Here is a 144,179-nt window from a genome sequence, read left to right as displayed (position 1 = left end):
AATACCCAGCTCCCATTTCTACTCCCAGAGCCAAAGCAACCTTGTCTAGCCTTTGAGCTCCTCCAGTCTCCCTCTGGCTCCTCCAAAGTTCCTACTACAATTACCCATTCTTTCTGAGATACTGCTGCTAGGTTTCCAGCTTCTGACAGCTAATTCTCACCAATTACATTATATCTCACTGCTAATCTACTGCTTGATTAATTTATATGCCCATTTGCTGACTAGTCTCTCTTCCCTTTGATAACTGACGTATTAAATAACTTTGCTAACGCTCACTGATGCTCTGTTGTCTTTTACCTCTCTCCTGAAGTAGTGCATGGCTGCTTGCTTTTCTGTCCTCCAGGTAGCTGACGTGAATGGAGACTTAACTGATTCCCTTCTTCTTAAAAGATGTTGCTGCCAACTCTGCTTCCTTGGCCATTTTAATTAATCTGCTCCTTCCTTTTTATCAGCTTCTAAACTGTATTCCTGACTACTTGTCTCACTCCCAGATCCCCTACCTATGGTCTCCTATCGTCCTTCCTAAAGCAGTGTTCAGTTTTTGTGCTTTCCCCTTTTCTCCTTGTTCCCTTATGTTCTCATATTCTCTTTCAGGTCATCTGTCATTTGTCCTCTCATCTTCTCCGTTTGGCTACATATAAGATATCAAACCTCTGACTACTATCTTGCTGCTAGTCACATTCAAAGCAATCCTTCCATTCCTTTTAAAATGCATTTATTTGCTGTTATCATATATAAAGATAATATGATTACATAAATTATGCTTGTAATTACACTTTAATTATGCTTTTTGATACTTGCTATGACTACTAATCCAAAAATTGAAAAGTTTGCTATGTGATGAGGAAAAATTATAATGTCAATACTGCTAAATTAATGAAGCTGGATCAGAAAACTCCTTGAAGCAAAGCAGCTGTGAGATAATAATAATTCAATCAAAGTATATGTATGCTAATAAATATGTAAATAATTATATACCAAAAAAAGAAAACATACTTACTCCAGTTGATAAACAGATGATTCTAAATTTGCTGAAAGGAAAATGTCCTTTTCTACCCAAAATGACATTAAGAAGCTTTTGGACTAAAATAGAAAATGCAAAGCAGCAGCAGCCCCCCCCCCCCCCCCCCTTTTCCCCAATGTGATTTTTACACTCAGTAATTTATCCAAAAACAGCAAAGAATTTTCAAATTGGTAAAATGCAGAACAGATTCTGAAGAATCTAGAATTCTTCATGAGATTTGCATTTCCAATGCAAAGCTTTTTATATTAAATAAGAGCCATATTTTTATTGTTCAGATAAATCTGCTTCTTACTATTTAACATCTTATGAAACCTTGAAAATTGCAATATTCTATCATTTCTAAAATTTTAAAGCAGAATAAAAATAGTGGAAGTTAGTCCTGAATTATATTTATTTTCTATTTAGTCTATAAGAGTGCACTTATGAATATGATTTCAATGTGGCATGTCTTGAACAGCTCACTGACTTTGAAACGCTGTCCTTTCCTGCTTTCAGTTCATATTCTTTTTTTCTTGACAACTCAGAATTATTGTCATGATCCTTTTGCTTCCTGCCACAGGTAAAAGCACATTGAAGAAAGATGTGAGTTTTTTTTCCATATTTAATTTTTTTCAAAACTTATAAGTGTGGCTGATAATGAAAAAAGTTGAAGTTTCAAGGAGATATAGTATTTTCTCACAGAATGTCCTAATCTCTTTTAAGAGTGTCCTAATCTCACTCAATCATTTATATTTGCATTTATATTTGCAAAGAGCATCATTTATGAATATTTTGTTCTGGTATTCTGTGGTTTTGTAGTATTTTTGAACCAGTGCGTTGGTTCTATAATAATCTATAAAATATGGAAATCCTGAAAGAAAGCATATGTTGTTGTTGTTGTTGTTGTTGTTGTTACTTTCCAGTCAATTTCAGAATGCATGATCATAGCTTGGGCCAGCCCATGAATTTCTTGTTTGGTGTTGATTTTATGAGTGAAAGTAAATGGAAGAAAAGTTGATAGAGTATGAAGACATCTAAAAGAGAAGTCAGAAACGTAGATAAGAAAGATTGTTAAGGGGATGAGTTTTTGATTCAGATATGAATAACTGCATCTGAGTGGATCCTAGCAAGTTATAATTTATTCTGGTATTTTGCATATGTATGTATGTTGAGCAACTTGCTCCAGATTGTCTGATTTCAGGACATTAAATCTTGATTCAGTGGTACTAGATGCACATCAGCTAACTATATATATGGATATCAAAAGAGCCCTTTGTAAGCACAAAACCTGTGAATAAAAAGTCAGGCTACAAAGCAAGCAGGGCACATGTAACAACAAAACACTGAAGCTAGCACAAGTTCCTATTGCTTGTGATCAATAACTTACACAGTGCTTTGGAAAAGGTGATTTGGAAAGAACCTGGTGTTTGTGAGAGACCACTAGCTCACTAGCTGGACATGGAATCACAATTAACTCCTTGCCTGGGATGCTTGATCAGGGAACTGCTAGTAGAAGTGGAAAAGTTACTGCTTCTTACCACTTACAAATGCCAATTACCACTTACAATAATTACCACTGTAGATTGTAATAGAGAGACCACTGCAGCCTGTGGTAAACTGTATATCCTCTGGAATCTGCACTTCAAGAAATAAATTACTAAAGTGAGGCATCATAAATATAGCATAGAGTAGCGTTTACAAGCTGATTTCTGCTTCTGGAAAGTGTGTCTTCCAGTTGGATGCTAAAGAAATTGTATGTTCTTAGCTTAATATAGACAAGGCTAAGTGAGAATCTTGGTCTCATTCTCTCAGTACCTATACTAAGAGAATACTTGTGAGCATAGAAGCCACTGTAATTTAGCAAACAGATGTGTAACAGGAAGGAATAGTTGGAAGCTTGGCCAATAAAGAGCTCAGTTTAGGAAAAAAGTACATTAAAAAAGTGCATATTAAAACTCTTCAGAACAGTTTACTTTGTGTTTTGAGAATTCTACATTATTTGAAGTTCTTAAATCCCAGATATATCCACAGTTTTGCACTCTTGTGGAGTCTCCTTCTCTGGAGGTCTTCAAAACCTACCTGGATTCAACCCTGTGCCATGTGCCCTAGGTGTTCCTTGTTGAGCAGAGGTCTTGGACAAGATGATCTCTAGAGGTCTCTTCCAACCTTAACCATTCTATGTTTCTGTGTGATTCTGTGATTTAGTATTATTGGCAGAAGAAAGATATTCCACATTCCTGAACTTGTGAAGTCTCCTTGGTCTTGTATTCTGTCTTCTCTCTGCTTTCTTAAAAACTCTAAAAAAAAACTCTAATAAAAGAGTTTTGTCTGATGTTTTTATACCAATTCCTTATCTGAAAAAAAAAATCAGAAATATATTCATGAAGGTGAATGATGAATATGGACCCCTTCATGTGAGTGCTGCATGTGACCAAAACTGTACCAGAATTCCTTGTTTTGGAGGCCTGATTTGTGCCTCTTGTGCTGTTAAAACCCATTTCTATTCAAAACTAAGTATATTAGCTTGAAATCATAATGATATCCAACTACTGAGTTTCAAGTCACTGTACAGTAATACCTCGCTGTCCTGTATTTCAAGTATAGATTTTTGTTTTCAGACATTTTGGCAATTGTAGGATGATTGCTCTGAATACTGGTCCACAGTTCTCTACTTCCTAATTGGGCATATAGAAAAACAGAAAAAACATTTACATACAGGACTATTTTTCCTCTCTAAGGTCACTGATACTCATTTGCCACAAGCCTGTACATGTGTATAATAGGACCGTTTCAGGCTTTCAGGCTATGCTTGTTGCTTCAAATAAAGTAGGCCTTTTTTATGGCCCAGAGGACGAATGGCCTGGTACAGCTCATATCTAGAGACCTAAACTCTCCTAACATACTCAGAAAGGCATCATTGTGCAGCCCGATGAGAACAGTGCAATCTCAGGCAACACATGAGTAGTTCCTGGTGCTATCCTGGAGAGTAAGTACATACGAGTAATTAAGCAAAATTGATGAATTTGTGTCAGTATGGCAGCCCTTGCTTTGGCCCCACTACTGTGGTTGTGGTTTTGGAGCCTTTCAAAATTAGTTAGGTCTAGAAACTTTTTACCAGCTGTAGTCTTTCTTGCTCATAGAAAGATAGAAAAAATTTGATATGATCCAACCTGCACATTCAAATCAGGAAAAAAACCCTGCAACCCCAAAATGTGCCTGAAGAACTTCAGTAAACAAATATGACTATTCCTTGCATCTTTACTCTACAGTTTGTTCAGCACAGCACAAACATTGGGCTATGATCACTCATAAGTTCACTAAAAATCTCCATGATAATTTGATGTAAAAGCACCAGAGCTGACTATCTAACTGTACAGAAGACAATACCAAAAACAAAGGGGAAAAACCTCTACTTACCTTTTCCACCCCCAACCCTGTGGATTTTACTCATCCAAAAAATCTTCCTAATGGCTTCTGTGTTTTCAGTTGCTCTTTTGCCCTGATGGCATACTACTGTCATACCAAAAAGTCTTGGACTACATGAACCTACCTACTACTGATTATAAGGGCAGTGAGGCACATTTGTCCTCAGAGACAGCTTAACATTAAAACTGAGCATGACCCTGAGTAACGGAGGTCTTCAGCCCCGGTGTGCTTGTAAAGTGATGAAATCTGTAGTTATGTGGGCCTCATGAGGTTTTGACATCATATTCTCTAGAACAAGTGTCAGTTGTTTCAGGTCGCTTAGAGTTCTTCCCAGTTTGGTAGAATTTTGTGTAGCAGCTCTATGTTACTCTGCATGGACTCTGAGCATTTCTCCTGGGCCAGGATAGTATATGGACAGCAAGATATATGCTCTCAAGGATGAATCTGGCTTAGTTGTAATAGCTGCTATCAATGATACTTCAAGATCTTCCAACAGGAAATATTGTAGTAAAGCTAGGCATTATTATTTGTGTTAGTTCTGGGAAGAAATGTGCACTATCAGACTACAATGATGTAGTTGTAATTACCTTATATTTTAAACACTGGCTCTACTCAACACACACATCCTTCAAATACCTCTTTCCTTCTTTCTACAGTTTTGTGGCATGCTTGTAGGTAGCCATGTAACAAAACAAATGTATTTTTCTCCATCTACTGTATATTCTCATCATAGTTGGGGAAAGAAAGAACCCAAAGCTTTCTTTTGTCACTGTTCTTTCAGAACATTTTTTCTAACAATATTATTCTAGTCTCTGAACATGGGCTTCATATTTTCCCTTCTAGTCATTACTGGAAACAGTCCATGTTTCCCTTGTATACAAGTGTGCATTTCATCTTTTTATTTTTAATGTTAAGTTAGGAAAAGTTATCTTTTTGTTTTCCTTTATTTTATTTTTTTTCCTGCTCTTTACTTTTTTGACCGTATCCTCAGTTTTGTGCTGTGGGAAGGTTGGGAAGGTTATATTTTTTTATGAACCAAAATAAAAACTCTGGGATATTATTTCAAAAACATCTGACATTTACTCAAGCTTGCTTTCTGATACTTATAGAAGATAATATTTTTAAGTTCTTGCAAATATTCATCCTCTTTTATCCATTTTCAAACTGTGCTCTTGATTGGCACTGCTCCAGGTAAGGTCTTGCAATTTTCTTTTCTTTTTTAGACTACTCCACCTGAAAGGAAAGTGAGCGCCCAATAACAAAATAATTCTGGATTCCTGTTAGGTCTATACAGGTTTTTATGTCTGCTCGTATTCAAAGCTAAAAGCCCTAGCTACTTGCAATGTCAAACTCTAAGATTGCCTTTAGGAGGAGGATGTCATTGTTCCACCTGGTGAGTCATGCAGGCAAATGTCAAACACAACCTTACTACCCCATGCAAGATCTAGGCCTTTTGCACTTGGGATTTACCCTTGCAAGCAATGCTTCATGTTTACCTGTACCTGTTCTAGAAGGAATCATGTCAACCTCACTTATTTTAGAAGTACTTTCAAGACTATCCTTCTCATTACAGCCTCACATCAGGTTGCAAAATCAGCAAGCTATGATATCCAGTTCATCATCTAGAAGTGATGCGTCCACAGACGTATCTTGGACAACATATGCTGCATTATTATTACCATGCTTATATGTACCACAATAGCAGCTTGGGGCCTTCTAAAGTGGTGTGACTCTATACCATTCAGTTGTGGATATGACACTGTGTATATCATGGAATCTCACTGGAACCTGCTTCCTTTACACAACTGCAAGTGGAGAGCCACCCACAGGGACCGTACACAACATTCATCTCCAGAGGTTGAAACCTTTCTGCAAAGTAACATGAATAACATACATCTTCATATACCCATTTATAGTATAGAATAATATAGTATTATTCCATGGGAATTTTGGGAAGTTATCACTGGGATAGTGGATGCTTTTGTAGAAGACAGAGGGAGGCAGATAAGTGATAGTGACTATATGAAAATACATCTCTCTTTGGCAGTAGCTTCACCACAAAGGCTTTGCCATACTTTTGCCTATGCAGTAAGCTGGAAAATACCTTAACTGAAGCATCCCAAGAAGTAGGTCAGCTGAACCACTCCCAGGCCACATAAGCTAGAAATATAGGAAGAGAAACCTTAACTCCATGACAATTTTCCTAGCCTTTTCCTTCTGCTACTGCTGCAGAAATTACTTTATCCCTCTATTTCTCAAAGAGAATATTAGACTGTTTAAAAAGATAAATATTAAAAACCCCATGTCAAGATGCTCTGCTCTGGGATGCCTGAACATTCCTAGCCTTTGTTTCACTCCTTTGTAGAGAGAGTCTTGTCTCATTCCCATCTCCCTGCACTTTGGCCAATATAGTAAGAAGAATAAACTTAGTCTTGATCAGCAGAGGAAAGCAAGAGATGCATCATTACAAACAATACTCAGATGAGCTTGCATGGCAGGCAGTAGACATGCCTACATTTTTTATTCTCTGCACAGTCTCATCTGGGAGCTGATGATTCCCAGACTACATTTAGTCCTCTGTAACAGGATCAGATCTCAGAGGGAAGGTATCAGAAAAAAAAAAGTTAACTCATACAGTCGCTGCCATTTATATAGGTGTAAAAGTCAAATGTACAGCATTGCTTTTCCCTTTTTTTGATGGTTTTGTTTGTTTGTTTTTAATGTGAGAGACTTTAATGAGTGCCTGAGAGATAAAGCCAGATTTCCTACCTGACCTGACTCTCAATCTGTCAAATAGTGCAAGGTCCTGCTTTCATAGGGACAGATACAAACGCTACAGAAGAATTCTAGTTCTTTTAAAGTTCATTTTAAGAAACATGACTAAAACAGCTTTCCTTGACACACCTTGTATTTTCTTTCCTTGGGAAGCAGCCAGATTTGACGTGTTTTTGTCCACTATTACAGAGTGTGGTATGGTAGCCCAGAAAATAAATTCCTCCATGCAAAGGAGGAATAAATTCCTTTATGGAAAAGACATTGGCTTTTTATCTAGAATTTTGTCTGGCCATAAAGCCATATTCCTGTGATTGCTGCAAAGAATTATCTTTTATGTGGCCTTTCTAGAAGAAAAGTGAGAGGAGTTTTGAGTTGAACTATCTTAAAAATAAAATGAAATTTCCTTCACTTGTTAATAGGTCTTGTCAGCTTGAACTGGGTCCTTCCTTACCACTCAAGTCCCAGAGGAAAGGGGAACAGAGTGAGGACTGTGTGTGGAAGCACAACCTTACTCCAGCAACCCCCTCCTTCTGCTTTCCATGTAAAAATGTCCATATCCTGAAGAGCAGGAAATATGGTCAGGGGCACTTGGTAGTCTAGGAGCATGAGTTGGAGAGTGAGTAGCTGTTGACTTTAGTTGGTGCTGCCATCGGTGTAGATACAGCTGCCAGGCTTCTTACTGCTGGTGTGACATACATTGAGTTTTTACAGGATATAAATAACCCTCAGCTGAGCTTGCCTTTCTTTATTCTCTTCCTGGGTAGCTGTAGTGGGTCAGTGTATGGTGGGGCCATGAGATAAACTCAGGAAGGGATAGTGAGAAAAGTAGGACCATGCCTACAGTGGGGCTAATATACTGTGGTATGAGTTCCCGTATGGTCTTGCTGGGTCAAAATTTGGGAGGCCCATGGCATAGTGGCATCCCATGCGGGCCCAGGTGCTGGGCAGGTTCCAAAAGCAGGTCCTGATAGATCTCTCTCAAGGACCGACAGTGTAGATACAAATGGGACAAAATTTGACTCCTTCTCGAAGATCTGTGTGGACAACACAATTGTTTTTTTTAACTGTAGGCTAAGGCTATTTTCTGTCACTCTAAAAGTATAAAGGGATCTTCACATGTCTGTAATATCTACTTCACTTCAAAATTTCTCAGTGACAACATCATGCTACTTTCTAGATGACATTCGAAGTAAAATAAAATGTGTTTATTTAGTGACTGATAACCTTGTGGGCAAACCTATGATCTGGAAGAATTTAGGAGGCCTCCTCAACAAGGCTAGGTTGGGACGGCAGGGGACAATATTACATTGAGAAGTGATTGCTAAAACAAGGTGGGTGCAATGGTAAGACAAATGGCAATGGCCACACTGCAGGCTGGAAAACTAAAACTTGACAGAAGGAAAAACAGTTTTGTCCAAATGAAAATGCAACATTGGTCATGTCACACAGATAGGTTATCCATTTTCTTACTCAGTGAGGCAAAGCCTGAGTAATCTGTTCTGTTGGCAGCCTAGAAGTCCTGCTCCAAGCAGAATTTGGATCAGGTGACCTCAGGAAGTCTCTTACAGCCATCCATAAAAACTGTGATTTTATTTTATATTTTATTTATGTCCTTTTAAATGGTGAAGAAGAAAAACTGGATTATTTCTGTCATGAAGCTATCTATTATGTCTAACAAACTGGGAGGGGGCATTAGGAACCTTTACAGCTTGCTTCTAGCCTTGGAATATCCTTTGGTTCTCTTCACATTCTCTATAATATATATAGAAGAAATATTCATGAAGCCATATACACAAGAGAAAAAATTATCTAGCACAAAAGATTCACCATTTTTTTTTTCCCCCTCCCACTCAGCATTTAGGAGTAGTCTTCTTTTTTTGAAAAGGTCACATGCAAAGGTACTATGAATTCATTTTATCTGAAATATTATGAAGCATTAATTGATTGGTAATTTGTGATTCTCTTCACCGACAGTTAATGGAAGGCATATATTTAATATTAAGCATCCCAAAGACTTTTGTCTCTGAAGCCTCTCATGAAAAATTCTACCTGGAATCAACAACACATTTTACTGCAAATGTAAAGCATTGCTCTCATTACTCCATGTTTTCAGCTTCCCCCAAGTATTCTGCAGCATATGGCACATCTTTTCTCTTTCTACATCTGTAATTTATTGAAGAATCTGAGGCAGCATTCAGAAAAGAGATAGAAAGCATCATGTCACCTTTTCCTTTGAACATCTTTGAATTACTTTCCTGTAATCATTACTGCAGATTAATGTCATCAAAGAGCAGTTCTGCAGCAGATAAAATGAACAGCTTCTGATAAATTTATCATTATAGCAAATCACACCAAGTAGAGTTTCTTTCCTCAGCTTTCAGGATCTACAAATGATTTTTCCCTTTAAATTTTAAAGGTTTCCCTAGCAGGCAAGGGCAACCTGAAAGTCAACATGAAAGTCTGCAAAGCATGGTATTCTGTCTGTGTTGGGGGAAACGTAATAAAATATATTTGTCTGCAGGTTGGACTATGTACTGTATCACTATGTCAGAAAGGAACTCATCATGAGTATAAAGACCTTCTTGAGAGAAAATTTAAGTGCCTAAATGGTGATACTGTTTGGAGCAAATACTCTTTCGGAATTCTGTATTGTCTTCTGTTTTGTTTTGCTTTATCCTAAGTCATTGTTGTTTGCATTAAATAGGATTGAGCAGGCTTCCCGGTAACACTGTGAAAAAAGCAGAGACATTGTAAGGGTCACCAGGTTTCTCTGCAGAGGAAAATCTGCTGCTTGTGCTTCTCTGTCTTTTATTTCTCACCCAGTCCTCTAGCCATTAAACATTAATGACTATTGAGTGACTCAGAAGAAGGGCAGGGGGCACTTTTGGAAGATTTTCAAATACTCTGTTGATGAGAGCAGGATTAGCACCTGAACAGCATAGGAGATAGAGCTCTAAGGTGCGTACAAAATCATGTTTCTACTTGCATGCAGAAAAGGGAACAAGAATATTAATGCCAAGTAAAGGAAAAGGAAGGATCATTTAGATGTACAATGCAAATCGATGAGACGCTGTCAGGACAAAACTGAGCTGAAGAGCACTTGAAAAAAGCTCCTGTTTTTTTGCAATCACTATTATATAATGTGTTCACTGGTGGCTGCAGAGAAGTGGACTGAAAGGAGGATCCTTGTGCAGCCTGTGCTCCAGCTTTTACAGCAGAAACGTGAGAAAAACATCATCTCCTCCCACTTACCGTTTCACTATGTTCCGTTCTCCTTCTTCGTGACTGCTTTCTTTTTTGGCTGATATGACAGAGAGATCTGGAGTACACTTAAAAGTTTATTAATGTCATATTACTATCAATTGATAAGTGATAATCAAGTGCAAATGACTATTGCAATATATAAACAGTTTTACTTTGTGTTGTTATACAGTAGTTTTAAGAAGGCAGCAAATAAGCAGGATTAAACACAACCATGCTTTTACAAGTTCATTTCTAGCTTCATTTTTCAGTTAAGTATAATTCAGAATAATTCTCTTCAAGGCTGACGTTGCTTTAGTTTTATCCCTATGTTTGAAATAATTGAATTGGACAATTTTGTCAAAAATAGTTTAGCCATTCTTGATCTATCCTCAAACATGGTTAATCAAAGTAAGTTTCATTGGCTTAGGAGAAATAACAAAACAATTATAAATTTTGTAATTAGACCGCTCAAATTCCTTTCATACTTGGCAGGTATATTATCCTCAAAGGGTGCATGTCATATTTGCATGTTAGAAGACAGCAAGGAAATGAAGGAAGAAAATAGCTCTTATGCACTGTTATTGCTGCTCTTTTCCATATCTTCAGGAGATGGATTGGGAAACAATGTTACTGAAGAAAAGATCTTGATGGTATAAGATTTTGAATTACAAATCCTGGCTCTTGTACTGAATCTAGCACAGTATACAACCAGCAACAAATTATTTTACCCTTCAGTCTTCATTTCATCTCTGTAAAGTGAGGATAAAAGTATTTACAAGCCTTGTATGACTTTTCTATAGGAATCCTAGGGATGTTAATGGAAAATATATAACAAGGGACCATATTGTAAGCAACAAAGGGATTGTAATAATTTTGTTAGAATAATTCTGAAAGGGAAGTACACCAATTCCCACAAGACGGGACACCTTTCCGGACATCACACTTTGTTCCTTTTCTGCAGGTGGGCACTTCAGAAGCCCACTTCAGAGGATAAATAGGGGAAACATCATACCCCAGAGTGATCCCAGTCTTCTTTTCCTCAAAATCAGAGGTTTAAAGAGGTTTAGATAATCACTCTTTCACTCTTTTTTTTTTTTTTTTTTTTAAACTATGCTCTCTACCTCCTGTTTGTCCATTGATTTCAGGGAAAGGTATGTGTCAGAGCAGGAAGGTTCCTGCAGTGTGATTCAATTATTAGTTTCTTTTTGTTCAGTTGCTGTCTTGGCATGCATGCTTGTGCCCCAAATGTGTTCATCTGATGTGACCTTATACAAGATGGTCCAAAATGAGCTGAGTTTAGGTGGGAAATTTTGGAGTTGCACATGTTGCTATTCAAAGGAAAAGAATGTTAAATTCATACTTTGTCAGCATTTGCACCAAGAGCTGGGAAATGTTATTATGATATAATTCTGACAGTGTGAGGTACAGGTGCCTCTCTATTCCTAGCAAACTCAATTTGAGCATATATTTACCTCAAAATTTAGAGAGTACCACTTCTCAGGATAGTCAGTGATTTCTGCTTTACTATTGTGTTCCTATGATTTTTATTTTGTTCTCTTTCATTCTGTGTGTTTTGAAAAGTTTATCCAGCATGCTATCGAGTACTTGACATTGACTCTGGCAAGTCTTAGACAAAATTGTTTGTCAAAACAAACTGGCTTCAAGAAATGTGCAAATGATTGGGGATGGATGTTTGACTGCAGCAGAACTTGCAGGTGTGGTGTACAAGTGGGAACAAGTATTTTTACAAATGATGAAACAGAATTTATTTTGTCCATTAACTTTGTTTTTCATTAAAAGAAAAGTAAGAAAAAATCACATATTCCTATTCAAGGGAGTATGAAGGAAGTCTACTCGGATGAGAGTAAACTGGTATTTGGAACAAGTCATTGCATAAAGAGATCTTCCTCAGAAAAGCAGATGAAGGTATAAATCAGATTTCTTTTTCTACAAGGTGAGGCAATTTTTTTTTTCTCTAGGTGAGACTGGATCATACTTTTTGGTTCCAATAGTTACTCTTTTACCATTTTTCTCTTTAATTTTTCAAGGTTCAAAATGAGCATAGCTCAGAAAAAGCACAGGACTGTGTCTCCAATGAAACTTCATCCTCCTTATGGTTACATAATGGGCTATCTGTCCATGTAATATATGCAAAGAGAAGAAGAAAAAGATGCTAGGGAACTTGTATGTGCTGCTTTACATGAGAAACAGTGGTTTAATGCATGATAGGCATTAAGAAAATGGACAGCATGTCCCTTAAAACTCCTTTACAGAAATCTCCGTTAATGTAAAACAGTGATCCTGGCTGATTTTTATCGTACAAGGCTTCCTAAGAAAGTTAATGATTGACAGAGCACGGAAGATTTCCCTATTATGGATTGTTTGAGCATCTGTTTTGAAATGTCAGGACAGGACAGCTGTCTCATTTTATAGGTGTTTTTAGACTATATATATGCATTAGTCACTGCCAAAAGCTGCCATTTCAAGTGTGGGAGCAACTGATTTTAGGACTGAGGAGCCTTACTTGTTCTTTTTTAGCCTTTACAACCTAAATAATTGATTTTGTTCAGAAAAGCATAACATAAGAACATACTTATTGCAGGTTTAATACAAAATATATATTAAAAAATGCAACTATTCTTCCTCCATCCACCCACAGGTCATGGAAAAACTATCTTCAAATCAAGCTGTGTCTCAGGTGAGATTTGTGGTCATTTGTCATCTATGTGGGTACAGAATATTTGCCTCCTTTCCCAGTTCTAGAAGTGTTTTTCTTCTCTTCCACACCTGTTTCAGAAATACATCCATTCTTTCCTTGTTGAGAGAGATTGTGAAAGGAATACTTAATTATTTTCCAATGAATTGCTCCCCAATAAGTGGGGAACAATTATAAAAATACACGCCCTAGATATCCCTGCTGGAGCAGGGGGTGGACTAGATGATCTCTAGAGGTCCCTTCCAACCTCAACCATCCTGTGATTCTGTGATTCTGTGATTCTGTGAAGGTGGAAGGAGATGCAAAGAATTGTCTGTCCAGGACTGTTCCCTGGTGTACACTACTCCCAGCTTGACTGAAAGATCGCCCAGCATGCTGCTAGAGGAGAAGATGCTATTGCATGCAATGTTTTTCATATCAGTTCTTTAGACAGCTGCTGTTAAAAATAACAGTTAGAGGCAGTGAAATTTGCCACGACTGTAAATTATATTAGACCATTTGTCCATATAGATTTGTTTCCCTATGGAAAGTCCATAGGAAAGTTTAGACAGGAGCCGTACAAGAGAAGGGGATGGTAATCATATCATATCCTTCACTGGTGTAAGTCTCTGACTTCAAATCCACTGTGCTAATTTACTGAAATCTAGCGAATGTTTCCAGCATTGGAAACATGACATCATGATGTCATTGATATAAAACTGAGTTTTCTCTTGTTTCTTTGATTTCGGATAGAAAATGGGAGTCCATTATGGGTCCGGGCAGGGCTGGGCTGGGCAGAGCAGGAGCTGGCACTGCTGTGACATTGTGGGACAGCGACTGGTGGCCCCAGGCTGGACTGAGATGGGACTGGGGATACAGAACCTGTGCTAGGAGCTGGGACGAGGAAGGTACAACAAATGCCTGTGCTTCTGAAATGAAATGACCTCTTTATTACCAGTTTGTCTTAATGCAGACAATAGACCACTGTTTGTCCAGTACGTACAAATACTTTGCCAGGAAGACACCAAGTTGCTTCTCTTCTGTTTACAACTTCAGAAATGATGTAGTCACAAGAATGCTTACTGTGAGCAAACAGGCAGTGAATATTGGTGTGAGCAACATCCACGGGATGGATGATTAAGTTAGAAAACACTGATTTTATTAGCAGCACAAAATAGTCACTGTGCAGGTAAGAATCATTATATGAAATAATTTGGACCCAAAAAGGATTTACCACAGATTATTCTGATTCAGACCTCCAAGCTGGGAGCAAAAATAATGTCATGCTATTTAGGTAACTAATTGTTAGTCATCAACTTTGAATAACAAAGTTATTCTGACTCTTCTGAGAACAAATATAAGCCTGAAATTTGTCTGAACATTTTATTTAACAAAAGAAAAGAAATAATATGAACTGATTATGGAAGGCTGGTCAGTAAAAAAGATGCTTAATTTCTATCTTAATTTCTCACAATGAACAATCTGAACTGCCTTATTTTTCTGCCCTGATTTATGATTGACTTCCCACTCTTATGTACCATTCTCCCTGAAGATAACCACAGGTGAAAGACTTGTAATATTTGGCAAGAACTAATGTACTGGAACATCAAACCAATATAATTAAAAAAAAAAAAATCACAAATCAGTGTTTTTGGTGTTGATGAGATTGGGTGACATGCAGGGAGGGAAGAAAAAAAGAAAATAATTCAAAAATTATTTATTTTTAATACTTTTTTTTTAAATTTCCTTCATGCATTTTAACATGTTGTCTTGTTCTCCTCCTTTATTTTTGCTCTTCCTCTTTGTCCCATGATCTATGACGTTGTTATGTCAAAGTAGAGCTACTGAGAAACAGAATTAATGTCTTAGCTACTGTTTGAGGAGCCCGCCAACCCAAAAGATTGATGGTGATAGTGATGTCTCGGCAGTATCTTTACAACCATCAGAAGCTGGAGTAAACACCAGTACGCCACATTGTGCCAGAGCAGCTTGGGTTGTTCTGCCTAGAGTCCATCAGCGGCCTGTGTCATCTATCCCAAGAGGGGTTCATGTGGTCTTTGTGGTGGATGGACAGCTACCGACGGGGAAGTCTATGCAGAAGCTGTGCTAACTAGAGCTGTGAGAGTTTATACTCCTCCTGTTTTGCTCATCTGTTGTAACTGTTGATATTCTTATACCTCTGAGTCTTTTCCAGCACTAGGAAGGTCTTGGAATCAAGGCATGGGGAGGGTTCCCAGCTGAGTCTGAATTGCAGATCATAGGTTTTAAATTTTATCAAGCATCCTCTTATTCTCACATTATGACCAAGTCTTTTCTTTTCCAGTAATATTTCATATCCTGAAAAAGTGATTTATTATTAGTTTTCTTTACAGTCCTATTTGTCTTTAATATGTTCATAAACAATTGCCTTATTGGAGAGAAAAAAAAATACATATAAATCTTTTGTCCTGTGAAATAACCCTAAACTGGCAGACAAAATTTACAGTAGACATGCAATACAACTTTGCTACTGGATGGCTGAGCTCTTCCAAGGGTGCTTGTATAGATATTTATGAAATATTATCTGCTTATTTAATATCATGATCTTCTGGAAAATACTGTGATGGAAAGGAAACCCATTATCTCTTACTAACACAGACAGCAAACATTTTATTTCATTAGCATGTTTAGAAAGAAGGACTCAGCTAATGGTTTTATAATTAAATAGAGCATGTGCAGGATATTAATATACCACATATTCACTCCAAACTCCAGTTTGGAGACTGTCAAAGCTTTGTGATAGATCTGAAGTGTAGCAGTGCATTTTAAAGTTCCCTTCTCTTCGATCTTTTGTGTCAGAGCCTCAGAGTGACTGAGGAGTATTATGTAATGACATATAAAGCATAAAAATCCTGAGGAGGATTTGTTGTGGTTAGCCAACATACGCCCATGCTGAAACGTGTAATTCTGAAATACAAGAGGAGAGAAGAAAGTCATGGTAAAGACTATTTTTCCTGTGAGATGTGTGCAAGTTCACATATTCCTGCAGCCCCTGAAAAGAGCTGTCCAGCACCTTCATGGAAATTCAGATTTAAAGGCCACGTATAGTTTTGGGTGAGGTTCCTTGAGTTCCACTTTCAGGTTATGTCCCTATGAATTTTTGTTATTTTTGATTTTTGAATATGTGCCCCTCAAATGAAAACTGAAGGTTTTAAATGGGAAGCTATATCCATTTGAAGATAATGGTAGGGGCTTATGAAAAATAAATTCTAGGAACATGATCTTTCTTCACAGGGCTTACAGGCAAATTGCTTCATCCCACTGATGACATCAGGAATCTCAGAAAATGGAGCAAATATACAAATTTGCCAGAATGTACTTTATAGTTAGATTCCTAGAGGCCATAGGAATGGCACATTTGTCAATGAATGACAGAGTAGGCAGTGTGCCCAAAGGTGCTGAGTTTGTTCTGATCCTCACTTTCCCCATCTATATAGTGAAATTAACCTTGATAAATGGAAATTGGTGAAACATTTTTGATTTTACAAACAAGAAAAACAAAATTTTGAATATTTTTTCATTTTTTCATTTTTTTTTATAACCAGCTTTTTACTTTGAATATCAATAGTACTAAAGGGTTGAATAAATGAGCATCCAGTAGAAAACACAAACCTTTTTTTGTACCACTATATGTAAATTTAGACTCTTACATATATAGAAAGATTTATAATAGTTAAAATACCCTTAAAATGTCCTTAGACTTTTGCAGTAATTTGCATGGAATATATTTTGGTTTCTTAAGAGATCTTTAATTTCAGTAAAGATTTAAATTCTCAGTACTTTTAATGAAGGAACTTGGGCAGAATTACACATTGCGTGTGATTGCTACTTTTCTAGTTTATATAAATATATGTACATATGTAATTTTATCTACATATATAAAATGAGAATTTGCAAATTATGTTATATATTGGCATTTAACTAAAATATCCCTTTTGAAGATATTATGAATCCTATATTGCTGTGTACTAACAACATGTTTACAAACAGTTAAGCATAAAATATATTTCCCGGCTGAGCTGGGAAAATAATTTAAAAGGAAACAAAGGAAATTGATCACATAAGTCTTTCTTTTGGGATTCAAAATGATTTACGTGTATTGGCTGATGATTGTCTTCAGCATTCTTTTCTATACAAGTCACCCATTTACAAATGCTTTCAAACAGAGACAAGGACCATGGAGTATAAACTACTGAAATATCAAACTTTAACCATATAAATATACCTAAAAGTATTACAGTTAGATGCACTGACAGTATCTCTTAGACTTTGAGAATCATATTTCAAAATAACTTTTTTGAAACCTTTTCAAAATAATAGAATTGAAAAAATATTTGAAAGAAAGAAACTTTAATATGTCCTTGGTTAACCTTTCTGTGGATGACTTATATGACCTTTGCTTATTTGTATGTAGAGAATATGTATGTGCATGAAAAACATTTAGACAAGACACTGGAGATCCTGTTTGTGTTCTGAATCCTGTTGCTCTTTCCTGACAAGTTATTCAGATGTGACTTTTAAATTGCATATCAAGTCTATATGTCCATTCTGTATCACTTCCACTTCATATGAGGAAATATGAAATGGTTCAGATACATAGAGTTTCTGGATATGTAACCAATTATCTACTTACTTGCTTCTTTATTTGTTATTTTTCTGTTTGCTATATCCTTATTACAACACGACTTTCACCTAATTTTCTTCCTATTTCATTATAGAAATGGTATTTGTATATCCTGAAACAGAAATTTTTAAATGATGCATAAACTCGGTTGGATTTTGTGCAATACACTAACAACTTCCATTTCAAACACAGAGAGGCATTTAGCAAACTTATGCCTTTTCTACAAAGCTAAGTTGCATATATGGGTATTTGTATAGAACAAAATTAGAGTTCTGACTCTTATTTATCTAAGAAGAGATGAATTTTAAAAGACACTTTTGAAAACATTTGAAATCATAATCCAGACTTGCAAAGAAGAGAGAATGAAGATGCATGACAGTGAGTCAACGAATTGTAGCAAAATATCACAAAGCATTTCGGTGAGGCTTAACTGAGAGAGAATCAGAAAGGCATTAAGAATCTTTTCAAAACAAGTTAAGTTAGAGGCCATGATAGAGACACACAACTCCATTTTAATGCACAGATAAATCCTAAAACTTAGAGCACTATGGTCTATGTAAACAAAACAAAGTATAATCTGAACATGATCCATAAAACTAGAATGCTTTAGTCTCAATTGCACAAAAACTCATATCTGACTATGTACATGCTGGAATAGCTAGTAAATCACTACATAGCCTCCTAGAAGGAGTATTGTCATTACTCTGTCTTTACAGAAGGAATCACTGCTCTGATATCATTTGGAGGATTGGGCTTTGTGTTTCCATATGAATGTTATTCAAATATTAATACATGTGGAGAGTTCATATTGTAGCCAAATATTGTAGAGCTATTTCAGAAATCCATGTCCACAGTAGCCTCAAAAATACAGTATACTTTGCTTGAAACAGGGCATGATAGCTAGAACTTTAAGTGTACTCTTAAAAAAGTTAGATATCCCCCACATTTTGAAAATTTCACTGAGAATGTTTGTTCTTATTTAGCTGTCTGGATACACATGAGTTTCTATCAGCTGTCTCAGTCTATTCAAACCTGAAGGAATAAGGAGAAGCTATTATAGGAAATGAATACAGAAATTGAGGACTGTTACTTATTTTTTTGTCTGAAAAAATGGGGACTGTTACTTATTTTTATTGTCTGAAAAGAATGGAGGTAAGAATAGAATATGAGAAAGCTAATGTTGTCCATCTGTGATGGTGTGAAGAACTATACAGTCACAGTGACACCAAGAAGGCAAACAGACAACTCTTATCCACTATCTTTTCCAGAAGAAGAATTAAGGAGAATCAAATGAAATTAGTAGGAGGTAGATTCAAGCAGAGTAAACAGTTCTTCATATAACACATGCATATGCTGTGGAATTTCTTGCTGCAAGGTGCTGTGAGTTCAAAAACCAACTTGACATATGCAGAGAAGAAAGCTGCCTTATGGCTTACATTGTATTCAATTCAAAAGAGTCATAAGCTGTGAATGACTGAGAGAGTAAAACAGAAAATTAGCACTGTATGCCAGCTCTGCTCTATGCTCTTCCCTAGGCAGCCATGGCCGGTCATTGTGGGAGATGGGATGGAGGGCTGAGAGGACCTTTGGTCTGCCCAAGTCCAACTTTTGTTCTTATTTCCAGTGCTCCTCAAACAGACCCACCATCCAGGGGAGGACATTTGGCATCTCAAACCACTTTTGCGACAGAACTCTTAAGCAGAAAGCATCTAGGTTTAATACAAAGCACTGAACCATAAACATCAGACTATTATTAGTCTGTATTTGAGGGACCACTTGGACTGCAGGCCCGGAAATACTGTCAGATTGGCCTAGTTTAATATATTCATTGTCTTTCAGAGCTATCGTCAGTGCAAGATAAATTTTTCTTGCAACAGTGCCCATCATGATAGATTTCATGGCAAACTCAGAGCACTTTTGCTCACTGTGCCTTAAAATATTAAAAATGAGCCTTCATTCATCTTTATGGTAAAGATGAATCTTACAACTTTATGTCAAAACTTGCTGCCTTTCTGTTTAAGCTTTCCTAAATTGTGCACAAGTATTTGAAATGTGTCAAAAGCAAAGTAAATACAGACCATTAGGTAGTCATATCCATGCACCAGCCCAATATTTTCTTACAATAAAGTTCTGGTGAATCTTGAGTTGTGTCATTAACTCAGACCTGAGAGGTGAACAGACTGCTCTAAAGATTGTGCAGACATCCTCTAACTGGCATTTTTACCTTTTACAAGTGACAGGAAACCACAACCTTACTGAGGTTTGAAGAAATTTGGTGAAACAGTGTTTTTTTTCTAGCTATGGTTTCAATCTTTTGGTTATAAATTAAAAAAGGAATAACTGAAAAACTGTTGGAAGAGTTGGAAGAAGGAAAATAGCACTGTTATTCTAAAGTCAGAGCTCCTCTTCAACAACCCTGTAGCTGCCCTCTCTTATGAGAATCTTATGAGGAAAGGCTGAGAGAATGGGGCCTGTTCAACTTGGAGAAGACTGAGAGGGGATATTACTCCGTGTGTATAAATATCTAAAGGGAAGGTGTCAAGAGGATGGGGCCAGACTATTCTCATGGTGGCCAGTGAGAGGACAAGAGGAAACAGGCACAAACCAGTGTACAGGAATTTCGATCTGAATTTGAAGAAATTTTTCTTGATTGTGAGAATGACAGAGCACTAGAGCAGGTGGCACAGAAAGGTTGTGGAGTCTCCTTCTCTGGAAATCTTCAAAACTCACCTGGACACAATCCTCTGCAATGTGCTCTAGATGACCCTGCTTGTTCGGGATGAGATCATCTCTAGAGAAGTACCTTCCAATCTCAACAATTTTGTGAGTCCAGACAGTACAATGTTAAGTGTAAGATAAATCATATAGCCAAGAGCTCCCAAATACCACAATACTGATCCCTAAAAGCCTGTGCCTCAATAGAGAAGAATTTTGTGAAAAAAAAAAATGCAATGAGGTGCTTATTTTTCATCCTACCATGTCACACGTGAGCTTAAAAAAAAAAGAAGAAAAAAAGAGATTATATGTTACAACAGCTATATTCCTTTTTTTTTTTTTTTTTTTTTTTTGAGAGAGAGAGTGAGGGCTATGACAAATTGACTATGTAGCTGTGGCAACACTGGACAGCATTTTCAAAATACAAACATTTATCTGTCTATAACGGTTTATCTACAAACCATAAATATCCAGAAACAAAGATCTGCTTATTTACAAATTTATATCAGCTTCCACAGGTTTTAGAATGCTTTTAAACCGGGAGTTGTACCGATATTTTACAGTCTGGGATAATTCTGCACTTGTGCAGATGAAAAAGCTCTGTGTGTACTATTTTGCTTATTGTGTTGTTAACACTGTTTCCCTCTGTCCTACTTTATTAAAATGATTAAGGTGATATATGAAAACTTCTGATATCAATACAAACTGTGTAGTTTAGATCAAGAGTATGATTGAAAGTCTGCCAAAGATGTAACTTCTTTTTCTAATAAAAAGTGGATTGTTTTAAGCAAAAAGAAATCAATCTGACATTCTGTTATTCTCTTAATAAAACTTGCCTACTGTTTTCAAGAAAATGCTTCTGAAAACACACCAATTTTCTGGCTTCCTAATTTTACATCTTGCTGACATATTCTGTCTCAGTAGGTCTATATCTCATTGTCTATTCTTCTTGACTTCAGGGCATCCCATGTGCCTTATGTACTGAATGATTCCATGAATGAACTGAAGAATGAAATACAGAGAATAATACTCATATTTTCAGATGACACAAAGCAGTAAATGATTGCAAATTTGTGGGAGAATGAGATTAAAATACAATTTAATCATCATACATTAGAGAAATGGGCTGAAATCAATTATAAAGATAAGTAAGGATATTGGCAAAATGGCACACATAGAAAACAGATCAGAACAAAAAATAGAGAGACTAAACACAGCACTGAAAAGTACCTTTAAAAACAAGGAGAAAAATGTGGTTAAATCCTGAATAGCCTATAAGAGTTTCTGTGGTTTCAATCCAATAATTTCAAGGAGAAAAAGAAAGGACCAAGCAATAGAGAAATTTTCCAAGAGAAGCTGGAGACTTCACAATTTAGTCTAGTACTATTTAAAGTATGAAGACACTTCTAACTTTTACTCAGCCTTTACACTGGCAAGATCCCTGGGTATCTGCATAATTAAAAACTTAGGAAAAAATGAAAATATGTGTGAGAGCACTTTCTATTCTTCTCCGTGTTTGAATCCATTCAATAAACCCTTTTACAATGGAAGCTACCTAATTAAATAGGAACTAACTAACCCCAAATGTCTGTCTTTCATCCCAAAAGGCATTTTATTACTTGGGAACACAAAGCCTATTTCTGTACAGTGTCAGCGTATTACAAGTAGCGTTCTTCTTTCATCATTCACAGCTGCACAGGACTCCCTGTCAGTCCTGTGTTGCAGTCCTTTCTCTCTGGAATTATATCTATGAATTAATTACTTCGGAGGTCCCAATTAAGCTTTCTTGTACTCCAAATACTTACAAAAGTGAGATAAATAGACAATGCTTTATGCACATTAAAAATGGTCATTAGAGCAGTGAAATTGTTGTAGGCCCAGATTTGCCTGAGGAGTGAAGCAGATGGGAGAGTAACAGAAGCTTTAGCCTTTCCATTACCACCACCCAGTGCAGTGGGTGCAAGTGCACAGTAGAGTAAGAGCTCTGTTGCTGCAGAACTTTCCTGTCTTTTTTATTTTGTCTCCTGCATTTCATCTTATGGTTGTTTCCATCCCTTGATCTCTGCTGAAATTTTGACCACTATAAAAGCTATAGAGAACAGGATCTGGGGCAAAAATTGTCATCAAAGAAAGGCCTTTCTCTCAGAGAATCTGTCTGGAAAACTGAAGAAGAAATTCTCGTATTAAAATACTAAATTAAATGTTCTAAAAAATTCATTGATGTGGATATTCCCTTTAATTATTTATTAGGTTGCTTCAAATACAGAGCCAATTTTTTATGGTAGAAGGTCTCTTGCTGAATCTTGTAGCTGGAGATGGCTGTAGAGTGTTATGTAGCACTGATTATTTATTTGAAAGTTGGGGTGTGTTTGCATTCACTTCTTACTTGGAAAAACAGCAGCTATGTTGAGCTATGCTTAACAAGAGCTATGCTCTTCTTTCAATTTCTCACTCAAGACATGCAAACAGCATAGGAAAAAGTATGATTTCTCAAGGACAGTGATCAAAACTGATCTTTCTATAGTAAGTATACAAGAATTTTGTGGGGAGATCCTCAAGCAAGTGGCACTATTCACATAAACTGGAAAGGACTTTGCAAGACTTAGGGGACGCTACTGCAAAAATAACTAAAAAGTGCAGGTAAATACTAGTATTATACCACCTAATTCCATTGAATTCCAGCCATTCCATTCTTGATAAGGAAACTAGAGCCAGAGGAAAGGCATTAATTCACTGGATAAGTCCACAAGTGATACAGGCATCTGTAACAAAACATTTGGCTTTTAGCTAGTGTTGCCTGCGAACAGAAGGTTCTAGTGGCCCAAAATATGGCATTTGCTGTATTTGCTAGAAGCCCTCTCCAGGCTTTTCTTCAGTTGACTTATATGCCCTATTAAAACTGGCCTAGCACCTTGTTAGTGGGCATTACTGGTGCCTTAACAGATGGGAATGAGCATAGGAATGTAGGAGAATCAACTTGTGAATCTATTTTAATTATAATTTCAGAATACTTTCTCTGCAGAGCATAAATGCAGAAGGTTGAGAGGAGAATGACATAATAATGTCGTTATTGCTCTAACAAAAGAGTTAGATTAACCTGTTAAAATCAGCCATAGTTTCTAGAGTTGGAGGAGGGAATGGACAAGGTTTTTTCAAAAAGGAGCTACATTCAGTGAGAAGGAACTTGGTTTCCTTTCTTTTCCAGAATAGAAAAATTGAAGTCCTACAGCCTACCAAAGTCCTGCTAATTGGCTCAGACAGGTTCAGAAATGAGATACACTGACTGGTGTAACTGGCCATGCGATATCCATCACCAATTCTCGCTAAGCAGAGAGATTGGGTTTCATGGCACTATTTTTACAGTAAGGTGGTACTCAGTACGAGTGATGCTGGTCCTTCCTTGTGTTCTCAAGCACAAGAGGGACAGAAAGACAAGAAGGAAAAAGGAAAATGAAAATATTTAGGGAAGAAAAGACAATATTTAAAAAATGATGGGATTGAGGGCATGACTAATACTGAAATGACTTTACTGCCTTTGACTTTGCTCCAGTATAAATTTGCATTGCAAGAGCTATTTTCCTTTTGGGGAGATAGATATCCTTTATAATTTTTGTCATATATATCTTATTCTCTTTTCAAGTCTTTCTGGTGATACCTTGCATCTACTTTTTCCTTAGAGGTGCATGTTTCCTCCATTTTTTAAAAAACAAGTTGTGTACTACTAAAGTGAACCACATTACATGCCGCCTGGAGGCTGAGTGGATAGATGGCAGGAAGTTTAGTCATTTCCTTAGAAAGGAGGTAGAAAATAAAGACAACTGAAAAAAAAGAAAGCAAAATAAAAAATAAATTATATTTAGGGAAAGTTATATGGCTTTTAGGGGACTTGTGGGAGGATTTATGAATTGACCAATCAGAGTTTGAAAATCAGGCTTCAGAAACTCCTAAACCAGCCAGCTTTAGAAGTTACTGCATTTTTCCCCCCTTTGGAAATATCTGCCAGAAAAGAAAAGATCTTTCATCTTCTTCTTCACATTTCCTTAAGGAAAGTTTGATTTTCTTAGGAAGAAAAACTATCACTGTAGAACTAAATTTTAATTCTCTGCAGACTCTCGAGACGGGTACCATATAAAAGCTGCCCTGAGAAGGACAAACGTGCGCTTCATAATCTCTCCATTTTCCTTTCCCCTTCTTGAAACGAACAGCAATTTACAGTGGACCAGTGTCCAAAGTCAGTCTCAGTGCCCTCCTTGTCATCTGTTCTGTCGACTCTAGCTTCCCTAGCACCACTGGAGCAGCCCCAATCCCACACAGAGCCCAGGGCTGGGCAGTGCAGCCTGGTGCTTGAACTGTCCTCCTGCCTTTCTCCTTGCTTTTAAACCCACCTCCCAAACTGAAAGTTGCCCTTTGCTAAGAAGGGGAGAGAGAGAGAGAGAGAGAGTGAAAAAAAAAAAAAAAAAAAAAAAAAAGGAGGTTTAAAGATAAAGCAAAGAGAAATAAGATAAAGCACAGGTTTATCAACTAAATCTAAAAGGAAGCACAGCTTCCACTAAACACCAACAGGAAAATAAAAGTGCCAAAGTTTGCTGCAGTTAGGAGATATAAAAGCAATTTGGTGGAACAAATCAAACTTTGGCAAGGTCTTACCCAGTTATAAAGGCTGTTACAGAAGCAGCAGCACCTGAAGGATCCCCTTCATTGTTGGAGAAAAAAAGCATCTTTCGTGCAGAAGCACAGAGAAAATAGCAATATCTAACAGAGAAACGCTTGGAACAGTCTTCAGAGAAAAACACACATTCGACTACCCACAAAAACATTTTCTAGTCATTTCTAGCCGGGTAACTATTCAGGCATCTCTGTGTGAGTGAATTTTATGACAGTTACTAGCAAATGAACTGGACTCTTCATCACACAATGGCTTTATGGCCCTAACATCTGAATTTGAAGATATGTACATAATGCTGTGCAATTACTGAAAGTGGTAAACAGCTTTCAGAAACCATCATCTTTATTCTCTCCTGAAAGCATGAATGCAATGCAAAGTAAAACCCTGAAATAAAGAGGAACAACAGACGGGGCTAATAATTATGCTGTTTCAATCTTGAATCTATAATTAAACAGGAGCAACTTCTGCAGTTTTTTTTTTAACTTTGTTTTTACCCTTATTATTAACTTTTTTTTGCTGTTGTTAAAATTTCTGTGTATGCAACATTTTTCTAGCACCAAGTTACAAATTGAAGGTGAATGTTTCTCAGAAAGACCCTAGAAAATCAAGCAATGTACTTGAGCTATGAAATGGCAAGCTATTTTTGCTTTGCTGGAAGTATTGTGGCCTGGGTTTGCTTTCCCAGAACTCCAACACAACTTGTCTCAACACTTTAAAGTTGTTGTGAAGTTAATCTTCATTGAGGATGAGTGCATGTGACACATTTGGAAATATCTGGTGTAGAAATAAGAATGCTAGGCATGTATAAATTTGTTAACCTTTTAAGCTGCATCAGTTTACATCAATGGATATTATAAGATGTGCCAAGTGTTATTGAAGTTTATAATACTTGCCAGGTACAGTAGTATTCTTCATGCTGATCAGTCCATCTGCTGATCTCTACATCCAATTTTACCTATGGGCTAAAGAGGGTATCTTGCTATTTGTCACTGCTATTCATGTGTGTTCTACAGGAAAGCCTGAGCTGTGTTTTCTTAAAATGTACTGCAGTTTGCTTTGCACAAATGTGTAAATTCATGCTGGGATAAATATGAATGACAAAAAAGCATGACTCAATTGCACACTTCAAAAAAAGCTACTCTTTGTCTGAGAAAGGTGTGATTTGGGACATCTACTAAACAAAATAGTAATTCCAATTATGATTTTTTCTGAGGTTAAGGTTAAACACTTTATTTTTCATTTTTTTAAAAAGGGCCAAAAAAAAAAAAAAAAAAAGAGAGACAAAACTAATATGTTATACATGAAAAGTCCAGCCTTCCAGAATGGATAAACCTGCCAGCAGTTCAAGATAACAATGAAAATCAAAATCAAATCCAAGACGATTTTTGCCTCTAAAAGATTTTCTGAGATTTGGACTTGATTTGATGCTGAATGGAGAAAAGTTTCTGCACTTCATTTTTTTTTTTCCCCAGTGGGAAACCCATTTCTAACTCAGCTGTAATTATATTTCATTCTTAATTAGGTGTGACACAACATGAGAATTTATCTAATATTAGGTTCTTGGTCTGTAATGGAAGAATAGTAGACACAATGATATAGCTCTATGAAGCCACCTATAACTTTCTATGTAACTATCAATCTCAGTTCAGAACTCAAAATCTGAAAATAATATTTTAATGTAGAGCCTCACATCAGTAAATGAAAACATAATTTCCAAGTTATTTTGAAGGGTGGGTGGGAGATCTTTAGAATGAAGCAGCAAAAGTGAGTACAAAATGCATTTTATCTTGTTAGTTTTCTTCTTTTTGGTACAAGTTCATTTCTATTAATCTCTGTGTGCTGAGGCTGCTCATTGTGACTACCAATTATGGCTCCCTATGAACTGATGCCCTCTCTAATGTCTCACTTTTCACACTTCAGGTGCATTTTGCCTAGCTTTGCCCTATGATCCCATCTTGCTGCTGTCCATCAGGTCCAGCTGTCCCATATGTTCTAGCAACATAGCCTTGCAAGGAGCAACTCTGTGCATGCTGTCTTTGCTCCCTACACCTGACCTACTCTTTTGGCCTGCTGGCTTAGCACCAGGGAGCATGAAGTGTCTTTATCCTCATACCATGGCAGCAGGAGCTTGCCCCCCAGCTGGAGTCAGGCCGATATGTGAGGGCTGAGGTGCCCCATCTCTTTGGACAACAACAAGGTGAGCTGGTGAGGCTAGTGTTGCTCCAATAAAGGAGGGTGGTGAAGACAAAAAAACAACTGACTTGCTTCAGCAGTGAAACCTCCTGTGTCTTGCTTTGTTTGGCTGAATATGAATCTTGTTCCTATTTGCATACAAATAAGTGTGTCTCTCAGGCAGCAGGAAGCAGGCAGGATCTCTCCTGTACACAATTCTCTGAGGCTAGTTAAGCCTGTGCCACTTAAGTAGGGCTTAAGACTTAAGCAGACATAGAGAATGCAGCTGACTTGTTATAAGGTAAGGACAGGCAGCCCAATTTCCATAGCTGATCCCCACCATTTCTTCGCTTCTGGGCAAAAGCTCTCAGTGAACTTTGATACATCCCCGAAGGGAGCCTGTCTCCCACTGTGCAATGTGGGAAGAGCCTGTGACCAAGGCATCTGCACAAGCTCCGGCTTGCGTGCTTGCCTTGCAGCATTCCTCTGTCCAGGGCAGAATTACACTAGCTTGTCTGGGTGCAGCTGCTGGAAAAATCTGAATCTGCAATTCTTTGTCTGAGAGGTATAGGCAGAGCTGCAGGCATCACATCACTTTTGATCACCCAGCCAGTGTTGTTTATTCATGCCTTTCTTAGATAGGGTATGTTTACATGGTATTTTTCAAGTGGATGTGATCTACCTTTACTCACTCTCCAAACTTCCTTGCAGTTTGCAGATGTGGCTTGTGGTGTCCCCAGCCTGGCAAAGGAGCTAGACCATAATCACCATGAACATGCCTGGCTCCTCACCGGACTCTCGTCTCTCCTCTGCCATCCAAAGTGTGGATGACGACCTCTCTGCTGTCCCTCACTGAGGTCACTTTGCCTCTGTATTTGGATAACTTGCCTCCAAGCATGATGGCAGACTGAGGTATATTTCCACTCTATGTTACAGGCTGGATTTGGTTTAAATGACCCATTTGCGCTCCCTCCGCACTCAGGCAGGCTCTGCATCTAAGGGAAAGCCTTTGGAAGTCTGAATGTACTACCCACAATTGGCTGCAATTCTCAGTTCATGTCACTGTGTCTTGCACAGTCTGGGTTCACAAAGGCTTTAAGACGCCTGAAGTCTGTATCTTTGCTTTATAATTCTATCTTGTTCCTTACAGAGTCCCTCAGGTCTAGATTTTGGGCCTGAGTCATATTCAGATCTAATTTTACTCAATATTTGATATATTTCATTTCACATTCTTCACATTCATGTGACTTTATGGACATGGATAATTTTTGCAGGAATTACTAGGTCCTTTTAAAAACTAACAAATCTGCAAACACTTTATGCTGAATAATACCTTCTTTTATGCTATGCCACTAGAAGTTTAAAACTTGTCTGAAACGGTTTAAACCTTTGAGACATTGTGTTACTCGAGGAAGAGAAGGAAATTGGCAGTTATTCATGATTTAGCCTAATCCTCTTACCTATTTTTTTTTTTCCATTTTACAATCGGATAGCACTGTGAAAAAATCTTACTAAAATGTGCACTCCTTTTAAATCACTTTGCTGTTCCAAGTAATAAAACTCCTGCAAACTGTAATAAATTTCACTTCCTCAGAGTAAGTGGCACTGTATAGAGTGTAGTGTTAAAAATGCAAAATAAGCAAGTATTCAGCCAGCTAATAGTACAGAAACGTTAGCTTAAAAAGTGACAGTAGAAGAAGCACTCATTTGCAGTGATCCAGGCTGAAATGATCCTCTGTTCTTTAATATTCCTTTTCTTCAGTAATGATCAACCATCTTTTCATATCTTAAAAGTTTGAAATGTATTTTTCCTCTTTAATATTACATAATGAGTGCATTTTATAGGTTTGCATTTTAAAGGAAATTATTCTGTTATGCATAAGAATTCATCCTCTGCCTCATTTCATGGTACTGGTATGTACAGTATCTATTGCAGGCCTGTTTAGTGCTACAGGAAGAAAGGCAGGAAATTCTACGGCAAATTTCAGAAGTGGTGAAACTCGAAGCCAAAAAGAACATGGGAAATGCTTCATGCACTAATTTCTCAAAAGGAAACTAATTCCCATCACTTAGGCTCCTAGCACATTTTAATTCTAAAATCTCCAATTCTGCTTATGAACATACCTGACTACGGCAGGGGAGATTCCCTTCCACATACAAACCTAACCACAGTTATATCCAAAACTTGTTGCCTGGAAGGCAGAATCAGAGAAGAGGAGCATGCTTGTTCAATGTAAATGTAGTCCCCACTTTCTTCAGCATGGCATCTGTATCACAAATTCTTTAGGAATGACAAATACTACTTCTTTAAACACTATCTTGACAGACAGAAAAATATTCTAGAGTGTAAAAACAACCTACTTTCTCCTGGTTTAGATGGCCTGCAATTGCTACAAAATTTAGAGAGGAGGATACCTTTCTGATTTGCTCTTCTTTTTGTCCCATGACATTGTTATTCCTTTCTTTATAAAGTAGAAAAAGCCTCTGGGACCCAGTGTTGTCTTCACAAGGCAAAAAACTGTAAAGTCTTAAAAAAAGATGCAGAGCCAGCTTATTGGTAGCTACTTTAGCTCCTTTATCATTGAGAAGAATCTTTTAGGCCTCTATGTTTCACCAGGGTTTTACTTATACCTGACAATAAATACCTGAAGACCTGATTTGAATGTGTCATGAAACCTAAAGTTGTGTCAGGAATGCCTCCAGGAGATGAATTCCTTCTGGATCTCTTCTCATTTTACAGGATTATTTTGTTCTGTTGTGAGCTGGAATCTTTTATTGCATTTAAGCAGAGAGCAGGTACCTTACATAGAGTCCTTGCAATCCCGGCATGCAGCTCTCCTGAGTACTGAGAAAGCTGAGCACAGAGATAACAGCTCCCTCTAAGCTGCCTGCCCCAAAGGAATCAGGATATAGGGTAAAAGGAGCGTTGTGCCATGGGATATGGGATTTCAAAATCATTCATGAAATCACAGCTATGCATGGCTCTTAGATCATTTCACTGCCATGAGTTTAAAAGGCGTGCTATATAAGCAAGAGGCACTGAAAACTCAAGTTCATTTAATCCAGCATTATAAAAATCTAGTTAGGCTACTGAAGTTCTTTGGAAGTCTATTCTCACTTTCTAGTGATGCTTCCAGAGAAATCTTTGTGTTTTATTACAAAATGTGTGCAATGCAACTACTGGGAAAAAAAAGCATACTTTTCCATGGTGGTTAAAGCCAGGTATAGCATCCACTCCTTATACTAACAAATCAAATTCCTTTTTTAATTTACTTCTTTTCCCAAAATTTCCAGAGGCATGTGCCCCTAAGAAAAGCATAGAAATGTCTTCTACTCAGAAGAATAATGAGGTATATGGGATTTATGAAAGTGATATTAACTGTAAATGCACAAGAACATTAATTTAGCCTGAGATATTCTTGAATACAGATGGATTTTGTTGGGGTAACTAGCAGAGGCCCAAGTCTCCATTCAAGAGACAGGAAAATAGTCAAAAGAAGTCACTGCTAAGAAAATGTGGCTATCCTGCCTTTTCAGGTAGCCCGGTTTCAGCAACTTTTGTCCAGAATATCCACAAACCATGAGCCTCATCTTTTACAGAATGGGTAGGAACAGTCAGGGAGAACTTTGGCTAGCCCAAACTCAAAAGTGGTAGGAAATGCATGGATAAAATTGATGGATTTTCAGCGCAGTCCCTCAGGCTAAACACTGAACTTTTTTTTCTCCTTATTCTTTCACATTATTATTTTTCTTACTCTTTCACATTATTATTTTGTTTTTAATGAAAACACATTGCATTAACCTGAATAATGTAGTATCTAGTTCTTCATGCAAAAGAAAACAGGAACCAATATGAAATAATCTGCATACAGTTTGGCAATGATTTATTTTCATTATTTACAACTGTTTTGCATTTTTTCCTTTTGGGCAAAACTTTGTTTTGGCTCTATAAATGCTAAGTGTTTATCAGCAGTGAAATATATAATACTGGAGACCTAACTGGTTCATCACAGAGCAGGACAAAATTCTGTGTTTCTGAATAAAAGTCATCTTTCTCCCTTTGCCTTCAGTTAATCTGAATTTCCATTTTCTTGCAGTGCATCACTGCAACTGGAGCTCTGTTCTCCATTTGGTACTGAAAGATTGATTCAAACAGAATCTCCTCTCTAACCTGATCCAGCTACTGACCACGACAGAAAACCAGCTCCCCACTCACTCCCCAAAACATTGCCCTGTTTTACCATCTCCCCTATGATGATTAGAAGGGTTCTTTGATACTTGCTCATCAGAACGTCCATTGACTCCAATGTGTGCTTTATACAAAGAGCTTGAGGTCATGCCAGAGAGCTGCAGCATCCCAAAATGCCATTAACAGAGTATTCTAATTGCTGACAGAAAACATGCCATGCCATTAGACTTTTCAAAACTATGATTACACACCACTAAGCAAAATGGGCCAAAATTGTTCATTTTATTATGTAAGGATTATGGCAAGAATTTTGTAACTTAGTGATTATAGTTAGGTAAATAATTAGAATTATAAAGACTTCTCTTTATCTTTTCAAATTAATATGGCATTTTAAATATCTCTCCTACAGAGATATGTGATCTATGCACTGCATTTTTTTCTCCATTTTTATTCACTTTACATCATTGCAATTCATGACTTTACAGCTTTTTAATGCTCAGTGAGGGACAACAAAAATCAGGACCGTTTTATTTTTCCTAACGGGATGCAGAAGTTGATACCGCAATCAGATGGTGGTGTGAGAAAGACAAGCTACATGTCAAAAAGGAAAAAAAGAAAAGTTGTGTGCACTTTGCAGTATTTCTAATGGCTTCCTGCTCTCTATAGTCATTAGAAACCTTGCACAATTTTGGGCTGATTCTCCAGGGACTGTTTAGGCAGTATTGCCCACTAGGTAGGAATTAAATAAGTAGGAATGTTGTTGAATGTTTGGAAAGATTATGAATATTTTCTTCAGATACTGTTGCTTTAGTTTGGCCTCCTAGCAGTATTCATAAATTGGAAAAATCTTAACAATGGTCTTCATAATTTAGTCAAAAGCACCTTATTTAATAAGTAATCCTTGGTATGTCACATGTCAATTCATGCTTATGACTAATCAGTTTCTAAGGATAATTTAAAAGACAAGAAAGGAAAGAAGAATATCTGAATTGACGGATATGTGCTAAAAATTTCCATTAAATAGAAATAGCTATGGCCAATTAAGGGTTGCCATGTCACAGGCCCTGGAAAATGCTATGTGACATAGAGCTGTGGCTCTGGCATGGCCAAGCATCTGCTTGGATTCTATTACATGCATACAGCACTCTGTCCCTGCCTGTCCAGCAATAGGAGCAAAGTGAGGGAGCAAAATGAATTTAGAAGAGGTAATAATGACTTTGCCAATGCATTTGTTTTCACAACTTAATAAAGATAATATTTTCTGGCTTTTAAAATTGTAAAATTCATTAAATTTTGGATAAGAAGCTCCATAAGAACTAGGTGATGGCCAACCATATGCTATTAATAATAATCCCTGCAGACAGCTGCAGATCTAGCTGCAGATATATTTGTGCAGAATATTCCATGCATATCTGTAAATCAAAAACACATCTGCAAAATCTGAAGTAAGCATAATTCACTATATGAAAAACAGAATAAATCCATTAGATTATATATCTGTAAATTGAAATTAAGCCTATTCTAGGCAGTATTCATTTAACTTACGTGAAACTATTGATAAAAATAAGAAAACTAATAAAGTTTTTGCTACTCTGAAGGGGAGAAAGGTGGAGCTGAGTTTTCTGAAAGTGATTTTCCTTTTTAGGAGGCATTATGTCTTGAGATGTTCTAAAAGCTTTGTTCATGGAGGACCACTTATCAGGTGTGACATCAAACAATAGCCTAAATGAGCCAGCTAAAGTCCTGTGGTTTACATGGGCATCTTTGGGGGTCCCAGAGCCCTTCCTGACTCCTGGGCAATTGAGGAGCTGTGGGCATGGCATGGCTAGAAGCATCTGTGGGGCCAAGGTATCATCTGACTCATCTGTAATTTCTGTGAGGAATATACCCTCAACTAAAATCCTTTGCATGCCACCTTGAAACGTGTACTATTGGTAAGTCAAAAGTGAACTGCAGTGTCTACTTCAGGGCTCACTGTCATACAACACGACTGTTATTTCAGCCAAACTTTCAAAAGTAGTCAGTGACTTGATTTTTTCTATTTTTCTTTTTTGGCTGTTTGCTATGTAAAATCAGGACATGATGAAGAAAGGGCCACATTTGAAAAGTATGGTCTTAAATTCAGACAAGTGTTCTTTCTCAGCTTCTCTACTCTGTTTCTTTTCCAGATACAAGTCCTTACAGATCCCAAAGACAGTGCCAGAAATTATGAGTTCATATTCCGACGTAATTTTCAAATGTTGTGGGCTACTTTTTCATTCCAATAAGAACTGCTAAATTCTGAGCAGGAATACATATGAAAGAAATGCACTCATAATTTTATCATAATGGTTTTATCTTTCAAATGTTGCCAGTTTGGCAAAATCTGTGAGTGATGGGGCATATATATGCCTTTAAAAGAATAAACATGTTTTCAGAGAAACAGCATGGCTCTCCAGACTTGTCTACAGTGTGTTCTATAGCACAATCACTCTCTTGATGTTTCTGTAGGATTTCCAGGGATTTTAAACCAAATTTAATTTTAGTTTGGCACCAGTGAACTCCAGTACCAGACATCATACAAGCAGAGATCACAAAGAAAACAAATGAAGCTCTATGGTTAAATGGAGATTGGGTAAAAAGCTTAAGAGACAGAAATTCATGCAGGCTGTTATATGTATGTGTTCCTTTGGGTAGATGCCTGAGATATATTAATGGATAATTGTTAAAATCAGGGAGCCTGGAAAATTCTCTGATCTCCAGAATGAAAACAGCAACAAAATCCGCTAAAAAAAAAAGGTAATTCATATATTGATGAGAGGAAAGGGATAAGCAGAACACTGTTTGTGAATTTCCAGTACAAATAGGTCAGCTTTTCTTTCTCTCACAGCCCTCCCTTCTCTCTTTCACTTCTAAGTGACATGAAAGGCCTGTTTACGACCACTGCATTGATTTCCTTTCCTCTGACTCACTGCAATCTGGCTCCTGTCCTCCCCATTCAAACTAATTCACCAAGGTCTCAAATGACCTCTTTCTGCCTAACAGGGGAATTTTTGTGTCCTCTTTGACCTTCCTGTCTAATCTGATACCCTTGATCACTCTTTTCTTGCTTGGCCTTTGTGGCAGTACCCCCTTGCGGCTCTCTGCTTACCTTCTTTATTGCTCTTTCAGCATCTTTTAGAAGAGCTCCTTCTCCATGGGGCTGTCTCAAAGCCACTCCAGCCTCCTGTTTTTTCACTGTACATTTTTTTTCATCATGTTTTCTGCTATTAATTCCAGGCTGAATATTTTGACCTCCCTGCCCTGTCCATTTCCACTTTATCATGTCAGGTGAATTGACATTGTGGTGTATTCCTTGTCACCTGAAGCTCAAAAGGATCACACATAATTCTTTAATTTGAAACTTTCACTCTTCCTTGACTACTTAAAGATTTCCTTCCATCTCTCAAACAAAAGGAGTCACTTTTGACCTTCCCTTGCATGTTCCTCTGCACATAGATAATTATGGTAATTAAGGCCAATGGAAGTTAGAAGAATCTTCCTGGTGCACTCACAAAAGTATAGGTAAAGCTTTAAATAATATCATTTGTAATTTTTTTTCACTCATTTTTGAAAACCCTACTCCACATTTCCTCTTTGAGATCCTACAAAAGTGTTTTCTTCTTTGGAAGGTATTCCTTCAAGAAGAAGATATTCTTCTTTGGCTCAGCTATCTGATAGTCCTCAGGAGCATCTCTCTGATAGGCCTTCATCCGCCCTTCTTCAGTGTTACTCCTAGTGATGTCTGACTGCTGATGGACTAGTTGTTGAATCACTGTTGTGCCATGGCTGTTAGCTGTTCAAATCAGCCAAGTTTAATTTCTGATTCTCATCAGCCTTTTGAATAGAGACTACGTATTTTCCTGCCCTTTGCTCTGCCAGAAGTGATGGATATCCTGCTTGTGCCTTTCACAGCTTTGCCTGGGATTACCGAATGTCAATTCTTGTACTCCTTTTTACTCAGAAACTCCCTAAACTCCTTTTTTTTTTTTTTTTTTTTTTTCATGAAGTGAATAGTCACCAGGGTGGGAGCAAGCCTGGCAAGAACTGTCTTTCTCTTATGACTTATTATAAGCCTTTTGGGCCACATGACTTTATGTATCAGATAATCACACAAAATAGAGATGTCTCTGAGCTCTGCAGCTCAGATTTTAATCTATCTGCAAACCTGTTTTATCTATCTGCAAACCTTGACAATCCTTGAATTCAGAGGTGGTTTTATAGGTATGGACCTCCCAAAAGTGGGGGGTTGGGTTTGGGTCTTGTATTTGTGCAGTTAACCATTCCATAAATAGTGTAAGATTTTCCTATCCTCTCCATAGAGAAGTCCATTTTTGATAAAACTAATTACTAGATATATGTGAAAATTTTAGCACATCCCAGAGCTAGAACAAATATATCTTTCAAAAATGTGCCTGTTATAATTTTTGTGTCAGACTAGACTTTTCTTTTAAAGTAAATTAAAGACTCCACCCTAATTTTACTTTGAAGTACCTGAAAAGACCTTCCAAGACAAATGCTGCTTAAAGACATCTGGCTTGCCCTTATAGCACTGGAAGGCAAAATTGGGAGTCTTCTTTTTAAGAATCAAGGGCAAAATAAATTTCACCAGATATTTAAAGCACCAGCCTTTAGGGTCAAAATAATTTGTACCTTTCTGTACAGAAATTCTTCCCACTGTAACTTTCCTTCTTGTAGATATACGTTCACTTTTTCACTGTGGTTACCCACACCTTAGCAATTTTTATTTCCAAAAGGTACCCACTGAATTCCCATGGACAAATACATCAGCTGAACTATGATCTCATTTCCCTTGGCATGCCACAGTACCAGACACATCGTGTTTTCATTGCTGCAACCTAATTCCCAAAGTACAGCAGCTGGGAGGTGCTGCCAGGAAAAATGCGACAACCATAGCATAATTTACCAAAAGTCAGCAGTGACACGAACATTGAAATGCACCACCTAGCTTAGCTTAACTGATACCATACTGCACTGTTATGAGGGAAACTTCTTTTTGTATGAACCAAATCAGGTCTTTTTTCTTTTCTTGTTATTGTACCACATTTGAAGTCTGGTACTGTGGTACTTTGACTGTTTCCAAACACACACATTAATATGCAAGGGGAAAAAAAAAAAAAAAAAAAAAAGAAAAAAGGATGAAATTGGTCAGAGGTTCCATAATGAATTTTCACAGACTTTCCAAAGATGAAGACATATTTGTATTAAAGTTTTCAGTGACTTATACTGAAAAAATCAGTATTTCCTATGCAGCAGTTCATTCAAAGCTGAGAAAATTTGAGAGTTTTTTATTTTGTGTTTGAGTTGTCTGTTGAGTTAAAAACATAAAAAAAAAATAAAGAAAACCTACAATTATCAGGCAGAACCATGATAATCTCCCATATAATATGGAAAAATTAAAAAAGAAAAAAAAAGGATAGATTGCAAAGAAACATGATGAAAAATTTCCAAAGTAACAGGATGACATATATTTAAGCTTATGCATACACAACAATATTTATAGCACTGAAGTCTCAATCTGTTAGAAAAAAAAAAATCTACAAAAAAAATATAGAAAAAGAAAAATAAGGCAAGGGACAAATCTGAAGACTAAAGTGCGTATAATTATGCAGATGATAACAGGAGGGAGGTAGATCCTTAAGGATATTAATATTTTGATCTTCATTTGTCGTCTATTCTGAGCACTACTTCTTGGTTTGCAGCAGGTAGGAAAGCTGGAAGGATATGGATTTGATACTGTTGCTCTCAAACACACCCTTCCAGGAAATAAGCACAGCAAAGGACTGTTTCAGTGGCCCAGGGAATTGTCTGACACGTAACCAAAGTTGATAGAGTCACTGTGACATCGCTTCCTCCATTCCCCTGGGTTTGCAAGCCAGAGCCTGTGATGGGTACTTCCCTAGTACCCATCGTTCACTACTATATTCACAACAGTCAATTTACAGATGGAACCATCAGGCAATACTGAGAAGGAACTTCCTCCAAAAATATAAGAAGCAATTAGAGAGACAGCTGTCCCTGACCTCTTGCATACTGCAGGAAAACAGAATGTCTTCCCTGGCGAGGTAAAATAAAATTTCAGTAAGCCATGAGTATATCCAAAAGCAAAACTTACACTGGTGAAGAGTTAAAAGGAATATTAGTGTTATGGTCTTTGTAGTAAGCCCTGTAGGACACATTTCCTTGAAATCAGTAACCTTATGTATATCTCATGTGTTATTCTGTATTTCCCTTGGCTTTGCTTATATAGGCATTGCGGTTCTTTCTCTGCATAAGAACCAAGATCATTTATGACATTATCATAACTTTCAAGCCTGATTACTTCTAATTAATATATTCAGGCAGAAAATCACTTCATTGAAGAGGTCTACTTGGTTAAGAGCACTAATGTTTGTTTAATCAATGACATGGCTTCATTACTTAGAACTCCTCTCAGTGCTGGACTCTGAATTTACTGAAGGCTCCCAGAGAGCCCTCCATATACACAGCATCCAGAGATGCTTCCAAGGCACCTGAAGGATGGACTGCTACTCAGTGGTCATGACCTACTGCACCCTTGGCCATAACAGACCACAAGAATGACCAGATAACAAAGAGGAAGGGTACAGATCAAGTGCCCCTGTGCTGCTTGTCATTGTTCTGAGAAGTGCTAACCCAAGGAGGATAAGATCCTGGTTAAAAACTTGCTATTGTCAAGATTCAGAGCTGCTGCCAGTCTCACTTTTCCAGTTATTTACTTCAAAAATATGCATACAGTTTCTTAGTCACCCTGTCCTACTTTTGAGTATTTTACTAGCCCTTCTAGCCTTCCAGAAAATTATAGAAAGGATGAGGAGACAGAGGCCAGCTTCCCTGAAGAAAATGTTAAAAAGGAATGCATGCAGGGTTATCTGGATTGGGAGAGCACTGGGTAAACAGGAGGTGGTTGGAAAGAGTGAGACCGGTGAAGGAAAGGAAAGAAGAACAGAAAAATCCTTAGAGAATTTTCTCATGCGCGATTGTGTTTTCTTAAAAGTCTGCTGATCTTTCTCCTGAACCTTCATCTTGCACATAGGAAGAAGGTAAGGGATTAAATCTGCAGGAGATATTAAAGGGAGAGCTGTTGTAAATACAGAAATAAATACAAAAAGCAAGGAAACAGTTTTCCTCTAGCGAAATTGCAACCTTTGAGCTGCTCTGCAAGTTGTGACTGAATAATAGTTACTGTGGAACAGCCTTGCATAATAATACCCAGCAAAAGTAAAAGCATCATGATAAAATCACTATTATTATTCATAGAGCTGTCATGAACAGTCTGCTTACTGCACACAATTCACCAAAGAAAATACTGGTTTGCCATAGATTGAACTCTGAATTTTAAAACAGCAAAGTGCCATTCAGTGTCCAGCCCTTTCAACCATGCTATACATACACACATAGTAGGGAACTCTCAAATTATACTGTTTTGAAAGGCAGTAGAGAGAGAGCGCGAGACAGACACCAATGGCATTAAAATTTTTGCAAGACTGTATTTTTTTCCCACACTGAAAACATCACTAGATGTGTTTGTGTCCACTGAGCATGCAATCATTGCTCTGGAATCACTTTTTGATATTCAGCCTCATTAGAAGTAGACAGGAATTTCCTGACAAACCAATTTTCATTGCAAAAATGCAGAATCATTGAAGCCTTTTGCAAGAATGGGCCATGTTTTACGGAACTTTTATTAGGCGAGATGCAACCACAGCAGAGACAGACCACAAGGTTCTGCGCTGGGGGATGCACCAGTCCCCTGTGGGGAGAATTTCAGAGGCAAACCAGGTGCCCAATGACATACTACTGCTCATAACCTTTCCCTATCCCAACTATTGGCCTATACTGCAGACATTATTCCTGTTATATTCCTGCACAGTTGAAGAAGCAGCTGAACAGGGTAACACACCTGACCCTAGATTAGTTACTCTTGTATCACAAAAGAAATTATACAAACTTGGCAGTCAGGGAGTCTCTGTGTCATGAAAATGAGAAATGGTTTTGTATCATGAAAACGAGGACTGGTTTGGTGTTGTAGGTGAGAATCCTGGTCTGTTTCAAATGACTGGTATCACTGGTTTTATCTACAGTGGTAGCTGTATTGGCTCCAAGTAAATAAACTGAAAAATGATGCAAGAGAAGGAAGAAAATATCAAATAAAGAAGGAAGGCAGGTTTTTTTTTTAATCGTCTTGAGGAAGCAGGTTCATTTAGAAAAATAGGGAGTCCATGATCTGCAATTCTTACAGAAAAGAGTCAAAGGTGCTGGCCACAGTCTATACTTTACATGCTAATTTTGCAGACCCTAAAGGCAACCATCTGTATGCATAACTTAAACCAACAGAGGCTGGCCAAACTACACCAGTGGGTAGAAATTCATTTGCTGCTAAAGTAGACTGGTCAGTTAGTAGCTAAAAAAAAAAAAAGTAAAAAAAAAAACAAAAAACAGAATTCAGGCCCTGGGAGTGCAGCTTCCTTGTGCAGGAGAAGCCATATCTTTATCTACCATATGAGGCATATCTTGTCCATTCCCAAATGGGGTCACTTATCCCATGTCCCTGAATGGCCACAGAAGAAAACAAGGAAGCAGCTTTATTTTTGAAGAGTTACGCACCCTTGTTTGCTGCAGAATGCGAGTGTCCTGACTACTTTACTCCTTGATTCAGAACCACAGGCTCAGTGTCTTTTTATACACAAACCTTCTGCTTTCTCTTCTGTAAGAGAAAGTCATGTCAGGTGAACTCCCAGACATTAACCCTTACAATTGTACAAGTGTTTTTGTTTGTTGGTTTGTTTTATGCATAATGTACTTTCCTCTGTGCATTTGCAAATTACATTGCTAATAAGAAAGACTTTGCTTGTCATTCCTAGCATGACTTTCTGTACATTGTTTATCCAGGGCCAAAGATATTTAGTATCTTCTTTTTTTACCATGGTTGCAAACTGATTCCAATGAATATAGTTTTCTATGCCCTCAAGATAAGGGTTCCATTACACTAATTACTTTTCAGATAAAATGTGAAGTTTTCAGATGCAGGTTGGGAAGTGTTTTGAGGGAAAAAAAATCGTTGTTATCCCCATTTTATAGATGAGCATAGGCACAATGTGTAACCACAAAGCTTTCAGTAACTACATCCCCTTTTAGACTGAAGTCCAAATTACCCAGAGCCAGATGTGTCCATATTGCCTGTAGAAATCAAGCTGGACTATAAGTTACCAATTATTCTGCATCTGTGTTTTCCTGCTTATATATCCAACTTGTTCAGTGCAGACTAGTCAGAATGTTGAGACAGTCTGAAGAAATAAGATTTACTGGGAATCTTGGATTCATATGTGAAGCTGTAATTACAAAAATATGAATGTAACTACAGACCAATTAGCTTGCATACATATTCTTCAACTGAAACACTCAAGGATGTTTTGAGACTAAATTCAAAATGTACTTACATAGACTTTGATAATGAACAGATCAACTGCACTTAGGCCTTATATACATACACACATATGTATACACATACACAAATGTATACATATGTATACAAAATACTCTTGGTCCCCTTTTTATTGTAGAAGAATTTGATAACTATGCAGAAAATGTTTAAAAATTGAAGAAAAAAATCCCTTTCAGAAATACATTCTGAATCAAATAAATGATACTTCTCAATAAATATTTGTATTACTACAAACACAAAGAAGAATATGCAATAACTGAAAGCTAGTGCAGTACTCAAAAGCATCACATTACAGGAAAAATAGCTAGTCAAAACATGACAATATGTAAACATTGGTAGATGAAAGAGTTGAGAGAAAAAAATAAATATAGAAGATTATGACTGCTTTCAGCTAACCATCTGATATCTGAATCTGATAATGCAACTAGTTAGGGCTGCTAATTATTGCATGTTTCTAAAGAGCTTTCCTAATAAAATAAGTGCCCATGAAATATATGAAGAAATGAAATAAGTGAGGACAGTAAAGAAGAAATGGTAGGTAGCATAAAGAACTATATGCAGTGCCAGTGGGTGTCAACAAAACTTTATTTAGGATTTTATCTGTGCACTTTTGACAAAAACACAGTAAAGATAATATTGTCTTGTATATCTCCATCTTGTATATCTCCAGGAGGAGTAATGTTTTAGGGAGCCCCATGCATGAGGAGATGCCCCACTACTATGGCATCTCTCTTGAAGCATTGGAATGCCGTGGCGGTGGACATGAGGGTGTACAGCATGGCCCAGCTGCCTTCCCACCTCAGTCCATCAGGAAAATGGGGAAAGGCACGCTAGGGTATTAACAAGGGACTGGGGAGAAAAGGTCCTTGTGCCATCTCATACATGGAAAAAAAAAAAAGAAATCTGAAGTTAGTTTGGTTTCAATTTTTTTGTCCCTAAATCTATGGAGGGATTCTTAGCAGTTGCCATTTAATTTTGAAGCTCCTCCAGAGGTAGTACATAAGATACATTGGGTAAGGTCATTTGTGTCCTGATATTAGAGGTGTTTAAATATGCAATTTAACAACTAAAATACCTAGACATCTTTTGTCTTCTCCATTCCTTACATATAAAACAAAGATGATAATAATGGTTCCCCCCGCCACGTTCTGCCTAACCTGTCCACACAGATTATAATTTTTTGAAAAGATCATGTCTCTTATCAGGTACTTACAGAATAATGAAGTGAATTCCTAGTCTTGGATGGGAATGACATATATTGTTATAAGAAAAGTAAAAACAAAGCTAAGGGGAAGGATAAACAGGATATTTATAAGAGAATAATTTAAACAGAAATAAGAAAGGTTAAGGAGGTGAGTGGAAACAAAATGCATTTATAATTATGTTAAAAAATCCTATCCAAAATATTAAAAAATAATTGTACACTAAATTCTTACACAAAACAGTTCATCCATCAAAAGAATGATGAAAAGTGCCATTTCATAAAAATGAATACAAATAGAAATAGATGCAATAATTGGCTGCCCCTCTGTAAAGATTTTACTCACTGAATTAATGTGCAAGAAGCAGCTTGTGCAAGGATGCATATTCAGCACATTTTCATTTTTATTTTATTCATTGTTTGGTCAATTGAAGGCCTGGAGGCAATAAATTCCTCTTGCACAAAATTCAACAGTGATAAATAGTTTGAAATCATTGAACCCCTAGTTGTGCCTGAGGCATTTGCATTTACATGTTTCAAGTTTACAGCACAATCTATTTGTTCTTTGCTGGAAAGTGGGTGATGACACTACGAGGACATTTTCAGCGTAAGAAGGTGAAAGCAGTTTCCCTGCAAGTTATGCATTCATCAGTGCTGTTATTAATCCTTACTGCACTTTCTTCATTATCATATATTTCAATTTTTAGTATCATATGGAAAGATATGATGTAATACAACCTACTAACAAATTTACTACACATCCATCTTCATACAATAGCTAGGAAAACTGTGGAAACATTTATATGAAATTCGCTGCAAAGAAGGCTTTTTAAATGAATTTCTTCTCCTTGAAATGTGATATATTTTAAACTGAACATGTATTTCAGATCCGGATAGAGTGCTTGGAAGTTATATGCAGCATACATGCCATAAGAAGTAAGAGTAATATAATAAATAATGAAAATAAAACATAAACCATTTGTATATTTACTAGGTAACTGATAACATATTGCAGCACTGCAGCTCAGAATTTATATGCATTTTTCTTATTATATTGTAAGAAAGCTGCCACGCTGTAGCAACAGTCCTAACAAGTCCTATAATGCTAAACAAAATTGGCTACTACTCTTTTTTACCTCTAATTTCATATTCCTTTGTAGTCAGATTTTAAAAACATCTAGTTTGCCATGGAGTGGTCTGCTTTTAACAAATGACTGTTGCAATAGTTAGAAAATGATAGATGGTAGTAGGGCAGGGTGTCTTAAAAATTAGTTATAGAAAAATGTATATAAGGGGAAGAGGAAGTAGTTCATACATATAGATTACCTAGCTGTTTTCTTCCTCCTTTAAGCAGTATCAGCACTGAGGACTGAAGAAAGAGCTTAACATTTGGCAAAGGCATCACTCAGGAGCAGAAGAGATGCCACAAAAATGCCATATAATATAACTTGATTGTGTCCTGTCTTTGGAGCTAAAAATGTTCTACGGGCATGCATTTTATAAACAGTAAGTTAAGGTTGCCAAGCCAAGTATAAGTTAGGAAGCAAAAACGAATGAAATTTTAATTCTTCCTACTTGTCTATATGAATTATGACCAGGTTTTAAAATCATGTTTGGGAGACCTGGGCAGATGTTTTTCAGCTAGCTAATATGATCTGTGCATCTAGATCTTGATCTAGATAATCTATGATAAAAGCTATCCAAAAGATGATTAGGAAATCAATATTCAATGCAATATTCACTTAGCTACCCAGGGGAATTGCAGCAAGGGTCCACTTCTGTATTGTGGAACAAAATCTAAAAATCAAGAAAGTATATGATTTAAGGCAGTACATAATTTAAGACTTGATTCCTGGAAAATTTAAGAAGTGACAGCATAGCAAATACTTCAACAGAATTTGGATCAGGATGAACAAAGCACAGAATAGTTCACAGAATAGTTCACAGAATAGTTAGTTAAGGTTGGAAGGGACCTCTAGAGATCATCTAGTCCAACCTTCCCGCTCAACCAGGCACACCTAGAGCATGTGGCACAGGGTGGCATCCAGGCGGGTTTTGAAGACCTCCAGAGAAGGAGACTCCACAACCTCCCTGGGCAGCCTGTTCCACTGCTCTGTCATCCTCACAGTAAAGAAGTTGCTCCTCACCTGCAGACGGAACTTCTTGTGCTTCAGCTTGTGGCCATTACCCCTCGTCCTATTGCTAGCCACCAGTGAGAACAGCTTGTCCCCTTCCTCCCTACATTCTCCCTTCCTGAACATATTAATCATATCCCCTCTGAGCCGTGTCTTCTCCAGAGAAAACAGGCCCAGCTACTCAGCCTCTCTTCATACGAGAGATGTTCCATTCCCTTAATCATCCTGGTTGCCCTTCTCTGGACCCTCTCGAGAAGCTCCACGTCCCTCCTATACTGGGGTGCCCAGAACTGCACACAGTACTCCAGGTGCGGCCTCACCAGAGCTGAGGAGAGGGGCAGAATCACCTCCCTTGACCTGCTAGCAACACTCCTCCTGATGCAGGCCAGGATCCCATTGGCCTTCTTGGCCACGAGGGCACACTGCTCACTCATGGTTAACTTAGTGTCAACCAGGACTCCCAGGTCCCTCTCCGTGGAGGTGCTTTCCAGCAGGTCAACCCCTAATCTGTACTGATGCCTGGGGTTATTCCTCCCCAGGTGCAGGACCCTGCACTTGTCCTTATTGAACCTCATGAGGTTCCTCTCTGCCCAACTCTCCAGCGTGTCCAGGTCCCTCTGGATGGCAGCACAGCCCTCCGGAGTGTCGGCCACTCCACCCAGCTTGGTGTCATCTGCAAACTTGCTCAGGGGACACAGATTAAGTTCCAAAAACTTGCACAGATTAAGTTCCAAAAAAAGAGGGGGGGGGATATATCGTCATATAATTAAAAGCTACATCATTATGCTCAGGAAAGCTTTTGCAGAACTACTCTTATTGCTGGCATTTATTACCTTTTAACTGCTTGATTTGGCACCCTTAATAGCAGTCTTTAACAACATCTTTTTTAATGAAATCTATCCATGCTTCTGGGTTTGATTTTAGCCAGTAGGTCTATAAGGTAGAAAATGATTTTATCCACAGAGTCAGCAGCAGAGAATAGCTTATTAAAAGTGTAATTCACTTACTGAAGAATTCTGTCATTGTTCTCACTACATCCTATCTCAGAATTAGTTTCTCAGTTCTAAGACTTCTGCAAGTCTAACAACAGAAAGTTCTTATCACTTGTCATGGCCATTGCTAAATAACGTCTTTGTACAGTTGGGAAGCAGTGTCTGGGCTATGTCCTTAGCCATATTCAGCCCAAGAGCACAGAAGCAAATTCAAAGCTATTTAGGAAGCCATTTGAAAATTTTCTATGTCTAGAAGGAACCGTGGCATGGTAATAATCAACTATATCTGTAATATCAGTACAGTATGTGGTCCCATCCCAACTCAGTGCCTGGTTTGTTGTCAGGGTATTCTTTTGTTTCAGTGAAGCTTGAGTGCTTAAAATGGAGTAATATGGAGCTGTTTTGAAACTGGAGTTTCAAAAATGCACAGAAAGTCAGAATATGCACAGAGGGGTGCATATTCTGACTTTAAACTCTTTGCAGAGGTTATGTCTGCAGCTGGCCACATGGACAAGAACTGAGCTCAGCATTGCCATATCTAGTTCTTTGCAAATGTTAAAACTGATTAAAAAAACATAAAAAAACCAACAAAAATATGTGCAAGTGCACGCAGTTAGGAAATAGCAAAATGAAAGAAAACAAATAAGCTTATGTGGGAGTTCATCTTCTAACTAGCAGTGGAGTAGGACAGGAAGCTGATAGATCAGAAGAGTAGGTGGTAGAAAGGAATCATAAAGATGATATAAAACAATTACAAAAATGGTTATGCTTTCCTATGCTTTGGAAGCTTTCATGACAGATATAAAGGATAAAAGAGTGTGGGACTCCAGAGAGCCCTGGGACAATACAGAGCTTTGCTGTGTAATTCAGAGAGCTACCCCAGTGTAGTAATGGAGTAAAGTGACCCGGACGTGCTGGTTGGCTTCATTTAAATGCATTTGTCCGGAAGGTGAGACTCACATTCCTGCCTAGACTCACATTCACCATCACCTACTCCCTGTTCCCCCTCTACTTTATTCTCTCTCTTTTCCCTCTCCCTCATTTAATATCATAGATCAAGAAAAAAGAATAGAGATATCTTTATCTTGAAACTGTCCTTTATGCTGAGGTTTTTATTTCTTTTTACCATCTTTACTTAAATGTTTGAAGGACTTTTAAATGTTGATTTTGACTCTCTGAGTTGTCACATTAATGTTTGAGTCTCTCTGGATGCATTTGCTCTAGCAATTAAAAATAAAAAATTGAAGAAGAAAAAAGAACTTTTCTATAGAGGTAGACACAAAGCAGGACCTGGAAAACCTATTGTAAGGATGTTGTTAGGTTCATCTTTTCAGAAAATGATTTATGTTATTCTTTTAACATGCCCCAAGCAGAAATGCTCCCAGCATTAGGAGCCTCTAAAGTCAAACAATTTCACGTCTGACAGCTCACAGCCGTAGTAGCTGTGTAGTGTGGGTGGGTGAAACACACTTGAAAGCTAAATTATAAAATACTGTCCTAGATCTATGATTCACAATTAGATTGGCCCAAGAAGGTTGAATATCAGGATCATTAAAATGATTGATGATTTACTGCTCATATTTTCCCAAAGGATAAAGTTAATAAGTCTATCAACGTATCCCTCACTAAGTTTAGCAAAGCAATGTTGGCAAAGCCTGTTTTCTGAAAATCTGAGTATGCCTTCTGGTTAATGTTCTCCTGTAGAAATAGTTTGCCTCACCTGAGAGGAATGATTTAGAAAACACCTGCTGTGAGAGGTAATTAGAGCCTAAATTGGTACAGGACTATGCGGCTGTTTAGACCTCACCAGGAGCAGGAGGCACCCAGTTCCTTCATAGGCCTGCTGAGGTTTAGAGTTCAGAAATGTTCTCTTTGACTCACATTCTGCAGGTGATTATAAGCACTATGGCTGTAAATCATTTACTGAAAAAAAGTGGGTGGCAACCTGATTAACACACACTGAGAAGGGAGGGAGACATAAATTACTCAAAATCTCCTTTCTCTCTGAGTCATGTATGCATAAATCTACAACTGAAAGCACAGCTGAATGTGATCAAACAAAAGTATCATTGTAGCTTTGTGAAAAGTATTCTAAAATTATTTGAATAATTTCTGTGAGAGAACTTAACAGAGATTCCCTTTTTGGCTACATGCAGATGCAAAAATATATATTTTTTTAATGTAGAGTTTAATTTACCCATCATTACTCAGCTTGCATACTTACAATTGAGTAAAGAAAAAATCTGGGAATATCACATTACTTGTATTACCATTTGAATAAAAAGACAAGTCTCTTGTCTCAAAAAGAGCAAGATGGGGACTTTAAGTGAGCAACAAGCAAATCATTTGCATAGCTGAGTATTCTCTTTCTCCCCCAGAATAACCCACCATGTGATACCTCATTAAACCTGACAGTGTTATTATCTAGGCTGAAGCAGAGGAGCCAGCCCCTAGGTTTATGTAATACCAGCTCAGAGTCTGCTCCTCAGCCATAGCTAGGTCCCTAATATCTAATTCTACTTTGGATGACTCTAACCCAAAGAAAGCAATGGGAGATCTGCTAAGGTTTTAAATATGTAGTAGCTAGATTTTTTCTGTTTTCTTTTTTTTTGCATATGAGTTAAACCTATCCTTATTTACAGGGATGATGCACAACCTGGCAGGGAGTAAGGTAAGGTGCAAGTCAAAAGAAAGTTTGCCACCTTCCCAGTTGGATGCAATGGAAACTGGATGTAGTGGGAAGCACAACCTACTTTTAACATGGAGCTTGAATAGTATGAAAGGAATATTAACAGTAGTTCTCAAAAACAATACCTCTTAAAATCCCAAAATTTCTATCCCAAGATAGAAATCTACATGACATTTGTTCCTAAGAGAAAAAGGAAGAAGGAAAAGAAGGATTTCCCCAGATCCCAGTAGAGTTCCTAAAAGGGATATCATTGACTAATTTCTGGATTCAGTCAGAGATGAACCATGGCAGTTTAAATGCATTTCATTTCAGTATAATATTTAGAACATTTATAGCTCTAAATTTCTCTTTCAATTGCATGATTTCAGCAATACTAAACATTAGAGAGCTATAAAAGAGATTACATCTAAACTCAGATTTTTTTTTCTCAAATAAATCTTTTTAAGCAATTGTTAGTTCGTAAGGAAATAAAGACAGAAGACAAGAGAAATGATAGCAAAGCACACAGACTCAAGATATTTGGCTGCTGACATTGAAGGTGACAGGCCCCATCTCCCTCAGCTAATTCTCTAGTCCCCATCCTGAACCAAAATCCCTCAAAGACAGTTTGGGATTGGCTATAACAAGATTTGTGTCTGAGCATTGTGTAACTATTTCAGACGTCAAAACTGGGTAATACTAGGGGGATCTGCAGGATTCCTAGCCAGCCAGGGGAATTTCCTAGATCTACACCAATCAGACCACCTCCAGGCTAGAAGCAAAAAAAGCTGCATATATATATCCCATCATTAAAACACCTACCTTTGAAAATCAGAAACTTAAATGTACTGGTTCAACTCTCTGAGACATTAAACCCTGCCCAGACCTTGCCATTTTCAAAGTAGTAGTCAAATCTATATTGCTCACTCACAGAGAAATACATCAAGATTTATTTTGTGTGTATTATCTGTTGCAATTATGGATCATCCTTGCAATTGGTGGGTTGATCTGAACTTGCTGATACTGAACAAATACGCTCTGTAAAATAAGTTTCTACCACGCCTTCCAGGTGACTGTCTCTAGCACAGATAGCAGAAGCTTCCATCCAATACAGTTACTCTCTTTTACATCATGGGAATGTAAGGCCTACGCTACAACCAGCTTAATGCCCTACTTTGTGTCCAAACCAACTTTTCCTTTTAATTCTAACAAACTTCTTTTAATCCCTTAAATGCAATGGATTCTTTTCCCACTCATATGTTACTGCAAATACTTTGTAGGCATCGCTGACAGCAGAGATTAAAAAGGGTAGATTTCTGTTTTCAGTAACTTATTTAATAAAAACAAGTCCTCACAATGCTCATTTGGTTCACCACTGATGAATGCTGTGAAACTATCAAAGAGATAGTTGGCTTCCAGAGACTTTGGTTTTCCAGAGACATACTGCTGGGTATGTAAATTAGTGAAGGATCACTCAGATTCACTGCCACTAGTACACTGAGTGCAAATGAAACAAAACTATTTAACCTCTTGAAACAATCCATTGAAACTAATATGAAAGAAAAAAAACTAATAGGCCTTAAAAAGACTAGGACTGTATATCATAGTAAAAAATTGCGCAACTACTTGAAATCCTTAAATAAGTTACTTTATTTTAAATCAGTCATTGAAATTGAGTTTCAAAAATAAGAGCAAGAATCCAGTACCCACCCAGATTCCAGGTAGGTCTCGTTTGATAATGTGCAGGCATTCCTTCAACCTCACCACTGTCTTCAGACTGGCTAATTAGATGCTGGTGCAAGCTTAGCTGTTGCTCCAACTTTTAACATTGTAATGAGTTCTAGACAGAAAGCCCTTGGTGTCGTAATTAACTAATGGGCAATTGACACAGATAACAAACACTTTTGCAGCCAAACTAGGTCACTTTGTACAACCGTCCAACACCTTTTATTGACTAACATACACTCTAGGGACCGTGGATTCTCCTTTCTCACAAATTCAGATACTTCATTTCTTTTCTATCACTCTTTTTCAGTTCTAGTATTATCTTTAATTTGAGTAAAACTCTCAATTAGGAAGCAGCATTCATGCCAAAAGAAGGACAAATCCTCAGTTGCTCTATCACCAGTGCAGATACGCCAGCTGAAGTGGCAGCCTTCTGTCCTTATGGAGACTTGAAGCATTTGGTAGAGGCATCCTACTGTATGAAAGAAAACACACATGTGGAGGCCACACATGAGGCCTTCACATCTTTCAAGACAAATGTGGTGTTTCTTTTTTTGTGTGTTTTTCCCTCCCAAAATTTCCTTCACATGAGGTATTTCCAGATATGGCAGACTGAATAATTTACATGCCTTCTAATCTCTTGACCACTTGAGGTAACAGACTATAATATATGAACTCTTTTATTTCAATTTTATACCTGTCTTCTCCTCTTATCGTTGCCTAACACCTGCTTAAGAGAATATATAATAGTATTTCTTATTCCCTGGCTTTCAGAGTTTTTCACTTCTTTATCTTTTCCTTAGAAATATTTCTTCTTATTGGTGTCTTAACTCTTGAAAACAAATCTGATTGTGAGCAAGTGTTTCCAAAATAAGTTATCTCCTCTTTTCTCTTGGGTTTGAAAAGCAGCATAAGAAGAAAACAAAACATTTCCTATCTAATGGCTTGTTCACATTTTTGAATGTAAACTTTTTCCAAAAGAGGAAAACTCTGTAAAATAAGGAACTGTAAAAATTGGGAACTCTCTGGCTGAGCTCTGAAATTTCTCAGTGATTTTGATATGGACTGGTATCTGTGATACAAACATTTTGCAATTTTTCACTACAGATAATTACAACAAAGTTTAGTTTAACTCTAGCTGGTATGCTGTACTCATTGGCAGACAGCTCAAGGCATTTAAGTACTCTGAGAAGGAATTCTCTTTCCAAAACAGCCATGTCTGTTGCCAAACATAGTTTCAGTGAAAAAAACAGCAAATTAGAGTGTGAAAATCCTGCAGATTTCCACTTATCTTGTGCATTTAGTAATTCTTCATCCTAATCTAAACACTATTGATTACGGCTTCCTTTTTAGGCTAGCATGAGACTGTGCAATTCTGGACATGATTTGACTTAAAAGCAGCTTTCATGTTGTATGGAGAAAAGCTGAAGCAAACCACAATAAATTAACTTATTGTGCCTTCAGAATTGGCCTTAGAGCAAGCAGGAGGTTTAGATAAGATGGACCACATTATTCTGTGATCTGTTAGTATAAGCCTTATATTTGTATATGTACTTGAGTACTCAAAGTACTTGAGTTATTTTAATGTAGCAGCACCTGTTGATGGCCACAAGTTCAGCAAATTTAACAGGTGAACTCCTAAGTTTCTACATCTGTGGGAGAACCTCTACCTCCTTTCTCCTTAGGACAGAACAAATTGGACTGACCAAAAATCATTAAAAAAATACAATATTCATAATGAGGATTCCTTTTCTTTTTTCTTGGGTAAAACTGTGGTAGGCAAAACACTTTTACCTTATTTTTTCAGCTCACTTTGAAAGAAAATGGTTTAATTGCTTTTTGGGTATAGTTAGGAAAGAGAAGGTTAGATGGAAGGATACTCCTCAACATCCTGAGGTGCTTCCTCCACCATTGCCAGGGAGTTTACTCTTTGCCTGGCACAGTTTACAGCCAAGTGCTGCATGATTAGAGAAGCTGCTGATTCTAGAAAGTGTTCTCTATTGTCAGGCTTAGATTTAGCGTTGTAGATATATTAGTACTTGTAGATATTGTCCTCGGATAAGGACTAGAGGTCTCATTTTACTGGACTATACAAGAAAAAAATGCACCTTGGTAATACAGGTTTGTATCTGCTCTTCAAAGTCAAAGAACTGGCTCAAAAAGTAAATTTCCGAATCTTCTTTCTCAGCTTTTACTTTACCTAGTTTCCATATACATATATGCAAACGTGTCTGTGTGCACATATATACATACACACACATGCATATAAATATATACTTGTGTGTTTGTAAGCATATGTATTTAAAGCATCAGAAATAATCAGTTTGAATTCAAAACTATTTTCAGGCTAAGACACATTTTTGCAGTGAATGAATGTGTCAAAAATACACCCACCTTTACTTGCATTGTTGGTTTTCTCACCAGCCATTAGCACTCTGAATTCTATTATGTCCTTTGTCTTTATCTACATGTTTCAGTAGTTGCAGTAGTAGAAACATGAAAGTAGTTGCTTTTCCTGCCGAAGCACTTACAGTGCTTATGGCTGAGAATCATGCACAAACCATCTTGAATCCTCTTATTATCATGTCTCTGACTTCTCCTGCTCCTGCAGCCATTGCTTGTTCCTCCATATGGCACTGCGTAACCTCAATTTTCACTTGCTTTTGCTCCATTTCTTTTTGCCTTATCTGAAGAGAATTTTTTCTTCTGAGGCTGGCAATTATTGCTGCAATAATTTAAATATCCTTTTGTTTAATGTCATTCTCCTTGACCTCCCAGTTGACTGAAATTTTTATAGCCATGTTATAGGAGCCAATGGTTCCAAAACCATACACTTTGTTTTGCAGCAAAACTTGTACCTGTCTGATAGAGTTGTTGATTCAGAATTGTCTCCTCTTTCTTTAGTTGCATGCATAGACATGACCACCATTTAATGTTCCTCTTTAAGAATTGGGATTTTAAATTTCCATGTATAAATGACATTGTTCTTACTAAGATAAGAATTAATGTGAAAAATGTGAAGTGGGTCCAAAAATGAAAGTGCTGAGAGAAGAAATACTCCTTCTCATGATGATTATAAATTCTGTGCTAGCAAAAATTTCTCCTGGATAATTTATAACCCAAGATAGTGAAGAGTATCTGAATTTACACAGCCAAAGGAAAAGAGTCTCTATTTCATATAGCAAGTGCATGATCCTAAGAATATTGAAGTCACTGGGCATCTTTCCATTGGCTTCAACAAGCTTTGTCAATGATGTAAAAGTAGTAAAAGGGATTTTACTCAAATATTCCAATATTTTCTCCCTGGACTTGAGAGCAGCGGGCAAATTTCAGCTTAGAAAGAGGCTTAAAACAAACAACCACCAGCAAAAAGATAAATTGAAAGCTGAAGTAGGAAAAATTATTTGCAGTTTGCAGCTGAAGAAATGTAAACAAATAATAGAAAGAAAATAGGTGCTACTGTGTCACTAGTTCTTTCAGTAAGGCTTAGCACAAGTAGATATAACCACGGCAGTGTAACTCCCAAAGAAAAAAGTAATAATTACTCACTCAAGCCTTGATTGTACAAGGCTTGTTATCTGCATAACAAGTAACAGTAAGGATGGCAAGTATGAAAGGGAAAAATAGTGGAAATGGTATTATTTCTTCTACCTGAATTCTTAAACTTTAGAGTTGCCTTCGTGGCTGGAAGCTCTGTGCTGTGCTGTTATATTTGTAAAATTGCCATCACTGCCCTGATGGACTTTAACAAATTTTGGAAGTAAATCTCAAACAATTGTCGTTTTTGTCCTTTCTGCCCTTATAATCCTTGTGAACAAGATAGATATTTTACTTTACACAAGCATAAACATTTCTATATATTTTTTAAAATGTAATTAATGTACATACTTTTAATAGTCTTTCAATTTATGGTAGGAAACCAATCAACAACAAAAGAGAAAATATTACAGCTCATCTTTTGCAGATAATATAAATGTTTCCTGATATGCACACATACCTTTCAACAATACTAGGAAGACTTAATTAAGATTACAAAAATATTTTCCAACCAGCTAATTATTACTCAGGGTTGAAACATGGTCCTTAATGATGTTAATGATGTTTTTACTATGCACATGAAACCTATTGATTCAGCAAAAATGTGGTTTATTTTGAAACCATTTTTTAAAAAATATTTCAGTAGCTTACAGAAAATTTAAGAGAGGCCTCATATACTCATCAGCAAAAAGAGAAAGAAAAGCATGTGTGTACATTAACGGAAGTGTTCATAAGTTTGGATGGGGGGGGCAGGAAAAAAGATGGAAAAAAAAGGAACAATAATCCAGAACAGCAAACAAAACCTCTCCTTTAAGGGAGCAGTGGGAAATGACAACATACTTTCATTTTCCTACCTCTGGGGAAAGACTTTCAAAACAGTTCTGGGTATGATGTCCAAAAACTACATTCAAAGCAAAAGTATATAAACTGCTACATTCAAAAAGCATTAGGAATCTGTCTTAAACTCACCAAGGTAAGGAAATTCAGAATTAAGACTGTAACTCCATACTTAACTCACACCTTTGTAGCCAGCCCATATGGAATGACAGATTGCCCACTGTTTAGAGACTATTGCAAAATCAGCTTTAATGTCGAAAGTATTTGCTCTTTAAGTGTTGAACTGGATCTGGAATATTAACCTATTTGCTAGTTCTCTTTTCTTTATTTACAGTAATATGAATAAAAGCAAATAAAATATATGAAGTCTGTGTTTGAAATATTTTTTTTCTTTATTTTTAAACTCTGTATTTTTTCCAATGATCAGATTTGAAGAAAAACTGATTATGGAGAAAACACGTTTTTTTGCTATGATCTTATGCCAAGTTTTAGTCCAGAGAAAAATTTTATAGTCATATGAACCCCTAAAAAGAGAAGTTTATAATGGAAGCATTGACAAACCCTTAAGTACAACAGGGCAAGTAGGTGTCTCTACAATATTACTCAATAAGAAGCTTGTAATTACAGCTCTCAATAGAAGGGAGGAGGTATAGCGGGAATGAAGGATTTTCCTACACATGGTATTTCTGGCAGAATTTGTGCTGAAAATTTTCCAGGGGCTGCTGAGCCATAACCACAACTCACTCCTTCAGTAACAAAATAGTAATGATATGACTGCTTTTCACTAGACTTTTAGGAAAAAAAAAAGTTCTTGTTTTCTCAATAAAACTGTATTTTATTGCTTTATTTCCCACTATAGCTAAGAAAATTATTTTGAAAATTCTCTTGTTTGTAAAAATGGTCCTCATGAGAGGAAAATGTGGTATTTCGGCAAAATGATTGAAATAGGTTTTGTGGGCTTTATTGTATTAGTTGAAAATCTGCAATGTGAAAGCCTTTGAAACTATCCTTCTTTATCAAAATTTAAACAGATACAAAAACTTCTCAGTGATTCATTCCGTTGGGCTATCCAGCAGCATCTTCATCTTTAAAACTTTATGGCTGCAATCTTCCATCTTTAATTCTTTCCATGTTGCATTAAAGATCACTCCTGTCTCCTAGAACGTGTCAGTCTTTCTCCAATATCAAGACAGTGCTTTTGCAGCATCCTCAGGGAGAGAATAACTATCAGAACAGCCTTTTCAAACCACTTTTCAAGATGGATCAAAATGAAAGAACACCATAACTGGTATCTCCTACAGGATATCTATCTCTAGGATATATAGGATATCCATTTCTAGGATATATAGGATATCCATCTCTAGGATATAAGAACCAGGAAGGAGGAAAGGAAGGAAGGAGGGGAAGGAGAGATCATATAGTAATTTCACATACAGAGAGATATGGAAAGACAAGTTAAAATTAGAAGCGGAGTGGAAACGGACAGAAGCATAAATTAAGGCATTTTAGTGAGGTCAAAGACTGTGAAGGAAAAAGGCGTAGGCTTTTGGCAATTATTCCTGAAGATGAAGGTCCTTTTTTCACCATACACTAATGGCCTCTGTACTTGGCCCTCACTCAGGTCACATTCATATTAAACTGACTTGGAGCTGTTTTTTTTTTTTTTTTCTTTCCATACTCTCTTTGAATCACTGCACTGTAAGTAAACTGAGATTAGCTCCCCTGAAACCAAGAGAGTTTTATGCTAACATAAATCTGATGTAGTTGAAATAGTTGACCTTCAAAGACACTAGAGTTTGACTTAAGATATGCTTGTTAAAAAAAAAAAAAAAAAAGAAAAAAAAAAAGAACAACAACATAAAATTGAGTTCTTCTGGTCAATCTTTGTATAGGTAAATCAAGAAATACCATCTCAGATCCTGTTCTTCAGGCTTCAGATATTACTGTCCATTCCTAATTCCTTCAAGTACATTTTTTTGCTCACTAGTGAAATGCTAACTTCCCTTCCAGCTCTTCTACACTGGATGAAATGGTGACAGGGGAGGTTGTATGGGCTCCCCTTGCAGAGCTCAAGCACCTTTTTGTAGCCAGAAGAGACTGATGACCCCAACCTAATTTCCCTGCTTGCTTCAGATAAGCCATAGACTTACCCATGACTGACCAGTAAGGTCATCCCAAAACTGTTCCTGTACTACAACATGTTTTAAACTGTGCATACATTCTTCTGGGAAAATAATATAAGAACATATAAAAACTCACATACAAATTGTGCACTTGCAAGTGCACATAGTATGCACATAGTATGGCGTATGCTGGATATGTTATGCTGAAATGATAAGTGAACAAATTCCCTTTATTTTATTTGGGTTAATGATTGGGTTAATTACTGTTCCATCTAACTATATTTATTCCTGTTTCAAACCATATATGATTTCTTCTACAAAGAAAAGGCTTTTTTAATACATTCTATCCCATACTCACAAACGAGGTAAGCAGCTATGCAGTTGTGGCCCAAAATAGACTATACAGATACTAGATGCTGAGTATCACATCAACTGGATATTTCTACAAGACAAGGAATAGAAGGAATAAGAAGTGACATGGGATGATTTGTTGTGATGGCTCTGGTGATCACTGGAAAAGGTGCAAACTATATAAACTAAATAAACTAGAGAGAAAAAACAAATTTTTAGCATGTGTTACTAATGCTGTTGAGAGTTTTTCAGAAATAGTAATAATAATAATAATAATAATAATAATAATAATAATAAAGCTGTAGTCAGAGGCCCACGCTAGAAGCGCATTTGCTACTTTTCATTAGAGTATACATTCTGTACTATTCGGCATGCAAAATGTGCAACCCCTCTGCAGCATGCTGCTGTTTATGGTATGGAGGCTAAGATGCCAACTCAACTGAAAGAGAGCACCGCATGTGATACTGCCACGCTCCTGAAGAATCGCATTAGTTTGAATTCATAGCTTGTTGTGGCTGATGGCCTTGTTCCTGGTATCATATAGTTTTGCAACAGGTATCTTCTCTGCTTCACACTATTAGAGGAATTTACATTATTAGAGGGATCTCAAAATTTTAGTCTCCAAATATAAGGATCTATGAACTTTGGAGCATTTCTTATTATGTACCATATTTTTTTGGTAGTGACAGAATCTCTGAAATACTGTAGCTTCCAAACTTTTCTTCCTGTAGCTCACATCTAAATCCCTCATTTTTTTTTTTCAGCAATTTTATTATTCATGACATTCCAACACAGAACTGTCAGGCATTGCTATAGTAAATCCAGTTTGGTTCCTGTGAGTTTAAAGTATTAGGTATTAGAAACGTAAAAGTTCAAACTACTCAAAACTATTTCAATTCAACCAGAATGTACACCTTCTACAATGGATAGCATTCATGCAACAGCAAAAATGTTTATAAATTTATATGTATTTACATATCAAGGAGAAATTCGGAACAGAAAATGCAGTACATTATAAAGTTGTGTTGGCAATGTGAAAGGATAATTTTCTGAACACTGAAGATTTAAATCTATAATATTAATACATATATACATTCTTCAAGTTGTATTTTTTCCTGTATATTTGAAAAGCAAAAACAGAGACAAAAAAAAAAAGCCTTGGAGAGGTACTAATATGTAACTACCATAACCTAATATCCACAGTAGCAATTGTATAATATGCCTTTGTGTAACATGTCTTTGGTCTTGCTGAAAATGTAGGGCTGTCACAGGCTGTAGAGTGACTTTGACTCTCCAGCACATGTGCTACATTGACTGTACAGGACATGCATTGTTATAGGTCTGCAGTGATGAAGATGGAGATATGAGGAGAGGAATTTTCCCTCACAGACCTTGCAGGAACAAACCTAACAAAGCATAAGAATCCTAATGAGTATTTTGGTGCTTTTAAAGTATAGAAACAATATCTGCCTAATCTTCTTGGTTGTTAGAAATAATAGTTGTGCCTACAGTTTTAGATAAGAAAAAAATCCTAAATAACATGAGCTGTTTGACTTTTAAAGATGTGAACAATTATTGAGGCATTACAACCTGATAGAGACTGCGACTCCCATTTCGTACACATGCCTAATCCTGAGATTCCCATTAGGATTATATGAGATGTTATAGGAGATGAAAGATTAAAATGACATATAATTCTCTGCCATCTCTTCTTGTAAGTCCCAGAACGGAAGCCAAATTCTTACTTGGCTCATTCTCATTCTGTAACTCTGTAAGAAGTCTACGTCAGCCCGAGCTTTCTGCTTCACCTAGTACCCCTGCTCAGAGGCGTTAAAGTGCAAGGTTTACTTGTGTGGTCTGAACATGTCTTCAGCCACCATGTTCTCCTCTCACCCTCCTCCACATCACAAGAAATGATGAAGTATAAAAGAGTCAACCTAATGATGCAGTATAAAAGGGCTAACCTAACGGTAGGTGCAATTGATAATAATCTAAAGTAATTTTAAAAAATTAAAAATAAGTGAAGAAAGGTAAAAATACTTTTGGTATTTTTCCAAATACCAAATTCCAAATGTTTCACCAAGGTGAAACATTTTCCATCAGAGCAGCTCATGTAAATTAGGAAGAACTGAGTGCTATTCTCCTTGCAGATTTACCAGGGGATTCAGATCTCTCTAAAAGTTTCTGTGGTAGACAGACCTGTCTGACTGGGCATACCTCAATTGTAATGTTAATTGTGTTTAAAATTACATAGGGAGAAGATAAAGCAATAGTGAAACAAAAACACCTCATAAAAATAGCAACGATAAAAAATAAAATTAAGAATCCATAGAAATTTAGAGGATTAATCTTTCAATTTTTGGCAGGGGAAGAAGGCAAGAATACTTGGAATGTCTACTGTAATTTTATATAAAAACGCTATAAGCCATGCTAAATTTAGATGATTCTTCAAATTAGGAAACTGGAAGATTCCACAGATACCACAGTGCCAAAACCCACCACAGGTCCAGTGCTCTAAATATAAAGTTTTGAATTTCTCAGTGAAAGACTTTTATTTGTAAAAGAGCTCTAGAGAAGTTAAATTAATGTGCAGCTAATAATATAGAAAGGATGATGTGTAAGAAATTTCACAGTTGTAAGTGGAGAAGTGGCAGAGAAGAAAAAGCATTTTATGTGACACTTTTTCTACAGAGGAAGAAAAAAACATTCACGGCATTCTGTTGGCTGCCACATTAGTTGTTACAGCAGGAAATATCACTAGGAAATATGAAAAGCCAGAAGCAATGAAGGCATTCTTGAAAAATCTGGAAAGTAAATTGCATTACAGGTTGGACTGAAATAAGGATGAACTCACTGAACTTGGAAAAATACCTTAAGACTGCTACTCAGTAATGAAAAAAAAAAAGCTAATTGGAAAAAGATTTAAAAGACTAAGGAGACCCTGGAGAAAAGGAGGAGAGGAAATAAAAAGACAAACAGCAGAATAATATGCAACAGAAAGAAAAAGGTATTCTAGGTGAAAGACAGTTTCTATAGCTAGTGTAATCACTGTATTACTATCATTATAGTGATATATTGCTCCCAAGAAATAGCTATTTCAGGTGACTATGAAGAGTTTCTAGCCAGCTACCTCAGATGTACATATTTATGTTATATGTCTACAGTTAGCCAAGATAAATTGTATACTGGACCTTCAGCTTCATTAGAAATTTATAACCACTGGACATTAGTCAGATTCTTCAGCCCTGTGATTTTCTTTATTCCCTATGAAAAGGAAATGCAGAAGAGGGCCTGAATAGAACTGTATTAGATGTTAGTATTCTCTGGAGTTGTCATATATTACTGCTTGACACGGAAATCCAAGAGCAAACTTTTAATCTGAATCAAGCAGAGCACAGTTATGAATCTTGTTCTCCCACATCCAGATCCTGTGCCATCACTCTTAGTGTGTCTATGTACTTATTCATTCCATTTCTCATTTTGACTAGAATGCCATCCTAGAGATGGCCTCACAAAAAGTTTCCTTTTAGCAAAATAAAGTGTTCCACCAGAATGAAAGATTCATTGTTAGACCTACTTACGTTTATAAAAGAAACAATAGACATTATATGTAAGAGGAAGCACAGCTATGGCCAAGGGAAATGGTTGATGATTTTAAGTTCCTATAGATAGTCTGATACAATTACGACAATCAAGTCTAATCATGGAGCCCCATATATACCAAGGATAGGACTGTTTCTTGGTGTTAAGGTATCAGATGACAGTTTCAATGGCATGTCAGTGCTGTCTGAGAACATAAGGTAATCACTTAGAATTCTAAATCTCAAGGTTATCTGGCTGCAATCCTTATATGATGTGAAACGAAGAAGGACCAACTCCCAGAGAGGAGGCAGCTGCTGAATGGTAATATAGAAATGTTTACACTTAAGAGTTAGTTTGACAGAGTGTCTTTCCACCCAATCTCTGAAGAAATCCTTTATTTACAGCTGTGATGCAGTTAGTGATATGAAGTCATTGTTAGCTTTGTTGCTACTAATATGTACTTCTCTGAGAATATACATCATTTTCCTTTGGCTTTCTGACATAGATCTTCTTTTCTTTCCAGATGAGGTTGCATTTCTGTCACTAATTAACCTATTTTTGGAGAACTTAGAAAAGGATTTTTCATTATTCTATGCATTATGGAAGAGGAATGAAAACTCAGCCAACCGGGAATTACCTGTCATGTTGACAAGGTAGATTCTGTCTGGAAAGTGAGAATATAAAGTACTTCCAATCTCAGAGACATAGAGGTGATGAGAATTATCTTCTTTAAGTTTCCAGATCATATAAATAGTAAGAGCTCCTCCTGTTGTCTTCAAAGCAAATTGAATGAGAGGTAACCAGGAAAGGTTCGACTAGGGAGGGCTTTTCTCTTACCTTTTCTTAAGGATACTGTTACTTCCCCTGTAATAATATGAAGAAGGAGTAAAGGCATTCAGGTCAGAAGTAATAGTTGAGGAAGAATATGGAAGGTGAATCAAGGTAACACATGTCCAACCTGGTGGAAGTAATTTTTATCATAGGTCTAAAACACTGGGATTTCATTGCATGATTACAAAATTTAGACCAACATAAACTTGACATGAAAGTGTCATTAAAGATTCAGTAACTGATAGTTTAGCAACAAATTTTACTGTTGCTAGATAGACTTGCTTACTTTATAATATCTTGATTTATGCCATTTAATATTTTCTCCTCTATTCTAACATCTTAAAAAAAATCTGTATGTTCTCAGGGGATGTACTATTTTCCAACTTTTTTTTATTCATCTGACATCTACATGAGACAGATATCCTTCGGTGAGCTTTGAGATGATCAAGAGTTGAGTCCTTTGCCAACTTATTGAAACATAACAGTCATAGAATCATAGAATCATAGAATCATAGAATCATAGAATCATAGAATCAGTATGGTTGCAAAAGACACTAGTCTGGCAAATGAGATTTCTACATAGTTTTTCAATTGGAGTAGTATCTTTTCAATAGAAGATGTTTTGATTGTCAGAGGACACAACTAAAGTGTATCATTTCCCAAAAGAGTGGAATCCTACTGGGGTGTGATCAGCCTCTTTCTGTGGCATTATCTTTAGGAAAAAAAAAAAACTACAATCATCCTTATGACGCAATAAGGAGCTGGAAAATGGGAGGGAAGGAAAGAGGTAAAAAAAAAAAAAAAAGGAGAAAAACATGGCAAATTCATCACAGAAAGAGTTGGTAAGAATAATGGCAGGGTAAAGAGACTCCCTGAAGAACATATAGATACCATGACAAGGCACTATAAGACAGCCTACATATTTATCTCCCCTTTAACCTATATTTAAGGTTTTATCCTGGCATATGCATTTTTTTTGAAATTTTTACTGTTCACAGTCATGTATGTTAGCCTTTTCTACTGTTCACAACATTTAATTTGGAATACTCTTTGTTATTTATTAATAATTCATTGAAAATGTCTTTGCATTCATGGGCCAATATCTCTAGCGATTCATTAAAATGCCCACCTTCACTTCAGTAATGCATTAAGCAATTCATTAAAATTCTTCTGTTCACTGAACCTTCAGATGCTTTATTTTAGTCTTTGAATGTGCACAATGTTAAAATCCCCATACACAGCACATTAAAATCCCCATATGAAATGTGATAGAAGTTAGATAACACTTTATCTGTCCATTAATGCACATGTTAATCACAATTAAATCTTATCAAGAAAGTTGTATTTGTTGTTTACAATAGCCTTTAAACTTCAGAGGAAGAGTAGAATATATTCTTCATTTTATTCTTATTACTAAATGTATCATTTCCCAATAAAGTCCTCACTGGCATAAATCTTAGCAAAGAGTGATTGTAAGATCTTAGCTTGTTTTCTATCCATCCAAATTTTAATCTTCCAAGTGGATTTCTAGCAGTCATTTTACATCTGCTTAGGACAACAGTTAAGCAGTGGCTTCCTCCCCAGCAGATATCTAGCAGAAACTGTAAAGCAGCAAAGTGAAGAGAAGCTAAGCCGGGCAATGTATAGCAATGGCACCACGTCCATAACAGCCTTGGTAATAAGTGTTCAAGTTCCTATTGCAGAATATGTTGCAAGTTCCTATGATTACCAGCAACAGGCGACTTTCCAGTCTATTCATGTGCAGGACTAACAAACTTTGCATAATGATGAGTTAGCTTCTCATCCTTCAGACTTAGAGACCTAGAGCAGGAAGCAATCAGTGATCTTATGTTTATTCCTATCACAGTCCCTGCATGCTCAAGAGGCCTGTGTACAAGCACCTAAGTAACGACACCGCAATAGCAGGCTGAGCTATTATCCCTTCTTATACCCAATTACCCCTAACAATACCTAATAGATTAATTATAGACTGGGAGAAAAGCAGGGCAGCAAGATTTTCTGCAAGACCGAAGTGTTTTCTCGGCTGAGCAGAAAGCCCCCTCCTGTCCTGTGTCTTGTAAGAGCTGAAGCTTGGTCTCACCGCCATCCTCAAGGTCCTACACAATACTCACTCTTCATTTACTGAAAGTATTGGTTTACTTCACAGGTTGTTTGAGGAAAAGATTTAGGAGAAGGCTGGAACTGTTTCTTCCTTTCCACCTCTAATATGCTTAATATCTTGGTTCTCAAGTTAGTGAGTCACCTTAGATTATCTACCAAAAAAAAAAACTGTTTGCACTCTGCATTACAAAACTGCTCTTCAGGTGTTCTTGCATGCTGCCTCAAAAACACTAGCAGAAGGATGGGATAAAACAATTTTGCCTCCAGCCCTCAGAACTCCTTTTTCTTAGATAGCCATCCCAGAATATGCAATATGCAAAATGCCAGATGTAAATACAAGGTGTGTATACCACAACGGCAAAGTAAAAGGGCTTTGAAGGCTTGATCAGAGAAGTGAGCACTGATTTCAACATGTCCCCATGCCATGTAGATAAAAAACAGCACCAAGAGAAAGAATCCTAGCCATGGGTCAATGTTACACACGCTGCTTGTGGAGCCATCCTCATGAACCATCCAATGGAGATTTCAAAAAGATAGACAATATTTCAATTATAAACATGTGCTAAGAATAAAGATGTCTTCTCCAGATGAGTGCCTGAATAATTTATAATGTCTCTCTCACAGAGACTCTCCTGCAGTTTCATCTGTGTCATCTCATACAAATATTAGCTTTTGCAAAAACAGGAATTGAAAACTATCTGGCAAACTCTAAAGGTCATGGGTTGGAAGTGCTGATAGTGTAACACATTTCAAAGGACACTACCTCCTTATATAGGAAACAGAGGTGTGATATGTGCAGGCTTGGCTCTGGTTCCTTTTTGTTTGTTATCTACTAGAAGGAAGGTGTTATAAAGCCAAGTATGCAAGTATCAAGCAACACCACATGGTGACCAAGATAACTGGGATATAAAATTTGATTTTAAGGTATGCAAAAGGTGTATTACTAGGAGAAACAATGTAGACAGGATTAAATTTTTTTGATCTAAGAATGGAATGGAAATAAGCTCTGTGATGTATTCAACAAAACAAGTGAGATATAACTCACAGTGCAAACTTTGCTAGTTAGTCTAGATCAGATATTTTCTCAAATATATATTTTTATATTTTAGAGGGTTTTTTTTTTTTACATGACTGCTTGGTTCCTGGTATCTGTTTAGCTGCCTGAAATGTGCTTGCTTCAGTTATGGTACGTTTCTTCTTCCTTTGGTGGATTGAGGAGTGCAAATATATCCATTTGCCCATCTCTCTTCTATTTCAGATGTGTTTCTGGACAAACAGGTTTTCACTTTACTCCTGTCTTTATATGGACAATGACTTCATCTTTATACTAAAAAGAAAGCCATAAAAAACATGCCTTCATTTTCATTAGGAGGCCTGTTTGTAGCTTGGATAATCATTGTACTTTGCAGAACTTCAGTGTTTCATGGTTTCATTGATTTTAAAAATGCTTCTGTGACCCCTGGTGGCAAGTGTTCATTGTGATTTTCGTAGACATTAGTTTCTGTTCAGGACCACTGCTTAAACTTTGATTTAAGTATGATGTCTCATCAGTTCTGATTTCATGGGACTTTGACCTTCCCTCTCAACTTTCTTTGCTGACTGATTGCATGCAATGTACTGGGTTCAGACTCTTCTTTTGTGGAAATGTATAATTTAACCATTGAATATATTATTTAGCTTCACAGTACTTCAAAAAGAATTTCTTGGTAGCTAAATTCTCTTTTCACAGCATTTTGCAAATCAACCAAAATTTATGCCTAGAAGAAGACCAATATCCAAAAATATCTACTTGGTGATTAATAGCTGATACTCTTAATGTTTAGTGTTTTCTCTCCTGTATTATAGGGCATCTTTGATGTCTATCTGAAAGTTTATTGGTGATCAGCAACTCATTCAGCTTTTTACATAAATATTAGGTTCAAATTAACCTTAGAAAGTAGTTTATTTCAGAAGTAATAGAAATGTTTCTATCGAATTCTATATTTACCAATTTATAAGATAATAAACTGAGATTTAGTATGTGAAATTGCCTGTGTACAGCTATATATTGCATATAAATTTCTGCCAGATATGCCCTTTAAAGGATCGTAAATCTACTCTTTCAATCCATCTAGAACCTTTACTTTCAGTGACTGCAATTTTTCATTATGATGGGAATGAGTCTAATACAAAGCTCAATGAGGTCAACAGGAGTCTGCCTTGAAGTGTTTGGAATGTGGGCCAAGAACCCATCTTATATTTCTTCAGGCAAGCTATTCATATGATAGTCAAGCAAACCTGTCATCATTATTTTGTTTAAGTTCCTTGATGAAACCTGATTTTTTTTTTTTTGTAAGAAATAATTATCCTTAGGTTATTTTTGAGAAGGGAAATCCAACATATGCCATGTGCCTTTGGACTGAATTCAAGGTGGACTTCCTGTAGGCACAAATTTCATCACAATCTCCTAAATATTTTGTGGGTATATGAAGCGGATGATAAGCGATACATGAGAAGTAGCACCTCTAGCTGCCCAATTTGCAGTCCTACAGGCTTTCCCTGCTATAAAAATTATTGGCCTTTTAAGGGTCTATATAAGAAATTTCTATTGCATATACTCAAGGCACATTGAATGCCTGCTGAACGTTTATGGAAACATTTTCTTAGAAAAATCTCAATTATAAATGTCAGTCATAACTCACCTTTGAAAATCAAATATATCCTGTTGAAATACAACAGTGAATCATATTTTTGCAGTCTGGATGAATATTACTCTTCACTGACAGGGACATGATGTGAAAGCAATCTTTCCTATAAGGAGAATCGTATTTTATCCTCTCTTCTTAGCACATTACTGAAATACAGTGGTTCTGGTAAACAGTTTTCAGATGCTATCTAACAAGGCTGGCTTTGTTTCAATATGATTATCATTCATAGAGTGCACCTTCATTTGTTAGTTGTCAGCTGCTCTGGGCAGAGAGTGTATGGTATTCCATACGCTCCCAAAATGACACCCTGAATGAACACCGTCTAGCTGAGACAGGGCAATCACCTATAACTACAGCAGAGATTCACAGAGAAGAGATTTACTAGGTCATCTAGTGCAAATTCTTAGTGCTTCCAGCAGAGGTTATTAGATATCATGCAATTCAACTTTAAGTATCCAAAGAAACAGATTTAAATAGCTTCTGAAGCTTCACAATTTTCTTTCATTTACCAGTTTAATTTTGAACTGGTAATGGTTCTCGTTAATTCTCATTTTAGCATTAGGCATCATCTTGCTTCCCCAGATACTTTGTTTTAGAACATATATTTGCCCAGTTTTGTACTACAGCATTTATTTATTAGGGAGGAAAATAAATTCAAGATTATGATCCTTGTACTATCTCCATCTTTGCTCTCTAACAGCAGGAGTTTATTACTTGCCCCATGCTTTTGCCCTCTCTCTTCCTCTGTCCTTTCCCTGCTTGTCACTCACTTGTAGCTTGTGCTCTGTCCAGGAAAGCAGTTCTACATAACTCCATGTCTTCAGATCAGGATCTGCCCAAAAACATGTGCTATCCAGACACTGTGTTCTACAATTCTTAAGTTTGACGCAGAATCTCTGGGTGAAATGCTGTACCTTGTGTTATGGAGGAGACATGGCAGAATAATGACAAATGTCCCTTCAAATCATAATACCATTATCTCACGTGTTTCTATAGTGCGTATTAAAATTGAGAAATACAGAAATCTATATTGTAGAAAGTCTTTCAAGAATTTGAGGTTGTTATCACTCATACATTGCTCATACTCTTCTAAAACAAAAAACTCTCTGTGTTCTGAACTGCATGCTGAGCCCTAATCCCTCTCTCAAGCAGAGTCCAGACACTGTCATGTAAGCATTTTCTTTGTCCGATTTTTATTTGTCATAAGCCATCATCAGATAGAAGAGACATTAGCTAGGTTTGAAAATATTTTTCTTTGACATCATGGCTTTCAAACTGAGTTTACAGCAAGGGCTGATCATATCTCAGCTTGACTAGCTTCCTAACTGCCATCAGGACATTTCTGTTCCAGTTGGCTCTGGGACTTGTTCCATCATAACTTAGCATGAGAACATTTGGTTTTGTGCTACAAGATTTTAATATTTTAACACTTGGTGAGGACAGCAGCAAGCACCTCAGATTTGATGCCAGGATGCACACTCAGCATGTGCCCAGAAACTGAAACTTATCTTGTGGGTAGACAGAAACGTTTTATATGTCAAGACAGAGAACTACTGCGTGATTTAGCCATTTCAGTTAGAGACGCTTTCTTGTTGGCATTCCACATTACACTGCTTGCATAATATTCTTTACCAAAAAAACCCTGCTTCCTATTTTTTTATTTGAAAATGCATTCATGATTTTCATCTTGCAAGTACCCTCTGAGAGACACACTGCATTTTACTTACAATGATTATCTATATTTTTACACGGTGGTGCCATAAATTCAGATTCCTTTCCAGCCTTTTAAGGTATTTCAGTCATTTATTCCCTTAACTAGACACTCATTGCTGTCCTCTTTATTATCAAGGTCTCTTTGACACCACTGAATTCCATGATGCTTTACATAACTCTCTTTTCCTCATGTCACTTATATTTTCATGGTCTTTCCGCTTTTACCAGTTATATGTTTTGCCAAACCTTTTGTATTTCTTAAGGTTTCTGGAGTTCTTTCCATTCATTACTTCCTTCCATCTCTAGTCTACTGCTGCAGGAGTGGTCAGTGATCATCAAGCTAGACTTACTGCCTATCTGTATTGTCTTTTCCTCTTTTCTGTTCATTTTGGAGAAGGGTTAAATGCTTTTTATTGTTTCTGCATTGGAAAGGACCACATCTTCTGAGCATTAGCAGTGATGTTGCAGATGACATTTTGGTTATGACGTATCTGATTGTCCTCTTCATGAACTGAGCTTTCATCTTTTGCAAAGTAGAAAAGAAGCATGTCAGCCTACTGATTAAGTCAATGACAGTGGTTGACTTATGTGCTACATTGTTTTGTATATTTGTGTGCTTTAAAAAAATTCCTGATTCAGACAGTCAGACAAGATGAATCAATGAGGACACCACTTCTTCAAAGATGTGCTTCCCAACAGGAAAAGATCTGGGAAAGAATTGGTAAGGCCTAATGCAATTTTGCTCTTACTCATATAATCAAATGAAGTAAAAAATGTGCTATGCAGAATTTGGGTACCATTATGCTAATTGTTCACCTCGATACAGAATCCCTCACACAAAAGTCTTACATGAGAAGATGATTATGAGGAAGGCTAGGGGGAGAATTTCTAGAGTGCCAGAGTTCTTTTACAGCTGCAGCCAGTATGTTTACCTTGACCTTGGGACAGCTTGTCACTCTGTTTATTAAGAAGTATGCTATATGAGATAGCAGCAGCATGGGATAGCAGTAAGCTGGTTACTATTAGGCTCAGAAGCAGATTTCTAGCACAGGAATGCCTCTTTTCCTGTGTTTCTGCAAAACAGTCTACCACTGTTGTTTATGCAGCAAAGCACCTTTGCTCTCTAAATAACTAGGGGCAAAGAAAATCAGGATGGAATAAGTTTAATTTATCAGGAACAATAGGGGAGAACTGACCACTCAGACTGGAAAAATCAAGTACTTTTTCATACTTCTACAGTATCCAGGATTACTGGGTGTATTTCATGAATATCTCAAGGGTCTAGATTATTTTGTTTTACAAGTTTTTTTTAATCATCTGCTTTCCAATTTTCCTTTCCTCTACCTCTGTGCAAAAAATAAAAATAGGTTAGAAAAATTGTTGCTTTCCACAGAGGTTGGAACTGGAACATGTGTTAGCATGCTTTTACCCACTCCCAACATTTCTTTCATTCTTTCCACAAGTCCAGCACTTTCTCCGCTTTTCAAAATCCTTAAGACTGAAGTTATTCAGTAGTAGATGTTTTCATGTTTTAGGCCATAAAAATAGAAGCGTCTTTAATGAATCCAATATGTTGAGAGAACAAACATTATGTTTTCTGATATCCTTTAGGGAGCTATACTAACTTTAGGCTAGTATACCATTTGTAAACAACCACGCCCATAGCTTTACACAGAGTAGTTCACTTTCTGGTCACAAAATCCTAATATAGTTGAGAAGGAGTATCTATTAACTTCCAAAGTCACTTTTAAATGACCATACTGTTGCCAAATTATGCCCATGTCCCAGTCACTTTTAAAAAAAACAAGCCATACGACTCAAACTAATAATTCACTTGGTTATAAAGAACTGCCTCATAGGCTAGTTTCTGACAGCAGCCTGAGTAAGAAAATGCAAGGAGACCTTGCTGTTGACAAAGGAGAGCATGGAAAGGAGAAATATAACACTCTTTTTTTTCTGAACAAGGGGCTTTGAAAGTAAGGTGCTGCTGAACATCATCATGCTCTTGAGAGTCAGAGCTCAGCAGAAGTAATTGTAGCTGAAACATGTGAAACCTAATGTTAAACTAAATCCAGCTGTCTCCGTGGTGGAGTCTATTTTGAATTTAAAGGTCTACAGATTTTCAGAATCATTTAGTTCCATAATTTCCAGAAGGGATACTGATGTAACAGAAACAATCAAAACATGGAGATGTCTATAAGGCCTACTGTTCAATGAAAAATTTTGCTTGAAGAATAGAAAGCATAAAAATGACCCTTCTATTTGCAGTATAGTAGCAAAGTGAGGTAGAGAAATTCTTTATAGTGTTATCTAGGATGTCTTCAAAGCAATCCTAGCAAATTGCATACTGACCTAAAGCAGAAATATGTGCTTTCTAGCAGATTATATTAAAAATCTGTTGTTTACTACTCTTATAATGAGATTTTTGTCTTCATCTCTTCTTTGAATATTTGTTAAGAGCAGTATTCTCTTAGATAACATCTGGAGAAGCTACGGAGAAGAGTCTGTTTTATACTTCACATTATCTGTATGCAGTAGCCATGAGAGAAAAAAACATTCATTGCATATTTCCCCCCAAAAGTACCTTAAAAAAGGGTTTCCGTATTTTGTTTGTAGTAAGTGTCCCATTCCTTTAATTCACTTCTGTACAGATCAAGCTACATAAGCACAGGATATATGGTCATCCAAGGCTTAAAGCCTAAACAAGGACATTATTACCATATACACAGGGGTCCAAAACTAGTTATATCATGACTTTACAGCTTAAATGCATATATTATATTCATATGTAGTTTAGCATCCTACCAGACTGGATCTTACTGAGAAGATCAGTCAGTTGGATATATCATAATCAAATTAAATGAAAGGAATAACTGGAATTGACTTAGGAAATTACAGAGAAGAACTATGTCATTTCTTTACAGCGATAGCGTCTCCAAAAATTCTGCAACATATAAGCTGAGTAGATAATAAAATATCTCACTTGTTATTTCAACATTTGGAAAGAGAAAATGTATGTTTATTCTACACTTAAACATTCAATAGAGCCTATTACCCCCCCCCAAAAAAAAGATAATAACAATGTGAAAATTAGACACTCATTTATTTTTTTAAACCATGATGAATGTACATTAAAATACAACTGTCATAATAATTAATTCTGAAGATATTTATCCCAATTAAATGTCGATTATCTACTATATTCCATATGCATTTCTTCTGGTGTTTGAAAGAGTATTTATACCAAAACATACAATTAACTCCTTCCTTCAGATATAAGATGTTGTAAATAAATTTTCTAAGTTAAAACCTCATATACTATACAGCTACAAGTTTATTAAATGATCTGTACTCAGCTATGGGAGAATTGTACTTTACTCACCAAATTAATAAAACTGCATGCACAGTAGACTGCCAGTTAGCTATTAATTTCCTTGAGGGGAATGGACAGTTCTCTTTTAACTTGGAAAACCTGTGGTGGTGTCTAACATCTTTGGACATGAATTGTGATGCAGTGCTGGTCCACAAGTGTGTGAAAGAGGAGGTGCTCAGTTCCTTGGTCTGCTCTGATATTCCTTTAGATAAATTCTATCTCACTTTGATCATGGGCACTGTCAGTGTTGGGAGAAGGAGTTTAACAAATAACACTTTTGCTGATACACCTTCCTAATGCCAGATTAAGAGCATTTCTAGACAGATTGCATTCATCCATACTTATAGATAACTTTTAATAGACCTATTCTTTATGAATCATACAACTCTTCTTGTGAACTGCCTGAAAATTTTGTAAGTGGTTTTAGTACTGAAAGAAATTCTAAATTTGCTTTTATGCCCCATGATAATCAGTTATTATCATGGTTGTCACTCATTTTATTTAAAGTGGGATAGGCTGGTCTATAACCACAGTTATGTTCATAACTATTTCTTCTACCTTTCCTAGTTCTATGATAGTCTTGTATAGTGCACCTATTAATCCAGATATATGTACACCATAGCGTCATTCATTGAAATATTATTGATTTCTGTTTTTTTTCCTATTCCTTTCCACTTTTCCTAATAATTTCAGACACTTTATATGCCTTGCATCCCCTCTTTTGAATTTCATATTTTCTATATTTCTATTATTCTATATTTTGAATAATTCTATATTTTATTTTAATTACTACAATCTTAATTATAATCTGTTTCATGGGACTTCCTTCATTATGTGTTGGTGTAGTGCTAAGGTTAAGTGTGTGTGGAGAATGGTCTGTGTAGGGAAACAGTAATTACTCTTAGTACCAGACTGTCAGAACTAAAGGTATTGAAGGAGCAGTCTTTTGTCTGATTTATTGCCTGGGAATGATTGTTGACCAATATGTCACACAAGGAATTGAACAAACTAAAACATTTTTGGAAAAGGGAATATTTCATACTTCTGCCAAAGCTGAAAGACAGCAGGAGCACACCTTTGTCCATAAGCAATGTTTATCAGCCAAACAGAAGGAACACTTAGGAAGCAGCTTTAGTTGTGGAAAACAAACAATTGAACAAACAACAACAACAACAACAAAACAAAAAACTTTTGTTGTTTTAAGTAATCAGTCAAGGTAGTAAAAGAGGCCAGTTGTAGTTCTGAGCTCTAAGGAGCATTGTACCCCATGAAAATTTGAATCATGAGTGTGAGGTTTTCAAAGAATGAGCCAAAGAACATGAACAATCAAAGAGGTCGTGATGGATCTCAGGTGTGATCAAGTCACAGCTATGATCATAAACATGGCAAAGAACAAGGAAACTCAGAATTAGTCCTTTCATAGCAAAACAAGTCAAAGATGATGAAAAAAAAAACGAGCTTCAATACAGGCTGTTGTTTATGGAGGGTAGATAATGTTCTAGAAATGCAGACATTTTACAGAATTTAAAATATTGTGAGTGAAGAGACCTATAACAGGAAGATGGCAGCCTCAAAAACAGCACAAGAACCTGTACATACTGTAGTAGACAACATAAACCACTGCAATCGCAAGTTTTTGGGGAAGAAGGTGTGAGAACTGCAATGGATTTTATCATGTTGCCAGAGTTTCCGAGTACCAGCAGAATATGAATCGATAGCAAGGACAAAGAGGATGACTACACAGCCATTAGCTCAGAGTTGTTGTTCATTGCAGAAATGGTCAAGAAAGCAGCAGAAGATGAATGAACTGTCACTGTGAAAACAAATGAAACACTTTTTAATTTTAAGTTGGACACAGGTGCTAAAGCCAAGGTGCTACCCTGAAGAGTGAAATCAGCAAAATGAAAAAAAAAAAAAAAAAGCCAGAGATAAAAGAATAACAAAGAATAACAGGTAAAGCTAGGGTATAGAAGAGTATAGAGCACTGAATGTATATCTCCTGTGGGTGTCTGAGTATTAGATATAAAAAACAATTCCAACAGTTCCAACAGTACCTGAACATGTATGCATACTCTTTATTTAAAAGCATGCCATTCCTGTGCTTTCTTCAGAAAGGGCAAATGCTGGAAGGACAAGGATCCAATGCAAATTTATTTGAGTTATCTGCCAGAGTTGATAAATACAGATAAATACAGGCTGGAAGCCTCACTACTGTCACAACTCACTTCTCCAGGGAAAGTTTCCTTCACCCCAAGATAATTACTTGAGGAAGCATTAAGAGCGAATTATGTAAATACATACCACTTCAGGGGCCAAAGGAAGAAAAAAAAATGAATCCTGCTTTTATGCATAGTTCTACTACCTACAAGATAAGATATTGATGGAAAAGGTGATGGTATTAAATTCTCATCTACAAATGGATTCTGACAGATGTTCTCAGGAAAAAAAAAAAAAAACAAGGGAAAGAGGGAGACTACAGCAACATGAACTCATCATCAATAATACTTCTCTAGCAGAAGCAAGTGGTCTATAAACAGTCTGGGATATAGGGTACAAGGGAAAATTCACATCAGTGCTAACTATCAGATTATCAGCTTGAGTGTAGAATGCATTACTTACCAGTTATCTTCATTATTTGTAAGGTAGTATAATCACATTAAACACATCGCATGCCTCATGATTTTCTAAAAATATGATAAAATATGGAAAACCTTATGGAAAATATGGAAACCTAAACAGTTTTATTTCTAAAAACATTTCTAAATGTTTTTAAAGCATTTCTAAAAAAAAAGTATTTTTAAGTCTTAATTTGAACATGAAGAATGTATGTATATCATCAAACTCGCTTTCTGCATGACAAGCCAATCCATCTAATCCAGTGATTTCTATATAAATATGTGATTTACAAACTGAATGCAAGCTTACAGACAGACCCTTGCGCCATTCAACAAAAAGGTGGATGATCAAATAGAGAACCACATCAGAGAGACTATAATCTGTCTCTGAAAATCAGCTAAAACAGTCTAGTGAATAAACTCAGTTCATGCTCAGTGCGGATGAGTCTGCAACTGCTGGGACACCTACTGAGGCTGTGTACCTCCAGGACAAAGGTCCATTGGACATCCTTATTGAAGCCACCATCCTGCCACGTGGCATGGATTTATGATATGATATGATATGATATGATATGTATGATATGATATGATATGTTGTTATATGACTTTAGGAGATATGCTTCAGTTGCTGTCCAGTCATGTCACGTTGATGCTCCCGGCTGTTCTGGGGTCAGCCAGTACATTGACAGTGTCCTTATCTTATTCTGCTTTTGTTCTCCAGCCCTGAAGTTTGGTGGACTTTTTTCACATAGATGTCCTAAACCTTTATGCATCAATAATGTTTCCTGGCCTTGTGCTATCCACAGGTACACAGTACCAATGAATTTCACCATAGGGACTAGCTGCAGTAGCTGCAGTAGTTGAAAGGAAGAAGAAAGGAGTCTAGAGGTGCTTGCAGAGGAGAGTTTTCAAAATATGCATAGACATTTAGTAATTTAGTAATACAGTTTCCAAATTAAATAATCAACAATAACTCTGAGTAGATTCTGTGCTAGAATCAATTTCCTAAAGATGAATCCAGTAGTAAAAATACAAGTATAAAAATCTTACTGTATAGATAGATTATAGACTCCATTTATCTTAACTGTGGAATGTTTGAATATGTTAAATTTACAGAAATCCTTAAATGTATGTATATTTTAATCATATATACATTATGTTATATGCATATATGTGTATTATATATATACACATATATATGCATATATATAGTATATATGTTTATATATATGCTATGACATTGCAATATTCTATATAGCATGATTATTATATTTTTATATATGTTTGTATATATACATGAGATTCAGTTGTATGTATTCAATAATATTGTAAAGCAATTTAGAAATAAAGAAATGAAAAGGTTACCATGGAGAAGAAACAGGTTTAAGGAAAAGAAGGGAAGAGAGTAATGTCTAAAAACTGAAATATGTCCTTCAAGAGGTCAAAATCAAGCTACCCAATCCTTTTGAAATAGTTCATAAATCAGGATTCTCAGAGAGATTTTCCTGTTTTTTTTTATTGTAGAAAAATGAAAACGGATATGAATGATTTATTTATGATATAATGAAAAAGAAGCTAGATCTACAAAAGCAAAAGACTTAGAGGAAAAAATTGTAAACTATGCGCACCTGCTAGTGAGATAGGCATCACTAAAGTTTTAATGGCATAAATGTACATTTATCTATGTTTAAACTGTAGTTATGCTCAGTCATGCTGTAGTTATGTAGTTATGTTTTCAAGTGCCTTTATAGTTCCAGAAATGTGTAGATACAATTTCGTATGAATATAAACCAGACTCCATGTCATGTATTTAGGTAAATATCATCTTTTTACTTCTAAACTTCTCTCTAGACTGAACATTTCCATTTAAGTCATGTGAAGCAGCAATCCCATCAGCCCAAGAGATAATGATGATCATAAAAGGAAGTACATGTTTTCTACGTTTAGTCGGTTAATGAACAAATGTGAAACAAACCTTCAAGGCTGAAAAATTAATTATGTTGACAGTGGATTACTTTCCCACATTTGTTCCTTGGGTTTTATGACTATTTGAGGTAGTGCTTCTATGAAGGATTATAATTCAAATTCACAGGCAAGTTCAGTAACAACCATTTAATCTTTGGGGTTACTTATATGAAGACTACATCACAAAGGTTAGTTAGGATGAATGAATAAGCTTTTTCTCATACTTGGCAGAGTAACTGTTCCATAAAACCATGAACAGGATATGCAGGTAAAAATTTGGACTGAAGTTAATCAAAGATTTTAAATCATATATTAGGAGTTTTCAGAGTAAGTAAAACTATCAAATTTCTTCACTTGAGATCAAAATGTGAACAAGATTCAAATATAGGCATTATTTGAAACATATTTGTATTATAGGAAGGGAAGACTCACAACTTTCTGCCCACGGCTCTGTAGATAGATGATTTTAGAAGATTTATGCATTAATATTGAAATGTTCTTGATCCAGTCAGCTCTATAAATCATTCCCAGATGATTTTTAAATATATTTGTAAATCTCCAAGAATACTAACCTTTTGAATACCTAAGAAACCTCAGTTCTGCAGAAGTTGCTGAGAAGGGTCATTTTAGCAAAGTTACACTAAAAAAATCTACAAGTTTCAGCACAAATGGACTAACTGCTACACTCTGAATTCTCATCTGCTCTGCAAAGCAGGAGTTAATAAAGTGTTTTGAGCAGACTTGTGTGGTAAGTGAAAGATAATGCTCTGACTCTAGTGGAGACCACTGCTAGGTTCAGGCTTTGAGACCTTGACCCCTGCCACTACTTTGCAGGCAATATGTCTGAATTTCCCTCTTTAAGGATTTTCTAAACAAGTTTGCAAGAGAACTTGTTGTGAGAAGAACTTCACAGAGAGTGAGACACAAATGCCAGTTGTCAGGACAGAAGCAGGTTTCAAGTATATGAATGTGACTTTTGTATTGACAGATTTTGAGATTTTTCCATATCTCTGAAGGAAGAAGTGGAAAAGCTTTGTCATGAACTACTTTTTACTTTGTATTATTGTATCAAGGTGTTCCACTAACATAGAAACAATGCTACAGAGCGGATCCTAAGTAGGTGCTGAGGTCTGAGTTGCTCAAACCAAGTTATATCGTGGTAGGGGTCAAGGAGAGAGCATTTCTTGTGAAGCCCACCAATAGGTGTTTCATCACCAACAGAGCTGCATGCATCCCATCAACCATCACAAAACAGCAATGCTTTCAATGACCATATATATTTCTGATCGTGTAGTGTAATGGAGCTGCAATCAGTGACATCATTGACTAAAGACAAATCAGTCAAAAATCTGCAATCCAGCTCAAACTGGGGAGACAAGAAATTTAAAAACTTAAAATGAAAATTAAATACCACTCTAATACAACTAATAAAACCTTGATCTGATTGTTATTTGCTATGTGAAGATACATTTCTCAAGAAAAAGATAAAATAAGGAACAAGACACAACTATAAAATCTATAATCCACTTTGGCAAAGTTCTAGTTTTCTTGCACATTTTTCAAAGTCATTTAATAATAACTAAATGGGCACTTTATAATGTCAAAATGATCAAGAATGACCAAGAAAGACTGATCAGAATAATTTAATTGCAAGTCCATATTACATTATTCAGCTTTGTCAGATTTAAAATATGCATAGTATTGAGACAACCTTTTTTAACAAATTGCTTCAGGGAAAGAAAAAAGCAAAAATTATCACAAAGTGTCTTATTGTACTGTTTTTATGTGACAAATTTGAAATCAACCTTTGAATCGGATGGAAATGCATATTTTATCTTGTTTTATGGTACACTATGGAAGTGCTGATATTGAAACAGAACAAGCTTACAGTCTTACAGTCTTGCAACAATTCATCATTTAAATGTCTAGAAACAAACATTCAGTTTTCTCTTTTACCAAGAAAAAAAGCCAAAGGAGTTCCCTCAAAGGAACTGGAACTTTTGTCTTCTTCAGAGATTTAAAGCTCTTGGAGTTTCCTGTTTACAAAGCAATGGCACAGGTATACATGTATCTTAATTCAAAAAAAAAAAAAAAATGCACTGCTTATTGTTTGTTGTTGGTTTGTTAGAGTGTGCTATCAGCAAAATAACTAGCTTTCAGAAATGTACATTTTAACCATTGTAATTAAAGGAGGCAAAAGAAAGACAATTTTCTAAGCAAAGATTTTTTGTTGGAATGCTATGTTTTTCCTTGCCCTTTTTCATATTCTACTCACTGTTGCAAGATAGCAGAGAACCAGCAAAAGCACTGATCAGCGCCAGTACTGTCCATCTTGTCCATCATACCTGAATTGGTAATTTCTATGACCGTATCTTAAAGATCAAGTTTCCTATGCAATAGTTTTTACACAATTGTCAAGCCATGGAATCGCTATATTGATCCATTAGATCTTTTAAAGTCACAGAAGGCACAAAAACATCCACCTGAGATGCTTTAGAGACAGAACCAAAAACAAAAGTGAAAAAAAGAATAATAAAAAATACCTTGTGTAAAATTAAGGATGTATAAATGCAGTAAGAGGAAAGAAATTACTGTAGTTCAAACATGAAAAGTAAATAAAGAATGTGAAGCTTATGCAGGCTTTTATATTTATATATATATATTTAAATTATTCTCAGGAAATAGCTGAAGACCAAATTACAGACTCAAAACCACAGCCAATAAATAATGTTTCATTGACTTCCACAAGATCTCTTTACAATAAATGTAAAGAATTACCATATTAAGTTTTTAATTTCCCAGAATACTAAAGAATCTTCTGGACTGTGAGCTCAGGCATGATCTATAAGCTAAATCAATTGTTTATCCCATACAAATGGTGCATCATATGTGTTATCACTGACTGAGTGAGATACTGAATTCTGATGACCTGCTTTTTAAACACTCTTCATATATTTCACATGGGAACACTGGTGCTTTCTTTAGTTTTTCAGGACCACTACAAGGGCACAGACTCTGTGGGCTCCCTTAACCTTAGGTGCAGGTCTAAGGAAGATATCCCTTCTTTCCAGAACTGTAGAATTGTAGTACTGTTTATCATTTAAAATGTTCCCTTCAGCTCTTTGAGCTATAGAGTTTGTAATTCATTGCTCAGAGACATCTGACATGGGTCAGGGTCCTAGAAGGAAAGGGGGTCCAGGAGAGCTGGCTGATATTCAAGCGCCACTTCCTCCAAGCTCAGGATCGGTGTATCCCCACAAAAAAGAAGTCGAGTAAGAGACCTGTATGGATGGGTAAGGAATTGCTGGGCAAAGTGAGTGAGAAAAAAAGGGTGTACAGCTTGTGGAAGAAGGGACAGGCCACGTGGGAGGAATACAGGCACATCGTCAGAGAATGCAGATGCGAGACGAGGAAGGCCAAAGCCCGGGTGGAGTTAGAGTTGGCGAGGCAAGTCAGAGACAACAGGAAGGGTTTCTATAAGTATGTCAATAGCAAGAAGAAGACGAGGGAAAATGTTAGTGCACTGCTGAATGGGGAAGGGGCCTTGGTGACGGAGGATGCYGAGAAGGCAGAGTTACTAAATGCCTTCTTTGMCTCTGTCTTWACTSCTAAGACRACCCCCMATGAACTGCAGGGCACAAATGGAAGAGATGTAAATGGACTAGAGGAAGACCTTCCGCAGGTTGAGAAGGATTGGGTTAGGGATCACTTAGGCAAATTGGACACTCAAAAATCTATGGGCCCAGATGGGATGCACCCAAGAGTGCTGAGGGAACTGGCCGAGGTTATTGCTCAGCCTCTCTCCATCATCTTTGAGAGGTCCTGGAGAGCAGGGGAGGTGCCCGAGGACTGTAAGAGAGCCAACGTCACTCCAGTCTTCAAAAAGGATAAGAGGGAGGAGCCGGGCAATTACAGGCTGGTCAGCCTCACCTCTGTCCCTGGAAAGGTGATGGAGCGGTTCATCCTAGAGAGAATTTCCAGGCATATGGAGGAGAAGAAGCTGCTGAGGAGCAGTCAGCATGGATTCACCAAGGGGAAGTCATGTCTGACGAACCTCATAGCCTTCTRTGATGGGATGACAGGCTGGCTGGATGAGGGGAGAGCCGTGGATGTTGTCTACCTTGACTTCAGCAAGGCTTTTGACACTGTCTCCCATAATATCCTCATACGGAAGCTCCGGGAGAGTGGACTAGATGAGTGCACGGTTCCATCTTGCCCCAGCTTCTCATGATTCTGAAAGGTTCTGCTAGTTCTTAGAATATCTCAGATGCAGTGTCTTCTAAATGTTATCCAATTTTATCACCTCATTTCTTTATATAGACTTTCTCATATTTCTTCTCTTTCTAGGCTTCAAGAGCATTTTCCCTTTGTTCTCGCTTCAGAAGACAGTTAACACAAAATGTGGCAGATCTCAAACACTGAGGCATCCAAAGACAATTATACAAGAGCTATTAAACTGCATATGCATGAAAATGTGAAAAATCTATTTTTTGGCAACTCAAGTGAATCTCTCGACTACTCACAGAAAGAATATTATAGTCAAGCCTTCCTAATTTTCCTTTTTGATCAGTTGACATTGACATCAAATAAGTTACCAAAACCTACTAAATAATGCGATCACTTTTATTGCTGAAATGTAGCAAAACATAATAGGAAAAAGACCAAGTATAATAGACAATGACATGATTTGAACATTGATTGTCCTATATGTTTGGAAACTTACTCATTTTTTGTGTGTGGTTTGGAGAAATCTACTAACTGCTACTAGTGAACAATGCTAGAAAAGTTCCACTACTATATCAGGATTTAGGTTATGTAGCATAAGTATACATTAAAAACTCAAGCAAACCCGCGAACATATGTAAGTAAGACAGCTCATATTACTCATTAAAAGGAGAGCAATAATGTAACATAAAGCAATTCCAAATCAATATCTCTTAGGACAAGCTATGGAATTCATTATCATGTAAAGACATATGGCTGAAATATAAATGAGGACCTCCAAAATGTTATCAGTAATAGTAGAAGATGTTCTTGGCAAATGCCATGCTAATTCTATGCAAAAAATATTTAACGGCTCTTTAGAAGGCTAATGATTAGAATATGAGCCATTTTCAATCATAAACCATTTCCAAAATCATATTTTTGGCCAGGCATCTGGCCATGGATTTAGGAGATTTAGTTTTGGATTTAGTTCCTTTCTCTGACATTAGGTTTCTTGGTCACATTGAGCAAGTCACCTAATTTCTCTTTCTCTATAATGAAAAGTCCACATTATTTCTCTTAATGATATTTATTTTTGGTCAGAGGTTACTTACACTAGGACAATCGTTTATAAGGTGAATATATCCTGTGTAGATCAGTGGGATCATGATTAGATTAGAGGGTTCTTGTCTACAGAAATGCATGTGAAAGTTCACTTAATTAGTTCAAAATAACTGAACTAGTTCAAAATAATAAATAACTCTGAGCACATCAGAAACATTTTTTTTTTTTGCAAAGTGACTAAAATAAAACTCTGATTTGGAAAAATGATTAGTATTCAAAACAACAATATGACATGCTAACAAGTCATTATGTTTTCTCTATATATTTCTCTATATTTTAAATTATTTATCCTCTTCCTTAACAATAAGTGGTGCTGCTAAACAGTAGCTGAATAACACATATATATACCAATTATCCATTTTAGGAGGACAAGCTCTATCTTCCTTGAGTCATGTTTTGTAATTGATATGTCTTCGTGTGTCTCCCTTAAACTACTGTGCCAAGTCCTAGCAGACTACTTCCAATGCAGGCAGTCAGAACACAGAAACAGAACACCCAAAAAACAAAAGCATCTCCAATGTGTAAACAACCAATGCTGTATTTTGGCAAGCTTAAAGCAGGCTTTGTATCAAAGGAGAATCCCCTGTGAATAATCTAAATCTGGATCAAGGATCCAAGGATCAGATCTGGAAATAGCCTAAAGGTCTAAGAGGTCATTCCCCTTGAGATACACAGATACGCTAATTACAAGCTCACCTCATATACACCTTTACACTTTAGAGTCTAAAAATCTCAGCTGCTGCCTGACTCTGGAGACTCTGAAAGACTACATACACCTACCGATTTTCTCCAGCAAAATTTGTTAGTTCTGGGAATCTTTGGAAGTTCCTTAGCCTTGCCAATGGTGGCTGGCCTTGCATCTCCCTCATACATATACTCTGAACTGACACTTTGGGTTTTTTGACCTGTCTTATCTTTTCTGGTCTAAGGCAGTGCACATCACCAAAAGATGCCTTATGGAGAGACTCCACATGAAATGCTCCCAGGTGGGATGTGGGTAATAGTTTCCATTCTGTTATCATTCATGGAAGATCACTCTCTCAAATGTAAAAGGTTCAGTTCCATCCCTTCGCATAATAATGCAGAATGAGTATTAATACTCAGGTGTCTTCCAGATCATTTTTACTTGATTTACAAGCTAGGAAGATCTATACTGTCACTCTCTTTCTTCCTACTTCATTTCTTCAAGATGAACCTTAAATAAAGAGGAACGAATTTAATATGAGAGCAGTGAGTGGCCATACTTACTCCTTATAGCTTAAGGCCTGGGGCAGCCCATTTGTAAGATGATAGTTGGAAAAAAATTTTCATGTCCCACAGACCCACAGGTCAGAAGCTAGATGGAAGGAGAGGAACTCCATAGCTTCCTTCAGTGTTTTGGCATAGGCACTTGGCTTCAACAATGGCTCAGGGCTGTAAATTCAAAATTAAGTGGTTCCTGAAAAAGAATATTGTGTAATAGATTACCATGCTCCTCAGCATTTACCATTAGCCATCTCTGCTCACATCTTTACTCAAGGGACAATTTTCTTAGGCAAATAACTCTTCTACAAGGCATAGGCCCAATAGCAGGATTTTGCCAGATAGCCAGGGGCTTGAGGACTAAGTGCAGGTAAGCCCTGCAGTACTTATCACAATTTCTTATTTTCTGATGGGGATCTTTCTCTGCTTGAAATGGGCCTAAGGCATCTCTTCTCACCTCTGTTTCTGATTGAGCCAGCCACAGATTGGCAGGTCAACTGGCAGGCAGGAGCCTTTTCCAGGGATGGAATAAGCTCTGCTTTACCAGAAGAGCCTACCTAATCATATGTGAAATGGTACATCCTGTTGCCCTGCTCATTAACTCATTACACAGATGTGCTTGACATGGAAACAGTGGTTCCAGAAAGATTGCTAACTGCATATTCCAGCCTACACAAACCTGACCCATCCTTCCACTTGTTGCTATAAACTGATCAGTTCAGGTGAGATTTTTAGTTCTGCTCTGTAATTTGTTTCTGTGATCTCTTTCAATGCAAAGAATAAAATAATCTGCAGACTGGTTCATGCCAAGCTTTCTGCACATTTTGCAGAAACTATAATGCTAGCCTATCATTTGCTGTTTGCATTATACACTAATACCATCTCCATGGGATTATTCTGATGCATGGAGGTAATTACCTGCAAATACATGACATCCTGGAGGTGATTCAGAGTGAAGACTCTTATTTTCTTGCTATGTAAGACTTCCTCCTTTTTGGAATGTGGGTTGTGTCTGCCTGTCACTGGGAAAAAAAAATGTCAGGAAGAAAATGCAATACAGGTTCAAAACATTTTTTCTCCAGTTCTCATGTTGAGTGGGCAAGACATTACCATTAAAAAAAAGGTGTGGTGAAATGGTGCTGAGGAAAGAAAATGGACACTTACTCCGCTTTCCTTTATGGATCTTTCTCCTTTCAAGTGGGATTTAATAATGATCTGTTCTGCAAAGAAGAACCCATCAGTTGTGGCAAGCATGTGCCAGGCTTGTCTAGCATGAGAGCATTTTTTTCACTATTTTCAGCACCTGTGTGAATCCATGAATGATTCATGATTTAAATGATTCACTATAAAAATATGGTGCAGTCTGTCAACTTGTTTTGTGATGAGCTGATATTAGTGCAGGGTTGATTTTATGAATTGGCAGTGCTCTGACAATTCAATTTGAAAATAAACATCTATGAAATTCATCCACTGCAGCATTTCAGAAAATCATTCCTTTACGAACTCCCCACATAATATCCAGACTCCAAATTTACTGAATCAGAGATTTACAGCAATTTCTTATTTCCTTCTCAAATGCACACATTCATTTCTACACAGAAGTCACTTGCATGAAGCATCTGTGTAAGGAAACAGTTAATTTCTAACATTACTAGATATTTTTAGCTTTAAATAAGTTATGTGAACTTTCCAAATATTCCTTTACCTCATTCCAAAGCTTCAGGCTACGCAGATGGACCAATTCAGAATTCAAGAAGCAACAGCTTGTATCAATCACTTTCTTTCTGTCTCTCCTTATGGGCTTTCTTGAATTCAGTATTACTTTGTCGCTCTTCAGCCTTTTTTTCATGTGACATGTAGCTCAGTCGCAAAAGTGCCAGCAACTTAACTCAAGACTTTCACTATATTTGGGTAGCTTAAAATATAGGTGCTGTAGGGGAGAAATCCAAAACAGCTTGAAGGAAATCATTTTCAGCCTATACAACATTCCTCAAAAATTAGTTAGATAGGTAAAGATTACTGCAAAAAGATTTCCTTAATAATTTTAGAGAGCCAAGAACCAAATAAGCTTAATGATTTAATTTTGTGCTGAAAGCTTCAAAGATGGGCACTGCAGTTTCTGAAAATGCATACTTGCGCAGTGCAAGAAGTTCCACTACAATTACTGGAAACAATTTACTTCATTAACATTTACAATCCTGGAACCTAGGCAAGCCTGTGATAAGAAAATATATTGACAAAGAAAGTGTTGCAGGGGAGCCAGGGTGGCAAATACTAGAGCAAAAAGGTAGCAACATTTGATAATATCTGAGACATATCCTAGTAAAATCCCAATCATTCAGTCTTTTGTTTTCAAAGAGTAATCCTATGAAATAATTATTAGTAGTTTTATACAAAATAGAAATGCTGCTGGAAGACAATAAATGCTCCAGTGAGAAAAATACCACAATCAGTGACCTCTTCTGGATGAAACCAAGGCAGACATAAGAAACTGAGCTGTAATAAGATTTTTTTTTAATTTGGATAACAGTAGAGTAAAAGAATTCTAGATTCCCTCCAAATTAATGAATGTTTTTAAACTGATGTCATTAAAGATGAGGTTGCACCCGGGTGTTGAAAATGTTAGATACCGTGCCTCCCAAAATCTGAAGACAGACAGTGGTTCTGGCATAACTATGGCTATTGTCTAAGGGACCCAAAGAACTTGCAAATACATTTTAGGGAACAAATTTCCACTTTCAAGGACTTTTACATTTCCTTTTCCATCCTCAACTTTTAAGGACCATGTACAGCTATTCGTTGCACAATCATAATTTATTATAAATTTGGCAGTATCAAAAGCCAAAAGCAATGAAGCCAAATAATTATGCAGCATTCTACTGTCCCCTTAGATATACAACACCCTGAGCTCAGCCATGAACCTGTGACAACAAATAACTCACAAAAAAAAAAAAAAAAAGGTCAGGCAAAAAGCACACAGATATGTATCAGCAAGAAAAAATCAGCAAGAACATGAATACATGCAATTGAAAACCTCTATTCCAAAAGACTGTAATTTTCCCTCAGACTTTGAATATCACCTCTTGTTCCCAAAATCTATATCACCCTGCCTTTCTTCTCCAGTCTGCAGAAAAAATAGGTCAGGGATTGCTTATTTTTTTTTGTTTGTTTGTTTTAAATAAGGCAAAAAGTGAATCCTCCCCTTGTGCTATTCTTAAAAATACACATGTTGAAACACTCATATTTGCATGGCAATTTTTCCCTCACATTGGATTTATTTTGTAATCAAAAATGTGCATCAACAGCTGAAAGTTTTAGAAATTTTAAAGCAATAGAATGAAAAGACATAGACAACTTTAAATAGCTGCCTGTTTAAATACATTCTTCACTTACAGATATTTACCATGCAATAAAGTTTTTCTGTCATTCAGATAACGCAGTTTACATTTCATATTTTCTTGTCTGTACCTCTTGCCCGGGCAAGGTGAAAAGCTCCTTGTGTGGTGTTTAATGTCATGTTTTCTGTGTGGCGGTTCTCTGACATTTTTCAGCAAATAACTCGGCAGGACCTCAATGGACAAACAAACTCTTGAACTTTGTGTGCTTGTGCAAGAGATACTGAGCATCTTAAATCAAACAGAATTTCTTACTCTTAGCAGAAAGTGCAGTGTAGAATATATTCTATGAATTCTGAATTAGTATGTTCCCACTGCTCTGGGTATGGTGTCTGTCCCTAATTCATGCCATTTCTTCCACCTTAGTCATTAAGGTGCTAATCATCATATGGCAACTTTAACAACACATGAAAAAAATAACTAAAATCTTGTTTTTCTCTGAAGGCAACTATTCTCCCTCTCTGCTTCAGATGACAAATTGGGCTATAAATTGGAATCTAAAACCCATGAGCAAAATGTATGAGCTTGGAATCACTTTGGAATAAAACGGGCAATAGTCATTCCAATTAGATTGGAGCATTTTAGTTCTCCTAGAAAATTAAAGTAAATTTATCCAGTTAGAATTACCGAAAAATTAATATCTTAAGAACTATTTTTAAAACATACAGGGCTGGCAATACACATGATGAGTGATAAAACTTTGGAGACTACTATCTGTAAAAGTCTACAAGGTAGTATTGATTATTTAAATTTTTTGATATCTGATAGCAAGATCAAAATTATATAGACTGAGTAGGGTTTGTAATACATATTCCGCAACTCATTTGCTAATACAGCCTTCCCTATTTCTCTTCTTCTTCTCTTTCATTCTAAATGTTAAGAATCAGCTTTTTTTTTTTTTTTCATTTTCTCTGTCATTCAGTTTTTGTCTGCTTACCCTGCTTTGCAGTATGTCATGCGCTGTGAGGCTAGGGGCTACCCTGGATTGATGTGCGTGGGGAGCTTTCACATGTTCATCATGTTATATCAGAGCATTTTGAAGCTAGTAATTCAGGACATGTGCGTTGTCTGCTTTAAGGAGGACTTTAGCTGGTCCTCCTTCCTGTCCCATGGCCTGTGTGTAGGTGAGGATCTTGTCCTAATCAAAAGTAACAGTGGCAAAAGAAGCACTCTCAAAGAGAACATTGAAGACCTGCAGGAAATCTTGCATCTGCTGAGATTCAAAGGAGTTCTCCTCATAACTTCAAGAGAGACAGGATTTCATCTCCTGCAAGGGTTCAGAAACTTTCCCAGTTTCTGGGTCCGAAATAACCCAGACAACAACAACAAATCAAAACAAAGCAAAGCCAAAAGACTAATTTTCTTTTCCGGGCTTTGAGTGAGACCATAGTTTGCATGAACACCTAGCAGTAGAGCTTAAACATGATTTCTTCCTGATGGGACATATAGGCCTAAAATACAATGTTGTGAATAATAAATGCCTGGTACATGGGTTTGACCAAAATTTTGTGCCGAAATTCTTGACTCTTTATTCACAAAATAATAATATTATGACATTAAATAGGTTCCTGAAACCTTAGAAATAGTGACTTTAGATGAAATAGTAACTCCCTAACTATACTTTGACGAAAAAGCAGAAAAGCTTTCTTACAAGCTTTTTGGGGAAGGTTCTGGGTACAAATAAAATGTGCTTGAAGGCAGAAGCAAACAAGATAAAGAAAAGACCTTTTACTTTCATATAACTTTAGACCATGTTTGAGGCAATTGTAACACAGAGTTCTTTCTCACAGCAATGACAAAATCTCCTGCTATCTCTACAGTTAATGAAAACACAGTTCAAAGACAATCCTGAGGTTGAAATTTGCTACAGAGTTTTTCTTGCTATAGGACTGTCAGTTGCTGTACAAAAGTTTCCCAGAAGTCATTAGTATTTCAGCATTCCCCTTATGTAAGACAAAACAGAGTAAAAGCTCACAGTTGTGTGGCTTGTAGCTTATAATCGGTTCAACTCTAGCTTTTATTAAAACAAAATTGATCAAGTTATGCTATTGCTACTAAAACTAGCTGTATTTGCTACTTTGTATAAATAGCAAGATATTTGCTTCATCATGAAAATAAAGCTTGCCAACAATTTTTGAAAGACAGGGAGTTTTTTTCTAGCCAGGGAGTTTGAAGGAAGAACATGTCAAAATCCTATTTAAATCTGAGCATATGTTGACCCTCCTCAAATCTTCAAGTTCAAACTTCCTTTTCTAAGTTAAGGAAGTGGACTCCTTAAGCACTAATCTACATATTAAATGCAAAACATAACCTCACTTTTTAGTTCACAACCTTTAGTTCACAACCTTCCTTTTCTATTATTAAAAGCAGCTAATGCAACATTTTGAGGTTAAGAAACAATTTTTCACAAATTTTTTTTTAAAAAGACTGTTCTTCAGTTGTTTATTTTGCTTCAGAGAGAAAAAAAAAGTTCTTTTGATAACCTCTTTTTCTACAAATATTTTGGTTTTAGTACTGAAAATGAAGAAATCAGCTCTAATCTGCTCTATGAAGTATTCAGCTGGACATACTTTTCAGGTTTATTTATCAGAATTTGAATGAGAAGTTAAAAATATAAGCCTTTACCAAGTAAGGCAAAATAGATATAAATGTTTATTATCAGAGTCAATATTGTCCATGGAAGGAAGTGAAGGTCTTTCATGGACATCTGGTTTTAAGTATATAGACCATCTTCTGCACTGGAAGACATTCATGCCACTTCTTCCCACAGGTAATATTCACAGTATTACAGAATCATAAAACCTGTGGCCAACCCCTTGGTGAGCTAATAGAAAGAGTAGCATTATTCTTTTACAAAGGAAGCAGGACATCTCTGTACTCTTCTCTAGCCATATATAGTCAATTAGTAGACTGTGTCACTTGGTAACAAGGCAGCCATTAACTTAGATTCATAGAATCATAGAATCCTTAAGGTTGGAAGGTAACTTCAGAGATCATCTAGTCTAACCCTCCTGCACACACAGGGTCACCTAAAGCATGTTACACAGGATTGTGTCCAAGTGGGTTTTGAATGTCTCCAGAGGAGGAGACTCCACAAGCTCTCTTGGCAAGCTGCTCCAATGCTCTGTCACCCTCACTGTCAAGATATTTTTCCTTAAGTTCCTGCAGATCTTCTGATGCTTCGGTTTATGGCCATTTCCTCTGGTACTATCAGGAGCCACCACTGAAAAGAGATCCAACTTTATTCTTGAATAACCATTCACTCCTCTCCCTTTCAAATAAGAGAAGTCAGCTCAGTAATTCAAATACTATGTATCTCTGAGTAGCTTTTTCTGAAAAAAAAAGAAATCAGTAATATGTCTGAAATAAGTCCAAGGAGCCCATTGTAGAGGGAGCCTTGCTTCTTGGTCATCATTTTTACCAAGATGTTTTACTTGCAGAAAGGCTTCCAGAAAATAATTCTTATCCTATAAACACACGCACACACATATTCCCTACCATTTTATTATTCTCTAGTCATTTTAGTTAATTCAAGAAGGAAAAAGAAGGAAAGAAGGAAGCTTTTTTTAAAAAAAAAAATAAATTTTATTTATTTATTTTTTTTTTTTAAGATATTCTGTTTAGATACCATATCTTCCAGGAAACAAGACGGTTGAGTGCGAAATGCAAAGCCTGTATCTTTTAAAATGATGATGAATTTATGAATTTTAGTCACCGGTAGCAGGTGACACTGACATTTCTAATATAAAAATAGTAAACTTATACTTCAAGAAGTCCAAGATCATTTATTTTTGAGCTTTATTCCATTGAAATGTTCCAGTCCCGTCTAAAGAAAGACAAATGTAACAAAGCTGTCAAAACCAAATTTGACTCATACAGATAAAATTTAGAGATTTAATATTAAAGATTAAGCAGTAAAAGAAAGATCTTTGTCTTCGGCTAAATTAGCTTTGCACTGTAGTAACCTGGTAAGAAAAAAATCCAATAAGCTATTACACTATTTTAAAAAGACCTTATATGAGAAATGTGTTTTTGTACTATGAAACATCAATCTTATAACGGTAGACAGTGTGATCTTTAGCTGCAATAAATAATTATTTGGAAAAATATGTTCCATTATTTGATACACGAAACTCAAATGAAGCTGCAATACTAGAGTGCACAATAGGACTCTACTCTTCAGGAGGTACTTCCCACAACTAGATCAGGAGCTGCAAATCATTAGATGACTAATATTCAGCTTGACCAAATTTTAGCCATAAGTCAAAAAGGAGAAATTAGGCTTCTTCAACAGTAGAGCACAGGAATTAGAAATCAGACAGACAAAGCAGCAGTTTTTCCTTTCCTTCCTATTCTGTTAAGAGGCATTCAGACTACTAGAGGTGGCTTTAGCCTATAAATTGGAGCCTTGCCAAAGACATCAAGATAGAACACGATGATCTCTGGCCACTGGAGACAGTTGCAGGAACTCAGATGACTTCATATACTCAAACTACATTAACCTAGGATTGAGCTCATTGTTTCAAATCCAGTCCATACCTGAAACCCAACTTCAGCTGTTTGCACTGCCCAAGTCAAACTGACATTCTGCCATGGCTATCAGGATTTCAAGGCCTTTCCAGAGAGAAAGCTGGAGCATGTTTCTGCCCAATTTCAGTCACTTGATATTGTCTTGAGAAGGCCAATGCATGTGCTGCAAAAGAGAAGTGTTTACTCATTTTTTTCCGACTTTTGAAACTGCCTGGATCCTGTCCTGGCTCTTAGTCCCCTTCTCTGGGTAAACAAATAACAGCCTCATACTCCTTTTAATTCATTTCTTAAAATACATCAGAGAAAAAAGCATAGGATTAAAAGGTGTACAGAGCACATTCACAATATAGCACTCAGGTCCAGTGGGGCTTCCTTCACTGAAGATACAGGAGTAGCAATTGGGATAACTGAGAGCAGCTCTCTTCCTGTCTTTCCCTGTGTCAGGAAGACATTGAGATTTCTGGGAGCTATGGTAGCCTAAGAAATGGAGCACATTCAGATGCAGTTTCTGTGCCACATCATAATCTGCCTGAGCCTTTTCATTTATGCTGTGGCTCATAACTGCTTCTCTCTTCATCCCAACCAGTCTCACAACTTTTTTCTTTACCTTTTTCCTTTCTGTCATACATATGGGTAAGTGTGGATGTGCTCATGTGCATGTGTGCGCACTCACATAGTGTTTCTTCAGCTATAGACCGCAGCATTCAGGGTCTGAAAAATAAGTTGATAGGCAACCCTTAAATATTAGGAAAGGATTAAAGGCAATCTTCTGTCTTGACTGTACTATTCATACGTTGACCCTGAGCACTCTCTGCAAAGCTAGCAAAGGGGTGTGATGTAGGCCCTGGGGAGAGGTTGGAACAACCTCATGATATCAGATGAGTAAAAAGGAGTAGAAAGTTCGAGAAAAGATGACTGACACTTTCTTCAGCCTTGGCTAATTGCTTCCCAGCCAAAACTGTAAAGTTAATGTATAGCGTCCATTCCCTTCTTACTTTCTTTTCTAGTATGTTATTATCCCTACCCACTTTCTGTGGCTAATTCACATATTTTTAAATCAAGTAAAAAAGATTTAAATTCAAATATTCCTATGTACACTGTAGAAGTAAGTCAGTTTGGTTATAACACTTTCAAAGCCACCAGTAATTTCAGGCATTACTTCTGAAATGTTGTAAAGAGACTTATAGATGCACAGCAGATGCACCAGCTGTCAGTCAGATATAAATGTCAGCAGATAGGAAAGGTGTTTGACAACTGATAGATGCAGGAATGAGATGCATCTGCTATGATAGCTGCTACCCTTTTTAAGAGAAAGCCAGCAGATCTAAGCCTATTGTATATATGGATCTTTGAACTCAATAACTAGATAACACAAAATATATATCAGGAACACACTACACAGACTGAGAAATATTTCCAGAAAGATTATAGAGAACACTATAGAAAGTAGTATAAATATTGTCTTAAAACTTATTTTTAAATGAATCTAATGCTGAAGAAATGGTTGAGTCTGAGTACAGACTCTTCTCAATATCTTGGAATATACTCAGCCTCAGTTTTTCAGGTCTTCTGGTAAGTTAAACATTTTCCTAGATGACATTTGATATGAGAGATAAATATTTTCTGTTAGATTAAAAATGCACACATGAAAAAAAATAGAAAGATTTTTGAAAACAAAGAACTATGGCTTAAATAATAAATAGAAAGATTAGGGGGAAAAAAAAGGGGGGGACTGAATAATCAGGGAAGACTTCCTTCAGAGACAGCAGTGGGAAACCCAAGACTTTCATCATTTAAAGTCAAATAGTAAACACCCTGAAAATCCCCAACCTCCTCAAACCTCTAGGAAACAATCTGGCAGTCTTTCCATCCGTAATTGCCTTGATTTATGTACAGTCAGTCTCCATCTTCCAGAGCCGCAGAACTGTAAAGTGAGCAGAGGCTCTTTCATGCTTGCACTGATTCTGTGTAGCACAAAAGGCCCTTTGTGGGAAGATGTTGTGCAGTACTACGTATCCTAAGGCACTTAGGAGCTGCTAAACACGCAAAGTGTCAGCCTTTAAAATTCAGGAAGAGATTTTTCTTGGGGCCACCCCTCTCCCCATAATAACAGTAATTCAATAGAACACATTTTAATAAACTAAATAGCAGCTTGTGGCAGTGTGCATTTTACTTTCAAGTTCAATCTTTAACTTAATTTTTTTTAAGGCATTAGAAGAGCCAAAGTGAATAGTACATTCAGCATTCCTTTAAATCACAAGCATTTCCCTCAAGTGAAAGTGACATACATGGCTCCTGCTACTAAGCATGGGGCTAAGGGAACGACATGTTCCTCTAGTAGTTCAAAACATACTTAGCTTGTATTTAACACATCTGTCTTTATTTTAGGCAAAGATGAAGCAGCCTTGATGGCTTTTCCTTTCCTTCGTCCTAGAGATAAATTTTCTTTAGCTGAATCTTTACCAGCAGAAGCAAGCTGATTAACGAAACAGCATTACCAGAATCCAAAACAGAGGTCTGCATTTGAGCTGCAGCCATGTAGACTGGGACAGTTTGTTTTGGATTTAGAATAATACAGTAAGTTTAAGCTCTTGACTGCGCTGGGAGATCTTTGTATGCATATAGTGGCCTGCAAGTGCATTGCTGAATCTGTTCTGGAGGAAATCAAATAAATGACTTGTTTAGAAGTCAATCCAGTACAGTGTGAAAGGTGATGCATGCACTGTTCTGATTAAGCGTTTGATTTATTATCATGTCAGGATTTTTTTTTTTAGATATCTTTATTTAATAGTAAATATACACATAAAATATTCTATACTTTTGCTTTTAATCATCGTAAACAAGGCATCTCTTTTTATACTTGGTAGCAGGAGAAAAGCACATGCTTTCCATAGTAGCAGATATTTTAGTTTCTTACAGGTACCAGTGACACTAACCACCCCCTTGTTTTGCTATGTTTAGCACAAATAGAGAAGAAAGACAAGCCCATAATAATGTAACAATGTCACACCCACTTGGAAAGATAAAAGGAAGAAGGACCATCTCTTCTACTAATTATTGCTTTCTAAATTCAGGCAGAGCAGTATCATCAGTAGCACAACTGGAGAAACTGGAAAAATCCCAGATATATATCCACTCTTCAATTTCATGGCAACTCCAGTAGCTTCATTAACACAGCTGTGTCAATACCAGTTGAGGGAGAAGTCAAGAGAAATACCTTTTGGCAATGCTACTTTTTTTAAGGAAGCCCTGCGATCTTTTACTATCTAGATGATAATCATATGCTAAGTTTAAAAAAGGTAAAGGAATATTTTTAAATTATTTGATTTTAAAAACAAATGGTCTTGAAGTCAGTGCATTGCGGTATGAAGAGTGATTGATTATATTTCTGAAAGGACAGCGGCATCAGTTTTGGCAATGGCTAGAAGGATTATACTTTAATGTGTTTTTAATTTCTGAGATGGAACATAATATCAGAGATGGCAAGAGAAAAAAAAATATTAGGTTTGGAAGGACAGAAACATGCTCATTCCTCTAAAATATTGTTTAAGAGCCCTCTACCCCTACACTCTCTCACCCCTACAGGTTATTCCAAACCTGGAATAACCTACAAGTTATTCCAAAATAAGATACATGCCAGATATGAGAGTAAACTTTCAGAGGGTGTGCCTACTTTTTATTTTTCTCTGATTAATCACTAAGTGACACTGCTATGGACAAGATTAAAGAATAATAAGAAAGAGGTTCACCAATAAATAAAGATTATAAATCTTGTGGTTAATCCTACCTGAGATGGTGTGAACACCCGTTTGGTGCTCTATGCCCTTTAAGGGAATATATATCACAGGAACAAGGGGAAGAAATGCCATATAGGTTTCAAAGGCATCTAGGTTGACCAGCCTAGTGGATGACCCAGAGGTTTTGGCTTCCTTTATTTACAAGTCTAAAGAATTATTTTGATTCCAAGGCCAAGCACTATGAGTTCTAGGAGGAAACCACAGCTTCCTGTGTCCTCCTTCCTTTTCAGGATTTTTTCATGTTTGAACATACCGACCTTTAATTTTTTTTTTTCACCTAATGCCCCAGTTGAATGTAAACAACAATGAAATAAAGTTACATAGATGTATTTGATTCCTTATCAATATGAAGTGTATCATTAGCTTGTTACAGCTTATCTATTCCACTCGTGGACTAACTTGGGAAAGATAGATCAGTGCAACTATTCAGTCTTTGGAGCTCAGATTTTACAGTTATCTAACTGAATGTCAAGTGTTCAAGTGGGCTGGACAGAATATATGACTTGAAAAATGCATCTTAGACACCAAGAATATCAAATTTAAAGGAATTGCTCATTCTTCATTCCGTAGCTCTAAGAAAGCCTGAGCCAGATAAATCTTAGAAAATTCTGAATTACTATAGGAGAGGCTGGTTTACACATCCTTAGATATACTTTCTAGTACCATTGCTGCCCTATAATCATGGAAATAATCCCAAGGATAGCAAATGCTTGGAATGACTCTTGTTAAGCATGAGTCTTTAGCCTGTGGTGTACAGAACTCTAATTGTGTCCCACGACTCAAGTGAACATAAATTCAGTCATGAAAGATGGAGACAGAATGGTTGTGCACCCGTACAACCACAGCTTTTGACACAAGCTTGTCCAAGCCAAGACCAAATGGAGCAATAATTTGCAACCAGGGACCTATCATAGCCCTTACCTCCACTGGGAATAACAGGAGAGAGAAGTCAAAATCTTCAACTTTCAGTAAAACCCTACAGGTTATGGATCCTAAAGGGAAAACAATATAACTGAAGAAATTACCAAAGCCCTGGAGAAATGTGAGATTCAAGACACTTCATTCTGGGTATTTTCCTTTTGATTAACTGTTGCTGCCCGTGTCACAGGAGGGTAATTTGGCAGCTCTTCAATTTTCTCATCCACTGTGCAGTGAGCACAAGCACCTGGCCATGATTGCTACATGACTCTAAGAAGGAAGTGTTTAAAAGGCAAACATTTCAATAGTCTTCTTACTATCTGCCTGCAGATCTATCCCATTGTATGCCTTGAGATTTGAATCCTAGAGCCAGCTTTTTTTTTTTTTTTTTTTTTTTTTTTTTTTTTTTTTTTCGAGATGTAGTAGTAAATGACCCCCAGAACAGGGATCCTATGATTTTGCTTGAACAGTCAATCTGGTATTTACAAGGAGGGAACTTTTTCAGCACTTTGTTCTGTAACATTATTGCCTGTAACTTTTTTTTTTTTTTTTTTTTTTTAAGAAGACGGAGCAGGAAAAGCAAAAGGGAAGAAAAATGAGAGAAAATACACAATGATATCGTTTGGAACAATCAAATTGCATCATGATTTGGAATTAAATGTTGTTTACTTTTTAAATAAATGCCTGAATATATACACATTGTAAACTTCAAAATTAAGAGACCAAAATTTGCCAATGAGAAAAGCCGTAGCTGACAGGCCTCCCAATGAATTCATTTAACTTTATCTTAGAGCTTCCAACTGCAAACAACACATTGCTTTAGCTATTTTTTTCTATGCCTTTTCAAAATCCCACAGGGGAAAAAACCCTCTTATTTTAATAAATAGTCCGATCTGAATAGGAACAGTGAGAAAAAAAGTCAAATAACAGAACTGTGCTGCATTTAAAACCATTATTATAATTGTTCTAGTTGTAAGTGCCACTTTGTTCATTTGTAAAACTCAGTTTTTTTTTCACTTGCAGGGTTGTTCACCAGTAACACTCAAATTAGACTTTCTAAATATATTGGAATAATAATTTGATGGCTCTGCAATTAAACACTTTCAACATATTTAATAGCTATCGAAACAGCTTACATACCTACTTTACCTGCTCATAAATGACAGCAAGTCATGTCATAACATCTGACCTGAAAGCAGAAAGCATTTTTAATGGATGATATTACTATGGTCGGAGTCAATAATAGTAATTTATTTAAATATCTTAATTGCAAAAATTTAAATTTTAAAGCTATTCTGTAGAAAATTTGCATTAGTTTATATTACGCATACTTTCAGAAAACATGTACTGATATATAAAGTTTGAACATAAAAAGAACCGTAATTATTTGGCACATTTTACCACTCTTCCATCTGTTGCAGCCTTTACAAAGAAAATAATAAAACAAACTACTTTCCTATTTGTCAACATCCCTTTGCTCTCTTTTTATAAGTATTTACATAATTAATTTGGAAATTGATTTTCCACAAACTAAATAGCTCACTGTACTGAACAACTTAAACATATTATAAACATAAATGAATTTCAAATTCTATTCATTTAACTGATATTAATGTTAAATAAGCATAACAGTTCATTCTTTAGAACATTAAGAAGCATTTCTCCTTTTCTTCCTCTCCTCTGAGTAGAGATGTAGACCTTCTCATTAGAGAACATAAAAGAACTAAAAAATAACAATAATGATTTCATTGATCAGCAATAAATCTGACATTGGATTAAATCTTGATTATTATGACAGACACTAATAACCTCTTAGCAAGTGAGTGGGGGTTCAGTTTCCTGTTTCAAGAAGATAAACAGGAAGATCATAGTGCAATAAAATAGCAGAATTCTTGTCTAGCTATGTTTACACAGTAAAGTATTTTATTACATTGAAACCTAGGTAAGTAAAGCAGCAGCTAATCTGCAGCAGCAGTTGGATGATTGGTTAGTTTGAAAGCATTAGTTAATTGTCTTTCACTGGAAAAGTATTGAAAGTGCTTGTAATTCCGAATAATGCTCTGTTCATCCATATACAGTAAAACAAATATTCCTGATATCAGCTGCAGGTCTTTTCAAGTGGTTGTCTTTCTTTGAAGTACATGCAGTTGGAGATGAAGAAAATCTCCAAAGAGAGAAACAGGATGTTTGAAAACAAATAGCCTTTAAATCTATTGGTAGTTTAGCACCTAGGGCAGCCACAGCCACCTAGCTGTAAGCAGATTTAAATGGTATTTTTTAAAACCAATAAAAATAAGTTCTCCTGGCACTTCAAAGGCAAGAGATGCTATGATGAGTGTGAAGCACATCTTACTTTGAAGTGTTTGAATCTTCTGTGAATCTTCCTCTTAAGAATTTCTAATGATAAACATGAATTATATTTTCTTTCAAATAGGTAGAAGATATTGCAAATGAATTTCACAATAACTTTAATAGATGCCACATTTTCAGCATTATTACAGGTAATTTCCTCTGAAAGGGTTGCTGCAGCATTTGCAAACATTATGCTATAGTTGAGATATAAAAACACAAGTGTCCGTAATTTATTGGTCATTCAAATTTTTGAGTTGTGAGGTTCACAAAGAAACTTCCAAAACCCTGATTGCTCGCTAGATGCTTGTCCTTGTTTCAAAATTGAATAATATCACAGCTGTGGGGGATCTGTGGATGAACAGGGCATTCACCATTCAGGGTTAAGCTAGAGCAGTTTGAAACTACTTTGTAGTGCACTACATACCCCTTTCCTGGCCTTTTTTTGGTGCTATTTTCTGTACAGATTTCCTAGCTGGTAAATGTTCACCTCTTTACAATCATAAATGCATTTTAATGCTTTTTAGTGAAGGATGAGAGGAGAAATAAGCATAGCATTCTTCTTTTTCTAATCTAGTCTCATTAGGAAGAATGTTCACAGAATGATTAAGGTTGGAAAGGACCTTTGGAGATCATCTAGTCCAAAAAACTCTAGGTTTAAAAAAATAGAATAAAAAAGTTGTGAATGTCCCAATATTTTCCTGAATTATTTAAACAGTTAGGATTTTTTTCCCACTCTATGGCCTTTTACCTCAAAAAATCTCTCTTCAGTTTCTGACAGTCTACATTCAGCTCAAATTCTGTTTTTTTTTATGCTCAGATTTTCAGTATGTAAAACTCAAACTACACACTAGTTAGTTGACTGTATAGAGTCAATGCTTAAGATTAGCATAATTATATGATATATATTTTTTTCTCTCATTTGAGGAATCTTGGAAGTATATTCTGCAATATATAAGGAACTACAGTTGAGCAAGATATATTGCTAACAGTCAAACTAAAATTATTTTATTTTGGAGGATTCCACAGAAAATGTTCTTTGAAGTTTCCAGCTGCCAGTCAGCCATTTAAACTGCTGCTGCTGTTTCATTCACCTCAGTGATACTCGGCTCTTAAGGTCAATTTTAAAAATGCACAATCCATGTTCTTTGGATGAAGTCAAAGCTGTAGTAAATCAACCTGTTTGCCTGAACCTGGCCCACGTCATGAGGAAGGTCATTAAACACTGGCTTCTTAGAAGTTTTTACCTGAACTTGTTGATCCAGCTGCAGGAATCATATTAAAGCATACAGTTTAACCTCTTTGTTTCTGATTCTCTAACTTGGCAATCAGTGCATTGGCTTCAGCACCTTTTTATTCTGAATTACATCAGCTAGTGTAAAACAAGCAAGTTATTATTTGGCCTGATTAAAGGTAAGGCCAGTCTGAAGCAATTTCTGAGCTGTTATGTTACACTAGAGACAAATAAAGCTATTTGCCCAAAAGTGATACCCTCCTGAAGCAGCTAGTTGACTGAAACTTCCTCCTCGCCTGGAAAATGTAGCTTCACAGGATCCCAAAGACAGCTGAAAATTAAAGAACTATCTGGTTTTCCATTAAAGTATGATTGCCAGAATATATTTTCCTGATGTTTTAACTGGAACTTATTATTAAGCTTTACTAACTTAAAACCAATATAAAACCTTGGAAAACAAAATACAAAAGATATGTGTGAAATTTCTTAGTTGCAGAAATTAGGTATTTAGATTCATACTAGAAGTAGAATTTTGGTTCACCTGCGTTATAAATAGGAGAAAGACACACCGCAATAAATATTATCAGCCTTAAAGAAAATCTAGACCTTCTTAAGAAAAGAATAGAATCTGCAGAAGCGCATCTTTCTTAACCTTTGGAAAGTTCAAAGGACATCTGTGAAGAATTCTCCCGTCAAGTTTTAGATGCATTAATATCAGCTGTAATTGCCTTTAAAATTGCATTTTGCTATATTGGCTATTACAGATAGAAAACCTATTCTGATTTAGAGTACAGAGTTCCAGAGAAAAAGAGCACAAATTCAAAACCAACTTTTTAATTGCAAGAAACTCTTTACAGAGGGGCCAGGTTATGCTCCACAATACTTTGTCAGGATCTTTTTTCTCTTTCTTGATTATTTCCTCCTACTGACCTTCTGCTCCCTCACTTGATTTCTTCTTCCATGACTACCTATCTGGGTATATTTTTTAGCATTAAGGCAGAAAATTCTCACAGATGCGTCTTCACAACTGCGTTGTTTGGGCATCATGCAACCTGCTCAGTCCAGAGGGCCTCAGGCTGAGCTCAGATGTGACCTCTGATGGCAGCATTGGTGTAATTGGAATCTGGAAATATTTAGTTTTTGAAAAACAAAGCCTGTGACTGGTAGAGCAACTAAAAAAAAAAAAAAAAAAAAAAAAAAAAAAAAAAAAAAAAAAAAAAACGAAAAACAGAAGAAATGTGGTAGCACCCCTTTTCCTTTCATTGGGATGAGTGCAGGTATAGACTCGTCAGAGGTAAGAGCCACTTCACAGTGCTATATTCCCAGCCCAATTCCAGTGCATAGCCTGATAGAACAGAAGAAAATGAATAATTTTTAGTCTGAACTGCGACCACAGTAAAGCTGTAAAAAGCACGTAGTAGATTTGTAGTCTAATCAGGATAGGAAAAAGAGAGAACACTGAAAATAATCATAAAGATTAAGAAAGAAATATGGCATTAGGAGACTATTTGAAATAAGTGCAATTATTTTAAAACATCACTGAAATATTAAATCCTCTATCCACAGAGGTGAAGAATAGTTCATTATAACCAGGCTAGACACTATGTACCTGCAATCTGCCTCTTCATTCACATTCTTCCAGTCTTTTTAGAAGTAAAAAAGAGCAGTAGGATATTTCAGGATTTGTGAAGGGCATATTAATAACATTCAGTACTAAGTAAATAAATGATGCTTCCTCCACAGATGTGATTTTATACCTAATTTTCAGATTTAAATGAGAAGATAAATGTTGTCTCCAAGACAAAGCTCAGTTGCCAGACAAGCTACCAGAGTATCAAACACTTGACTTTGCCTTAAATGTTCCAGAAAAACAAAAACTATGGAAGGATAATATTGTATTTATAAATACATGCTTTCTATTTTTATTATAAAGTCATCAGAAGTATGTTATTTTCTACTGATGACAGGGTAGGGGAGGAACCAGAGGAGAAAAGAGGAAAATCAATGAGAATGGACTTTCTCCACAAGAGATTTTTCGTAAGAATCCAAGAATGGACTTACTCTCCACTGCAGTGCCGTGGATTCCAAGGGCTAAAAAGAACTCACATCTCACTGAAGGGTTCTGATATAAAGTCCCTTTGGAGGAACTTCTGTCACTGTATTCTTAAAGAAATTGATCACTCTGAGTCATGTTTGGCTACTTCAGCTATTAACATAGAAAACTTTACTATCTTCCCCCTCGTTCATATTTTGTTTCACCACTGACCTTGACTTCCTTTGTTTTTTTTAAACATGCTGAGCCTCTCACTTGTCAGAACTCTTCACTTTTCCATCTTAAATTCCAGTATTAATGGATTTTATTAGTGTACATGCCAAAATTCTGTGTAAATCCTAGGATACTCTGGATTGTATTCCAATTTTGAATAGATCTTGTAGGCATTACTACAACAACCATTAAGAAAACTTGACCCACTAGTTCCTGACCTAGTTCCATAATGAAAAGAGACTTCATAAACTTGTAAGATAGAAAAGACTTCTGAGAGGTGCACAAGCACTAAGTTCTCTCCCATTTATTTAATTGTTTTGATTTAGGAATGAGATAGTTGCATTTGCTTTGGGCCAGAGGTGAATGCTAATCTTAGCATATTACTCCACATCCATTATATATTTCAATTGAATTAAAGTCTTGTCTTTCTTTTAACACATTAGATTTAGAAAATAGAACTAATTGAAGGCTACCCAACCTATGAAATATCAGGACTAGAAGTACCAAAAGATAGTAATTGCAACATTCAGGATTAGCACTTGTTATTAAATGTCTCTGAAAACATATGGTTGAAGTAAATAAGAAAATAAGATAAATACTAAAAATGGTTGATCCAACAAATGCCAATTTAAATTTTCATTATGATATTTAAATGTTATATAAAGTGAAAGCTCCTTCATTCTATTTATTGGCCATCTCTAATGCTGTGAAACTGGACATTGAGTATTTTTTTTGTTTCTTCTCTTGAAAACACTAAAGAAGTCAAGAGATTGCGTTTGAGCCAGATGTCTAGCCTTTTCCATTTCAGACTTTCCTACTAATGCCACTGACATAGACTGGGACCAATTTTCTCTGTTATCTCTGTCACTCAGAAGTTTTATAAATTTGGGGTTATTTTTCTCCTATATTGCACAGAAACATACTGCATTCCTCATTTATTTAATTGAGCTGTTGCATTTAATGGATTAAATCAATCCAAACAGAGATATAGAACTGTTAGGAAATGGCCCAAACTGATAGAGGTTAGGCTAACTTTTTTTTTTTTGTGGCCAGGCTATTCATTTAAACCTGGGCAGTGGGAAAATGTTTCTTATTAGCTAAGGGCCAGTTTTTATTCTGGCCAGTTTTTATTCTGGCTGTATTGGGTTTGTTGAAGAACCAGCAGGATGCTCTCTGCCAAGGAAACCTAGGTCCTCTGTGTGTATAATAGTACTTTATTTAGTATAGGTTTGTTGTTTTATTTCATGTACACAAATTCCCACAATATAGACAAAACATATCTGCCTCCTACATTTAACTTTGTATCCAACACACTTTTATGTATAAAACTAATAAGTATCTTTTTTTAATTGGAGAGATTTAAATGTTTGCATGGCAATCTCTAAAAATAATCAATATTCTCTTTTTTCTTCTAGAATAAAACTACTGTTATTCTATAATATACCTTATTGTAACTTGCACAAGTTCTTTTCTAAAAGTGAACTGCAGTGGAAGTGGAAGAATGTGAGCTGCTAGTTAGGAATATGTAGGGTAGATAAGGTCAGAATTAAAACTGGTTGATTGGCCTCTGTGCGTGCATTCTCATATGCTTTATAGTTATACGCATAGCTGATATTTTTCCAGCAGGATCTCTGCCTAGCCAGTGGCACAGGAGGCTACATTTATGGCAGTGGATGCACAATTCCATGCCACTCTCCATCTAATGGACTTCTCCATTCTTTTCTCAAGTTCTCCTCAAAATTAACTCCTTCCCTCATCTTCTGCAACTTTAATTTTTCTTCCTTCTCTGCCCATCTGCACAGAAGCCTTGTTTCTCCTTCCAACATCACAGAATTTTTCCTAGGCTGTTGACATTTGGGCTTGAACCATTTTGTTTACCACTGTCAGAACAGCCATTTTCCTTGAGCTGCTGATGTTGCAGACAGTTTAGAATTTATACTATACATTATAGGTATATAGAAATATGAAAATCTTCATCTTTAAATTTTTTTCAGTGCCTATAATTTGCTTAAAATTTCCTGCAAAACACCAAAAGGGACACAAAACAAAGATTTTCCCTTGCAGAATCTGAGACCCTTGACAAAAAGCCTTCAAAGCTATGCTTGGGAGATCAAAGTTTATCTAGTTTTTCCTGATTTTACTTTAAATTTTCCAAACAATGAAGTTATTCTCATAGTATTCTCTGAAATGGGTGAGCACTTTCTTCTGAAGTTTGTTCAGAAAGAAAATAATGCTAGACTGAAAAGGCACAAAGGACTAAAGTTTGGAAAAAGCAAAGGAAGCAGTAGCTAATGATGAGAAGGGATAGCTTTAGGACCAGGTTGTCCAAATACTGCGATTTGTAAAATATTTCCTGGTAGTCACATATATGTTGAATTCGCTGCAGGTATTCTGTATACAGAGGTGGAGAGCAAAAATATTCAATATTTAGCAGCAGTAGATGACAAGTAATTCAAAAAATATATCTCTTTGGAAAGCATTCTCACAACTGTTTAAAAATCTATCCTCTATTCAGTTATTTATCTTTTTTTATGACCGCTGTAGAAAAAACATTCTCACCCTGCAGTGATTATTGCTTTACATTCATAACATTTGAAAAGCCTGTCATGCAAAATGTCGAATGCATACATGAATGATGACATTTTTTTTCCTGTGAGAATGAGAGAGGGTAAATCTGGTCAGTCATACATTTACGCCATGCACATTTTTTAATTGCATGAAAAATAGCTGTAGCTTAAATCATTAGGTTGCCTTAGTGAATCACTTCAGCTGATAGGCACAGCTTTTGCAACACTTCAGTAATAGCAATTTAAATTTATATTGCTTAGCTCATGACTAGGCTCTAAAAGCAGTAGGCAACAGAAAAGAATAACAAAAGAATGCTGAGAAAAGAAACATTTTTCAACTCTGGCTTTAAAAAGGACTGTAGCTATCAGCCCCCTAACCCCATATTTAACAGTCTGCATGGAAAATTGAAAGAATTTACAACCGTTCAGACCTAAGCACCAAATCAATAAAGCAGCAAACAAGACCAAGGTGTTTAACCACAGTGCCCATCATTTACCAGTGTGTACAATACTCAGCCTAAATTTAGTAGAGCATATTGTGATCAGTTGGCTACCAGACGGTTTTGCCCCATATAATCACTCACTATTGCTGTGTTCTCTATTTATTTGTATAATCCAGTTTAATACGACTCACTTTCAGACTTTTTACATGCATTTGGGAATATTTCAAACAGTAGGACAGCAAAATTAGTTACATACCCTCCCACTCCTGCTCACAGACAACTTGCCAGTAATGTGTCCAGGAGGACAGATATGAGATGAGGATCCTCTCAAGTTCTCTGAAGAAAAGTTCCTCCCATCTCCTGTGGGATGAGATATGTAGTACAAAGAAAAACAACTTCAGATCTTAACAATAAGGAATGCTAGCAAGAAAAAAAAATCTAACTTTTCTATGCTCTTAGCTTATGTGCTTAGGCCCCACAGCTGTCAATGGGTTTAAGTAAGTGTAGCATCAGATTGAAAAAGGATTCTTGGCTCAGTTGCTTGCAGAGAGGTAGTTGATTTGATGATCAGATATGATTCCATACTGCAAAATTACAACATTTATCCTTATCTGTAAACACTGTCAATTTATGAAGCTAAGGAAGTCTTCTTTAAGTCAGAATATGAAGTCTGCCAATTTTGTTTCCTATTTTAAACTGTCAGTCTGACCTCTGTGACAGGTTTGTGTCTCTCAATAGGATGCCTCTCCTTTTGTCACCATACGTTATTTGACACAGAAAATGAGTTCAGTATTGCCACTTGTGGCATATTCATTCTTTGAGTTTCTGCTATGCATATGCTGCTTTCAGGACCTCCCTGTTATTTAATACAGTCCTGCTGATACAGCATCTACTCCAATATCTGATCTCCTAAGTACACTGTACACAAAGTACACAAATTTGGTCACAGAGCTATTTCCCTTTCACCTTTAACTCTGAAAAGGTTACATGATTACAATTCTTGGGTAGGAATGGATTCATTTTCTTGAAACTTTATTTTGAATATTTAGTATTTTGATATATTAGACTTAATAATCTGTAGCTAAGAATTCCTAAGAACACTATTTTTCAGGTATGTGTAAAATCACTCTGCAAACAGAAGTAATGATATACCTGAGGCAATCCCTTTAAGACGGGGGAATGTTAAAAATGATAAATGAAAAAAGTATTTAAAGTAAAAAGAGTATTAGAGAAAAAAAGTTGAAAGTACATGTGCTAATAAATGTTAACAAAATGGAGGTCAATCAGAAATAAAATCTGCACTGCAAATCCAGTGTTACATCCAAACAGCTTAACTACAGCCCAAACTAAAAAAGAAGACAAATGAACGCTAAATAGCTCCATAACAGATATTTTCTAAAATCAAGGGTCAGAGTGGCTAACAGCAGAATATATGGGATTTATCTGGGCTATAATTAAAGCATGAAGTAAGCAGTGAGAACAATTTAAAAATGCAACAAAGCAAGTTGAAATAAATGAGCTCTCAATATGGAAACAACATACTTTAACTTCAGAAACTACTATTTTTTTAACAGTAATTTTAAACTGTCTGTCCTCCAATATATTATCCTTGAGAGTATGTATTGTTGTTGCATCATTTATTTCCTACACAACAATGTATTCCTATATGCAATGGATATCTAAAAATATGAATTGCATACAGGCAAAGCAGGGTCATCAATTTATTTATCGACCTCCTCATCCAGCTAACAGACATTAGTTTAACACAATCCAATTTGGCTGTCAAATCACAATTGGTTAATATTACACAGCACATAATCAAACAAGTCTGACAGAAAATTACTCTGTTCCACAAATATTTCTCTCTCTGCCTTGCAAACTGGATCAGTGCTGCTCAGTCTTAGTGAGAGTGGCAGCCAGGGCAAGATCACCTAAAGGGGATCTCTTGTGCTCAGGTTTCATCCAGCTTGAGGAAAGGAGATTTATCAGGAGATGTTGATCCCTTTGGTAGCTTAGAGCAAGCTTATAACCTGTCAGGACTGCTGACAGCCTGCAGAGATGTCTAAGGCCCACAAGCACATATGCCTGTCTGAACTATCATTTTAGGATAGTATATCAAATAGCAAAGCAGAGCAGCTTCTTTGTCAGTCTTTACCCTCCAGAAAATATGAGGAAGATGATGGAAATTCTTAATATGGCTCCTAAAATTTGGGATTGAGGGAGCTAGGACAGCACAGACATAGGCTGAAGGCAGAAAACAAGGATATCACCATTTAACACAAATGGATGCAAAAAGACTAAACCTGTAAGTGCTTTCTGTTATTGGGAAGAAGGAGAGGAATTCAAGGAAATTCCCAATTGATGTTCTTCCTTCTTGGCATTGCCATGATAGAGCAAATGAGGCTACACGAAAGACTACATTTCTCTCAGGGTAAGTAGCACAATATGGCTGTACATTGACAGTATCAAGCTAGAGACATTTATAATACAATATAAATATATTGCTTTTACCATCTTGTATTCAATGTTGTAAACCTCCCTAGAAATTCTCTGACAAAAATCAAGCAAACTTCTGACAGGCCTGGCGGAATAAGAAAAAAAAATGCTTGTATGGATGAAAGTTTAAAGAGAATCAGGAAAATAAAACAAATGAAGTAAAGAATTCCACTTTTTCACACAGATGGAGCCTACATTTTGAGCAATAGCAGACGTAGGTGATTATAACCATTTGTATTTGATAAACAATTTTACCAATTGATCTATTTATGACTATTATACTCAGCTCTTTTCTTTATCTGAAACTTTAATTGGTGTCCCACCTGAAAGATTCAGTACATTCTCTCTACATTATAAAAGATACCTATTTGTTTAGAAGAGTATACTGGAACAAGTAAAGTGGTTAAGCATTATGAAGTAGGTTAAATTTACTCAATATCTTTCCTATAGAAACTTGGTGAAAAATTCTCCTATAGAGCACATGTTGAATTCTGTGTTTCTAACGGTGCTCAGAAGCAATATTTTATGTACTTACCCATATATCTTATATTCAATTCTCTAACAGAAGATAAATACACACTTCAATAAATGTCTAGCTCAAAACTTTAGTGGGAATCTGAAGCCTAGAGATTAACTCATGTAACAGGAGAAAGACCAGTTCAAGTAGAAACATTAACTGTTACCCTTTGTTTCTCAAATACCTTTATGAAGATATTTGAGAACAGATTTGAGTACATAGATGAAATGTGAACTCCACATGTAGACAAGCCAAATAGATTTTCCTAAATGTTTGATAACATACAATAAGCATTTTGGAAACAAAAAAGCAAAATGGCTATTCTCAATGTAGCCCTTAATATACTTCATGGCACCTAATATTTGGGAGAAGCTGAAAGCTGTTTAGTGTCTACTAAAACACAGTGTATGTAAAACCAATTTTTTTTTGATACAGGAAAGTAATACAAGGGAAAAATTACATCTTTTATTCCTGTTTTTTCTCTTTGATACTTTTTCTTATTCCTATAGTTCTCTTAGATCTAGAGTACTTATCTTTAAAATGTCATTAAGATGGTTGAATTTATGGAATTCAGTGTTCAAAACAGAAAAGCAGCATGCATTAGTATAAACTGGTGTCAAAGTATACCAGAAGTCATATGCTTTATACGTAATTTAAATTGCAGAGATATTTGGTTAAATCTAGATAGTTATTTGATTTTATATATAACGAATATAAGGAATATACTATGCAGTTAAAAGTCCAACTAAGACTAGAATAATATGTCACAATTTCTTCTAAAAAAATATCAATTCACCTTTTAAATAGGTAGGGCCAAGAAGAGTTGGAAAGAGTAAGTTCCAAACACCTAGATTCATATGAGTATCCATCTTTATTAAAGAGAGCAAAACAACCCAAAATTTCCACATCTATTAGAGGGAATTGGGCCAAATACACTTGGTTCAAAATCCAAGAAACAGATACATAGATTTTTTAAATGTCATTTCTTATTAAGACTTTAAGTAACCTCTTCGGAATTTTGAAGATCTGGCTCATATGCTTTAAGCTATCGGAGCTGGTTATACTACATATTTTTCAGTTTTTGTGATATATTCAAGTAGAACTTCTGGGCCTGGTCACTCTACAAGGAAGGGAGAATTTTCATTTTCCCTTCTTCCCTGTGACTGCATCCAAGTCAAGTCAATAAACTTACTGGTGAGAGAGGATCATCACTGGTTGCCATGTGAATGCTGAAGCAGTACTAAAGATGGAAGTAACCAGCAACTGGCCCAATATTGCCATATTAAAGAGAGGGGAAACACAGAACATTCAAAGATTTTTCAACTATACTTTCAAAATACTGTTTGATATAAGCATATATAGAGGGTGATTACTCACAAAACCTACTAACCTTCTGCTGATCTTTTTTATGCCTGCACGACAACAAATTCTGTATCAATTTCTTGGGGTCTTACTTAAAACATTTACCTGCAACATCTGTTCTGAACTTGGCTTATTATACTGACCATCTTACTTAAAACAACTTTTTCCTACATATTATTGGGTATTTTTTACAGTCTATTCAAAAGAACTGGATATTTCCTAATTTTCCTAACCTTTTTTTCCCATCTGGATAGAGATGGATAGAGATACTTTTGAGCTTTGGCCTGGTCCTGTATCATCAGATATTTACTCCAGTTAAAGTCTGTTTGCACCACTTAGACTCACTGATTTAATAACAGAGGCAGTGAAGCACATCTGCCTGTCTGAGGACGAGACTGAACAACTGAGCATTTATGTTTCAGCAGACACAGAAATAACAGCTTACTGTTGTTTTTTCTGTTCCTAATTGTACTTTCCAGATCTCCAGTAATAATGTGCAATGAGCAAAGTATAACTTAATTAATTGAATGAAATCAATTATCCAGATCAATTGTAAGACGTCTCATTCTTCCATCACCCATGACTAGTGTTGAACAAAACAAACCATGCCACTGTTTTCAAGTCAAGGTGATTCCCTTATGATTTACCTAACCACTTGAATCACACAATCATAGGATGGTTAATGCTGGAAGGAATCTCTAGAGATCATTTAGTCCAACCCACCTGCTCAAGCAGGGACACCTAGAGTACAGGGCAAAGGGTGACATCCAGGCAGGTTTGAAGACCTCCAGAGAAGGAGACTCCACAACCTCCCTGGACAGCCTGTTCCAGGGTTCTGTCACTCTCACAGTAAAGAAGTTCTTCCTCACATGCAGATGGAACTTCCTATGTTTCAACTGTAAATGTAAATTAATTTCCCCTTGTTCTATGACTGGCCACCAATGAGAAGAGTTTGGCCCCTTCCTCCCTACACTCACTTTACAGGTATTTATACATATTGACCAGATCCCCTCTCAACCTTTTCTTCTCCAGGCTTAACAGGGCCAGTTCAGTCTCTTCTCCTATGGTCGATGTTCCAGTCCCTTAAACAACTTTGTTGCCCTCTGCTGGACCCTCTCGAGAAGCTCCATATACTGGAGAGCCCAGAACTACTCCAGGTGCGGCCTCACCACAGCCGAGCAGAGGGCTCTCCTTCCTCCCCTTCTGATGCAGGCCCGGATCCCATTGGCCTTCTTGGCCACGAGGGCACTGCTGCCTCATGGTTAACTTGGTGTCAACCAGGACTCCCAGGTCCCTGTCTGTGGAGTTGCTCTCCAGCAGGTCAACCCCTAATCTGTACTGATGCCTGGGGTTATTCCTCCCCAGGTGCAGGACCTGCACTTGTCCCTGTTGAACCTCATGAGGTTCCTCTCTGCCCAACTCACCAGCCTGTCCAGGACCCTCTGGATGGCAGCACAGCCCTCTGGAGTGTCGGCCACTCCACCCAGCTTGGTATTGTCCACAAACTTACTCAGGCTGCAGTCCATGCCCTCATCCAGGTCATCGATGAACAAGTTGAACAGCACTGGGCCCAGTACTAACCCCTGTGGGACATCACTGGCCACAGTCCTCCAACTGGACTCAGAATCAAGTGTTTAATTTTTCTTTTTTTTTTTTTTTTTTTCACATTTCACAGTAACCTCACTTCACCATCTACTCCAGTCATCTTTTCTAGGGCTAGTGTATTAATAATTCACTTCTCTGCGAGCGAGAAGAAAATAACTTCACATACTGTTTTTAGGTTGTTGTAGTAAAAGCGGTGAAGCAATATGCTGAACAGCAGAGAGTTACAGCTTCCAAGGATGCAGCTTCAGTCCTCACCTTCCAGCAGTCCGATAAATGGCAAAGAGAATCATCCAGGACAGTCTTTCTTATACATGTAAATACAGCTTCAAATCTCCAGTGTCCTGGAAGAATACCTACAGACTCTGACCTATGTTCAATAGGGGAGTTCGTAGCATCTGGAGGTTCACTTGGTACCCCACCTTGCAGGCAAAGCAAGGACAGTGAGCTTTGAGCCTGGCCTAAAAGATTCTTCATAAATTTTTTTGTGGATCAATAATGGAGACAGGGAGAAGGATAAAAATCAAACCTTTCTGTTAGGCCCCAACAGGAATTGCATGGATTTACTGTAACTGGCTGATCAGCTTTCAGATACTTGCATAACCTGGGAGGGTGGTCAATGCACTTGTTATAACAAACCCAAGATGTGAGATCCTGGCTTTGCTGCATGTTTTCTGGCTGTCAGCTGGACTCTAATCAGAAAGGGGACATACTGCTCTTCTGGAAAGACAAGGGTACACTCCAATGTCAGAGGCTCTTATGTGAACATGGGCCATCTAGTACAGAAATAAGCACACTGTAATGCATGTAGTGATGAATTGAATGTGCTACATCTGTTCAGACTTCACAGGTAAATATTCTTATTTTTAATGCAGATTTTGATTGCATTAAGTAAAGGGAGTAATGAATATATATCTTCACAGAACACAAATTTAATAGCAAAAGCCCATGTAAAATGCGTGTGGCTGACAGGAATATTCTAATTATTGCATGCATGGGAAATATCTCTTTGAATATGACCTTTAAATGCAATCTGGGCACCTAAACACTATGAGCAGTGAACATTTAGATTTTCTTAAATGCAAAAATATGATCCTCTGCAGGACTATTCAATATACAGTTTCCAAAAGACAGTGGTGCATTAGTTTACATTCTGTTCTGTTCTTTTCCCCAAAAGACAGCTTGTTAGCATGATGCTCAGGATCACGTCAATATGTCTGGCATTCCTTGTTTGTCTCTTACCTTATACTTGCTTATGCAGTTCAGTCACCTGGGATGAGGGCTGTCCATTTATTTTATCTCTACAAGCCATAGCTTACTAACTTGAAAACTGTATGCAGTCTTTCATACACCATACACCATAATGAAACATGCTGTGTTTGAATTGATGTAGTAATGTTTCCTCTTCTAAGTAAACTTTCCAAATTCTTCCTTTAAAGCTCTCATTTTATTAAGACTGCACTCTGAGTCCACTGGAAAATTTTGATCTAACTATACTACCATCACTCATTTTCTTCAATAGGAGGCCATTGCCGGTAAAATCACTGATCATCCATCATATCTGTGTTACATCATTATATTTTATTGCATATACATATACAATATTTTGCATTTTTTTCATGCTAGGAGGATGTTTGTATTTCAATGGGTATACAGAATCTGAAGTCAAATATGCAGCTGGATTCCCAGCTCTCAGTGAATACTTTAACATTCTTTCAAAGTATGAACAATATTGCAATTTTTGCCATAGAGTCAGTACAGACATTATCTTGACCCAGATTCATTTGTTTTTTACCCTCTGCAGCATTAAAGGAATTTTTGACCAGTTTGTGAAAACACGGGAAATAAATCCCCTATCTCTGGATTCTGAGGCCTAAATGAACAAATCATAAAGCGTATCCAAGATATGCCCAAACTAGGCATACTCAAAGCTGAAAATGCAGACAGTGCATTGATGTCTAAATGGTAATTCTCAGAGAGCAAACTAATAGATGGGAAAAAAAGGGAGAACAAGAATTAAAGATTTGGAACATATGGATATTTTCACTGATAGCCCTCCAAAACGTTAGAAATGAGAAAAACGGATTTCAGAATCAGAAGGGGGAGAAAATGACAGCTATTTTGCAGAAATTTTGTGTGTTTAAACACAGATGCAGAGCAATTAACATTTTTTGGGCAGCTCATTCTTACGTAATACTTACAACGACATTAAGTTACTGTTCATATTTAACTGCAAAACAATGATGATGTTTAACTACTATGATGCTCATTGTAATATCTAAAATAGACTTTTTTAGATAACAACCATCTAATACATAGAAAAAAATATTTGAAGTTTTGTGATAATTTGGTCTTTACATCATTAGGATAAAGTGCTAAAATGTCCATTTAGGAAGCACTAAGAACTAAAATTTGGGTTGTATATTCCGTACCAGCTGTTCTTCCTTGAAATGTCATAGATCTTCTTAAAAGCGATCAGGAACCACCTTTTCAATTTTGTCCCAAATTTGTCCCAAATTCCATCATTTCAAGAAAGCATTTTCCCTTAGCCTCAAAGTCTGCTCTGAAATGAAATAGGAAACCAAATGATTGAATATTTCAAGACCATTTTCATCCATTTTAAACTAATCTCAGTAAGCATTCAGCATCACCGGATTCCTAGATTATGGGATTAGGTGAACATCAGTGCCATATTCAGCTTTGTGACCACTTGTTTGATTTTCTTGAGGATGTCTGCTCTCAGCATTTTCTGCTCCAACCTAAATAGTCCAGATTTTCTAAGCTTTCCTTGTTAGGCAGCTTCTGCATGTCCTGAATCATTTAGTTGCCCATTTTCCTATTTTCCAATGTCTTTATATCCCACTGGAGATGCATAGCCCAGAACTGCAACAGAGGTATCAAGGTGTGAACATACCAGACTGGTATACTGCAGAAATGATGTAGTGGCAGAATAGTATGCTTTGTCTTTTCCCAATGCTGTCTTTCATGTTGTGTGTAGTAGAGATACACAATATAGTTTTAATGTGAGGTAACTTTTATAGAAAGTTTATAGATATGGCTATGTGCTGTTACTTAGCCAAAGTTTACTACAGAAGCACCAATAGATAAGTCTTTGGGAAATCTGAAACTTATTTGTTATGAGGCACACAAGCATTGCAGCTTTCTCCACATAACTCTAAGCAAAGAGGTTTTTGCCACAGGCTTAGAGGAAAAAGTTGGCTATCTTGAACTTGTGCTGTCTTCTTGCCTTTGAAGTCACAGCTGAGTAAAATAACTACCTGAATCTTCTTAGGTCAAATACCAAACATTCAGTATCTCCAAGGAAACTGCACACATCATATTCAGAGAACTTCTTTGGGGCCCAAACTACCTTTATTCTTCATAATGCCTGAATAAAGTGTTTTGCAGGTACAAGGAATATAAGCAAGCAAAGTGAAAAAAGTCCTTCTCTCAAACCTAGAGACGGATTGTGGCACAGCTTTGTAGCCAGTCCTGAGTTTTTGCTGGAAACAACCAGGAGAGAGTAATGGCAAGAACTGATGCACATATCTGCTATATTTGGTTTTTCACACATGAAATCACATAGCCTCAGTCCAAGACAGCACTAGCAACATATTCATCTTCAAATCAAATAAAGTCACAGGGGAATAGACAACGGTATTCCTCTTTTGCCTCCTGGAGCTTGTTCCCGCTTTTTTTTTTTTTCAATGAGTGAGCAAACAGCCAAATAACTAAGTCAATCTGAAAGACAAAAAGGAGTCAATCTTTTGATATGATCATCACATTTTGGCAAAATTTCTGGATGTGACTAAAGAGTGAAGAGCCATCCTTCATCTTGTCCCTGGCCAGGTGAAAATGCAGTCACTGTGCTCAAGCATAGACTTGTTGCCTCATATCTCCTCAAGGTGAGCAGCGATGAAAATAATAGACAAAATTAGTTTTTTTCTAAGTCATTCCAGCCATACAGGTGGGAAGGTGTGCTGCTGCCACCCTCTGAAATGGAGCTGGTTTGCACTTTTTCCTCCCAGACCTTCCAAAGGAATTCATGTCTCCCTCAGGCACAGAAGACTCGGTGAGCAGGCTGAGAAGCAGGGTGCTGGTCACAGGCACCTGAAGCAAGATATACCCTATACCTTAAGTACTTACCCATCTCTAGAAATACAGGTGAATAAAAAGTACACATGATATTTTATTTGTGTATAGGCTAACCAGCATTTTAAGCTCTCATGCTTAGTCTACTTAAGAAGAAAGTGTATATCTAATTCATACTTTTGGGCAGAGACTGAACTGTTAAGATCAGTTGTTTCTTTATCTGCCAATGTTCTCTTTATTTTAATATTTTAGTCTCTGACAGCTGCATAAGAAAAGCAGCTTTTTCATCTCCCACAGGTTCAAATCCTCTCCTACCTACTCACATCACCTTCATGATGTACACTCCCTGGCATAGCGCCATAAAGGTTTCTCTCTGTATGGTAGTATGAATCATTGCTGATGAACATAGCTCATCATGTCAGATCCATAGCAGAAAGAAGTGATGGCTCTTACTTTACTTCTGTCCTCAGGACATGTTTCATCAACTGGATAAGAGCACATGAGCAGAAAAGAGACAACATGTAAAAATGCTGTCATTCATAGAGCTCAGCATCATAAAGATAAAAGATAAAGCAAAGTCACAATGGGGTTTTGAGGAAGTCCAAATATTATTATATAATTGCACCCTATCCTGACAAATTAGGGAACACAAGTGTATTCATTTCTTCATATTCTCTCCCCACTGTCATCCCTTACCTTCTATCCCTATGTTCTGCTAACTACCTGTGCTGCTCCAGTCATAAGATGTCCTTAATGGCATCCTTAATCCGAGCATAAGGAATTTTCTCAAAAAATAATTTGGTTTCAGTATTGAGGGCCATTTTACAATTATGTATTTATTTTCTGTATCTGATTTATCTGTATTTAACACTCATTAGTGTTAAATGTAGCAAAATAAAAATACAATTTGCATCTTTTGAATACCATTGAAATAACTCAAAAGTTAGGAATCCAAATAAAAATTAAGAGTTATGATATTTTGTTGCTACATCTCTACACTGGACAGTTTTATTAGAGGATGTAGTCTGTGCTTATCATGGGCATAAATACAGAAACAAAAGTATGTTGATTTTGATCCATTTGTTTGGAGCACTGAATCTATTTTTAAATATCTTTCCTTTTTGGTATACATCTGTCCCTCCATACATGCTGAGATATACCAAAGTGATTCATGTCATTCAAATAACAGGAATAGTACTGAAAAGTAGATAGAAACACAAAATGATGACCTAAAGTTTTCACTTTTATAAAACAGGACATAAATAGACTATCAAAATCACTCGAGGTGTCAAAGGATAAATCCAAGTCTGAATCAGAATTTATCTGAGATTTTAGGAGATAAAGTTGCATTTCTACACAAGTAATTATTAGATTTTTTTTTCCTTGCAAACAAGGAGATAACACCAATTAGCATATATGAAGCAGAGCTGGATTAATGAAAAAGAAAGCTCCCTCCCAAAGACTTCTATTTTCCACTTTCAGGAGTTTTCTTCCAAAATCTGAATTCAATTCAGAAATGAAAATTTTGCAAGTAAAAAAAATTGCCTAGCTAGTGACTGTAAGCCTTTTAATAAGTGGGCAATTTTGAAGAGTGATAATTTATACGAGCACTTAAAATATGTTAAAAATTTTCTGCTGTTTCCATTTCTTTCCCTAAGATTTTAGCAGTTATATTAGTAAGACACCATGCTGCTTAGTAATGTTTTTTCACATACTCTTACAAACAAATATTTATTCCCTAACATTTGTTTATTTCTGAACATGAAAATGAAAATTTCTTTTTGTGTTTGTAATATATATGAAAAGGAACTTCATTTTTGTCAAGCTTGTCAAGCTTGTCTTCTATTTAGAGAAAAAAAATAAAGGCACAATCAAAATACATTTAATTTATTCAAAGCTTTTACATCAAGGTTGTAATAATAGAGTTTTAAAATCATTATATTAATTCAGAAAGCATAAATGTTATAGTCAGTTTTAGGAGCAGCAGGTATTGTGCCGATTCAGAATTACTACTGAATTACTACTTAATTTCAAAGTAATGTTCTTTCAGAATCCAAAGCTCACTGAAATCAAAATGCGTTCATGAAAGTTATTAAGTTTTAGGTCTTGTACAAAAAGTGCACACACAGTACTGTTGAAAAAAAATAGCACTTACTAAACTGCAGCCTTCCTTTTCACAGACATCTCTATAGTAAAGAAAAATAAGTTTGATGATATATATATATATTTGACCTGGATGAGTTTTTTTTCTTATGAGTAGATAACACTTTCCTGTTTGATCTATGAACTATTTATTCCAGTTGAAAATGCTGTATCCTTTACCTACTTGATTGTCAAGGGAACATTAGTTTTCTCATAAAACAGGTACTTTTCCTGAACAAATATATAAAAGTGTGTAACTATCCTGACATGACTACACTACTGCATTACTACACTGCACTCCGTCCCATCATCTAGGTGATTAATGAAGAGGTTAAGCAGGATTGGTCAAGTATCAACCCTTTGGGAACACTACTAGGGACTGGTCTCCAGACAGACTGTGTGCCACTGATCACAACCCTCGTGAAGCCAACAGTTCAGCCAGTTTTCAGCCTACCTCACTGTGCACTTATCTGGCTGGCATTTCATCAGTTTATCAGTGGTGATATTATGGGAGACAGTTTCAAAAGCTTTGCTAAAATCAAGGTAAACAACATCCGCTGCCCTCATCTCATCCACTAAGCCAATCACCTCATCACAGAATGCTTTCAGGTGGGTGCCTGACTATTTTGTGGAAAGCCATCAAAAAGTGCATCTGACAAGAGAAGTTTTGCAGAATGAGAAATCCATTCAAGATGAGAATAGGCATTTTCAAGGCAAGTGTGAAGGCTAACACAAGTACCATAGCTGTGGGGTGCAAATCACACAGAAAACAATAGAGTTAATGAAGTACTTCCAGTTACATCTTTGCCTCATAAAATCAAACTACAATTTGCGTATTCAGAAAGATAAACATTTGTTCCAGAGGACCTAGCTGATTTTCAGCCATCTAGTTAACAGTGCTTAAGAGCTTCTGCATAAAACAACATAAGAGACAATGTTAGGAAAGCAGCTTTTCAAATGATCAGTTCACCACACACTAATAACTACTAGGAAGTCAAAAAAACAGTTCTGCTATTATATGTAGTGGGCTCAATGCTTTGTCCCCTGTGAAATGTAGCCCAGGAACTAAATCAAAATATTTTTTTTCTGTTGCTGCTATTCAGAGTAAAGAAAAAGCAGCAGCTAGCTTCTTATGTAAAGCCATATTTAAGACATGCTGGCTGAAAATACTTGTGCACAGCAAAGTCCATGGAGTTTGGTATCCTGCTGGGAGTACACATTCAGATCCACTGAGAGTTAAAAGGAGGTGTAGGCTTCACAGCTAATGGCATATTGAAACACTTCTGTTTTAGAAGTTTAAGCTTATTTACATGGGAAATTAATATTCTTCTCTCCAGACTTAGATACCATAGAAACACTCCATTCAGGAATTATTCTGAGTGGCACCAGATACCATTTTCTTCAGTGGTGCAGCCATGAGCCTTAGTGACCCACAGCAATTTAAGGGTAACTGCAAGTTAATATGACGTCTGTATCTTGACATTCCTTAAAGTAGGTCCTGTGGTGAAAAACAGTGAATCTTTCCAAACAATTGAATTTCATCAACACTCAAGAAACACAGGCACCTAAACTGACCTCTGATGGAAACTCACCGAGGACAAGTTCTTCAATGACAACCGGCAGAGTTCATCGGAGAGCTTTCCTGATTTGCCATTTCACCAGCTGTTTTTCTACCTCCTAGTTCTGTTGTGGGTCACTGAGCTTCTTTGTGACCCTCTTACCAAAACTGACCTCTTATCAAAACTTGCCAAAATATTGGTTCACCATCATCAGGGCAGGTGCCAGGTTCCCTTGAATCACTGGGAGGAAGAGCTGTGGGAGCAACCGGTGGGCAAGAAGTGGCAGCGACTCCACTATGGCCCCAGCTGCTCTTCTGCAGGACAAAACTGGTCTAGGCACATTTCCAATGAGCTCAGTTTCAGACACTTTATTAGCCTGGTTTCTCTCACAGAGTCTTACAGGTCTGTACCTTTGCCAGGAACATGATGTGAGCAGCACAAGACCTAGGGCTAACAGCTGCATTCAGCTCACAGCCCTCGGGTGGCCACGCATACTCTCTAGAGATTTTTCTTACCACAAGCCAAACCATTGAGCTGTGGTGCTGTTCAAATTCCTGCTGAAATCTGTAGGGGTCCTAGATAAAGAAAAATGTCCTTGGCTGAAAGACAAAAGGCAGAAAATTAACAAATGCCTGTTGTGCATCCTTAAAGAGAATTTTTGGTGAGATGTGACCTTCTGATGCTGCACTGAACACTCAAAGGCACTATTAAAAATGTTGTCCAAGTCGCCTCATTTTTCAGGCAAGGATAAAGGTATTACCTCAAGGCCTCCCTGACACTTGGTTTGCTTTATTAATTCTGCTTGATTTATTTACTTACTCTTAGATATCTTTGTTTAGCATTTCTATGTTTTCTTGAATAGTCTTTTACAGGTAGAAAAAAATACACACCGCTATCTTTTAATAGACTCTTCATAGATTACTTTGTTTTATATGGAACAATACATTACTGTCATTACTTAAGTATTATCATAGCTGAGTTAATTAAAAAGAGAATTTTAAACACATGGAAACATAAACCTATTTTAATTTATTTTTTTCATGTCCATCTAATCTTTCTGCTGTGAATTTTGAAATTTCAGAGAAAGAAGAGAGTAAAACTCTATGTTATACAGAGAAGTATGTTATTGATATGTTCCTTTCACTTCCCTCCTTAGCTTTTAATAGATCCAGTTAAATGTACTTATGGCCAACATTCTAATTAGGATTTTTTTTTAACTTTTCTGCAGAACCAAGTCAGATTTCATAGTTCTGAATTTTCTTTGGAAAGAATATTTTTATCCATTTCATTACATAGATAGGATAATCATCAAGTTAGTTATTTAACTTACAGTTAAGTTGGTGGGGGAGTGGGGAGGAAGAAATACATTCACATATATTCGTGCTGCCAAAAGATAGAAAGTTAAGATTGTTTTAAAAATAGACATGAGAGAACAATAGAAAAATTCTAATGGATTACAGAATGAATCAGGCACAAAACTATTATGAGAATCTGGGCCCATCAACTTGACTTGTTTATTTAACTAGTAAGTTCAATAAGTATTAGGGAACAATGAAAGACAAGAATAACAGCAATGCCCTTAAGGGGGTTACTACGTGCATATATACATTTTCTGAATTCTGAAGAAAAATGGTTCGTACATGCAAAGGTTGAGATTCTTGATACAGCTTTCATTTTTAATCATATTTAATTATTTTAATCAAATTTAAATTTATTTTTTAAATCTTTCAATATTAGTAAATTAGATAATAGTATTAGTAAAATTAATTTTAAGTCAGACTTTGAAATAGGAGCTTGTTGCAGCTTTATGAATTAATCCAGGTCAATGAAAATATGCATTAAAAATGGCATAAAGGAGTCTGAACACAGTAACTGTTGGTCCCTGTAACAGCAATGGGGATACAGAAGCATTCAAATCTTAGTTCTCTAGTAGAATGGATCAGAATGAAAGTTCATGTAGGTAGATAACACCAAAAGACAAGCAGCAAAAAAAGAGAAATATTCAATATCTTGAAGGTTAGAAGAAAACACTGACTTTTTTTCTGGAATGGCAAAACAATGATCCACTTTTATAGCATTTAATTACACTCTCCATGGACAGGATACAGCATGGAATGCAAAGTTTTCCCTTTGCTGACAGTTTCCCAGGAGCTCACAGCCACTAAGATTAGATGTGAACCAAGGGATCCTTAGCCAATACCTGTACTAGAGGCTAGAAGTCACAAATCCTGTAGCAGTTTAGTAATGATGTGGTGTCAGCACATAGGACCTGACAAGAAAGTGCACTCTGTGACTGGCTCGTTCCAAGCCATTGCACCACCAAGATTTGCTCTTGTGCCTGATAGCTGGCAAGGACTCTGCTGCTGGTGGCTTTGGGGCTGCCATCCTTTTATTGAGGGAATGAGCAACACACTAAAGCAAAAGAGCTAGTTCAGAGCTTTAAGGCCTAACCTAGATAGTTTAGTTTAGGGATTTGTTTCTTTGTTTGTTTGTTTTTTAAAGCACGCACTTGTCTTGGCTACCCATTTCTTATGCGACAGAAGTACAGGTCTCAGCACATTCCTCAGCTTAGCTCCTGGAAGGCCCTACAGCTATATGCCCCAACACCATAAAGAAGTTTAAATTTGAGTGTAATCTAAGGAAACTGCTGGGCTGTTCTTGCTGTAAGAAATAAGGAAGGATTCCAGACTTAGAGTCACCTTTAAACCTATCACTTAGGAAAGTTAAATGTAAAAGCAGAATGCATGGTGTGGTGTTTCAGAGTGGTTATTTCTGATGCACGGTCTGGCACTAGAAAACCTCTGATGAAGAATCAAGCTTTTTTATTTTATTTTATTTTATTTTTTAAGTAAGTCTTTAGAATTTACACTTCTGGACTAGAGACTGTAAATAATGCCAAGATGGATGTTGAGGACTCAAAATTCAAACAGGGCACTGTGACTCAAATTTTCTAGGCAAGAGCTGTTCTGCAGCAGCTATAAGGAATTGCAGAAAGCATTTCTTCCAACACTCTCAAAAGATCATTATTAGAATACAGAAAACAGTTATTATCCCTAAAGCATTTTTCCCTCACTTAATTTACCATTGGTCTACCTCAGGGGTCCAGCTGCTAGGTTTCCTTCTACAGTCTTTAAAGAAATAGTATATGTCTCCACAGATCTCCTCCTTAGGCTAGGTTTGCAACTGCTTATGTATGACAGCTTAACAGCTGCTCTCTTATGGCTCAGAATTCAGAATTTAAATGTTCTAGTTCAATTCTGGCAACTACTTCATTGTATATTCACTTGGTCCACTTTAAGCTTTGATTAAAACTTTCTCAGCTGGATCAGGAGATTGCTAAATTACACTAAATTGACTAAGCAGGGGATAAGCCGGTTTAACCAGTTCTGTCTTTCTATGAACTTAAGTAGACCAATTCAAAATCAATTTAGGTAGCTAGCTATAATCTGTCAATGAAGAAAAGCAGAAGTAAAGATATGTAGTAATCTCTCTAATTTGGGGCTAAATTGCTGGGAGAATCTTAAATGCCTTATTTTATTAAAATAGAGAGACAAAGAATACTCTCTTAATAGTATCCTTATATAACAGAAATGTGTAATCCCCTAATGAACTCTTTGTAAGTTTTCTTCTCGCATGAGCCAGACCCAAGAAAAGCTGCACATGTATATATTTCTCATGCTGCAACTTACAGAAACCATGAAAAAGGCACCATAGTGACTATGGAGGAAGAAAAATGTTCTTTAAACTTCAACTGGCAAAAGATATGAGAAGTGTAAGAACATACAGCACTGAAGGGAAAGAGCAAGCCATTGAGTTTCAGAGTTCCTGTCATGGAGATCATATAGGAGTAAATGATGATTAATAAAAAAATAGAGAAATATTAAAAGGTATTTCCTGTATTTTTGCACTTACACTTGTATTTGCACTACCTTTTGAATATATTTCAAATAACATATCATATTTCTCAATTAAAAAAAATAAAGTGTGAAGTATTTCCTTGTATGAAAGTAAATTGCATAACCTCTATGCCACTTAAGCTTCTAGTATTATGTAGCTAGTAATGACGATCCTCCACATTTAACTTTATCGGACAGTGTGAACAAGGATCTTGACTGCTATGTTTCTAAGTGGGTCAACTTATTAGAAATAAAAAAATCCCCCTCACCCTGTTTACAACTATTATTTTGAATGTGAAATTATTAGAGTTAATAGTACCTAGTAATATAGTTCCACATAACTGCAAAATTAACAATTAAATCAGTATAAATTTAGATCTTCATATAGATTATTCAAATCTGTTTCATTACAAGTAAAAGGACTTTTAAACTTTTTTTTTAATAGAATGAACAAAGTAAGCGTGGATATATTACATCCATATTGCTTACACGCTAAACAGAATTTGTAATAAGATCATTCCAGTACCTATCTATTAAATTATGTCTGGGACACTGGGAGAGTGATATTTCAACATCTGCTGCTGAGTGGCTTATATCAGTGTCTCATTCATCATCTTTAACCTGCTACACAAGTGGAATTTATAGAGCAAGAGTCAAACACTATAATCAACAGGCAGAAATCCTTTAAAACATTAGAAAAATTTCACATTACAGGTCTTCAGTAACTTGTGTTTTTCATGAAAAGGACTTTGTTTAAGCATGAAGTTTATGAGATGATTTTCAAATATGAAAAATCTAAATTTTGTATCTGTTAGTTATAATCATCAGTTGATTTAAAGTGATCCCACTGTGTAGTTTTTTTTTTTTTTTCTTGAATGGCATTTGCTAGGAGACTCACTGCCTCCCTAATGCACGAGTGTGAACCTACAGCTTCCACAGAAGTTTGTTCAACCTTTCTACATCCTTAACATAGTTCACCAAACATCCAAAAAATGACAGTTATGAATCACTGAAATCAACAGATAATTAAAAAGTCAAATGAATTGACAGTTTCTGTAATAAGCAATTTCAATCCCACAATATTTTCCTCACCTTCAGGCTATGTGTTTGGGGTTGCTTTTGATAGCCTGTATGCATTAGGCTAAAAACTGCAAAGTGCTGTCAGTGACTGAGTAGGAAATGCAAGAGCCATTGGCACAGCTTTGCTTTGTGTGTTTTTAGAGATATTACCTTCAAATACCTACATTACAAATGAAGGTCGTTAAAAAAATGTGCCCTGAAAGAGATCTTTTACTCATATCTTGAGTGACAACTTTCTCAGATTCACAACGCACACTTCAGGGGGGTATATAAATCCTAGATGACTATGTGCTAGCAATCGTCCTTTGATGAATACCAATTCTATTTTTGTTGGCAGTATGCATGATACATTTCCTTTATCTCTGGAGATGGGTAGTAATAAGTATTAATAAGTATTAATATAAGTATTACATAATATCTTTGTGATTTTCATTAGTGGTTGCATTTTAGGGTCTCTTAATCCATCACTGCACCTGAAAGGTGAGAATGGGAGGTAGACGAGATCTATGACAAGTAACAATTCAGTGTATCATGAGACTGAATTTTTACATTTAAGAAAAAAGCTAAGTGAGCATTGTTCTTCTGATCTTGTTTTTATTTTTGAATTTACTTTTTGTATCTGAGACAATTCCTGCTGAGTTCTACAGAACTGTAGGTTGTCATCACTGTAGCACATAGCATTTCAGTGAGTCATGAACAGCAAACATTACTGAAGCAAAGCAAGCCTGCAGTATTGACACATACATGCTTCTAAATTCAGGGCCAAAAATGACAGAGGATTATCTGGGAGTTCCTTATTGTACAATATTTCATCATATTAAAAGTACCAAAGAAGAAGGATACAAAGGAAGTGCTTTTCAAAAACTATGAAATGGCTTTTTTTTTTTTTTTTTTTTTTTTTTTTTTTTTTTTTATTAAACTAAGGAACTGAAAGCAAGTACATTAAAATTTAAGCTAGAATCATTTAACTCAGTGTTAATTTTCATGTTGCTGTACCCTTAAGTCTTGGCCTCTCAAAGGCAGTTAGGAATGTAAATCACATCATTGATTTGAACAGAGCATGGGCACCAAAATAAGATGGTGATCTGGCTCTTCACGGCTTTTCAGGAATGCTGTATGAAGTAAATAGAAAAGGGTGTCACAACAGAGCAATTCTGTTTTCAGAAAAGCAGAATCTCAGATGGTATAAATTAGCAGCACTAAACTGTTGTCAATTCACTAATTTACACCAGAAGAAAATCCAATCATTTGAAAATAAATTGTGTCATAGTAAAAGAGAAAAAAAAATCACACAAAAGGAAAAATATTTTCCTATTCTCGAATGACACATACTTCATTGTAAGAATACAAATATAATAGCATTAGCTTCATTCATTAGCTGCTTCCAAAATTAACTGTCAGCAATTAAATCAATTCTAAATCAAGAAGTTTGTTTTTGGATTCTAAAACTTTTAAAAATAATTCTCAAAAGAATTAAGTAGTAAACATCTCAGAAGAGAGAAGAGAGAATTAAGTAGAAGAGTAGAAGAGAGAAGAGAGAATTAAGTAGAAAATATCTCAGCAAGTTTGCTGATGATACCAAACTGGGTGGAGCAGCTGATAGCCCTGAGGGCTGTGCTGCCATCCAGAGGGACCTGGACAGACTGGAGGACTGGGCGGTGAGAAACCTCATGAGATTCAACAGGGGCAGGGCTAGGGTCCTGCTCTTGGGCAGGAATAACCCTGGACACCAGTACAGATTAAGGGTTGACCTGCTGGAGAGCAGTCCCGCAGAGAGGGACCTGGGGGTCATGGTGGACGACAAGTTGACCATGAGAGAGCAGTGTGCCCTGGTGGCCAAGAAGGCCAACGGGATCCTGGGGTGCATTAAGAAGAGCGTCTCCAGCAGGTCGAGGGAGGTGATTGTCCCCCTATATTCAGCCCTGGTGAGGCCACATCTGGAGMAWTGTGTCCAGTTCTGGGCTCCCCAGKACAAGAGGGATGTGGAGCTGCTGGAGAGAGTCCAGCGCAGGGCTACSAGGATGATCAGRGGCCTGGAAYATCTGCCMTATGARCAAAGGCTGAGRGAGCTGGGYCTGTTCAGCCTGGAGAAGAGRAGGCTGAGGGGGGACCTGATCAGCGTGTATAAATACCTCAAGGGAGGCAGTGAGGAGGAGGGGGTGGCCTCTTTTCAGTGGTGGACAGTGATAGGACTAGAGGAAATGGCTTCAAACAGAAGCATCGGCAGTTCCACAGGAACTTAAAGAAGCATTTCTTCACTGTGAGGGTGACAGAGCCCTGGAACAGGCTGCCCAGAGAGGTTGTGGAGTCTCCTTCTTTGCAGATCTTTAAAACCCGCTTGGATGTAGCCCTGTGCCACGTGCTCTAGGTGACCCTGCGTGTGCAGGAGGGTTGGACTCGATGACCTCTGAGGTCCCTTCCAACCTTGGGCATTCTGTGATTCTTGAGAATATTTATTTGACTGTGAAAAGTTTTGAAGGTAATTACTGGTGAATAATATATAGTATTTTTAACATATAATCTAGAATCAAGGAAAAAAATAAATTGTACTGAATCAGGAAGCAATATGTGTGTGTATGTGCATACATAATAATAATAATAGTAATAAAAATATTGATCTCTTATTCCGTTGTTTCTTTTTTTTTTCCAACAAACATAACAGAATCACAGAATCACAGAATCACAGAATCATAGAACAGTAAAGGTTGGAAGGGACCTCTGGAGATGATCTACTCCAACCCCCTTGCTCAAGTAGAGACACCCAGAGCACGTGGCCCAGGGTGGCATCCAGGCAGGTTTTGAACATCTCCAAAGAAGGAGACTCCACAACCTCCCTGGGCAGCCTGTGCCAGGGCTCTGTCATCCTCACAGTGAAGAAATTTTTCCTCATTTGGAGATGGAATTTCCTGTGTTTTAATTTACATTCATTACTCCTTGTCCTATCGCTGGCCATCACTGAGAATAGTTTGACCTCATCCTTCCTACGTTCTCCAAGTATTTATGTATATTGATCAGATCTCTTATCAGCCTTCTCTTCTTTAGGCTAAACAAGGCCAGCTCACTTAGTCTTTCCTCATAAGATAGATACTCCAATCCCTTAATCATCCTTGTTGCTCTGCACTGGACCCTCTCTAGGAGTTCCACATCCCTCTTATACTGGAGAGCACAGAACTGCACACACAATTTCAGGTGCAGAGTATTGTGTGGAGTATTAACAGATTCATTTAAACTGCACAATTAAAAAAAAAACTGAAAAAAAAAGAGTTCTCTGTTTTATAGTAATGAATGTAAATAAACGGTTTTTTCTACCATCTTAAATTAGAAGTTACCATTGTAAATTAGAAGTTGAACAGTCCACAGCTCTTGTCTGGGAAAGGATGATCTTCAATAATTACTTTTTATCTCTTATGAGAAATTTAAGACTAGAGCTCCTGGTCCAGGGGAAATGTGACATTCTGCAGGCTCTAACAATTTTAAAATAAGGTAGTTTATAACAATTAATTCAGAAGGCGCACTGTAGATATGAGCTTTGTGCTGCAAATTCTTTTGTGATTGCATTTTTTCTTTTTTTTCTTTTTTTTTATCATAGTGGTTTCATAAACAATGATGTGTTAATATAATATCATAGTTTTTTGGGTTTTTTTTTTGCCTATTGTTCCTTGGGCTTACATTGTCCTGGTTTTATGGGGAAGCTGTGGATTTTATCACAGAGAGTCCTAACGCCTGATGAAAAAGTTCCTAAAGCCAAGAAGATTATTAACTTCAGTGGGCTCCAGGAGATAACAAACACAAATTATAAAATCATCTCATAAAATTACTCTTGCAGATAGAAGTACTAGGAGAAAACAGTACCCTGATATTCCGGGCTATGGATTATGACCTACAGCTGCATTTGTTAAAGGGACATAGGCAGTTCAAGCAGGGTTTTTCTTTCTCTTTTCTTTCCTCTGTGGTAAATACTTAGCAGAAATGTTGAATTCGGCTTCCTTAACTTCATTTTAGTTAGTGATATAGGCAGCAAAGATTCAAAAAGGATCATGTAAAAATGTATCTGCTCGTACAGAGCTCCAGACAAGAATTTTAAGGCAAATCCTCTTTGAGTCCTGCTCATTGAAGTCCATGGCAGCACACTGAAATCTGAACTCCATACTCTTTCGTACCGCTTCTGAATTTGGCATGTTGAGCTGAAGTTAACACAATGTGCACATCAGGAGATAAGTGAAAGGAGTATAATTCTAAAGAAATTTGGAGGCAATATAAGTAGCTGCCAGTCATCAAAAGAAAAAAAGCAATCGTTTCTGCAGAGAAGGACCTGGGGGTCATGGTGGATGATGTTGACCATGAGAGAGCAGTGTGCCCTGGTGGCCAAGAAGGCCAACGGGGTCCTGGGGTGCATTAAGAAGAGCGTCTCCAGCAGGTCGAGGGAGGTGATCGTCCCCCTATACTCAGCCCTGGTGAGGCCACATCTGGAGCATTGTGTCCAGTTCTGGGCTCCCCAGTACAAGAGGGATGTGGAGCTGCTGGAGAGAGTCCAGCGCAGGGCTACCAGGATGATCAGGGGCCTGGAACATCTGCCCTATGAGCAAAGGCTGAGGGAGCTGGGCCTGTTCAGCCTGGAGAAGAGAAGGCTGAGGGGGGACCTGATCAGTGTGTATAAATACCTCAAGGGAGGGAGGGAGGAGGAGGGGGCGGCCTCTTTTCAATGGTGGCCAGCAGCAGGACTAGAGGAAATGGCCAAAACCTGAGGGACCAAAAGTTCCACAGGAACTTAATGAATAATTTCTTCATAGTAAGGGTGACAGAGAACTGCAACAGGTTGCCAAGAGAGGTTGTGGAATCTACCCTGGAGATCTTCAAAACTCGCTTGGACACAGTCCTGTGAAACATGCTCTAGGTGACTCTGCGTGTGCAGGGAGGTTGGACCAGATTATCTCTAAAGGTCCCTTCCAACCTTAACAATTCTATTATTCTATGATTCACAGATACTTGCGTCAGGGCTATTATCTTCAGCATCCAGGAGCTTATATTTAACCTCACAGATTTCAAATTGGAATTCAGTCTCATGATGATATAATATGGCTTCTTCCATATAACTGTTGTCACTGTTCACAAAAGCAATTTTATGCCTTTTGTATACCTTTGAAGATTAAAATGATCCTTAAAATTAGAAACAATCAAACATCTACCAAGATAACACTTGATTGGGAAGATGGTAGGACAAGTGCATTAGGAATTCAAAAAAAAAAAAAAAATACCTGTAGACCTTAGCTTTCCAGTGAATTAACTCCTCTCTCAGGCATGCACAAGCATAGATTTACATCAATTTTGGTTTTAAATCTTTTGAGGTTCTTAACTTCTACAATTTGCCTTGACAGCCTATTTCCTAGGACTAGGTCTACTTTAAGGGCAAAATCTTTTCTGAATATTGAGTCTAAATCTCTTTCCTCAATTTTATCTTGTGTTGCAGAAAGGTTCATTTCCGAAATCTCTGTGGGATGTCCATTTGTGTGCCTTTTTTAAGCCTCTTCTCAGGTCCCTTTACTTTTCATAGAATGACAGATAGAAGATATAGAAAAAACCTTCAAGTTCATCTTACTTATCCTATTGCTCATAAAAAGACTATTCCCTGTAGAAAGTGCTCCATTCAGTTCAATCGAAAATTGTTTCATGCAATAGGATTTCTGTTCCTTCCCTTGAGAAGCTGTTTCACAGCCTAGTAGAGAAGTGTTTCCTTGGGGCCTTATGAGGAAAAGTTTCTCTTATAAATGAGAGCTCTAGTCCTTCTCCATGGCCACACAAAATTTACTTTCTCCAGTTTCTGTTCCTGATCTTTTTTTTTTTTTTTTTTTTTTTTTTTTTTTTTCAGGGAAAGAGCAGAGGGAACTATACAAAAAAGAAGAGAAAAGAAGTCCTCAGTGATTTATTCCTGTCCTGATGGACTAGTACCTGAGAATGCCTAGGATAGGAAGTGAGAGGGTAGCTGACAGGCATTTCTCCTTAACCATTCTGTCTTACCCATAGCACTTCTCAGAAAGAACAAAAACAGGTCACAGATTACAAAGATAACTTCCAGCTGGCCTGGTAGCAGGACATCTCTCAGTATCTAGAATAAAAACATTTGTGGTTGAACTGGATGCCTCTGTATCAGACAATTCAGAGCCAAATAGGACATTTTGATACTCAGAGCCTTTTCCTTTGTACTACCTTGGTCCACATCTTATTACCTCCAGGGCACAGACACTCTTTCTCTGAAGTAATCTTCTTTTTTTTTTTTTTTTTTTTTTCCCCCCAGCTGCTGTGGACACATTGCAGCCACTGCTACTGCCAGTCCAGCCAACCCAAAGCCATTCTCCCAGAGTCTTTGCAGCAGCTGCTACCACCATCACTAGCCCGAACTATGTTGCTTCTCCCTTGCTGTGGCTTTGGAGCAGCTAAATTCAGGCCATAGCAAGATTACACCAACAAACAAATACTTTGTGCAGTAATACCTAGTTCTGTGTGAGAACAACATTGCTATAGCTGAGAACCTCGTGATTATGATGTATTGGGTCTAAACATTTGTCTAAGTTTTTTGCTTAAAAAAAATAAGGAAAAAGTTGTTTGGATAACATAAGGATTAATTCAGCATTATTTCTGCTAACTAGACACATCTTTAACAAAGGCTGAGAGGTTCTTCACTCTCATTAGATTGACTGTCCCTTTAGTGTAGGATGAAATTTGGTTCTATTTTAAAAGAAATACGAGGTAAAATTCAGCTCCTAAATTGAGAGTATATCAGGTTGACAAATGTAGTCATAGATAACCCACATAAGAACTGCAGTTTTCTTACATAAATAACTCTACCAGTGAATGTGAGAACTGTCTTAGAAAAAACATTGCAGCCCATCTCCAACTTCTATGCAGTTAACTATCACTTATGTTTTGCTATTCCTCTATATCTAAAATACACATATAACTCTGAATATGAAAGTGAAACTTCAGCCTCAGTCATATGGGAAGATAAAAAAATATATTATGTATGTTTAGACGGAAGTCAGTCTGAGAATGAGGATTTTTTATTCCTTTTGTCTTCCAGGCTCAGGCACAACAACCTTCCCAGCTTCGCTAATTAATCTTGCCCTCCTTGCTGCTGCCTGCACAGGTGATGAGACTTCACTTGTCAGCTAGGAAATAAAGCTTTAGTAATAGAGAAAGGTTTCCATCTCTGAGAGCCTTAAAATCTCTTTTAAAAGCTTTAAAATATGTTCTTGCCCAGGTAATTGAAAAATGTTGGAACTTTGAAAAGTTTAGAAGTATAAATTACTAAAAGGATATTTTTCCCCAGTTCCCTTTTAAAGCATTAGTTGCTGCTCGATAAATATTTTTTTTCTGTATACTACACAGTCATTTACCAGCAGCATCAGAGTTTTCAGTTAACAATCTGTCCAGCTTTCTGTCCTCTGATTGAGCAGTATATAACTAAAGGGCCACATTAGCAGATATTTGTTATTTTTCCTATGGCAAATAGAGGGAATGCTCTCTTCAAAGAAAAGCTGTAGGACTCTACTAAGAAAATGGTGAGAAGCAAGAGTATGTGGGGATTCATGCCGAACAACATGACTTGATGATGAAGCTCAAATCAGCCTCTGTGACATTTTGTTTACATTTATAGGACATATTCAATTATCTTCCATCCATATTGTTCATTAAGAATTTATTCTAGCAAATACAGCTTTAGAAAGGAGTTTGAATTGTCCAAAGTTAAAGCATGCATTATTGCTGGGGCTTTATTATAAACAGGCCAGAAGGGCAGCATGTTTATTTCATCAGCTATTTGCTTTGATCGGGGAAAGTAACATAATCTGACAGAATCACTTTAGACTTGGCAATGGCAGGGCAGCTAGTGTCTTGCAATGGATGTTTATTACACTGTCTATAGCTCCAACACTCAAATAGGTGCTGTTTCCCCCTCTTGCAGCTGTAGTCCTGAGTCATTTCTTAGGCTTCTGCTGAACTGCCGTGACCTCTCTTTGATTTCTTTGTTCCTACCACACTGAGACAGGGGGATCAAGGTGCTCAGGAAAACATCTTTAAGGGTGGCAAGTCCTGGGCTTATACAGTCAGTCTATTCCAGAGATTTTCCAGAAGATATAACCTCAAGATTTCCTCCAGTATCACTTTTTCTAGACCTTTAATCATCTTTGCCTATGGGCATTCTGTAATTGGTATAAATCAGTGCAAATCCAACTTTGAGTGAAGCATCCAAAATTGTCTACTGTGCCCCAGCTCAAGCCTTCTCTATGACAACTAAGGAAGAATGATTTCGTTAGGTTACCATATAACATTCTCGTTTATGCATCCGAGTAGAGTTCCTGTCTTTCACCATAGAAGGTGACATCATTGATCCCTCTTCACTTCCTGTTCAAGACCTCAGACCCTAGTCAATTCCTGATCTGTATTTGCCTACCAGATTATTCATTTTGTAGACTTGTCTTGCTCTTGAGTAGCATATGACTTTTCCAAAGCAAATTAAAAAGATTAGCTTCAATTATAATTCTCAACTTTAAAGTAGAGAAATTAAAGAAAATGTGTGCTCCAAAGTGGCTACCACTGGCTTATTGTTAAAAAAAGAAGAGGTTTGAGTTTGAAATTGGATCTGTTCAACATTTGCAAAAATTATGTAGATAATTAAAAAGAAGATGATAGGAACAACTCTTTTGAAGTGACCTACCACATATCCATATAGACATATAGACATTTCCCTATTTGCTTATAATATCATGTGCACTCTATCAGAAGTTTCTCTGTTGTAAAAATAGATGACATTTATTGAAGTTCTCCTGTGTAAGAGCCAGTCCTCTCCCTGTGCTTCTAAATGAAATTAGATCAGTTAAACATAATTTGTGCAAAAATTCAAATCGGCTTTTACCCATCTCCTTATTTACTTTCCATCATTTTCCATCACTAAATGATCAGTTCAATTCTTTATTCTAGAACAATTTCTGAGGAGTTAAAATTAAGCTCGTGTATATATATAATCCCCTTCATTCCTTATAGAGTTTTGTTTGTTAGAAAACATCACCAGATGAACAGTCATGTGTTTTCTACTTCAGAATAAGACTGATTAGTAAAAAAGCTCATTAAGGATAAGAATTAGCTTTAAATTAATGAAAATATAATGAGTAAATGATCTCCTCTTATTCACTCGGGATTATTTTTATGCCCAGGAAACAGTTAAAATAAAACATAAATAGCTGGAAGATATTTTGATTGCTCTTAAAGATATTCCCAAGTATGAAAGAAAAATCCAAACTCTGTTTATGCCTGCCACATATGACTCTCAGTGAAGATTAGCTGAGATAAAGCAAAAGCTATCTCCCTTCAGCAGAGGCACTCATTTGCAATATCTGCAGAAATTAACCATCTTTTTGGTATTCCAGATGAAAATGAGGAAATAACACCAAGCATACTGTTGCAAGATGCAAAAGCAGTAATTAAAAATTGTGCCAGGACACTTTTTCACAGAGAAGAAAAGATTGAAAGTATAGGCGGTTTAGAAAATTGATTTGATTTCATTTGAAATGCTCCATAAAAAGAAAAATAAGTACAACCTATAGGAAGAACTTAAATGTGCTACTTTGAAGATAACATTGTTCCTAATGAAAAGCACAAGACGGAGACCATATGGAGAAAATAGCAATAAACCTGACAGAATAATATCCCATCATCTTACCAAAATGCGCCCACAGCAACACTGACCAAACTAACTGAAATTAAGGTAGCAATTAATATTTCCTTGCAGTATTATGTATTGTTCCCAGATAAACAGGGCTCATGTCGATGACATCAGCTACAAATTAAACTTTCCTATTTTCACGCCATGTTTGTAAATCCTTTTTTTTTTTTTTTCCCCCTTTTCTCCTCCTTTGTCTTTTGACATTCTATTGCTGATACCTATTTATTCAGGATTCTGGTAAATCTCCAGGGCTACATGGGTATAAGAACCATTTTAATAAAGAAGTTAAAAGGTAATTGCTCCCTTTTAGGCTTTGTTTCAAAAGGAGAAAAGTTGATAGCGCTTATTATTAAACCTACATGATGACACTTTTCATACATTATGTCAAATTATTTGGTCTACTGAAGAAAGTCATTTTTAATATTGCATGTAGTGAAAGGCAACCTCACAAGAGTAAAAGGTCTATTTCATACAAATTATCCTTTTGGCAAGACTGAATTTCCTGTCCCTAAAATCAGACAAGTATTTTTAAATAAAAACAAAATGACAAATATATATATATATTATACACATATATAGTAGAGAAACAAACTGGAAAGAAGAAAGGACAATTCTGAGTTGAAAATTAGGTCAACATTTAAAACTAAGTAGTGAGAACAACAAGTGTACCTGTTCACAAGAAGGGAAGGAAACAAGCATCGTTTGACCAGCTGGTCATAGTTTAGTGTGTAAAAATAACTGGACTCTTTGTGTTTTAATATGCTCATGGGATAGGTAGATGTAAGAGGTGTGAAAAAACATAGGAAAAATAGCAAAAGCCTATTTTTACAAGTGATGATTTAGTTTTAATTCGCCCATGCTTGACCTCTACACCTATGTAGGCTGAATGGAGAACATAACCTGTGCCTGCTGCCAAGTCGTGAGTGAAAAAAGAGTTTGAGCAGACAGGTGAGAGAGGGTTGTGGGGACCCTACCCGGGTACATATATGTGTTCCCCTGAAAAGACAGGGAGTGAGAGCACCAGCTGCTGGTAGAATCTGTAGAAATGCGTAAGATTTCTCTTGTCAAAAGTACTAGGAAAAAATCCTCCTAATAATTTACTTTTACAAATAAGGTGTTTTTTCTTCATGCATAGGCAGTATTCCATGTTCTCCCCTCCACTCCTTTAAAGACAGTAAAGAAAATGTTATTTGACATGTGACAAACATGAACAACTCCCATTTTTCTAGCATAGCACTAAATATTTCTTCTGTTGAAATAGAGGGTTAAATAATATTAAGAAAGCTTGAAATTAAGAATTTTCAGAAATGTTAATAGTTTATATCTTTCTGAAAAAGCTGTAAAGACAGGGCTCTTCACTTTCTAAATCAGTCAGTACTTCTGATCTTTTTTAAGCATTCTATCTCTGTCTTTTTCTTGATTTTCCTAATTGCACAAAGAGAAGAAAGGAAGAGCGGAAAGGACTAGAAACACCTGAAGGTTACTTTAGGGATCCATCAGCAGAAAAAGGAAAAGGTGACTCATAGAAGCAATCACCTCCCCCTGCACTTACTATACTTTTTAGTAATTTCAAACAAGCATGAGTAAACTTGTCTGCTGGGGAAAAGAAGGTGTTAGCAGTTAGACATATTTTACTTTACTCTCCCACTTCTGTCATAAGGACTGCAGAGAACATGAGTCTCTTAAAAGACTTTGTTGTATTCACTCCCTTTGACAATTTTGACATGATCCCTTTGAATTCTCGTAGAGACCATTTTCACATTTTGTATTTTACCACTGCAAATGAGAATAGCACGTGCTCAGTAATGGCTTAAAATAGCTATCCATTATCCCAGACCCCAAAGTGACATCAAGATTGTAATAAGGCATTAAAACAATCCATTAATTATTGTTTATTCACTGAAAATTCTATATTAGAGTATAATTACTGCACATACTGCTATTCCTGTGACATACATAACAGAACTCTAATTGGTCACTAAAATTTTTCCCTGATTGAAGTGCCATTGCATACCTAAAAATACAGATGGGATTACACTGAGGCAATTTGCAGACTTCCTCTATGTGAACACAGCTTTGTCCATTGCGGTGCGGTGGCATTGTCCCTGACTCATTTCTGCATCTCTGCCATGCTCTGTTGTTTTTGCATGCAGCTGGAGAAATGTGATGCCCTGGCGACCACTCTCACATCACAGTATCTCAAAAAGTTAAAAAAAAAAAAAAGATGAAACAATTAAACAAACAAAAATAAATACAAAAGATACTGAGACCAAATACCTTTTTGTGCAACTAAGCTAATGGTGGAGCAAGGCAAATACTTTCAGAAATGCAACTAGTTAACCTGCAAGGCCAAGTGCTGAGTTGGACAAGAACTTCTATTTTCTTCTCCTAAGGTCATCACTTCATCAGACAATAGGCATTTTAAACAAACAGCCAAATTTGCTTCATTAATTCTTCTAAACATTTTTTTTTTAATTCTAAGAAAAACCACTCCAGCTTTTCCAAAGCTGAATTCAATCTTTATCATTTTTTTTTCTCCCATTGAGGAGACTAGGGGAAAGGACATGGACAACATAGGACAACATATTTCACAAGTCTTTACTGTGGCATTTAAAACATTCTTACTAAGCCTTCCAGGCTTCTGAGGACAGAAGAGATATTTGTGGAAACTCCAAGGTTTCTACGATTTCTGAGAGATGTGAAAATTCATTTTTGCTAGGCCTGTTTGGTGTCCCGTGAATTTTAAGGAATAAGACTTTGTAAATATATGAGTATGAGAAAGAACAGGAGAGATATAAGCAGATAACTTCAAATATGCTGCTGCAAAACACAAAAACAGGTTAGAGCATGTATGGAAGTGACTGATGATGCACAGGTAGAATAAATCCCAGTATAGGCACTATGTCACAAAGCTTTTTCTTGAAAAAGTGGTTTTTACAGATTTCTGTCTTCCAGTCACTTTTAGTACTGTACAGATTTGGAGGGTTTTCTGATAGGAGCTTTGGATACACTGCCTTGGTTTATACAGGCTATTTTACTTGACATTCTGTTCAGCATAGAAACCAAAACCGCTTATGAAAATCCCACTTCTCTACTTGCTACTGCATATCTGATTTCAGCACGGATCTCTACATTGTGTATCATCCTACCTGAACAGAATCAAGTAACAAAAATATTCTGTTATGTAGGTTTTTATAAGGAGCAGAATCTCTGTCTTGCGCTTTCCTAGAAGTATTTTGCCTATCTTAATTAAGACAACTAAATGTGAATAGACTTCTGATGGTTTATAGCTTATAAATGTTTCTCCATGACTTTGTCTCCTGCACTTTGAATCTGTAGGTATTCATTTTCTAAAGCATGAAACAGTAGGTTTAAAGAGATCATTTCAGGTCAGGGAACTGTATTTGTAACTGTATTAACTTACCATAAAAACAACACTTTAATTGACTAAGAAGAGAGTTTTTAAAGAATCTATCTCCATGTAGCCCAAGTATGATCTTTGAAATTTTATGGGTGTAACTGAAAAGAGAATTTGATCCTTCATTTATTTCTATGCCATACATATATCTTGCATATTCTGTTAGCTTCGTTAATAAGCACAGATTTCTGAGTTTTATATTCTCATTTGTTGATTTAGTCCAATAATTTTGTGCTTACCTTGCAAGACATTTTTTTTCTTTTACTTTCATTTCCATTAGAATTTCTAAAAAAAAAAAAAAAAAAAAAAAAAAAAAAACTGTGTTGGTTCTATATGCCATTAAAGGCTAAAATTATCCAAACAGTTAAGAAAAACTAACCTTATTTTCATGTCTAGGTCCCTCTGAAAGACAGGACAACCTATGATGTATCAATCACTCCTCCAGTTTTGTACCATTTCAAATGTACTGAGGGTGCATTCTGTCCCATTATCTAGGTCATTAATGAAGAGGTTAAGCAGAACTGGCCAAGTATCAACCCTTGGGGAATACTACTAGTAACTGGTCTCCAGACAGACTTTTTGCCACTGATTATAACCCTCTGGAGTCTTGCAGTTCAACCACGTTGAGTCCACGTCACTGTCTACTTGCCTGACCTGCATTTTATCAGTTTGTCTGTGGAATATTAAGGGTGACTGTTTCAAAAGCTAAATTCACCAAGGTAAACAGTGTTCACTCCATTCTCTTTGTCCACCAATCCAGTCAAATCGTCATAAAATGCTGTCAATTTGCTCAGACATGATTTCCCCTTCATGAATCCATGCTGCTTGCTCCCAATCACCCCTTTGTTCTTCACAGATATCTGAAGATGTTTTCCAGGACTATTTGCTCCATGACTATCCATATTTATTTTATCATACAAAAAAATCAGCAACTATCTTTCATTCAGTCTGAGAAATATGGCAGCATATGTTTCATAGAGGAGGATTAGAAACTACACTATTGAACACAGAGATGACAAATTTTTGGCACCTGACTACCTAGGGGAATTTGTAGTTCTAGATTTGGCACTCCATTCATTGCTAAGGGAGACCTGTGTACCTGTAATAGCAGACACACAGAAGCCAACAAGCTGGCTGCAGAATCATGGAGAGCTAGCTTGTAGGAAAATGGAGAAGAATGGGGACTGAGGGATTTTTCTTCCAAATAGGCATATGTTTATAGTTTTGGACTGGATAGAAGCACACCTGTTGCCTAGACATAAGCCCTTTCATCAACTGAAGAGTCTAATTTGAGTCAATCTTTTTTTTTTTTTTTTTTTTTACCTTTCAGAAAAACTGAACAACTGAACACTGAACAACTAAAATACCTAGTGGTGCATTTAAGGATCAAAAATGTTTTTTAGGTTCCCAAATTCCACTTTTTTTTAGATAATTTTGTTTGTAAAAGTCACTTCAAGTAGATCAAAAATGAGATGTTTAGAAGGAAAGAAGGATAAATATCCCAACCAATGAACCAGGACAATAATCCTGAATTACAGGAAAAGAATAGGGTCATTGGCCTTCTTGAAAATCCCTTGTCACCAGCAAACCACAGAGTCCTGTTTCTAGGTACATGTCTGCAGTTCTGGGTATAACAAGCACACTTGGAGAATGAATTTAAATGTCTCACTTTTTGTTTTAAGAGCAATTAATGCATACTTCAATATAAGATTTTCTTCAGTTTTCTTGTTACTTAAATCTTGTTACTTAAAAGTATGAATAAGAAAATACTTTTCACATTAAAAATGATTACTCACACCACAACTCATGAAAATTAATCTTTTACTGTGAACAGAGTGGACAAAGTTCTAGAGTTATGCCTTTAAAAATATAATCAAAATCAGAGAAGCTGCCAACAATGGGCATATTTTGAAATTAGTTTGAAATTATTTTTGAATTTGAAAGGCCAACAAAGCACACTTTTTTGACTGAGTTGAGGCAATCCAAACAAAACTTGTACGAGTTTTCAGGATGATAAATATACTCCTTTTTTTTTTCTAGGGCTATCTACAAACCAAGGCTACCTGCCAAACCAGTTACCTGAAAGTCACTCCAATGACTTGATTTATCAAGAGTGTGAGAATTTTCACCAACAGGCTTTCAGCTGATCCATTGAAATATGTTGTCTTTGTTGCAGTGTAAAAAGCTAAGGACTTTTTTTTTTCTCTGAAAATTCTGCAGTAAATTTATCTAGAGCTATTAAAACTCTCATTTATTGTGGCCTTGGAGTTTATTCAGTCTGTGTCTGAATTATTTCCTTCTAAAAAGGAAGCACTCTCAGCTAATCATTTAAATAACAAAAAGGCCACTTGAGTGCACAGAATACATTTCTAGTAGTAAAGCATGATGAATTTCTTTTTTTTTCCTGAGTCTCTCTTAACAAGATGAATCAGAAATAAACAAGAAGATAAACAACCAACACTGTCAGCAGAGACTTTTGTACTGAAATCACTAACTTCTGTATGGATCTCAGGGAAGAGCTAGGCCTAGAATGGGACTATTGCTATAAAATCCCCTTCCGCCTGCCCATACCAACTCCTGATTAGGTCGGGTATTACAGCTCTAGAGATCTATAATCCTTGCAATACAATTAATGATGTTGTTTCTTAAATTAATTATAAAATAAACAAAAGTTGTTTGTTCAAATTGATTTTTTTTTCATTAAAAAAACTGCTTGGATGGGCTATGTTGCAGTTACATTGCTCTTTGTTTTGTCTGGAGAAGTAGAAATTTCAGAAGACAAGGAGGAGGTAGAGTGAGCAGGGAAAATATAATTTTCAGAGCTTAATCCTGAAATTATAGAAATCAAATGTATCTGTGGTATCTTGACCTGTCAATCTATTTTTAGTGCCAAAGCTTTTTCAGTGCCAAAGCTTTATGTGTATTTCATACACATAAAATTTTATGTTTCTGAAATAAAAACCTCTAGCATTTTATAACTAAGGCACTTGTTGTTCTTTCATAGCATTCCACCCTAAAATTTCCAGTGCAGATTTCTTACTTATATTTTCCAAAATATTGTTTTGAAATTTTAAGAGATCTTCAAAATGAACTTTCTTAAAATGAGCAAAGCTACTCAAATTTCTTGTAGTTATCACCTGATGACCGAACACCCACTTGATCATTTTGAATATGATTCATTTTGTTTCTCTGCACACTTTAGTTTGCTTGTAAAAGTCGTTAGAATATGCCTGCTATTAAAAGACATATTCTCCATTGTATATGCAGTCCTATTGTTTGAAGTTAATATGAGCCTGTTTGAAAACTGCAGTTTCCATAGGAACAGTTTTGCCAAATAAATCTTACATGGAGAAGTATGTCATAAATAATTGGTCCTGCCCTGAGGGAGCCGTTAAACACCCAAAGAAAATGCAGGGGTAGAGACAGAGAAGAAAAAAACTATCAGAAAGGCATAAAATGATGGCAGATTGGGAAAAAGATATATATTTTTTCTATTCAGAATTCTCTTCAAAGTTAAAAGCTATAGTAGTTTGAAAATATAAAAAGTGTCTGAAATATGAATGTGACTTAATTTTGAAACTTTTCTGATATGGAATGGGAATCCATATTTCTACTTAGCATCCTAACTGTATTTAAGTTATATGCAAATCCATGCAAATCTCTTTAGATTTTAACATGGCAATATCCTGTTCTTTTCTCAGTCCATTTGTATTGCATATTGCCTCTTGCACCAACAAGAATATGTATATGCTTTCAGTATATTTTTGGAATGTAGATTGAAAAGTATAAAAATAGTTCGTAATGTCATACACTGATCAACATTATGTTACAGCAACTTTCAGACTACAATACCTCAGGAGAAGTACATGTATATAAACTAATACCCAGCCTCCCTGAAAGACATAATACACTCGATTTTTTTTTTACTTTTTAAAAATCTGATGAAAAATTGAAAAACAGAAGTTTGATCACATTCTAAAGCCAAGGAGAATTTAGTGGGAAAGTAGGAAAAAGAGAGAAACTCTGGGACTTAAAATAATATCTGTAACTTAGCAGGAACCATCACTCCTCCCCAAACTGGTCCATCAGCAGGAATTAGATGCCACTTTCTGTGGAATATCAATTTACAGATTAGGATATAAGAATATGTCTTGGACAGCTGTTTCAAGTGATGCTTCAAGAGCTGAGACTTTGTTTGTTTAATTGTATCTGTACAAATGGAGATAGCTCTTTTTTTTTCTCTTCAGCAACAGGCCTAACTGAGTCACTATTTACAAAGTATAAGACAATTTAAAGTGTATATTTTAAGTATTTGTTTACTTTGACTTACATTCTACTGCTATTTTTTGACAGTTAATTATAAATTTCTTCTGAAAACCTCAGCATCAGTAGCCAAAGCACAGAGCTTCAAGTTTCACCAAAAGTGTTGGCTGAGTTACTGCTCCAGTTGATTTCAGTAGCCGTGTGCTTTCATTTCCTTAGGTTTTGTCCTTATGCCACTACTTCAGGGTAGACAACACAAGAGTGTCATTTTGATAACATGTGCAGTTTGCAGGAATCCCTGTCTGAATAAAGAATCATCTCCATTAAGTATATAAAGCTGAATTTTCTGGCTTTTGTTGTTGTTTTATGTGTATGTTTTTAAATAATTGAACTAAATTTATCTAGAAAATAGTTGAGGAGGAGATTAAAGAGGAGTTAATATATCATTTATCCACAATATCTCTCACAGCCAGTTGACAAGGAAATGTCATGCTATCATTTATAATAGTGAGTCAGGTGGTCAAGCTAAAATAAGTGGCCAGATAAAATAAGTTTGTCTGCTTGGTTAAAATATGTAACAAGACTGTCAAGTATCTAGAGCTTTAAAATAAAGTTATATCAAATATATACTTTAATTATTTTATTCAGGAAAGAACTGGCCTCCAAAGACCTCATTCAGTTTCCTTCCATATCGTAGTCTTGACTCATACAGGGCTAGACTGCCATCAATGGACTTGCACTGGTATACACTAGTTGAGAGTTTGGGTCTTCCTGCTAGTCATTTCTAACACACCCTCTCAATGCAAAAATATACAGATAGGTCCCATGGTAGGGTGGAGGAATAGGATAGCGCAAGAAGGAACCTCTATGATGTGGTTGTTGATCCTAGCATACTTGAGTAGGATGGTCAGTGGTTGCACACACAAAACAAGGAGGTAAAAATAAAGCCACGAAGTCTTACATTTTCACTTTATATTTCACAGTAGCACTAAAACAAATAGTTTTTCCTTGTACATGCAGAAATGCTTGTAAGCCACACATATGCACAGAAATTTAGTAAAAAACTCCTGTTTTAAATATTATGACTGATCCATTGTGCAGGATCACTTCACTATATGATGAAGATATAACACCTGCTTCAGAGAACAGCACTGAACTGTGCTTAAATAGAGATCTAAGGTTATGCAGCTCAAGCAGTAGCTAGAGCTGTGTTTGAAAGAGTAGCATCTCCTTCTCAGAATGTCACCATCATAGTAGTATTTCCCAAGTTGTATGCATGATAAATAGGCCACACACTGTTACAGATAAGATGTGCTTGGGATGAAGAGATGGTGGTTACAACTATAAATGTCCACACTTCAGCACAGTACAGATTCAATATTAAAATCATAAAAGTTTGTTAAAACAAACAGATCTCATGTGATCAGATGATCACAGAGAACACAAGATGTAGTGTTATCACCAGTGATTTGATATAAATACAATACAAATCCATATGAAGGTTCTATTAGAGTCTTTCAAGATTATTGCCTGTGACACTGCTATCTCACAAGCAGTGCTGGACAAAGTCTAATGGAGACAGAATTTAAAACAGCCAATTTTCTTCTATCCCAAAATATAGAATACAAGTAGAAGACAATAACAGTTACTAAAAACGCCACTGATGTGAGAATCATAGCATTTCCGTTGCTGGAAATGGCCTTAGGAGTATTGTCTACTAAGCAGAAAATGATGAAAATTAAAAACTTGCAAAAAATGCTATTTCTGACAGGGAAAGCTTCTATAATCAAGACAGACAGCCTTCCATAATTACTAATTAACCAATATACTGTGTGTACATATAAAGAAGATACTTCAACTTAGGCGTTTTGAAACAAAAATTATGAAAACAAAACTTTCCTTGTTTCCTTCCCTTAAAATATTTCTTTCTTCCCAGTCAAGTTCCTCTCATTCAGAATGAGTTCTACTACCACAAACTGTAGTCAGTTCAGTCACTTAAACTGTAATTCTGACATCCACAAAAAGCACTGAAGAAATTCTACTCTAAAATGATTTAAAATCATTAGTGATACTTATTTTCCTCCAGCAATCAGATGATTAAATAATACAGATGATTAAATAATAATAATAATCTTGCTTTAGGGATTACTTTTTATATGCCTTCTTGTTCCTTAGTAAGTTCTTAGATTTTACATAAGAAACATTTTTTTCTTTTTTTTCTCTTCACAAAACTAAAACACAAAACTAAGCACAAAAACTAAAAACTTTAACAAGTTTAAATCTTTAAAATCGAAAATGAGGTTTTACTGTAAATTTCTGATTCCAAGAATGAGTACTGTGGGAATTATCCCTAAATTGTTAAATTTCAATATCATTGCATGAGTTGGCAACACTGCAACTCCTTGATAGGTATGTTTTATTTTTATTGTCACCTTCCTTACTGTTAGGCTCAGAGAGTGGGAGAGGGCTCAGTGGAAGAACGGATTTATCTTCTGAAGCCTGGGAAAAAGCGAAGAGGTATTGGTAGATCTCTCCCTATCCTGTCATTCCCATGCTTGCAAGTGGGTCTTCCTCACGAAAGGATGGTGGCAGGGAAGGGATGGATGGGGAACATGAAGCAAAGCAGGTACAAAGTAAGATCTCCTTCCACCCATGTGGTGTCCCCGAAGGACACGGTCCAGCTATGCTTGCAGAAGGGAGAGCATGTGCTCAATGTGAGGAGAAATCGGTGGTAGGTTTCACTGATGTGACAGGGACATCCATTGCTTGAGGACAGAGGCAAAAGGAGATAGATGGTTTAAGGTGAATTACTTGCAACTGGCCAATCTAGTGCAGTGACTGAGTCCCCATATAGGCCTTGTGTTTCACAGTGATCATGAAGCCTGCATTTGTTCTCAAATGCAGCTTGGGGAAGAAGGACCTCTTCTGCCTGCACCTTACACGATCCATCAGGCTGGTTGACTTAGGCATGCTAATGCTTGCATCCAAATGAAGGAGTCAAGAAGATACCTTTTATTCCTCTTAAAGAAATGAGAAGTCAAATTCAGCTTCTCTGACATACCTGCAAAAAGTGATCTTTTTTTTTATAAAAAATACACACTAATATTGATTTGCATTCTTTAATAAAGCAGCAAAGATGACAGCATGCATTTTTTGTAATTTCTGGATCACTTTTTTTCAGCAATAATTGTCTAGCAATAACTTAGCACAATGTACCAGTACTTGTACTGCAATTATACAGAAGATTTTATCATGTAAAAAGTTAAAATAAAGAAAGCAGCGAGTCATCTCTCTACCCATCTCTTCTTTTGCTACGTGGAGTTATCTGATGTGTGGAGAACAAAAAAAAACCCAAAAAACTGTTATATTTAAATTCCTGTTTTTTTTTTTTTTTTTTTTTTTTACAGGATGGTGTTTCATAACATCTTAAGTAAGCAAAATCTTGAATTCCTTTTCATCACCACAACAAAAGTAAATATAATGAAAAAAAGAGTAGAGTTTTTTGACAGTACTATGAATTTCAAGCAAAACTTAAGGCTGACTACTGAAACCAAAAAAAAAAACAAACCAAGTAGTCTCATGGCCTAGATCAATATCTAGAGACCAGTGTTTTTTGAAAGTTCAGTAATAAATTCATATAGAACGTAATCTCAGAGGACTACAATTATTTGTGAATTTGGAGAATAGCTTTAGTCCATCCAGATTGGCAGCTGGAATGTGGGAGACTTCTCAAATATTTTCCATATGAAACTTTTGGAACAGAGACTTTAGATCAGCTTTTCTGAAACATTTTGTTTTGTTTTGCTTCTTGAAGTAAATCCATTGGAGGAGTGGGGTGTGCAGGAAGGAGGGCCTGAAGGTGCAACCAAAAAAAAGTGTGTTGCTCACTCTATTTACTCAGAAGTCTGAGTGAGTTCTCATTCATCTGTTTTTTGTTTGTTTGTTTTGTTTTGTTTTGTTTTGTTTTGTTTTCGATAACTCAGTCCAAGGTTTATGGGGTAAAGAGGTAAAAGCAGCCTATCTGTTCAAAGGCCTATGATCTGTTCCCTCTTGTCTGTGAAGTAAACCCCCTACCTGGAACTTGTTTGGCCTAAAACACTGCGGTGGGGATGTCTCTCCCTCTGCCTCCATATAAGATATCTTTTGCATAAGATTTGCAAAAATCCAAAGATGTACTTGTTCTCAGATCCATTAACAAGACTCTAATCCATCCCCAGTATTTTAAAGATTTTCAAATTAAATGGCAATATGTTATTTTTTTTCAATTACTATTTTTATTAGTAGTAGTACTAATAATAATCACTTATGGTAGCATCATACAACCGAGGGAATCACACCATTTTATTTGTGCCTGCTTCCTGAAGACTTGGAACAGCTGTAGGAAGTGAAATGGTTTTGACTTTCATTGAATTGACAACTGCCCTTGAGGTAGTAAATAACAGGGACGCAGGTGGCAATGCAAT

Source organism: Nothoprocta perdicaria, unplaced genomic scaffold, assembly GCF_003342845.1.
Source record: "Nothoprocta perdicaria isolate Ctin4 unplaced genomic scaffold, notPer1 scaffold_73, whole genome shotgun sequence".
In the NCBI taxonomy this organism is placed as follows: Eukaryota; Metazoa; Chordata; class Aves; order Tinamiformes; family Tinamidae; genus Nothoprocta; species Nothoprocta perdicaria.
This window is presented reverse-complemented; position numbering follows the sequence as displayed.